The 144,179-nt window shown below is 41.5% G+C and overlaps 2 protein-coding genes across 8 annotated transcripts; one reads left to right on the top strand and one right to left on the bottom strand.

Annotated features, from left to right (window-relative positions):
• Positions 1-793: 793 nt before the first annotated feature.
• trappc6b (trafficking protein particle complex subunit 6B) lies at positions 794-41,017 on the top strand. 3 transcript variants are annotated; one of them, XM_067991515.1, is made up of 6 exons: positions 794-912; positions 18,153-18,220; positions 21,026-21,143; positions 23,397-23,480; positions 38,639-38,732; positions 39,295-41,017. In XM_067991515.1, exons 2-6 carry the CDS (start codon positions 18,186-18,188, stop codon positions 39,324-39,326), a joined length of 363 nt encoding a protein of 120 aa, XP_067847616.1. In that variant the 5' UTR covers positions 794-912; positions 18,153-18,185; the 3' UTR covers positions 39,327-41,017. The 3 variants fall into 3 exon arrangements, with proteins under 3 accessions (XP_067847616.1, XP_067847614.1, XP_067847615.1); XM_067991513.1 differs by having other exon boundaries at positions 827-1,059; XM_067991514.1 differs by lacking the exon at positions 794-912 and adding an exon at positions 10,110-10,199.
• On the bottom strand, positions 30,641-72,834 carry gemin2 (gem (nuclear organelle) associated protein 2). 5 transcript variants are annotated; one of them, XM_067991510.1, is made up of 11 exons: positions 72,597-72,834; positions 70,483-70,611; positions 69,527-69,611; positions 67,244-67,333; positions 61,575-61,634; positions 60,411-60,530; positions 57,341-57,385; positions 51,988-52,056; positions 49,490-49,600; positions 47,634-47,692; positions 30,641-30,923 (listed from the first exon to the last, which is right to left on the bottom strand). In XM_067991510.1, the coding sequence occupies exons 2-11, from the start codon at positions 70,599-70,601 to the stop codon at positions 30,857-30,859; spliced, it is 825 nt and encodes a 274-aa protein (XP_067847611.1). In that variant the 5' UTR covers positions 70,602-70,611; positions 72,597-72,834; the 3' UTR covers positions 30,641-30,856. The 5 variants fall into 5 exon arrangements, with proteins under 5 accessions (XP_067847611.1, XP_067847610.1, XP_067847608.1 ...); XM_067991509.1 differs by having other exon boundaries at positions 72,584-72,834; XM_067991507.1 differs by having other exon boundaries at positions 72,630-72,833.
• Positions 72,835-144,179: the final 71,345 nt, after the last annotated feature.

Here is a 144,179-nt window from a genome sequence, read left to right on the forward strand (position 1 = left end):
AAGATCACTAAAACAGATTAGCTGGACTCTTATTTCATTGCTGTTTGAGGGATCTTGGCTGCTGCATTTGCCTACAACAGTAACTACATTTCAAAAGTACTTTTTTTACGCAGCGAGTTGTTATGATCTGGAATGCACCGCCTTAAAGGGTGGTGGAAGCAGGTTGAAGGAAAAACATTTACAGGGCTATGGGGCAAAGGCAGGGGGACTAAATGGATAGCTCTACCAAAGAACCCACACAGGCATGATGGGCAGAATGACCTCCTTCTGTGCTGAATGATACTATGATTCGCGGTGAAGTGCTTTGGGATGTCCTGACGTTGTGAGAAGTGCAATACAAATGCAAGTTCTTTTTTTTCCCCCACTGTAATTCCATTATAATTTACTAAGAGTATAAGATGAATTGTCATTTTAGTAGTTGTAGAATTTTTTTTTTCTTTTTTTTCTTGATTGGGACATTTTTTTTACATTTTTTCTTTTTTTTTTCCAAATTAGGCCCCCCTTTTATAAGAAGGGGGGGGGTGTAGGGTGTGCTTAAAAACTAAAAACCCAAAGAACCAAAACCAAGTTTTCAAATTAAAATTTTATTCTCCTCGCTCAGGATGCACTCCAGCCCCTGCGGTGCCCACCGGTCGCGGAAAGCTTCACAGTTGTAGAAATTTAAGTGTATGGAAAATACTTTTTTTTTCTGAAAGTGAATAAATTGCTCAGAACCATCCAGATGAACAGTAAACCTACGAATGCAAGCAGCTCCTCGTCTCTTGGAAGAACTGTTTCTGCAAGGGCGACAGGACAGGACAGGACGTGACGTTAGCCGGCCGGGAGCTCGCGCGGCTGTGTTGGGATGGTAACGTGTCACGGGCTGTGAACTGTCAGTTGGAGCCGGTGCGGTGTAAGGTCGGCTCGTTGCTGGTGAGTTCACTGCTGACCGGTAGCCCTCGGCCTGGTCTTACCGTTTGAAGGATGAACAAGCAGGAGATGGCAGACGAGGCTCTCTTCCAGCTGCTTCACACGGAGATCGTTTCTTACGTTTATAAATCGTCTGAGCAGGGCGAGATGGTGAGGAAGCGGCGGGAGGGGAGGGGAGGGGAACAGGGTGGGAGAAAGGACCGGACTGGAGCTTAAAAGCAGCGGAGGGAATCTTGCTTTCGGTTGGGTGTCACAGTAACAGAATTATGGGCATTTGCGCTTGTTTCTATATTTATATATCAAGTTAATTTTTAAAAAGTCCTTTCAGATCCCCCATTATCCATTGCCTATTGGGCATAGTCCATATGTACCCACATTATAGGAAGGGTTTTGATAATGCAGGGTTGTCCAATACATTAGCTACTAGCCACAAGTGGCTAATTGGGAATCCAGATGTGGCTAATTGCTCTTTTGATTAGTAAATAATAAATGAGTAATGGACACCATCGTTGTGCACGTTGTGCATGTGATCTCAATACTCATATTTGCACAGCGTATGCATATGTACTTTAACCTTTTTGTGCGTTTGTTGGTAAAATGGTGAGATGGAAAGCTGTGTGTGCAAGTGTTTTTTGGTTGTTTGTGCTTTGGTTACTGTTTAAGGATTACTTGCTAAGGAAAATAGGAACAGGAGTAGGCCATTCAGTCCCTTGTGCTTGTTCTGCCATTCAATTATATCATAGCTGATCTGTATCTTAACTCCACCTACCCACCTTGGTTCTGTAACCCTAAAACAGTGTGTAACATGTGTGAAAATGCTGGACTTCAACACTGTGGAAACACTAGCAACAGTGTATGAAGAGGGGAGCTGTCATTGTGGTCAGCTCTACCAATCAAAATAATTGTTCTAGGTCAGCAGTAGAAAGCAAGTCCAGCCAATAATGAGCAGCTCCAACGGGGCACATCATAGCAAAGGGTGGGTTTAATGCATCAGATTGTGCGTGTTAATATTCTCAGCAATCACACTGAGGAAGTCAAAGTATTGCTCGCAACTGCTGGACAAAAACCTAGAGGCTGCACATGTGTTATGTCTGATAAATTCATGGCAGAATTCCACAAGACTACAAAGTTTTGCAGTGAATAGTGGTAGATTTTTGTTAAGTAAATATACATATGTGACATCAAGGCAACATTTGACCGAGTGTGACACTAAGGAGCCCTAGTAAATCTGAAGTCAATGGGAATCAGGGGGAAAACTCCAATGGCTGGAGTCATACCTGGCACAAAGAAAGATGATCGTGGTTGTTGGACGCTAATCAACACAGCAGGACATCGCTACATGAGTTCCTCAGGGCAGGATCCTAGGCCCAACTATCTTCATCTGCTTTTTCAATGACCTTCCATCCATCATAAGGTGAGAAGTGGAACTGTTCGCTGATGATTGCATAGTGTTCAGTTTCATTGGCATTTCCTCAGATAATGAAACAGTCCATGGCCGCATGCAGCAAGACCTAGACAACATCCAGGCTTGTGCTGATAAGTGGCAAATAACATTTGTGCCACACAGGTGCCAGGCAATGACCATCTTCAACAAGAGAGAGCCTAACCACCTCCCCATGACCTTCAATGGCATTACCATCATTGCATCCTCCACCATTAACATCCTGGTGGTTATCATTGACCAAAAACTGAACTGGACCAGCCAAATAAATGCTATGGCTACTCGAGCAGGTCAATGGCTGGGTATTCTGCATCGAGTGACTCACCTCCTGACTCCCCAAAGTCCCTCTACCCACCTACAAGACACAAGTCAAAGAAAGAAAGAAAGAACTTTAGCATTTATATAGTGCCTTTCACAATCTCAGGATGTCCCAAAGTGGCTTACAGCCAATGAAATACTCTTTGAAGTGTAGTCACTGTCAGAAATGCGATGGAATACTCTACACTTTCCTGGATGGGTGCAGCTCTATCAATGTTCAAGAAGTGGAGATGCCGGTGATGGACTGGGGTTGACAATTGTAAACAATTTTACAACACCAAGTTGTAGTCCAGCAATTTTATTTTAAATTCACAAGCTTTCGGAGACTTCCTCCTGAGGAAGGAGGAAGTCTCCGAAAGCTTGTGAATTTAAAATAAAATTGCTGGACTATAACTTGGTGTTGTAAAATTGTTTACAATGTTCAAGAAGTTCAACACTATCCAGGACAAAGCAGTCTGCTTGATTGGCATTCTGTCCACTCCCTGCACCATCGGCGTACCATGGCTGCAATGTGTACTATCATATCAAGTCCCGTTCGCCCATCACCCCTGTGCTTGCTGACCTACATTGGCTCCCAGTCTAGCAACGTCTCGATTTTAAAATTCTCATCCTTGTTTTCAGATCCTTCCATGTCCTCGCCTCTCCCATACTCTGTAACCTCCTCCAGCCCTACAATCCTCTGAGATCTCTGTGCTCCTCCAATTTTGGCTTCTTGCACATCCCCGATTTTCATTGCTCCACCATTGGCGGCCGTGCCTTTAGCTGCCGAGACCCTAAGCTCTGGAATTCCCTCCCTAACCCGCTCCGCCTCTCTACCACTCCTCTATTAAGACGCTTCTTGAAACTTACCTCTTTGACTAAGCTTTTCGTCACCAGTCCTAATATCTCCTTATGTGGCTCATTGTCAAATTTTGTTTGAAAACGCTCCTGTGAAGCGCCTTGGGATGTTTTACTATGTTAAAGGCACAATATAAACAAAAGTTGTTATCTACAAAATGCACTGCAGCAATTCGTCCAGGCTTCTTCGGCAGCACTTCCCAAACCCTTGACCACCTAGAAAGATGAGAGCAGCAGCTGCCTCGGAACACCATCACCTCCAAGTCATACACCATCCTTACTTGGACACATATCGCCGTTCCTTCATTGTCGCTGGGTCAAAATCCTGGAACTCCCTACCTAACAGTATTGTGGGAGCACCTTCACCACACTGACTGAGGTGCTTCAAACAGAAGGCCCACTACCATCTTCTCAAGGGCAACTAGGGATGGGCAATAAATGCCGGCCTTGCCAGCGACACCCACATCCCGAGAATGAATTTTTAAAAAAAGTTAACGTACTTGTATTATGGGAGTGTAGGTAAGGCATTTTCTACTAAAATTAGTGCATGTGGCTCTAACAGTGTCACCATAACCACACCTGTGCCTAGTCAGCGATTTCTATTGGCCAACACTGCGAGTGATTAGAGAAAGACTATTTATTTTTTCTGGATGGGATGTTAGTGGGGGGGTCATCAATTTAAAATGGTCAGAATTAGGAGAGATGTTAGAAAAAATTCTTTATATAGAAGGTTGTTGGACCATGGAATGCTATGCCACGGGAAGTGGTTGAAGCAGAGACGATTGCATCTTTTAAGGAAAAATTGGATAAATTTTGAAGCGGGGCATTTAACAATGTCATGGAGAGAGAACAGAGCAGTGGGATTACTTTTGGTTTGCCTTAGCAAAGAGCCATCTAAGCTGTTAACCTCTATGCACTTGCTGACTCTGGTGACAAACATTTTGAGAAGGTCTGAAGGCGTTGAGATTTCGATCCCTTTACTGCTGTGCTGTCAAACTGCTTGTCCAATACCAGTCTTGGATGAGCTAAAATTTCTTCCAGTTTAAAGATTGGGAAGACCGAAGTTGATTTTGGCCCCCACCATAAACTTCGTACCCATGCAACCGAGTCCATCCTTTTCCCAGGCTCCTGTCCCAGGTTAAGTAAGACTGTTAACAACGTTGGTGTCCTATTTGACCCCAAGCTGAGCTTCCAATCCCATCATGGAGACGGCCTATTTACACCTCCTGTGGCATTGCCCATCTCCATCCGTATCAGCCCATCTGATGCTGAATCCCTCATCCACGTTTATGTCACCTTCAGGCTTGACTATTGTGATGCTCTTCTAGCTGGCCTCCCATCCTCCACCCTACATAAACTGCAATTCTCCTATCTGTACCTTATCCCGCAACAAATCCCACTCACCTATTACCTTTGTCCTTACTGACCTATATTGGCTCCCAGTCCCCCAGTGCAAATTTAAAATTCTCATCGATATGTTTAAATGCCTCCAAGGTCTTGCCCATCCCTATCTTTGTAACCTCCTCCAGCCCTACAAGCTTCCCCCCACCAAGTTCTCTGTTCCTCTAACTCTGGCCTCATGGTTCCTTCTCTTTGCTGCACCGTCGGTGGCTGTGTCATCAACCGCCTAGGCTTCCTGCTCTGGATTTTTCTCTGCTTCACTATCTCCCTCTCCTTCTTTAAGATCCACCTTAAAATCCACCCCTTCGACCAAGCTTTTGGTTACCCATTAAAATATCTCCTCCTTCAGCTCGATATCCAATTTTTGGTCACATCTCTGTGTAGTGATTTGGGATGTTTTTCTACATTTAAAGGTACTATATAAATGCAAGTTATTGCTGTTGATCCTGTCAGATACTGAGCCGCACAGTATTTTGGAAATGGTCATTAAATCAGTGGTAAAATCCCTTTCCCCAAGAATAACCACATACAGTGTATGTTGTAGGCATTCGATTAAAATTCTGATTGCTTTTTCTGTGTTCTTGGAGCCATTTGCATTTTAAAGAATATAGTTTGTTCACATACAAAGCAGTAAACTTGTAGTCTTTTGGTAGTAATATACTGGCAGTTTGCACTGTGGTGAAATGATGGTTTGTACATGCAGCTCTTGTCATTTGTTTTTGGTTAACTAACCCAGACCCTGAAACAGACTTGTGATTCAGTAACCTTGTATTGTGTGATGTGGTGCATTTATACTCCATCAATGAAAGTGGAGTGAATTGCTCCTGGATTCTGAGTTTATAGGCAACACTCACAATGGCACCTTCAAAAAACAATTTCACCTCTTGGGGATTCCTTGGGTTATGATGCACGGGTAGGAAACATTTCATTTTTTTTTGTTTAAAATGATTTGTTACACACTCTCCTAGAAGGACAAACAATTCGGGATTCTTTTGTTGCATTACATTTTTTTACTTCTTGCCCTGCTTAAAATTTGTCCTTTGGGATCTGACTTGCAGCAGACCACATTTACACTGCAATTTGAGATCTGCAGTTGGATTTGAAATCAGCTGGCACTGAATCGATTTCCCAGCCACCCTGTTTATACACCACTGTTAGTATTGCTGCAAAGCAGGAATCACTTCACATTGGGACTAAGGATGATGTGTGAATGCTTTCTTTGTAATTCATTCAAGCCTGTTTGCGCCATGCACTCACTACTGCATAAACAGGAATACTTTTTCTTTAAAAAACTGAATACATGTATTCATGTGGAAAACTGTTCAAGTTGATCATTATAATTGTAACTTTTTTTTAAAAGAGAGAAGTAATGGTGCCACTTCCTTTGTTAAGAGGCTACAATCATTGCCATCAGGGAAGTATCTTTTTGATCTGGTATATATCTGACATGAGGGTGCACTTTGACACAAGTTATATCACTAAATTGAGTGTTCACAAATGCAAAAAGATTCAACAAAAAATTCTGTATGACAGGAGTTACCCTGTAAATGCTGTATTGCAGGATATAACAGTTGGAAGTGGTGTGGGTATCCAGCTGATCTATTGATATTTCCCAATAGAGAAGGAATAGTGAGATCAAGTCACTGCTGTGCAACTAACATATGTGTCCAAATAGCTGATTGCAGAGCAGCTTAGGCAGGAAGGAAGTTCCCTACCCTTATTTCAGGCTGGAAGTTGTATGTAATACAGGAAGAGCGAAAGAAAGCAAACAAAAAAACAGAAGGATAAAAATAGTCTTAAATAGATTTGTTAAGATGGTAGAAGAATTGAAGTTGCCAACAGGTTATTGTGATGAAAGAAGAATTGTAGGAAATTTGATGTTCTTGGCTTGAAACTATAGTCTACCAATTAAGTAATGTGTTGCAAGACACGGAACCAAAAGAACTAAAGGTAAATTTATGAAAGTATGAAAAGAAGACGCCTGTATTGGCTATGTTCAGCTTTTGGTATTCACTGTGTGTGGAAAAAGTCCAGGTCAAAATGGGGGGCATTTTAATAGATGCCACACAATATTTTGTGTTGAACATCCTTGGTACGGACTTCTTTTTAGTACTATGAATTCTTCTTCATGGTAAATCAACACTAGAGGTTTAAAATCATGAATGTAGTGATTCTCTTGTATGATTTCTCCTGTGTCACTGAGCCACCAACTGCAGCTTATTCTTGTGGAGAGGTGCCAGAGATCAGCTCCAACACAGGAGGAAAATACAGTGTAAGAATCATTGTGTAACTCCTTGTGGCCAGTTCAGAGTGGCACTGGGAGTAGGTGGCAAGTCCTACCTTTTGACTTCAGTTGGTATGTCACCTGAGGAAAAAATGTAGAGATTTTTACATGGTCAAAAACAAAATGGACAGACTGTACAGTAGATCCACACTGAGTCAACTTGAATACAGTGAAAACTGTAATGCAAAGAAGTTATTACCTCTAGAAATGCAAATCTGAACACTAATCCTTCCTTATTTTAGCTTATGAGCAATGAAATGCAATTTACAGGTCACTAAAAATCAGTGACTCCAGTTGGAAAATGCTTGATCTGTGTACATTGACTGATTTTCTTGACTACATAGTTTTAAAAGGCATTAAAAAGGTTCTGAGACTAAAAATGTTGTAGTTTAATGATCAGTTTTTCTTTAGGAATAAGGCTAAAATCAGTCAAGATCTCATTCTGAAGAAGTACAGAATGTAGCATGGAATCAAGTAAAGTTACAGCACAGAAGGAGGCCATACGGTCCATCGTGTCCACGCCGGCTGAAAAAGAGCTAGCCTGCACTTGGTCCGTAGCCCTGTAGGTTACAGCACTTCAAGTGCATAGCCAAGTACTTTTTTAAATGAGTTGAGGGTTTCTGCCTCCACCACCTTCAGGCAGTGAGTTGCAGACCCCTACCACTGTCTGGGTGAAAAAAATTCTTCTCAGCTCCCCTCTCATCCTTTTACCAGTTACTTTAAATCTATGCCCTTGGTCACTGACCCCTCTGCTAAGGGAAATAGATCCTCTCTATCCACTCTTATCTAGTCCTGTCATAATTTTATACACCTCAATTAAATCTCCCCTCAACCTCCTTTGTTCCAAAGAAAACAACCCCAGCCCATCCAATCTTTTCTCATAGCTAAAATTCTCCAGCCCTGGCAACATCCATCTCCTCCGTACCCTCCCTAGTGCAATCACATCTTTCCTGAAATATGGTGGCCAGAACTGTACGCAGCATTCTAGCTGTGGCCTAACCAATGTTTTATACAGTTCTAGAATAACCTCCCTTCTCTTGTATTCTATACCTCGGCTAATAAAGGAAAGTATGCCTTTTTAACCACCTTATCTACCTGTCCTGCTACCTTCAGGGATCCGAGAACATGCACTGCAAGGTCCCTTTGTTCCTGTACATCTCTCAGTATCCTCCCATTTATTGTGTACTCCCTTGCTTTATTTGCCCTCCCCAAATACATTACCTCACACTTCTCTGGATTGAATTCCATTTGCCACTTTTCTGCCCACCTGACCAGTCCATTGGTATCTTCCTGCAGTCTACAGCTTTCCTCCTCACTATCAACCACATGGCCAATTTTTGTATCATCTGCAAACTTGTTGATCAAGTACCCCATATTCAAGTCCAAATCATCAATATATACCCCAAAAAGCAAGGGACTTAGTACTGAACCTTGCGGAACCCCACTGGAAACAGCCTTCCTGTCGCAAAAACACCCATTAACCATTAGCCTTTGCTTCCTGCCACTGAACCAATTTTGGATCCAACTTGCCACTTTGCCATGAATCCCATGGGCTTTTACTTTTTTGACCAGTTTGCCATGTGGGATCTTGTCAAAAGCTTTGCTAAAATCCATGTACACTACATCAAACGCGTTACCCTCATCGACCCTCCTTGTTACGGCCTCGTAAAATTCAATCAAGTTAGTCAGACACGACCTCTTAACAAATCCATGCTGACTGTCCTTGATTAACCTGTGCCTTTCTAAATGACTATGCTGTCCCTCAGAATTGATTCCAATAATTTGCCCACCACTGAGGTTAGACTGACTGGCCTATAATTACTCGGTCTATCTCTGCCTTTTTGTACAACGTGAGCAGTCCTCCAATCCTCTGGCATCACACCTGCAGCCAGTGAGGATTGGAAAATGATGGTCAGAGCCTCCGCTGTTTCCTCCCTTGCTTCTCTTAACAGCCTGGGATACATTTCATCCAGGCCTGGTGATTTATCTACTTTCAAACCCTTTAATACTTCCTCTCTCACTATGTTTATCTCATCCAGTATTTCACACTTCTCCTTAACTACAATCTCTGCATCGTCCCCCTCTTTTGTGAAGACAGATGCAAAGTATTCATTAAGAATCACACCCACATCTACCGCCTCCACATATAGGTTACCTTTTTGGTCTCTAATAGGCCCTACTCTTTCCTTAGTAGCATGTTCTTCACAGTAGCAGAGGAGGTTACCAGCAGCAACGTCTCCTGCAACTGGATACAGTGCAGGAAGCGCTTCAATGACCTAGCTAGGTCAGCCAAAGTGAGTACACTTACTCATTCTCCTACACTCCGTCTTCCACATCACCGCCCCCACCCCACAACTCATTCTGCACTGCCAACACTACTCTATCACATCACTCCTCACACCCACTCAAACCTCATCCTCAACTTGCCTGCACTTACTCACCACTTCCTCACCTCCCCAGTACTCATCCCACCACTACCATTCAACCCAATCCTCATACAATGTTATGGCTCTGTCTCATACTCACCCTCTGATGCATCTTTCACGGTCAGCCGCACCCAATCCAATGCATTCAGCGGTTGGCTACGTCACCATCACTCACTCACGCCTACTTTCTCCCCTTATGGGAGAAGAGAGCCCAGAATGCACGGGAGAGGGCGAGGACCGGAGGGGGGCTGCAACATCTGGTCGTCCTCACAGAGGTGGAGCAGGAGGCGCTGGAACTGAGCCGCACCCTCGAGTGCCTGTCCATTTAACATTCAGCATACACAATAGCAATTGATGTTAACATGCCTTGCCATCTTCAGTACCTCAACATCTGTCATCATGCTTAATATCGCCTTCTGTTCTCTTACAGGACTTTCAGCGACCACTGTGACGGCGGAGGGCGATTCCTCAGAAGACCTGCCGGCTTCTGAGGGGGCACCGTCACATCTGAGCGAGCCATCTATCAGCACAGATACACACACCTCGGTGGGTCCCCATCCTCAGTTAGTTGGGGTTGCACATGGTGAGTCACCACACACGTGAGCACGAGCAGACACTGGTGGCAGGGGCAGCTGTGGAGAGTTGCGTCAGTGGGAGCAGTCTTCTCCAGGCTCTGCTCAGCTGGACACAGATCCTGAACCCTGGGGGCCATCCATGAAAAGGAGAATGATCGAGCGGCAGCAGCACATTTGCGAGGTGCTGGAACAGGTGCCACGCGCACTCTCCACAATCATGCAGTGGATGGAAGAGTCCAACTCCTGCATGAGTGGAATGGTGGCACAGATAAGGGAGGGCATCTCTGAGATACTGTCATAGGGACGTGAGGGCATCTCTGAGATAGTGTCGCGGGTAAGTGCAGGAATGTCTGCGATGGAGGGACGGCTAGCCTCCATGGAGTGTCAAGCACGGCTCACCAATGAGTCCACTGAGGCTCTGACAACGGCTCTTCGGAGTCAGGATGAACAACATTCGCAACGCCTCAGATAATGAAGCAGTCCAAGCCCGCATGCAGCACGACCTGGACAACATCCAGGCTTGGGCTGATAAGTGGCAAGTAACATTCGCGCCAGACAAGTGCCAGGCAATAACCATCTCCAACAAGAGAGAGTCTAACCACCTCCCCTTGACATTCAATGGCATTACCATCGCCGAATCCCCCACCATCAACATCCTGGGGGTTACCATTGACCAGAAACTTAACTGGACCAGCCATATAAATACTGTGGCTACAAGAGCAGGTCAGAGGCTGGGTATTCTGCGGCGAGTGACTCACCTCCTGACTCCCCAAAGCTTTTCCACCATCTTCAAGGCACAAGTCAGGAGTGTGATGGAATACGCTCCACTTGCCTGGATGAGTGCAGCTCCAACAACACTCAAGAAGCTCGACACCATCCAGGACAAAGCAGCCAGCTTGATTGGCACCCCATCCACCACCCTAAACATTCACTCCCTTCACCACCGGCGCACAGTGGCTGCAGTGTGTACCATCCACAGGATGCACTGCAGCAACTCGCCAAGGCTTCTTCGACAGCACCTCTCAAACCCGCGACCTCTACCACCTAGAAGGACAAGAGCAGCAGGCACATGGGAACAACACCACCTGCATGTTCCCCTCCAAGTCACACACCATCCCGACTTAGAAATATATCGCCGCTCCTTCATCGTCACTGGGTCAAAATCCTGGAACTCCCTTCCTAACAGCACTGTGGGAGAACCTTCACCACACGGACTGCAGCGGTTCAAGAATGCGGCTCACCACCACCTTCTCAAGGGCAATTAGGGATGGGCAATAAATGCTGGCTTCACCAGCGACGCACGCGTCCCAGGAACAAATATTAAAAAAAAAAATTCTGCCGCCTTAAACAGGCAGGCAGATACTGTGGCACTGGCCTTACAAGGCTTCACACACATCCTCCAAACTGTCATTCAGCAGAGTGGTAGGAGTGGTGTGGGCCTGGCCCAGAGGAGGGAAGATGGCGAAAGGGGACGTGGAAGCGGGGACACCACTCAAAGCGCCCCTACGTCTCACCCGTTGCCCCCCCCCCCCCCCTCTCAACCAATACCCGCACAGGTGCAGGTGAAGCAGTCTTTGGAGGGGCCCTCATGTGCACCGAAACCCAGAAGGCATAGACCCAAAGCATCTAATCGGTCAGGGCATGAACAAGAGCAACCTGCTACTACCTCTGCTGCAGCCACAAGGAATGCACCACGTAGGAGTTGTCGTAAGCGAAAGGCGAAGGTTTTGTGAGCACAAAGGGGATGCACAAGGGTGTTTGACGGTTTGTCATGTTTTTTATTTATATTTGCTTTTTGTTAATCGCACATTAAATATTATTATTGTCACCACTACTGCCACGTCTTGGCCATTCTTGACTGGCTTGTGTAATAAGGCCCTTTCATGCGGTTCACCATGAACGCCCACACTTGATGCCACCCATTGGGTCACTCTACAGTGGGTGTATGTGTAGTTGCAGGACTGTTTTGTTGGGTGGGGGGAGAGAGAGGGGGCTGGTGTGGCTGCTGCTCTGTCCAGTTGGTGGGGACTGGAGTCTTCACACTGTCTGATGTTAGAAGAACCGTTCACATATCAGTGACTCCCAGCAACCAGGTGAGCCGCTGTTCTGTCCATGGGTTGCTCCGCCCCCTCTGCCTCCTCCGCCTCGTACTCATCCTCCGCCTCCTCCTCGTCCTCCTCCACAATGTGGGTGGCAGATGTGGATGGAACCTCCTCCAGCGGCACCCCTCTCTGTTGTGATACGTCGTGCGGGGCACAACAGGCAACTATAGTGCGTCCCACTCTGGTGTGTATTGAAGCGCTACCCCAGAATGATCAAGGCACCTGAAGCGCATCTTGAGCAGCCCTATAGCACGCTCAATTGTGGACCTAGTAACGATGTAGCTGTTGTTATATCGACGCTGTTGCTCAGTGGTGGGGTTCCTCAGAAGTGTCGTGAGCCACGTGTGCAGGGGGTATCCCTTGTCCCCGAGGAGCCAGCCCTTGCAGGTGTTTGGTGTGTGGAAGAGGGGCAGGATGTTGGATTCCCGGAGGATGAAGGAATCGTGGCAGCTGCCAGGATATCTGGCGCACACGTGAAGGAATCTCTTGCGGTGGTCACAAATGAGCTGAGTGTTGATGAGAGTGATAGCCCTTCTTGTTGATGAACAGTTTTGGCTCGTGTGGAGGTGCTCGTATTGCTATATGGGTGCAATCGATTACACCTTGCACCAGTGGGAAGCCAGCCACAGCGTGGAATCCCACTGCGCTTTCCGTCTGGCTGAGGTCGTCCATGGGGAAGTTGACGTAGTGCGAGGCCCTGCGAAACAAGCCGTCAGAGACCTGCTTTATGCACTTGTGTGCAGACAACTGAGAGACCCCGGCGATGTCCCCGGTGGCACCCTGGAATGATCCGGAGGCAAAGAAGTTGAGGGCAGTGGTGACTTTGACAGCGACAGGTAAGGAGATGCTGCTCGGGCGAGCCAGGAGCAGCTCGGCATGGAGGCCTGGCATGGAGGAGGCTGCAGATGTCCGCGACTACCTGGCGACTGACTCTGAGCCTCTGTATGCACTGCTCCTCAGAGAGGTCCAGGAAGCTGAGCCTCGGTCTGTAAACCCTGTTGCGAGGGTATTGCCTCCTGTGACATCACTCTCTCTGTTGTTGCCCTCCTTGCTGTTGTGCAGGTGCCTGTGGCGGAGGTCAGCGGTGCGCCTGGCGAGGCTGGTGATGTTGCTCATCCTCGGATGAAGTGATGAATGCAGCCATGGCGCCCCCCATCCTGACGGTGTGAGTTTGAGGGGGTCCACAAAGTAGGTAAATGTGTTTGCACTGCAGAGTTTAGGGTATAAATTAAGAATTTTGAGTGAAAAGACAAAGGTCTTGCAGCCAAAACTTTGTCTGAAGTGACTTATTGCAGCAGGGCACTCTGAGGTTTTCCCCCCACTTGTCAAATAATCCTTTGCATCTCCCACTGGCTGCTGGCTGAAACACGTCTGCTACAACAGGGAATGTTTCCCACAGCACGGAAAACACGCTGAGGATCCTTCAAAATTGCACCCCTGCCAAAATGTCCACTCATTGAGGTCTCTCAAGTACCTCAACTATCTGCCTAACTATGTAAATGATAAAGCCGGCGGGAGTCCCGCATTCGGGTGGTGCACGCGCACCCAAACGAGTCACTGGGGATCCCGGAAGTCAGCGGGTTGGAGCCGGGCTCCGAACCCGCTCCGAGTTTCCGCCATTTTACGAGCCCCCAATGCACCCGCTCCGCTATCCGAAAATCGGCCCCAATATGTCTTGAAAGTATTTGTGCTTTCCTGTTGGTCTCAAATTCTTGATTTTATGTAAGTCTCTAAATCAGGTGCTTGAACTTATTAAAAAAAATGTTGCATAACTAAGGATAGATGGCTCATTAATCTAATTCTATTAGCTTAAATGAAAACCTTTAATTTGTAATGAAGAGTTTATGAACTTGATCGTATTGTATGCTTCTCCGAGATCTTTGAAGTACTTGCATTGGGTTAGTCTGCTGCCAAGTTATACGAGGTGTATTACAATTTGGGAGAGAACAGAAAAGTATTTCAGAAACAACCTAATTTAAATCATTAGCTGCAGTCCTGTGCGGAAAGGGCAGGGAGAAATAGTAATGCTAGCAAATGAAACTGCCTTCTCTGTCTGATTACAGAGCAGCATTAACAGTTTTTACCTAGAAGTATGAATGTGTTGATCTTTTGCTTGGACGATAGGTATGCTGTTGAGTCATCTACAAGATGGAATGGGTGAAAATGGAAAGAACCTATTGCTATAATCCAGATGGGTTGTTCTTAATTGATGACCTCTTGTAATGTCCGGGATTTTTTTCCTCCAGGCCACATATGTCTTGTGCCATATTACTCATGGGAAACCTGCAGGGATAGTTTGATAATGGTTCTGCTAATTTTTTTTTTGCTTTTCTGCTTTGTTCCATGAGAAGGTACATGACTTTCACTTGGTGTGTCCCCACAGCAGTAAATTTGAGTGTATTTATACTGCCACATTAGCTTCAGAGGGAAGTGGTGAGAGATTATAACCCCACTCTGGTGTGATATCAAAGCTTATTAAAAAGTGCTCAGAGGCACTCAGGCCTTATGAACACTTTTTAAACTTTCTCTGAATTGATTTAAATGTGGTGGCTGCAAATGTTGCCACTCTCTCACTCAAAGCATTTAAATTTTAAAAGTCGGGCGGGAGCTTTGAATGTGTCCATTAGTAAGTGTGCATGCTCACAGCTCTCTGCTAGGCAGGAGAATTCTAGTTGGAGCCAGCCAGTCAAATGAAGTACTGCTTTACTGGAACTGATACTGCAGGTACAGATCTCCAACTGATAGCTGCAGTATAAATGGACCTTTTGAGATGAAGAACATGGAGACATGGGGATTGAATTTGAAGTTGCTAATTGAAGCAAGTTGGTATTTCACCACTGGTGTAGCACTGCATGTTGGTACTTCAAAGATTGTGTCACTTATTACACTACAGTGAAAATGAAAGTAGTTTTCATATGGAAATTTATTTTTCGTACAACCTTTTGTGGAAAAAACATTCAATCAGCAAGTTACTTTCATTGTATAAAATTTATTACAAAATATTTTAAGATTGCATTGGTAATGAATTGTAAACAATTTTACAACACCAAGTTATAGTCCAGCAATTTTATTTTAAATTCACAAGCTTTCGGAGGCTACCTCCTTCCTCAGGTGAACGATGTGGAAATGAAGTCCTCGAAATGAAGTCGCATTTATAATTCACAGAACAATGCTGGTGATAACAGACAGTTTTTTCAACTGCCCGTTGCCAAGGCAATCAGTGTGCAGACAGACAGGTGTTACCTGCCAGGTCTCAGAATATACAAATCACCAAAAAAAACAACAAACAAAAAAAAACAGAGATAGAGAGGTAGAAACATAGAAAAGACAGCAACTGACCCGTTATATTAAAAACAGATAACATTTGTTCGCTGGTGGGGTAACGTGTAGCGTGACATGAACCCAAGATCCCGGTTGAGGCCGTCCTCATGGGTGCGGAACTTGGCTATCAATTTCTGCTCTACGATTTTGCGTTGTCGTGTGTCTCGAAGGCCGCCTTGGAGTACGCTTACCCGAAGGTCGGTGGCTGAATGTCCTTGACTGCTGAAGTGTTCCCCGACTGGGAGGGAACCCTCCTGTTTGGCGATTGTTGCGCGGTGTCCGTTCATCCGTTGTCGCAGTGTCTGCATGGTCTCGCCAATGTACCATGCTCCGGGGCATCCTTTCCTGCAACGTATGAGGTAGACAACGTTGGCCGAGTCACAGGAGTATGAACCATGCACCTGGTGGGTGGTGTCCTCTCGTGTGATGGTGGTATCTGTGTCGATGATCTGGCATGTCTTGCAGAGGTTACCGCGGCAGGGTTGTGTGGTGTCGTGGACGCTGTTCTCTTGAAAGCTGGGTAATTTGCTGCGAACGATGGTCTGTTTGAGGTTGGGTGGCTGTTTAAAGGCGAGTAGTGGAGGTGTGGGGATGGCCATAGCGAGGTGTTCGTCGTCATTGATGACATGTTGAAGGCTGCGGAGAACATGGCGTAGTTTCTCCGCTCCGGGGAAGTACTGGACGACAAAGGGTACTCTGTTGGTTGCGTCCCGTGTTAGTCTCCTGAGGAGGTCTATGCGATTTTTTGCTGTGGCCCGTCGGAACTGTCGATCGATGAGTCGAGCGTCATATCCCGTTCTTACTAGGGCGTCTTTCAGCGTCTGTAGGTGTCCATCGCGTTCCTCCTCGTCTGAGCAGACCCTGTGTATTCGCAGGGCCCGTCCATAGGGGATGGCCTCTTTGACGTGGTTAGGGTGGAAGCTGGAAAAGTGGAGCATCGTGAGGTTGTCCGTGGGCTTGCGGTAGAGTGAGGTGCTGAGGTGCCCGTCTTTGATGGAGATTCGTGTGTCCAAGAAAGAAACTGATTCTGAGGAGTAGTCCATGGTGAGCTTGATGGTGGGATGGAACTTGTTGATGTTATCGTGTAGTCTCTTCAGTGATTCCTCGCCGTGGGTCCATAGAAAGAAAATGTCGTCGATGTATCTGGTGTATAGTGTTGGTTGGAGGTCTTGTGCAGTGAAGAAGTCCTGCTCGAACTTGTGCATGAAAATGTTGGCGTATTGGGGTGCGAATTTGGTCCCCATGGCTGTTCCGTGTGTTTGGGTAAAGAACTGGTTATCGAAGGTGAAGACATTGTGATCCAGGATGAAGCGGATGAGTTGTAGGATGGCGTCTGGAGATTGGCTGTTGTTGGTGTTGAGTATTGATGCTGTCGCAGCGATGCCGTCATCGTGGGGGATACTGGTGTAGAGTGCCGAGACGTCCATCGTGGTGAGAAGTGTTCCTGGTTCAACTGGTCCGTGGGTACTGAGTTTTTGTAGGAAGTCTGTAGTGTCGCGACAGAAGCTGGGGGTTCCCTGTACGATGGGTTTCAGGATGCCCTCGATGTATCCAGAGAGGTTCTCACACAGGGTTCCGTTGCCTGATACGATAGGACGTCCAGGTGTGTTGGCTTTGTGTATCTTTGGGAGGCAGTAGAAGTCTCCCACGCGGGGATTACGTGGGATGAGAGTGCGTAGGATGCTTTGAAGGTCTGGATCGAAGGTCTTGATCAGTTTGTTGAGCTGGTGGGTGTGTTCTTTGGTCGGGTCTGCGGGTAACCGTCTGTAGTGTTCCTGGTTGTCCAGTTGTCGGTATGCTTCTTTGCAATAGTCCGTTCTGTTCTGTATGACTATGGCTCCTCCTTTGTCCGCTGGTTTGATGACGATGTTGCGGTTGGTCTTGAGAGCGTTGATGGCGTTGCGTTGTGCTCGGGTGACATTCTGGACTGTCTTCTGAGTGCGGCTGATGAATCTGGCATTGACGCATTTCCTGACAGCTTGAGCATACACGCTTGGGTTCATGTCACGCTACACGTTACCCCACCAGCGAACAAATGTTATCTGTTTTTAATATAACGGGTCAGTTGCTGTCTTTTCTATGTTTCTACCTCTCTATCTCTGTTTTTTTTTGTTTGTTGTTTTTTTTGGTGATTTGTATATTCTGAGACCTGGCAGGTAACACCTGTCTGTCTGCACACTGATTGCCTTGGCAACGGGCAGTTGAAAAAACTGTCTGTTATCACCAGCATTGTTCTGTGAATTATAAATGCGACTTCATTTCGAGGACTTCATTTCCACATCGTTCACCTGAGGAAGGAGGTAGCCTCCGAAAGCTTGTGAATTTAAAATAAAATTGCTGGACTATAACTTGGTGTTGTAAAATTGTTTACAATTGTCAACCCCAGTCCATCACCGGCATCTCCACATCATTGGTAATGAATGATCACAAGGTCTCCAGTGAGAAAGCTAATCTACTACCAGTAAGTAATTTCCTCCATGTGCTTTGGCAGTGTACGACAGCTACTTAACTATTAAGTATTTTCTCTCCTTTTCTTAGGAAAGTGGAAGATGTGTCACCAAGCTGGAAAACATGGGATTCAGAGTCGGACAAGGATTAATAGAAAGGTAGTAAGCAATGGCAGTTTTTGAAGAGAAATAAAGAAAAACAGTAAATTATGATAAAGCACAGTGATCTGTATCCTACTTGCTTCACTCAATGACAGAGCATGTTAGTACATCCATATGCTATGGAAAAACTTGAATTGAAAATAAGCACTGGTTTTACATTTGTAGTGCAGATTTAAGGGCTTGAACAACTTGTTCTGTGTAGTATTTGAATGTGTGTTGTGCTGTCCAAAAAAAAGCTTTGTAGCCAATGAAAAGGCATTGTCACCTGCTTAGATTTACATTTTTAAATATATACAAGAAACTTGAGGGCTAATTCCCAGCGGGGAAGCTGTGCTCAAAGGGAGTACAGGTTGGAGAGAGGGCTGCAACACTGTAGCTCCAAACTGTGCTCGCTGTGGTCTTGGCTTTCTACTGAGATCATGGAATTACAGTTGAATTTCAATACAATGAACCACCATCCCCGGGACTGGCAGAAAATAATCATTGTATCAGAGTGTTCACTATATTAGGGGTTGGTGATTTCTTGCATCAGAAAAATAAAGATACGACCAATTTGAAATGAACATCATTTTATTCTGTTTTTAAAAAAAAACTATACAACATAGATTGCTCCATATTATTTGTGCTTTTCCCATTGTGTGCTTTTCTCAATGCACGCTGTTTCTATCTTGTTAACCAGTCCAAAAAATCCTCAGTTCCAGGTAATGATTGTGAAGTTTCACACAATTGCGATTGTCTTTCTGAACTCATCTAGTGAAGGGATAATTGGTTTTGTACCTTCCACATCCTCGCCACCAGAAGTATCCTCATCCTCTTCTCTGCTCAATGTCACTAATTCAAAAATGTCCTCATCGCTAATTGTTGCTCGTGTAGGGGCAAGGTTTCCTTCAAATGCGTTCTCTTGTAATTTTGTTTCTGAAATTCCCAGTGTATCGCTTTCCTCTAACAGACAGCATCTCCTTCTTTTGACCACCATTTCCTGCAGACCACCCAGCATTTTTAAAGAAGTTCACAAGACCCATTTCTGACACCTGCTCCCATGCTTTGTGTTTGAAGTGCAAGGCTTTTACCATTGTCCATGCACTCCATCATCTCCCTTTTTGTACCAGGATTTGAAGCACTGAATAACACTCTGGTCCCCGGGCTGTAGAACACTTGTTGCATTATGGGGGTGAAAGTACACAGTAACTGCTTTCAGGTTGTTGACTTTCAGATGTGCAGGGACATTGTCGATGAAAAGCAGCACTTTACAGCGTTGAGATTGAGTCCAATGATCTGATCAATTCATTTCAGATGTTTCCGGTCACCCAGGCTTTTTTGTTGTTCCTGTACATTACCGGCAGCATCTTTAAACACCTGGGATTTGCTGCTTTACCAATGGAAAAAATAGGGCAGACGATGGGTTCCATCCATGCTTCCTCCTGGTAGAAAAGTAACTTGCTGTTGGCTTTGTTTAGTAGCCAGCACAGGCAATGTCAGCATTGGCTAGAGTTTTATTGGGAAAGAGCTGATTTAAAAAATGTCCAGTTTTGTCGACATTATAAACATCTCTTGGATGTAGTTCTAAATAAGAAATAGAAAAATATCCATCAGCCATGTGCAAGTCACCTCCGTGTCAATTCTACCCTTTTTGCTGATGACTGTCTTAAAGTTTAAATCGTGTCGCTGCTTAATCATAGAAATATAGAATGGTTACAGTACAGAAGGAGGCCATTTGGCCCATCGAGCCCGAGTCAGCTTTTTGTAAGAGCAATCCAGTTAGTCCCATTCCCCTGCTCTTTCCCCATAGCCCTGCAAATTTTTTCCCTTCAAGTATTTATCCAATTCCTTTTTAAAAGCTACGCATTCCAGATCATAACTACTCGCTGCGTAAAATGATCCAGCAATCCATTTGGAGTTTTTGATGCCTGAAGAACAGGCACATTTTTTGGCCTTTGTGCGTAAAACATCGCCCGACACTAGAATGTTACACTCTCTGGCAGTTTTAAACCAGCGATGGTCTACTTCATCAGGATCTTGTGTTCTCTGGATCGATGTTTCATCTTCAATGATAGCAGACTTGATTTTTTTCCAAGTTGGCCCACACGGTTGCAACAGTGCTCTTTGCTAAGCTGAGTTCTTTGCAAACTGTGACTTGCGATTTTCCTTAATGGTCCAGATCATCGATTTATTTCAAGTTTTGTTTTCAGAGACAAAGACAATCGATTACTCGCCATCTTTACATATGTTGCCTGGCTGCAGTTTCCTCATGCCAGTTTCCTCGTTGCAGTTGCCTCCTCACTCCCCCGTTGGCTCGATTGGTTTATGTGTAGATGGCAGGCTGTCTTATCAGGCAACGAATGCATATGTCAAGCGGGATTTGCAGTACAATAGATTATCTTTCAATTAGCCTCCGCTGGAATTCCATTGTTGTATTCAGACCGTTATGGGTAGATCCTGCTTTAGTGTTTGTTGTAGTAGGGCTGATTGCCATTGAAAAAATTGGGTCTTGCCATTGGGATCGTTAAAACCAAGGGATTCATTATAAGCAGGGTTCATTATAGTAAAGTTATACTGTATGTTGCTAGTAACCTGAAACTTTATTTTTAAGCTTCCAATATTTTTGATGACAAACCTATAGATGTAACTGTTCATTCAGTGAAATTACTGTTTGCAGTATGCTATTCCTACATCATAGCAACTTGTAATTACATTTGTTTGTTTACATACTTATCTAATACCACTGAAGTTTTAAAGCCAGCACATTGATTATGTTTAACTAAAGTGGTTGGATGTTCATATTTTGTCTGGTTTTGATCACAGATTTACTAAAGATACTGCACGATTCAAGGATGAATTGGATGTCATGAAGTTCATCTGTAAAGACTTCTGGACCAGTGTATTTAAAAAACAGATCGACAACCTTCGGACTAACCATCAGGTAAATAGTTCAAGCGTATTTAAAGTGCTTACTAATTAAGTAGTTGTCTTTTAAAAATCTGAGTTTCACGGACATAAAAACTGGCAAAATAAATAATTTGAGAAATAGAACATATTGTAACAAGTGTAAATCCACATGCTGTTGCCATAGTGTTGATATACAGGGCTCTGCTTAGTCGTTGCTCTGATAGCATGACCAAGATTAGGAGCTCTCCATGTGGAGAATTGCAGGCATGAACCTATGTTCTACTATTCTTGATGGTGAAGTGGTGTACTAACATGCTGGATAACCTTACCGCAGATAGTTCCTTGGTTACTAAAACTTTAATCCAGTTTTGGGACCTTAATTTTGTGCTGCATAAACAAATGCAGCTATCACTTTAACTGATAAATTTGTAATTGTTGACCCTAGTCCCTTCATTTATTTCACATTTCATAGACCTGATTCTTAGCATGGGAAGAGGAAAAATGAGAGTTGAGAACAATCTATAAAGTGGCTATTGGTATGGCCTTTGCCAGTATTGTGGAAATGTTTCCTTTTAACTCAAGTTCTGACTTACTGTCTTGTACAGAATTTATGAATAGACCTATGTACATTAAACCTATGTACATAGTATAACTTGATTGCAATTGAGAAATTATTGAGAAAGTTGAAGAATTACTATTTATAAAGAATTTTTCTTTTGTCTTGTTTGAATATGGTTTAAATGCAAAGACTATTGTTACATTGACATGGAAATCTTAAAAACATATTCTTTGTAATAACGTGCTAAAAATGTGGAAATGATCGATGACAGCACCGGGAGTCTGGAGGTGACAAAGGCATGGATGAGGGTTTCAGCAGCAGATAAGCTGATGTTGGGGTGGAGGCAGTTGATGTTATGTGGTGGAAGTAGGCAGTCTTTGTGCTGGTTCAGCCGAGACAGTGGCCGGGGAGGGGAATGGAATCTGTGGCATGTGTCTGACAACCTGGAGGCTGTGGAGGGTTGGAGAGAGGTGGTGGAGAGGTAGAGCTCAGTGTCGTCAGCTGATCCCATATCTGTAGATTTTGCCGCCAAGGGGCAGATGAAAATGAGGAGGGGGCCAAGAATAGATCCTTGGGGGACTCTGGAGGTAACAGTATAAGGACAGGAAAAGAAGCTATTGTTGGAGATGCTCTGGCTACAATCAGATAAGTTAAATTGGAATTTGTCCATATTTATTCAAGAAATTGGCTGTGTAAATTTGTCATGCTATATTTACATCCTTTTGTTAGTGGTAGCTGTGCTATACTTCCACTGGATGGTGTAATTACAACATAAATTTACATTGGCAGTTTCTGTTATAAATGTGGATATATGAATTTAAAATGGGAAAAAGATGACAGGAAGTGCAAGAGCTTTAATATATTCAATTTTTGTCTCCCCCTGATATGCCATATATTAATAATGCAGGTATTCTTGTACTTCTAGCTTTTTAATTGCAGTTTTTTTTAAAAAAAGGAACTCCTCACACTAATTTGAGTCACAATGAATCTAAATGTTGAATCCTTGGTATAAACTGATAAGGACCAAATTGAGATGTGTTGCTATCAAAGCCACTTTGCACCAGGAAATTAAAGTGTGAAATGTGTTGCATTTTTTTTACAATGGAACATGTGCTAAAGATGCAACCGGTAACCATTCAACTGGAGTTTCTAATGTATTTTCATGGATAGTTGTTCTGTGTTTTAATCTAAATTGTGTGGCCTTTTTGTAAATTAGTTTGAGTTTAAAAAGAAAGACTTGCATTTATATGGCACCTTACCACTTCTCTCAAATGTCTCTGCTTTAATGAATTACTTTGACATGCTGTAACTATTATGTAGGCAAAATCGGCAGCTAGATCATACAAACAATATACACCTGCACTGAGCACAGTGAGGTCACATAAAGAATGAGGTGACCAATAATTTGTTTTTGGTGGTCGAAGGAAGAACGTTGGCTAGGATACAGAGAGAACTCACGGCTTTTCTTTGAATAGTGCCATGAGAAACGTAGTATCCAACTGAATTAGAGGAATAGGAAGGTGGGGTCTCGGTTAAATGTCTCATTCAAAGGATGGCACTACTGGCAATGCAGCACTCTTCAGTAATGTACTGGAGAGTCAGACTAGTTTAATGTTAAGTCCTGGAGTTTATAATAAGAAAGTAACATTAGATTGAAATTTGCATATCTAATGGCATACCATTATCCTTTTAACATGTTGAACAACTGCCTTTGCATTAACTTTGTAGGGTATTTATGTGCTCCAAGACAACAAGTTCCGCCTCTTGACTCAGATGTCTGCAGGGAAACAATACTTGGAACATGCACCCAAGGTATATCTTTTGGTTATCCTGAGTAAGTAAATGGATCTATAGAGACACATTCTTGTGTGGAAAGAGTAATGTTATATAATGTACCTAAAGGAGCAGCACAAATGTTTGAATCTGGGGTCATCAGTTGGAAATTTAAGAGGTTTTTAAAATTATGAAGTATTTTAGTAGTGTGAATAAGGAAAAACTATTTTCTTGAGTTCAGGAGTCGGTGATGAGGGGTTGTCAATTTAAAACTGTCATTTAAGAGAGAGACGAGAGCATTTAGGAGGAGTTTCTTTATGCAGAGTTGATGGAGCATGGAATGATTTGCCATATGGAGTAGATGAGGCAGAGATTATTGTGTCTTTTAAGGAAAAATAGCTGAATATTTGAAGCAGAGGGACATAGAGCTATGGGAAGAGATCAGGGCAATAGGACTAGTTTTGGATTGATATAGAATAAAGCCAGCACAGACATGACTGGTTGAATGCTGTAAACCTCTATGATTCCATGGACGATTTTGAAAACACTAGAAACGTAAAACCACCTAAAATCCCCTTTGGTAGGGAAAAATTTAGGCAGAGCAAGTTGATATTCGTAAGAATTTTCATAGTACAAAACCTTACACAAGATATTGAAATTACATAATAGGCTTCATTTTAACTCCAGGCAAAGCGAGAGGCTGGTCCGTCCGGCAGCAGTAGACTGGCTCGGCCAATTTTAATGGCTGTGCCTCATTAGCATGCCGTTTGCTGACTTCCAGACTGGGAAGTCGTCGGAATTAGCTGCCCAGCCGTTAAAATCAGGCAGCAGGAGGCTGTCGCTTGGGACTCTGGTATGGTCCCTGGCACAATATGAGTGCTCTGGGAGGGGAATCCAGTCGGGGGAGGAAACCTGGGGCAGGGGAGGCCCAAGATTTCCTGTAGGGCCCAGAGGAGCACCCCTGCTACTCTTGGCCCAGAAGGCTTGGCCCAGAAGGAAACTAAAAAAATTTTTTTTAAAAAATGACCTTGCCCTGGCCCTGGCTACTGTTCCCGGCAGGTTTTGCCAAGCAGTGAAGCCACCACTACTCCCCACTCAGGCCTCAGATTAAAATGGCAAATCAGGCTCTGATTATGTCATTGGAGCCCAATCTGCATATTTAAAGAGAACCCTGCTGGCTCCAAGCATTTATCATTCTTTGAGTAAAGAAATTCCTGATATCTGTTTTAAAATTACTTTTTAATAATTTAAATTTATGTTCTCTGGTTCTACTCTCCTGGCTCACTTTTGAAGTAACATTCTGGGCTTATCAGTAGTCCTCTGCTGAATACAAACAAATATTTTTATATACCTTTTTGTATTTATAAAGGTCTACTTAAGCTGAATAAAGTACATTTTGAAAAAGTTTCTCTTTTCTGATTCTAGATGCTGTCTGTCACACTTCAGACATGCAAATTTCTATACCACGCTTTTTTAAAAAAAAAATTGAAAAAAGAGAAAGACGACCAGTAATTTTGTGCTGGTTTCTTCTGACCTCTACTTCACGTCAGGAATGCACAACAATTGGACCGTGTAATGTTAAAGAAAAACACCAGATTATACAGAAGGCACCTCGGAAGGAGAATAATACATGGCGTTACAAAATATAGTGCTCCTGTTCTTATAAAATAGTGTCTTCTCTGACTTTATATTCATCTGCCTATGGGCATTGGCTAATTCTGATAATTTTGCTCACAGGATGAAGAGATCCATTTGATCCTAAATGCTCTTTTTAAAATGTCTCCCTTTTATTTGTTAGATTTTATGTGTACTATAAAAAAAACACGCAATTCTGCATTCTCTTCCTAAAATTGTGCTTCAGGTTAAAGCCAAGGCTGGAACGAAATTAGTACTCAGTGTTAAAGTGGTACTATTGAAAGCTAGTCCAGTGCTGTGATATGATGGGAGCAACATGCTGATTATCTAATTAAATACAATGCTTGGACTTAAAGCTGTGTACCCCCACATATTGTAATCTGTATCCCAATCAGATTGCCTTGAGAGGATATGTGTTTTTTAAATATTTGGAGTCTTTTTTTAAACATATAAATCAACTGTGGCACTAGGGATACCCATGAGTTTTTACAGTTGCAGGGGGATAATTTTAACCCCCAAGAACGGGTGAGCAGTAAAAATAGTTAGTTTTTGGAGCGGGATCACATGCTGGCTCCAATGCGCCTACTTCTGGGTTTGACCTAGGCACGTTTGGACGTGCGCGCGCAACGAACACCGAGAAGACCTATCGCCACTTAAAGCCATCGGACTGATATTTAACAGGCCAATTCACTTGAGCTACTTACTTTTTTGTGGATTCTGCAACAGAAACAAATTTAACTTCTCCTGAACGTGGCTTCTGAAACACACCGAAGAAACGGAGGCGAGTTGCAGCCATTGCTCATTTGGCCCTTTAAACCAGTGATTGACACATTTCAATAAAAGGTGAGGTATTGCAGCTGGGCACTTAGTTCTCTCAGACAAACAAACATTTAGCTGGGAGTTCTTTGTGTTTAGACTGAGGTTTCTTTGTTGAGAGTGAGAATTCTAATGTTCATACAAATTTACCTACATTTTGGAGCCCCTCAAACTGACATCAGGATGGGGGACGCAATGGATATATTCCACAGTATATCTGAGGAGGAGGTACATCACTATCCACAGCATGCATGTCGTGCTGTTCTGGGATCTGCAGGGTGCACAAGACAGAGGTGCGCAACAGGAGAAGAACAGAGAAGGGGACCAACGGAGGGGCCGAGGACAGCTCGTAATTTCTCTTTCTCTTGGCTCAGTGGTAGCACTCCTCTGAGCCAGAAGGTCATGGCTTCAAGCTTCGCTCCAGAGACTTGTGCACATAATCTAGACTGAAGCTTCAGTGTGGTACTGTGGGAGGTCCCGTCTTTCGGATGAGCCATTAAACTGAGGCCCCATCTGCCCTCTCAGGTGGACGTAAAAGATCCCATGGCACAATTCGAAAAAGAGCAGAGGTATTCTTCCGGTGTACTGGCCAATAATTATCCCTCAACCAAGATCACTATAAAAAACCGAATATCTGGTCATTTATCTTACCGCTGTTTGTAGGATTTTGCTGTGCGCAAATTAGCAGCTGTGTTTCCCTAGGTTACAACAGTAACTACACCTCATAAGTACTTAATTGGCTGTGCTATGGGACACCCTGAGGTCGTGAAAGATGCTATATAAATGCAAGTTCGTTCTTTATTTTTGTTTTTTTTTTAAACCCATTCTGGATGTAGCTGTAAAATCAGTTGTGAGGAAGTGCATAAGATTCATCTGTGGATGACTCCTTATAATCTTTTCCTCTCTCTGGAGTTGACTGATCTCTGCTGGGCACCGCTCCATAACCCAACTAAGTTTGGCAATACTTATGGGGATCATGGGGCACAAGCCAATGGTGTGAAAAAACTTGAGTGACTTTTTACCAACAGATACTGATTGTTCCAAGCTTGCCCCTTTTGCGTACCCAGATTACAAACATTATTTGAATATAACTTGACATACAATTACCACTGCTATAACTCTGATATTTTACAGAGTTATTGTTAGTTATAGTTATAACTCAACTCAATGTCCTTTTAATTTACTTCTATACTTTTCCAAAGTAATAAAATGGAGCTATATGTATCTGGGGTTCCTTTAGTCATTTGCCTTTTATTTAAAAATGGCTCATTTGACTAATTTAAAGATCGCTTGCTTGAATCCCAGTCTTGACTGACATTCTTCAGTTGGGGCATTTTCTGTAGCTATCAGCTCGGCTGCTATAGATGGACAGCTTCATGGTGATGAAGCATCTTAATCTGAATGGGAAGGGGAAAGAAAATGGGAGTGAGAAATTAACCTGGCTATATTCCACCCTAGATGTGTGGACCAGCCATGGTACAGAATTGACTTCTACCCAGACCATCTGCTGTACTGATGGGTAAGGAATGGTGAGTGTGCATTTTGTAGTTGGCAGCTGTGTGGATTTAAGGGAATAAAAGTGAGTTTTAAAAATGAACTGTTTGCTGAGGTCTATGATCCAGTATTAAGCCATATACTGTTTGATCTTTGATCTGTGCTGATTTAGCTGACCTCAGCTGTTGGGGTAGTACAGTTAGCTTTGGTGCCCCTGGGCTAGACGAGAAATTCTGGGATACCCACTGCTGATCGGCAGCCAGTGACCCCTATTGGAAAGCATGCCTTTGCGTCTGCCAGGTGACGACAACATGGCTAAGATGGGTATAGAGGGATATGGGCCAAGTGCAGGCAATTGGGACTAGCTTAGTGGTATAAACTGGGCGACATGGACATGTTGGGCCGAAGGGCCTGTTTCCATGTTGTAAACTTCTATGATTCTAACATTGGGCTTGTTTTGTTGCCCTCCAGAGTCCAATAGCTTATTAGTACTAATTGTTTAGGCTCATAAATGAAAAGTGGAAATTGAGAGGTATTGTGGGGCTGCCAGCACCCACGGAACTGTACCCAACTAAAGTCAGCATTTTGAGAGGGATTGGGGGAGAATAGCAAACCGGATTAAAAATTCGTTAGAAGGGAGGAAACAGAAAGGGGAGTTTCTTTTTAGTGGTTGTGGTATCCCACGGGGTTCAGTTCTGGGGCAACTTCTGTTCACTGTGCATATCAATGATTTGGATATAGGTCTAGAGGGAGTGATGTCTGCAGATGATACCAAAATATGAGGTATAGATAATTCTTTAGATGAGAGAAAGCTGCAAAGGAATATTGCTAAGATGGGTTAAAAAGTAGCAGATGGGATTCAGTGTAGGTAAGTGTGTATTGATACATTTTGGTTAAAAAGAAATTACATCAGTAATTATATTCTGAATGGAAGTATGCTTGGTGCTGTGGAAGAGCAGAAGGATTTGGGGATACAGGTTGATAGGGCCATAAAAAAGCTAATGAAATTCTAGGTTTTATTACAAGAAGTGTAGTATATAAAAGCCAAGAGGTAATAATGAGCCTATATAAAAGCTTAATAATATCTCACTTAGAGTACTCTGCAGTATTGGGTTCTACACTATAGGAAGGGTATTGAGGCATTAGAGAGGGTACAATGCAGCTTCACTCAGATGCTGCCTGGCATGAGGAAACCCAAATACAAAGAAAAATTTGCTTTTTTGATAGAACAATGCAGACTACATGCCAATATGATAAAAGTGTTTAAAATTATGAAAGACAGTTTTGAAGTTTGTGGATGATACAAACTTGGCAATGTAGTGAATAGTGAGGAGGTTAGTAGCAGACTTCAGGAGGACAGAGACAGACTGGTGAAATGGGCAGACACATGGCAGGTGCAATTTAATGTGGATAAGTATGAAGTGATGTACTTTGGGAGAAACAACATGGAGAGGCAGTATAATCTAAATGGTACTATTTTGAGGGGGGTGGAAGAGCAGAGGGACCTGGGGGTGCATATTCACAAATCTTTGAAAGTGGCAGGGCAAGTTGATGATAAGGTGGTTAAGAAGTGTATGGGATACTTGGCTTTGTAAATAGAGGCATTGGATACAAAACAAGGAAGTTATGCTAAACCTTTACAAATCACTGGTTAGGCCTCAGCTGAAGTATTGTGTACAATTTTGGGCACCACACTTTAGGAAGGATATCAAGGTCTTGGAGAAGGTACAGGGTTTAGGGAATTCAGTTATGTAGAGAGATTGGAGAAGCTGGGACTGTTCTCCATTAGAGCAGAGAAAATTAAGGGGAGATCTAATAGAGGTATTCAAAATTATGAGGGGTTTTGATAGAGCAAGTAGGGAGAAACTGTTTCCTGTAGCAAGCGGGTCGATAACCAGAGGTCATAGATTCAAAATAATTGACAAAACAACTAGAGGGGAAATGGGGAGAAATTTTTTCACGCAGATGGTAGTTAAGATCTGGAACGCACTAACTAAAAGGGTGGTGGAAGCAGATTCCATAGGAACTTTTAAAAGGCAATTGGACATGTACTTGAAGAGGACTAATTTGCAGGGTTATGGGGGAAAAAAACTGAGGAGCGGGATTAAATTGGACAGCTCTTTCAAAGAGCTGGCATAGGCACGACTGGCCGTATGGCCTCCTTCTGTGCTGTAAGATTCTGATTCTATGAATAGGAAAGGGTTGATAGAAGCAGATTGTTTCCAGTAGTTTAGGGGTCTATAATGAATGGCCATTGATCCAAGATTAAATGTAAGAGATTTAGAACAGAGAGTAAGAGAATCTTCTTTACACAGAGAGTTATGAAGATGTGGAATTCACTTCTAAGATTCAAGATTAGATTGGATAGGTGGATGAAGGAAAAAGGAATAATGGGATGTGGGAACACGACTGGTATATGTAATTTGGACTATTTGCTCACAGAGGGTAAATGCTGACACATATGAGGTTATGATGAACCTTTATAAAACACTGGTTTGGCCACAACTGAAGTATTCTGGGCACTGCACTTTAGGAAGGATGTGAAGGCCTTAGAGAGGGTGCAGAAAAGATTTACTAGACTGGTTCCAGGGATGAGGGACTTCAGTTACTTGGATAGACTGGAGAAACTGGGGTCATTCTCCTTAGAGAATAGAAGGTTGAGAGGAGATTTGATAGAGGTATTCAAAATCACAAGGGGTCCAGACAGAGTAGATAGAGAGAAGCTGTTCCCATTGGCGGAAGGGTTGAGACCCAGAAGACACAGATTTAAGGTGATTGGCAAAAGAATTAAAGATGACATGAGGAAAAACTCTTTTACGCAGCGAGTAGTTATGATCTGGAATGCACTGCCTGAAAGGGTGGTGGAGGCAGATTCAACTGTGGCTTTCAAAAGAGAATTGGATAAGTACTTGAAGGGCAAAAGTTTCCAGGGCTACGGGGAAAGGGTGGGGGAGTGAGACTAACTGGATTGCCCTTGTAGAGAGCCGGCACAGGCTCGACGGGCTGAATGTCCTCCTTTTGTGCTGTAATCATTCTATGATTCTATATTGGTTGGACTGGGTCGAATGTCCTGTTTCTGTGTTGTAATTTCTATGTATGAGAGAAAGGGAGAAAATTGTAAACAATGAAAAAACCCTAATAATGTATTTAAAAACCTCAGCCTTCCCCCCGCCCCATTACCACCTCAGTCAAAAAGTTGTTTTTTCCAGTAATATTAACATGTTTTTAATTTATAATTTACTTCCAAAATCCACTTTTGTGAGGGTAAGAAAACAATTTGTGTTTAATTTGTTCTAATTTTTCTATACGCCAAGTGCAATGTATCTTTTTTTATTTGTTCATGGGATGTGGGCGTCGCTGGCGAGGTCGGCATTTTTATTGCCCATCCCTAATTGCCCTTGAGAAGGTGGTGGTGAGCCGCCTTCTTGAACCGCTGCAGTCCGTGTGGTGACGGTTCTCCCACAGTGCTGTTAGGAAGGGAGTTCCAGGATTTTGACCCAGCGACGATGAAGGAACGGCGATATATTTCCAAGTCTCCTTATAATACAACCACAAAGTGCACATAACAATCAAATATTCGCATGATACTAGAAGTTTTAAAATTCAAACATCCAGATGTTCAATGATTATGGTAAATTCAACCAAGCCCTAGATCATTACAGTAATATTGCACTGCAGTATTAGATGTTTGAACAAACTTGCAATGACCCTCAGCACTACCGATGAACGTATGCAGATTTACACCAAACTAGTTAAATTTAATGACTAATTAAATAGTAATTGCTATTTTAATATGGACTGCATCATTTCTGACTCGGCATAAACATTTTTAATTCAATACTGAATGAAGAAACAAATGTTCTAGGAATGGAACTGTATATGAGAAAATATAATGGGTTCATCTACATCTAATTACAACCCTTCAGTAACATCATTTGCAAGCACGGGGTCAGCTTTCATGTGCTGACAATACTATCTTTATCTCACCACCGCCACCGTGGACTCCTAAGGCTGCTACCATAATATCCAACTGCCTATCAAATATCAGATTTTGGATGAGACAAAATTTCCCATCGTTTAATATTAATAAAACTGCTGCCATCCTCTTTTGTTCCCATTGGCATCGACACATGCCTCTGGCTTCAGGTCAGTAAACCTCGCTTGCTCAGCCTGAAAACCAGATAGTGAACAATCATGGCATTTTGTGAGACCCTGAGCTAACTTTTCTATGCCACATCTAGTTAGTTGGCAGGACTGCATTTTTCCACCTCCGCACATCATGACTTCTGCAGCCCCTCACTCTGTTGCTGAAATCCTAATCCAGGTGGTCTTCATCTTTTAGAATTGATTTCTCGGACATTCCCCTCACTGAGCTCCCCTTATCCACCCTTCACAAACTCCAGATCTCCAAGCCTCATTCATCACCTCTGTCCTTGCCACACTTATTGTTCCCCATATATGTTACTTTGCTGCCGTTGCTCTGCCTATAGTGGAAAAAATTCTTCGATACATTATAAAGAAAACTCAAAGCATCTAGCGAGAGTGAAAGCAACTAGTCCAAACTAATGTGGGCTCATGAAAGACAGGTCACACAAATACCATTCTTTAAGGATGTAAGTAAGCTAATGGATAAAGGTTAGGTGATGGATTTTAAATATCTTCAATTTCAGAAAGCACTTAACAAAGTGCCTTGCAGTGCTTAATGTAGAAGCACCTGATTTCTGATATGAAGTTAATCAATTAAGAATTGAAAATACATTTATTTAAGTTTATGGATGACACAAAGATGTGGGAAAGCAGGGAACTCTGGGAAAGGGACCTAGTTCAGGAAGATCTAACTGCAGACAAAAAAGTGACAAATTTGAAATTGTTACTCGAAATATTAGACAAGGTACAGTGGGATTAGGATCTTAGTGGGTTAGCTGAGTAAGCTTTGAAAGAATCTCATTGCCCTGACAATTGTTCAGACACAAATGTTGGGATACGTTGATAGATTGTCTACAAGTGGAAAGAAGCAATACTGACCCAGAGCATTAACAAAACCACTGTAGTGTTTTGGATTTCACCTGTATTGCCTGTACTGGATTCTTTATAATGTTGTAATAATTAGATTAATTTTATAAGTCATTAACTCCCAAGGTCGTGCCACATTTTGTCTTAACATTAAAGCCAACAGAGTCGGAGTCCATGTTGGTTGCCATAGTGATTTGGAATGTTTATTAGTAAACAAAGTGGATCATTGAGTTATAATCTCAAGCATTTTGCACCTTGGGATGAAATGGTTTCTTTAAGATACCTAAGCAGTCAGGCTTTGGTTCATTCAATGTGCCCACCAGAGGGCTTAACTGAACAGACATTTGGGTATCTTGAGCTTCCACATCATAGGGGAGGCAATTAAATCACAGTGCTAACTGATTCATGGCTCAGTGAGCCAACCACCTGCCTTTCGGACTGCTCACTCTGAAGGGGCTGGTTCCTCTCCCATTCTCTCAAAGATATTAGAATGAGCTTGTGCAACTTGTAACCAATAGGATAGAACCAGTTAGCTTGAGATAAGCTAGATTGAAAGCAAGATTTCACCTATAGTGTCATTAGAGTTGCATGTTTGTTTTTTCATGGAACGTGGAGCATAGGGAAATGATGGATCTAGCTGTATTCTCTTCATTCATTTATTTTGTGTAAACTGGTTTGTTAATTTGCAGTCATGTTTCATCTCACTAGTGTGCTTTTCAGTCTGTCTTCCATAATGAAAGAACAACAGTGTTGGCACATATGTGATTACAGTAGCTGGGATATGCAACAAGGGTTCTATCTTATAACCCACAGGTCACACCTTCGTTTAACAAGATATTGGGCAGTAAAAGTGAGCTCTGGATTGTAAGGAACATGAGATCCACTTATGGGAGTGATTAGCGATACTAAACTTAAAAATACAGCAAAACCTGAAAATTTATAACCACATTTTAAGTCTTCTAGTTTGTTGTTTATGAAAAGGCCTAACACAATCAAAAAGAGTAATCTTTGAAAAAGAGGAATATTTAAGGGGATGGGGAGCGAGCAGGAGAGTGGGATTAGACTAGGTGGCTCATGTGGAGAAAAAACAGACTCGATGGGCCAAATTTCCTATTTCTGTGCTCTAAAATTCAGTGATTCAATGAAAAGTTTGATAGGGCATCAATGAACTAACAAAGTTCGTGGAGCTTTTTTTTGCATTTGGTGGGAAAATAGACTGAGGGGAAAGGAATACAATCCAGGCTTTTAAAATGATGTAGCAAATTGGTTGATGGGTTGATAACTTCAGAGTAGTTAACTTCTGAAATAGTCTGGCATTTGATGCACTGACTGCTTTAGCAGGTCTGCAGTTCCTAATTTCAAAATTTGCAGATGACATAAAACTTTGAAGTGTAGTATACAGTGAGGAGGATAGTAATAGACTTCAAGAGGACATAGACAGGCTGGTGGAATGGGCGGACAAATGGCGGATGAAATTTAATGCAGAAAAGTGCAAAGTGATACATTTTGGCAGGAAGAACGAGGAGAGGCAACATAAACTAAATGGTACAATTCTAAAGAGGGTGCAGGAACAGAGAGACCTGGGCACAAATCTTTGAAGGTGGTCGGACAGGTTGAGAAAGTGGTTAAAAAAGCATACGGGATCCTGGGCTTTATGAATAAAAGCATAGAGTACAAAAACAAGGAAGTTATGTTGGACCTTTATAAAACACTGGTTCGGCCACAACTGGAGTATTGTGTCCAATTCTGGGCATCATACTTTAGGAAGGATGTGAAGGATTTGGAAAGGGTGCAGAAAAGATTTACTAGAATGGTTCCAGGGATGAGGGACTTCAGTTACGTGGATAGACTGGAGAAGCTGGGGTTGCTCTCCTTAGAGCAGAGAAAGTTGAGAGGAGATTTGATAGGAGTGTTCAAAATCATGAAAGGTTTAAATAAAGAGAAACTGTTCCCATTGGCGGAAGGGTCGAGAACCAGAGGACACAGATTTAAGGTGATTGGCAAAAGAACCAAAGGCGATGTGAGGAAAAACCTCTTTACGCAGCGAGTAGTTATGATCTGGAATGTGCTGCCTGAAAGGTTGGTGGATGCAGATTCAATCATGACTTTCAAAAAGGAATTGGATAAATATTTGAAGAGAAAAAATTTGCAGGGCTACGGGGAAAGAGCGGGCGAATGGGACTAATGGGATTGCTCTTGCAGAGAGCCGGCACGGGCTCGATGGGCCGAATGGCCGCTGCCTTCGATGCTGTAACAATTCTATGATTCTAAAGGGAGTTAAGGGAAGCAGATTATGCTAAGATGGGAAGTAACTGAAAATGAACTATGCAAACCTTGGAGTGGCTTAGGTGTTTTGAATTTCTTTCTCAGTCTTTATGATTTTCTACAATGCCTAGAACACTTCATATCAATGCAAATCAATGATATTTGCAATATATCCATCTTGGATGCTGGCTTATCTTTGTCAAAGTTCTTGCTACAGAGCCAACCCAATGAAAACACTTAAACTGTTAAGTAGGTAATAAAGATTGAGTTCTTTTCCTAAATATGCCAAAATCTGTAACATTTTGGTGGCAACTGCTTTGGGGAATAAAATAATTCATTGCAGTAGCATAGCTAATTTCCTCTGCAAAACTGTACACCTAGTTTGATTCCTGAGTTACAGCAGCATGCACTTTAGAGCTGCTTCATTATATTGTTTTCCCCAACTGCAACAATAAATTGAGTAGCACTGGTACAGAAGCATAGCACCAATTGAATCCTGAAGAATTTATAATTATAGAGTAGTTATTTGTAAGTTAATGACCCACATGTTGCTCACAATCCAGGATTAATGATGCTAAAAAAAACTATTGAGAAAAACAGGATCCTTGTAATTGCCGTGGTAAGTTACTGTGTTGATCTATCATTGGAATGTATTAGATCTGTGTTGAGGAATTGAGCTTTTTGCTGATGCATTGAAAAACTTAAGAAAATACATTTATTGCATTTTGGCATGTTCCCAAAAGACTCCACATACAATGAATTATTTTGTAGTGCAGTTACTGTTATGGCAAATGGACTTGACAACCATTTTGCACACTGCAAGTTTTCCCAAACAATGAGATGAATGACCAATTACTCTGGTGTTGGTGAGGGAGTGTTGTCGGTCAGGAGACTGGGACCTTTTAAGGTCTTGCAACAGGCAAGTGTGATGTTGGTTTCATGTCTTATTTGAAGGACAGCACCTTCAACAATGCAGTGGCCCCTCACTATTATACTGCTAGTCAAGATTATGAGCTCAAGTTCTGAAGTGGGACCTTCACCCGCAACCTTCTGACTGGGGCGAGAGTGCTACCAGCCAAGCCAAGCTGACTTGAAACAGGTTGAGTTAAATCAAAACTACAGCACCGAAACAGGCCATTCAGCCCATCTGGTCTATGTTGGCGTTTATGCTCCACACTAGTCTCCTCCCTACTTCAGCTAACCCTATCAGGATACCCTTCTATTTCCTTTCTTCCCCCATGTGCTTATCTAGCGTCCCCTTAAATGCATCTTTGCTATTTGCCTCAACTACTCCTTGTGGTAGTGTGTTCCACATTCTTACCACTCTTGAGGTAAAGAAGTTTCTCCTGAATTCCCTATTTTTTATATTTATGACCTCTAGTTTTGGACTCCCCACAAGTGGAGACATTTTCTCTATGGTTACCCTACGATACCCTATCATTATCTTAGAGACCTCTATCAGGTCACCCTCGGCCTTCTCTATTCTAGAGGCCTGTTCAGCCTTCCATGACAAGGATATACTCTCAGTTCTGGTATCATCCTTGTGAATCTTTTTTGCACCATCTCCATTGCCTCTACATCTCTTTCTATAATATGGAGACCAGAACTGTGCACAGTACTCCGTGTGTTCTAACCAAGGTTCTATGCAAGTTTAACATAACTTCTTTGCTTTTCAATTCAATCCCTCTAGAAATGAACCCCAGTTCTTGATTTTCCTTTTTTTTATGGCCTTATTTACCTGTGTCGCTACTCTTAGTGATTTATGTATCTGTACCCCTAGGTCCTTTTACTCCTCTATCCTGTTTAGACTCTTATTATCCAAGCAGTATGTGGCCTCATTCTTCCTACTAAAATGCACCACCTCACACAATATTGAAATTCATTTGCCAATTTTGTGCCCATTCTGCAACTTTATTAATGTCTTCTTGCATTTTGACACTTTCTTCCTTTGTATTAACTACACCCCAATTTCATGTCGTCCACAAATTTTGAAATTGTACTTCTGAATCCACACCGTTAATGTGAATTGTGAATAATGGTCCCAGCACCGATCCCTTGGGTACACTACTTCCCACCTTTTGCCAATCTGAGTAGCTACCCTTAACCCCTACTCTCTCTTTTGTAGCCAGCTTGTTATCCATTCTGCTACCTGTGCTTTGATTCCACATGCTCTGACTTTAGCCATGGGGTCTACAATGAGGTACCTTATCGAAGACCTTTTGAAAATCTAAATATATTACATCTACTACGTTACCCTTGCCTATTCTTTCTGTTACTTCAAAGAATAAGATTGGTCAATTATGACTTTCCCTTCTGAAATCTGTGCTGACTATTCTTTATTCTATTTTCGTTCTCTAGATGCCTATTACATCTTTGAGTAAAGATTCCATTATCTTGCCTACCACTGACGTTAAACTAAGTGGCCTATAGTTCCCTGGACTTGTTCTATCTCCCTTTTTAAATATAGGAATAATATTAGCTGTCTCCCAGTGCTCTGGCTCTTTCCCTTTTCTAGTGAATTATTACATATATAAGTAATAGTGCCTCTGCTATCTCCTCCCTAACTTCTATTAATATTGTGGATGCAATTCATCCGGACCAGGGGTCTTATGCTCCTTTATTTTGATTAGTTTATCAATCTCCTCCCTTTCTATCTTAAATGTTTTAATATCTTTTTCTGCCTCTCCTAATGCCATGCCCACCTTGTAAGTCTCCCTGGTAAATATGGAGGCAAAGTAACTTGAATATTTCTGCCATTTCGCTGTCATTACCTGTGAGTTTATCTTGTGCATCCCTTAGTGGCCCTATCCCTATTCTGATTTTTCTTGTTATTTATATGGCTGTAGAATACTTTAAATTAATCAAGGAATATAAATATATTAATCTCATAGTTTCTCTTTGCTTTCCTAATTGTTTTAATTTCTTTCCTAACCTCTGTGTCCCTTTTGTCATCCTCTCTCTTATTGTTTGTGTACTTAGAGTATGCCTTTTTCTTTAGTTTCAATTTTACCCTTATCTCTTTAGCCAATAATGAAACACATTGATGAATAGTTTGTTCTTGCCTTTTGGAGTAACTTATTTCTCCTGAACTCTATTGATCACCATTTTGAATATTGTCCATTGCTGTTCTATCTCTTTATCTGTCAATTTTTTTTTCCAGTTTACCTGCCCTAGTTCTACACTCATCCCCTCAAAATTAGTGTTTTTCCAATCTATTTATTTGGTCTTTCTCTTATTTGTGTTTTTCTCAATCATTATTTTAAACTGTATTATGTTATGATCGCTATTTCCTAGATGTTCCCCTATGGTTACTGCTCTTGGCTATTCTGTTCATTTCCCATTACTATATCTAACTGTGATTCCTCTCTTTGGTTTGTCACATACTGGGTAAGAAAGAAGTCCTGTACACACTGTAAAAACTCCATTCCCTTTTCTGTACCTCTTGCCAGTTTATTTGGGGGTTGTTGAAATCTCCTATGATTATTTGATTTTTTTTTTACTCATTTCATATTTGTCTACATATTAGGTGGTCTGTAGAATTTACCTATTAATGTGATCGATCCCTTCTTATCCTTTGTCTCAATCCAAATGGATTCTGTTTCTATCTTAATGTTACTTATGTCCCTTTTTTTCTATTGCCGTTATGTTGTCTCTAATTAGTACAGCTACTCCACACCCCTTCCTTCCCTATCTTTTCTAAATAGAGTAGAAATGCAAATAGAACCAAGTAAAGAATCAATAACAGTTGCCAGATGTTTGAAAACGCCATTAAATGCAACAGGGTAGCTGGCTTCATTTCTCATGTACATCTTGTTGCCTTCTCAATCATCCTTGATTTGAGCGCTCTTGCAGAACTTGGATGTGGATTTAGAGTGTGAAATGGATGCTTATTTAGCAAACCATATTTATTATGGGTTTAAGTTACAATGTACTTTAAATGTGGCAGGTTAACTAATCCTTTTCTTTTATTTCAGTATTTGGCATTTACTTGTGGACTAGTTAGAGGTGCCTTATCGAACTTGGGAATTAAAAGTATTGTGACAGTTGAAGTTACTGCAATGCCTGCATGTAAGTTTTGTGGTGTTTTTAATGTGTTTCGGTAGCATTAAATGCTGGATTTAAGCATTTTTATGGTTCCGATGATACTATTTTTCTTTAGCAAGCTGTTTGGAGCCAAGGGGTTTCTCCACATCAGATGTCAATATTCTTTGATTAGCTGACCATTTTCTAAGCAGTTAACTGCTCTTATCAGATTTTTTCCCTGCCATCTTTCCCCACCTCCCAGTTAAAGTACTGCGTTGTAACTTTATTCCTTCCAAGTTGTCCAGCAGAATTCTGGCAAAATTTATACAATGAGAGCTGGGTCTCTACTTGCAATACTGAGGGGTGAAAGTCCAATGTTGCTTCTGCAGCAACCAAGCTGCCTTGTACTTACTCCTTTTGAAAGCTAATAACTAACATGTTTAAGAAAACTGCAGTTTGACCCAACACAATGTTGAAATTCAGTACAATTGATTGATGGTTAAACTCAAGTGCAGCGATAAAACAATTATTTTTATGCAAATAATTGCAGGTGCTTTTCTGATGCAAAGAAAGGAGTAGTTATCTTACTGTTCTGTTATTTTTGCAGGCAAATTCCAAGTAATGATACAAAAGATGTAGAAGATATCTTCACAAGCACAACTCAGTGTTATCCTTTGAAAAATCTAGATTATTTAAAACTATGAAAGTGTTATTTCATTACATTCTGTAAAGCAGTATTATAATGTATTTTGTTTACATAAGTAATTTGTCTTTTTAGCTATGTGTATGTTTTGGAATTATTTTTAAAATGTGACTTTCATGATACTTATACCACTGCAATGATTATAATGCCATCAGGCAGAATGAAAATTCACTTTAGCTAGGTTAATAAATAGAATTTTGAACTGCTGGTTGTGCATTGTAAGTGTTTTTATGGATATAGTTGAGCTCATTTCTGTTCAACTGGTTTATATAACTATCCTTTGTTCCAAATTCCTTTTTCTTTAACTCCAGTTATGATTTCAAACAACTTTATCCATTTTAGCTAAAATGAAAATATCTACAAGTGCTGAAATTCAGAACTGGAATAAAATGCTGGAAATATACAACAGGTCTGCCAGTATCCCAAGAGGGACAGGTTGCATCAGATGTAGACCCTTAGTCAGTTTAATGGAACTGCTACATCTATTCACAGTATTTTCTATTTTTGTGACTAACAGACTATCCCTCCATGTCTTCAATGTAACAGCACCCATGTACATTAGTTTATCCAAAGTCTAACAGTAAAGACAAAGTAAGAAAGCCTGTGTACTTTAACAAAGAAGTAGAATGTGAGCTTGTTTTTTTTGTTCACCTAATTTTAAGAGCTGTGTAAGGAAAGGGGGTGTAGGTATGAGAAGGAATCACCCAGTATGACTTCTGATTATGCATAAAGAAAGCTAAGTTTTGGACTTGATAAAATGGTTATTTTTTCCATTCACAGCTTCTCAATGTAAAATAAATCCAGATTTTATCTCTTCTAATATAGAATTTTTTGAATGTTCTTTTTCCTGAAGTGGGAAGAGAAATTGCATTTTCATACAAACCACTTTAAATGTCTGACATTTTACTGTGTGTATCCTGTACTTAATGTGTTGGAACAACAAAGCTGAGGTTCCATGTGGGCACAAACTGCAGATGTAACCATTTGAAACTAGTCTTGGCGTGGTGTGTGTGTGTTGGGGGGTGGGGTTAATAGACACTTTATTATATAAAATCTGTTAATCAACATAATTTAAAATCATGTTTGAAAACTAAATTGGAGGCTAGAGTTGTATGCTTTTTATTATTCTTAGTCAGGCTTATTTGTCCAACCAAACTGTGGATTTTTTTTTCACTAAAGTAACCACTGGTGTGAGCAAGTGCCATTGTGATTCCAGTTTAATGGTGTTTTTTTCTCGACTAAATTGGGCATGTTATGTTGGTAACTGTCATTGCATCTTTCATTTAGAGAGCATATCAAGCACTTGCATCTAACAGGAATAGGATAATGATTGTATGATTGAAGTGTGTATGTATATTTGTTAGAGAAAAGATTGAAATTGACCAGACAAGTGATTCCATGAAAAATTGAGAGATCTATTGAGAACTGGGGTCTTTAGAAAAAATGAATTTGGACCAGAATTGTGCAAATAGATGTGATTAAAATGTAAGCTGTTTCTAATTTTTCTTCTGTCAGTAACGAGCATGTTCAGTTTATATAACTTATGTACCATACAAACTTCTGCTGAATATGGTTGATTCTAAAACTTGTCAAGATTTATTGTAATGTTTTGACTGTCTAATAAAGCCAAACAAATATCAAAAAGGATGAATATAGTTTTTTCAACATACAAATATTACCAGGTTTTAGTCCAGCACACCCAAGATATTAAGCTCTACATCCCAAACTCTTCAACTTGTACTTATGAGCTCTTCTAATAGGAAAAAAAAGTGCTGTGAGAAAGGAGGAACTGCATTCCATTCAAGATAAACTTAAATAATTCTATTCAGAATGAGTGGTGGTACCTGTACCAACGACATGTACATAGGCCTGTTATGTACATGGTAGGCATGTAGTCAAGAAGTTTGATTGAAGTGACATTTGTTTTGAGGCTAGCCTCTAACTCCACAATATCCAAAACAAATACTGGAAATGCATGTCAGGTAGAGAAGTTTATGATTCAAGAACATCTTGCATCTATATAGTGCATTTAATGTAGGAAAATGTCCCAAGGTGTTTCATATGAATGTAATCAGACAAAAATTGATACCTAGCCAAAGAAAGAGATATTACGATGGGTGACTAAAAAGCTTGTCCACAGCGCAAACGGGCCATTCATCCCAACTGGTCTATGGCAGCATTTATGCTCCACACAAGCCTCCTCCCGCCCTTCTTCATCTAACCCTATCAGCATACTGTTCTATTCTCCCTCATGGGCTTATCTAGCTTCCCCTTAAATGCATCTATGCTATTTGTCTCAACTATCCCTTATGGTAACACATTCCATATTCTTACCACTCTTTGGGTAAAGAAGTTTCTCCTGAATTCCCTATTGGATTATTTAGTGACTCTTATTTATGACCTCTAGTTTTGGACTCCCCCACAAGTGGAAACATTTTCTCTACATCTACCCTATCATTATCTTAAGCACATCCGGTCACCCCTCAGCCTTCTCCTTTCTAGAGAAAAGAGCCCCAGCCTGTTCAGCCTTTCCTGATAAGTACATCCTCTCAGTTCTGGTATCATCCTTGTGAATCTTTTTTGCACCTTCTCCAATGCCTCTATATCCGTTTTATAATATGGAGACCAGACCTGTGTACAGTACTCAGTGTGGTCTAACCAAGGTTCTATTCAAGTTTATCATAACTTCTCTGATTTTCAATTCTATCCGAATAGAAATGAACCCCATGATGCGTTCTTCCTTTGTATTAACTACACCCCCCAATTTTGTGTCGTCCGCAAATTTTGAATTGTACTTCCGATTCCTGAGTTCAAATCCATATGTAAATTGTGAACAACACTAGTCCCAGCACCAATCCCTGTGGAATACCACTTCCCATCTTTTGCCAGTCTGAGTAGCTACTCTTAATCCCTACTGTTTTGTAGCCAACTTACTATCCATTCTGCTACCTGTCCCCAGACTCCACATGTTCTGACCTTAGTCATGAGTGTACATTGCGATACCTTATCGAAGGCCGTTTGAATATCCAAATATATTACATCTATTGCATTACCCTTGTCTACTCTTACTTCTTCAAAGAATTCAATAAGGTTGGTCAAGCATGACCTTTCCTTCTGAAATCCACGCTGACTATTATATTTGTTTTCTAGATGTTTTTCTATTAGATCTTTGAGTAAAGATTCCATTATCTTTCCTACCACTGTGTTAAGCTAATTGGTCTATAATTCCCTGGACATATATACATAATATAAAAAAGTGCCTCTGCTATCTCTTCCCTAACTTTTTATAGGGGTGGATGAAATCCATCCGGACCAGAAGTTTTACCCTCTAAGTTTGATTAGTTTATCAATTATCTTTCCCCACCCCCACTTTTCTAAAAAGTCTTTATTTTTTTTGATCTATCCTAGAGAGGTTTTAAGGAAGGTCTTAAAAGAAGAGGTTTTGGAAGGGAATCCGAGCTTAAGGCCTAAACAACTGAAAACACGGCTACCAATGGTGGGATGAATGGCGTGAGAATACACAAGAGGCCAGAGTTAGAGGAACACAGTTCTTGGAGGGTTGTAGGAGGTCAGAGATAGGGAAGGGAGGGACTTGAACACGAGGATGAGAATTTTAAAATCAAGGCATTGGTGAACCGGGGGGAACCAATGTAGGTCAGCGAGCTCAGGGGTGATGGGTGAGCAGCAGGACTTGGTGTGGGTTAGGATACGAGCAGCAGAGTTTTGCATGAGCTTAATCTTATGGGAGGCTGGCCAAGAGAGCATTGGAATAGTCGAGTCTTTATGGATCTTTTGCAGAATGGCAAGATATTACAGATGAACAGCATTTAAAAAAGGAACAGAAAAAGGGAAAGGAGAAAAAAATACACAACCACACAGGAAAAGAAACAATGACCTGTAAAGTGCTTCAGTGGAAAACAGGAGACGGTTAAATGGCAGAAGTGATAGGAGGCCACTAACAGCAATGTTAACATCTTTACTAAATATATATTTGAGTTCATCTTTGAAAAATTATACACTATTAGTCAATCTCCCATGGCATTGCACAAAGGGAGCCACGACCAAGTGCATTTTTCAAGTGAAACAGGGTTAGAGGCTTGGGACATAACTGGACCAGAGTTGTAGATATAATTTAGTTCCCATTTTAAAGTCATATTCTCTTATTTGTTTTAAATCTCCATTATAAATTCACGAGTCCACATTTATAATGTAAACTTGTCACACTGTAATTACACCCTCCTGCTTGTGGTAGCAGTGCAGCACCTCCACTGGCAGGAGGGCATAGTTACAGTGTGACAAATTTACGTAGTTTCCATCGCATATGTGGACACTGGGAATTTATATTGGGAAAAAAAGTTGACAGGAGCTGTATGTAGACGCAAGATTTTAAATATTAGACAAATTGATCCCTAAGGCAAGACTTAAAAATCAAATCATAAATAGCCCTCCAATTTTTGGTAGTATTATTGTTGAAGAAAATCTAATTAAGAACAGTATAGAATAAAACAAATGGTCCATCATGCCTATGCCTTTCACCCTCCAGACAGAATATTCTGTAGGATTTCTGATAGTTGAATAAAACTCCACAACATCTGTCTACACCTGCACCTCTATTATTCAAACTGGGCCAGTTGCTTTCTACAGGTGACATTTCCAAAAGGGTTCAATCTCCTTCATAGCCAGTTATTTTTCACAATGGGGTTAACTGACTCGGTATTAGTCTCTTATCTACCTTTTCGTATGGTGTTCCTCATTCTTTGTGAAACTTAGCTTCACACATACAAGCATTAGATTTCAAGATTGGTATTATTTTAATATTGTCAGTATCCCATTCAAAATGAATGAATTAATGCCGGTTTTAAAATAATGCCAATTAGAAAATCCAGGTTGTGTGTTATGTCTTAACTAACTTTAGTATATTCAGGAAACAAATCAATACCAAAATTCGAATACAACAGGAATTCTTTTCGCAGGAAACAAAGCCTACTTCTGAAGGCAGGCATTACAGTATCAATCTATTGCACAAAAAATCTACTTCCATTACCATCAATTTTTAAAATCACCATTTCATTATAAATAAATACCCTTGCAGCCTGTGCATACTGACTAGGATGAAGTTGTCTTTTGAATTAAAAAGTTTCTGATTGGTAATGCCATGTTTGACTATGAACTATTAATAGGGAGTGAAGTTGTAATCATTCTCATCTCCCCTCAGGTTCTTTTGCTAATTATCTTCAATTAAAGATAACAGTGTTTATTTTATAATGGAACAAAAATGCTCCTATAGTTTTTGAAGTGTTTCAGTCAGATACTATGCTGTACAGGTGATCACAAAATGCACAGGTGCAATAAAAATGTTGCGTCCAATACGTTTCTCAGTTGGATTAATGGATTAAAATGTTATTTGCTGAACTAAGCATACAATATTTTTGTTCCAAGTAGAAGTCAAACAATCCTAATTGCACGTGAGGTGTCTAAAGTAAATGTTATTAGGAACCAAAGGGACAGTTATTTATCATTAAAAAGAGGCAACTTAGACAGACAACAGTAAAAGAAATCAGATATTGGATAACACCACCTGCTAATTATTGATTAAACTATACATGGCTGTTGCTTTATGCAGTAGATCCACAATTTAGGTAACCTAAGATTTTGCCAAACTTAAGATTTGATTTTAAAAAAATCAGTAAACTGTTAGTTTTTAACACTATGCTGGTGTTACACCAATAGGCTAGTGCTTCGGCAGAATTCAGTATTGGTATATTTGTAGCCTATGTTCCTGCCTCTTACTGCAACCAAGGAAAAGGCAGACTCCCAAGAATGGAGCATAAATGGGGCATTTCTCATCTTATTGTGGAGGTCCTGAGTTCCTTAAATGAGCATTTCACATTAGTCATGTAAATAGGGTATCTGATAGGCCTATCACGCTAATTAGTGTCATGAATGGATACAGTACATTTAGTTTGAGCACTGCATATCATTTTGTACTGTTAAATCCCATATACATCTACAGGACTATATTTTCAACTGCATTGTAAATAGGCTAAGTGCTCTTGAACACTATTGTAAATAAAGTATCAGTCAAGGTAAGTGTTGTATGATTAAATTATGAAAATTAATGTCCAATTACAGACTAAAGACTTTTTTACAAAATCGCTTATAATCAAATGCATGTAGTTTTCTCTGGTTCAGCACACATCTGTGAGAATAGTTTTTTTTTAAATCAAAGACAGTTTTATCTTCGTCCATGTATAGTTTTAAGATGACTAATAGTAACTGGGTACACAATGATGTAAATTAAGAAAACAATTGAAGCCATTCTTCAAATAGTCCAGGATTTTTTTTACTGCACTTATCATGAGTATTCTTAAAGCCTTAATCAATCCCTTGGTCTCAACAACTAATTACTGAATTTACTTTAAAAAACTAAGCTGAATTTAAACTAACCTATAAGATTCCTCAGCCGGTAACAGACAATTCCAAAACTTGTCAAATTATTTATTTAAAACAAAGTTATTTGACACAACTACTTTTTAACCTTTGATTCATTTTACCCTGTAGACTTAAATATGCACCTGCAAGGTAGCTTAATATCCTCAAAAAGAAATTTAAGACATTTTTTAAGTTGTGTCAGCAAAATAGAAAGGCTATATTTAAAAAAAAATACAATATGCTAACATAATAAGCAAGGTTGAAAATTCTAGATAGAATTCTTATTCCAGACTCCAATCACGTCAATCATTATCTGCAAGGTCACTCTGTTCAAAATACCTGAAAAGGAAAAACAATTTAAAAAGTACAAACACCAAATCAAGTAAGATATAACATTTACATTGTGAGACATGAGCATAAAAAGTTTCCTTTTGAAAGGGTAAACTCCCTCTTTCCCCTCTCTTCATATCACAAGTTGGTTACAAAGTAGGATGGCCATTTGTCCCATCTAAATTCACCCATCCAGAAAGATCCTAAACTAATTTCTAACTACTGCTGCATTGTATTCTTCTGAGCCTCACTGCTTTGCAGCTTTCTGTTCGAAAAAAATCTGACTACCCTTTGCTATCTTTTCAAAACCTTCCTACATGTGCCTGTGTCTTGTATCCGTCATTGTTTATGGGCACTAAAACACACACACATACAATTTCCAAGTAGAGGATCAAAACATCACATGCTATTTTGCTTCTAGCAATCCAAGAAATAAACTAACTTCACCACTAAATCACATCACAGTTCTACTTTTGATTACAAAGATTTTCTCATCAATAGTAGGGTAATGCTCATGTCAGGCCACTGTTTTGGATTTTATTGGCTGTATTAAAATTCAAATTAGATAGGAATTATCATTTATACGTATACTGTATTCCTGATAAGTTTAAACTAATCCACTGCATGAGACAGATCTTTGATCAGTGTTCTCTTCACATTGTCCATTTTAGCATAACCTTGCAGTAAGCCACAGCCCACACCCCTGGGACTACCTTTATGATCTCTGGAACAAATCGATAAGAGTATAGTAAGAGATAAATGTCCAAAAAGGGACTCTATTAATGGCGTAGCAGGTCTCATTCATCTGACCTTATATGAATTGTCAAACTTCCCCTAAATAATTGTGTGGTACATAGCTCAGACAGCCCGAGGTGGGTTTCTGCCTGTGCCTATGCCACATGCTGCCTTGGAAAACAGATTAAGCTGTCGATGATCCGGAAAGTTTAGCCATAATAGCAGGCTGCTTATATTAAAAACAGCTGTTGCAGTAAGGTAGCAGAGTATTCCTCTGTTTTGAGTTACATTATTTAATTATATTGGCTGTTCTAATGCCAACTCTATATTAATACTGAGAGGTGTACAAGCACAGAATTTATTATACAGCTGCCTTACTCTTTATGAATACAGTAGGGTGGAGGTTGAGGAAAAGAAAAGTTTTGTTTTTAAAGATAACTGAACAGCATCCAGTGCCCAAGGGATTGCTCTAATGTGATCTAAAGTGGTTTGTGATGTCTTGTCTGTATGATTAACTACATATGTACTTTCTTTTTTACCCGTAAAAACATGAATGGAATTATTGCAATATTACAAAAATGTATAATAGAAAATACAAATGCTGACAAATCAGGAAAAATTACAAACTGTCGCTAGTCCACCTTTATGTGGATAGGAGATACCCCTCAGCCAAGGTAAGACTCCCCAACTCGAAAGACTTATAAGCAAGCAAGCAGAGGTGAAGACTGGAGAAAGTTGTCAAATACCTGGCAACTAAACAAATGAGTAAATTCAATGCTGACAATTCTGCATCTTCTGGATCTTCCTAGAAGAAAAAAAAAGTAGTGAAAATCATGATAATTTTGGCAGATATTTGGGAGTGGTGAGGTGGACTTCATTTGGTAAGACTAGACACACTGGGATATTTACAATATACAAAATTAAATGTGTGGCCTGGTCATTTGCCTGTCCCACCAAAAAAAAACTGCAAACGGTAGCAAGCACTGAGCAGCAAATTGGGTACACTTGGGTACTGACAGCTAGCTGCAGCGAGTGACAGTGATGGCTTGAGCACCCATCCTTCTTGGCTGTACAAATGGAAGCCCAGATGGGCAAGAGAGAGGGGCTTTCCTCCCCCCACAAAAGTCAAACTGTACAGCACCAATTATACTGCTTATATTTTCTCAAGTGCCATCTGTTATATAATTTTGGTAGTTGTCAAGAATCTTCCAGCCACCATTCTACACACACAACTCCATCTTTCTTCTCTTAGCCAGAGCCAATAGCCTTTTTGTCACATTTGTGATCAATGTGACAAGCCACCAGGAGTTTATCATCAAATACCCAATATCTCACCACTATAAAGCAAAGATGGTAAAGCAAACCTTTGGAGTTTTTTTTTTAAATTGTAATGTTTCTGGACAAATGGTGCCTGTTTATTTACAATATACAAAATTGACTGAATCCAGTTTACCATCACTGTCCACCGACACTGATGACTATGCAGATTCCAGAGGTTCACCAATATTCCTTGTTTTCAATACGTCAACACAGCTTTATTTATTCAATTGAATTATCGTACCTTTTTCAGAACCATTCCCAGGTTTTTCTCATCAATTTTTCCCCAGAGTACCTGCTCTACTTTCAAGAAGAAACAAATATCACTGCAGTAGCATTTATCTTTCTAAAGTAGGTAATGAAAAGAATCTTATGAGGAATGAACTAAGTAGTGCAATTCTGAATTCCTTGAATGGTTCAGCTGGTTACAGCTGCAGCAGCTGATCCATACAGACCAGGAAAGTACGAGATACAATCCTTCATCTGCACTCTATCATCTGATCTCAGTCAGGATGGCAATAAGGGCACTACAAATGGGTCTCAGTGCCCATGGTATGGAGCAGAAAATAATCCAAAATTTATGCTCCCGATTGTCAGTTGGAAGTATGACTGTGGACACTGAGCGAGGACAAGCTCAGCTGTAATGGCCCAGCAGTCGAATAAACTACTGATGCACACTGTCTGGGGTCACACATGAAAAAACAGCCACTTGGGAGAGTGACTATTGAAACCATACTGCAGCAAGGAATCAACAACTTCGGAAGAAAAAAAAAGGGCAGCAGTCTTTAGATAAAAAAGTTCTGAAGTTCTGATTTCCTATTGATCATTATTGATTGCCAGTACCTCTGAAATTACTATATTTTAGTTCTTTTACTTTTTTCTGAATCTGTTGCATCAACCTCATCTATGCACCACCACCAGATGGCACTATATGTGCTCCAATAAGTTTGGTGCTTAATCTCCTGATGGCGATGTCTAGTTTTTTTCTGATCTTTACTGCATCAGACTGCACACTGACATAGTGCACTGAAGTAATAGAATGCAGGCTTACACCTGCAGTAGTACACTCAGTAATTAACTGCAGTAAATGCACTTTTAGCCTTTCAAGGGGGGGGGGAACAATATTTGCTTTTGCACAAATAGGAAACTATGTCACTTGTCTACATTAAATCTATTTATTTCAGCAATATAAAACGGAGTAAGGAGGATGAAGTTACATTATCAAACAAAGCCATTTAAAATTTCATGCATTTTACTATATTGTCTAACAGACATAGATACTTACTAGCTTAGCACGAACTTCAGAACATCTTCTAGCTAGCTGTCGAATAAGCGAATGGGCCTCAGGGAGTAGTGGCTTTTCTATGCAGGCTAACAATGCATATAACCATCTACCCTAGGAGAAAATTGAAACAAAGCATTTAGTCTTTGCAGCAACTTACATACATTTTTGTAGTGCTCAAGTGCAGTGCAGTATCAAATATATGAAATCAAATGTTGGGTTGTATTGCTAGAAGAATGAAGTATAAATTTATAGAGGTCATTCTGAGGCTTCATAATGCACTGGTCAGACCACCCTTAGTACAATTTTGGCTTTAAAAGGGACATAGATCCATTGGAGAGGGTTCAGAAAAGAGCAACAAGCACAAAGGGAATGAACTATCGAGAAGGATTACAGGATCTTAAGCTCTAGAATCTAGCCAGGTGGCAGTTACGAAGGGATCCATTCATGTTCTTCACTATCTATATTAATGATCTAGATGATGGTGTCGAGAGTACTGCCCATGAAGATTTTTTGCTAGTGTTAGGACCCTACAGGAGAAGACTACAATCTGATCTAGATGCTATGAGGGACTGGTCCTGCAACTGGCAGATATCTTTTAATGTAGTTAAATGCAGTATTATGCATGTATATACCATGCTTGGTAGAGAATCAAAGTCTGTTGAGCATGAAAGGAACTTAGGCATTATAGTACATGAGTCTCTGAAGATGTATGAACAGGCTATTGCAAAGGCTAATAGAGTACTAGGGTGTATAGCATGGACAATTCAGTATAAAACTAAAAGAACTATAATGTCCTTGTACAAGACTTTAGTTAGGCCTCACCTGGAATACTGTGTTCAGTTTTGACCCCCTCACATGTTGGGTGACAGAGGCCCAAGAAAAAGTTCCAAGGAAGGCCACTAGAATGTCCATAGTTTAAAAGCCCTTAGTTATCACAATAGGTTTAGAGAACTGGATCTTTTTATTCTCAGAAAGAGTATGCTTCCGGGAAATGTAATTTAAGTGTTTAAAATGGTGAAGGGACTAGACTGTGTGTGAACAGACTATTTGAACCAGATTAGGGAAAATGAGGGGCCATGCGTATTAGCCATGCAAGCATAGGGCTAGGTTAGATGTCAAAAGGTTTTTCTTTATGCAGAGGGTTGCTGACACTTAAAAACAAGTTTGCATGGTGAGTGCAGATTCGCTGCAACAGTTCAAAAAGGGGGTGGACGAGTTCCTTGATGCATGTACCTCATGGTGAGTGTGATTTCCTGGAACTTGTTTTGATTGCTTTCAGGGGTCAAAGAGAAATTTTCCAGATTTTTTCCCCCTGAACTGGCCTAGGGTTTAAAGAAAAATCTGGGTTTTTGCCTCTCCCAGGAAATTACATGATTATAAGTGGGAGCGTACACAGGGAGTCATGATGCTTAGTTGCATACGGTACATAAAATATTAAATGTTATTGACAACACAGAAATTTTGGCACAAGATTCAGCTGTTCTGCTTTTATATATTTTTGCTTCCTCCCCAAACTCATTCAATTTTTGTGTTTTCTCCCCATACCCATCCATATTAAACTTCTTTAACTAATTATCCAGTTCCTTTTTGAATGCTGTGCTCAATTTAGCATCAATCACCACTTGTGGCAAAGCATACCACATTCCAATAACTCTGCAAGAAAGGGTTTCTTCTAATCTCCCTTTTTATGTATCAAGTGCTTATCTTGAGATCATGTCCACCTGCCCTCAATATATCAACCACGAAATAACCTTGTCGATTCCTTTTATCATTTTGAACACCTCTAGCAAATCCCCCTTAATCTTAGTTTGAGACCACACAGTCCTCGCTGCTTTAGATTTTCCTTGGAACGTATGTCTATCATCCCTGTTATCATCCTGGTAAGGTTAATCCAGAACATTAGTTCAAGGTAAACTAGGTCAGAGCAGACATTTAAAATTAGTGCAAAGTAAATAAAAATGAGAAAAAATGTCTTTACTCAAAAGGTGATAAATGTTTGGAATGATCCACCAGGTAAGCCAGTAGAGTCAAAGACATTAGGGAAGTTCAGGTACAGTTGGATACAAGGCTGTGTGAATTATAGCACTAGAGGGATGGCTTCAGGTGTACCATATGGTCTTTTCTCATCTGTAACTTTTTCTAATGTTCTTAAAATTATATTTTAAAATGATTCAAGTTTTTCAGTATTGTTAGGCACATCTGTGTTAATAGAAGCCTGGTAGCAGGTTGCCTTTGCAGATGCTGCATGGCATAGGTAGGTCAAGCAGTAGAGGATATATATATATATATATATATATACACATGCACAGAGTCAATATTTCTGTAAAGACAGAGCCTCACTCGCAAGGAGGATAAAATGTTTCGATGCTGAAGCAAATTAAAAAATATACACATGCATGTTTTTATGCTCATTTATAGCAACAAGTAGTATACCAAACAATACATTTCCAATCTGTGAAAAAAAAAGCTACTTCTACTAGAGGTAAGAAATCACTTACTAATTCAGGATACAATTTTTTATCTCCAAACCAGTTAATTAGATCCTCCAATACATTAAATACTGTAGGCTGCAAAAAGAGCAAAAACAACAAATTAATAAAAGTTTTAGCAAACCGAAACAAGTGACTGAAGTAGAGCTGAATCTGATTGCAAGGAGCACTTGTGCACTCTGTACGGATATCTTGCAAGAAATTTAACAAAACTGTGAAATATTTCAATTACTGATTAAAATGTTGTTAAAACTGGCAATTGATTAAGCATCATTATCCTGTTAAGAAATTACATGATGCTGGTTATCACTCTTCTGAGCAGTGGAAATACCACTGACTGAAAATAAAAACCAGTATCTAACTACATTTAGTTAGTATATAAACAGGCTTCACCGTGAACGCACTTAAATAAGACACTAACACTATGAATTGAACATTGAGTGATAAAGTATTAGAGATTCTTCCATTCATGTGAAAGACACTCAATCCCTTGCAATATTTACACACTTTAAATAACTTGTCTTGAAATATCACTGGTGAATTGTATACATATAAACACTTTTAGAATTATGTTAATGGTTCATCCATTTAAGCTTTCCCCCAAAATGCCTGCAGTAACATTATGATTGATGAACATTATTCAGTTGCTTCGTTGTTGCATCTCAACAGTCGGATATACCGTTTACCCCTATGAGTCAGTGGCCAAATCTGGTGCAGTACTAAGCCAGATTTATTAGTTGAGGCAGCATGTGGGAGCTTCAATTAGCTCAGTGACCCCAGGTTAGCAAATGGAAAGAGACAGCCAGGGTTCCTCTTTTTGGTTATTCAGAAACCCAGTTTGAAGGGTGTGTGCATGGACAGAGTTGCAGCTCAGCTGTTGAGATTCAATTTGATCAAACAGCTCAATCACATAAAAAGTAGCCATTTCTGCAACAATATGGGTAGGGAAACCAATGCACCCACCTATGGAACTATACCTCAGCTACTAATCGCTTTCAGGAAAGAGGGGTCATGGAAGAAAATTGGATTGGGGGGTGGGGGGGTGGTGGTGGAAAGAGAAGTATCTCTTTGGAAATTAATATAATTTATAAAATGAAAAACTTCCTATGGTTCGACTCATGTTGAACCTGAAGATACACTGTTTTCATAGAATCATACAAAACAGGAGGCCGCCATTTGGCCCATGGTGCCTGTGCCGGCTCTTTGTAAGAGATAGCCAATTAGTCCCAAACCTCTGCCCTTTCCCCATAGCTCTTCAAATTTTTCCCCTTCAAGTATTTATACACTTCTCTTTTGAAAGTTATTATTGAATCTGCTTCCACCACCCTTTCAGGTAGTGCATTCCAGATCATAACAACTTGCTGCGTAAAAAAATGTCTCCTCATCTCGCCTTTGGTTCCTTCTTATGTGGCTCGGTGTCATATGGGGCTACACAAATGCAAGTTGTTGCTGTTGTTGTAGTATGACACAAATATTAGGTGCCTCCCACCTAATCAGTTCGTTCCTAAATTGATAATGTGTCTCTGCTCTCATCTCTTCGCCAGTGGATTGGACCGGTGGGTTGAAAAAGCCTGTAAATTTGTGTGTGACGAATGTGAGTGACTTTAGAATCTATCCCGGTATGTGGAGTGGCATCAATTTACTATCACAAGTCCCAGCTAAAGCTTCCGACCACTATGGGCAGCTGTAAAGAGTCTGCTGGGCAGTTTGCTCACATTTAAATCCACATCATACCCACACCGTCAGATATTCACCCCCCTCCACTTTATAAATCCCTAACTATAGTAAATCTACAAGACCTGCACGGTGTGTGCACAGTCCAGTTTGCCTTGTGTGATTACAGGAGATGGCAGCTCTTTCAATGTGTCTGCACGATCATTCAGCATTTCCTGATCGCCCCTTTTACTATTTTGATTCCGTGCCCTTTTATTGTATGTAATTCAGGGTCAATAATTCACAGCAATTAAGTAAAATTGCATTTTTATTAGAGTATTACAGAAATGAGAGGGGTATTTTCAGGCTTGAATTCCATGATTGTGTGCATTTACACATTACGTGTTTGATAAGGAGAGGATTGTATGGTGCAATGGAGAGTGTTGGAAATAAAATGCATGTTTGTTAAAAATAAAGAAATGAATATAAAATAGAATAAATGATGGAGAAATTATCGAATAAAATTAAACTTTATATTGGAAGGAGTAGGGGATAGGCTGAAAGGAGAAGGTGTGAGGGGGAGGAGGTCAAGAAGAGAGGTAACACTGTATGTCCCTCTACTTCAAATATTTATCCACTTCTCCCTTAAAAGATTCAATGGTGTCTGCCTCAACTACATCCTGTGACAAAACATTCCACCTTCGAACATCTCTCTGCATAAGGAAATTCTCCTAATCTCTCGTCACTCAGAGATTATTTTAAATTGATAATTCTTTGTTGCTTCTCCTGAACCAGAGCAAATAGTTGTGCACTATCCACCCAATCAAAATCCTTCAGAATTTTAAAAACCTCAATAAAATATCATCTTAGCCTTCTCTGCTCCAGTTGAAATACTTTCAGTATCTTAAGTCTCTCCTTGTTACAACTATAGTTTCCCTTCCCTGGTATCATCCTGATAAACCTGCACTGTAAGCTCTCTATGGCTTTAATGTCCTTTCTATAATAGGATGCCCAAAACTGCACAGTAACTGTGGTCTAATCACTGCCTTGTACACATTTATCATTGCCTCTTTACACTTGTACGCTATACTCCTATTTTTTTTTATAAAACCCAAAACCCTATTGGCCTCTTTTATAGCTTTATCTACCTACACTTGTATTTTCAGGGGTTTATGTATTTGAACCTCTAGGTCTCTGTTCATTCATAGCCTTTAGTGTCTTTCCATTGAATGTATACATCTGTTCCTTGTTTTTTTTTCCTCCCAAAGTGTTTTACTTTGCACTTCTCCATATTAAATTGCATCTTCCACCTGTCTGCCCATTCTGCTAATCAGTCTGTATCCTTCTGGGTCTTTTACAGTCCTCTTTGCTGTTTGCCAGAATCTCTATTTTTATGTTATTAGCACATTTGGATATTTTACTCTCCATCTGAAGGACAAAATTAGTCTCCACTTGGAGAAGCAAGGATTAATCAGGGATAGTCAACATGGCTTTGTCAAGGGAAGATCATGTCTGACTAATTTGATTGAATTTTTTGAGGGGGTGACTAGGCGTGTGGATGAGGGTAACGCAGTGGATGTGGTATACATGGATTTCAGTAAGGCCTTCGATAAAGTCCCCCACAGGAGACTGGTCAAGAAGGTACGAGCCCATGGAATCCAGGGTGCCTTGGCACTTTGGATACAAAACTGGCTTAGTGGCAGAAGGCAGAGGGTGATGGTCGAAGGTTGTTTTTGTGACTGGAAGCCTGTGGCCAGTGGGGTACCACAGGGATCGGTGCTGGGTCCCTTGCTGTTTGTGGTCTACATTAATGACTTGGATATGAATGTAAAATGTATGATCAGTAAGTTCGCTGATGATACAAAAATTGGTAGGGTGGTAAATAGCGAGGAGGATAGCCTCAGTCTGCAGGACGATATAGATGGGTTGGTCAGATGGGCAGAACAGTGGCAAATGGAATTTAACCCGGAAAAGTGCGAGGTGATGCACTTTGGAGGGACTAACAAGGCAAGGGAATACACAATGAATGGGAGGACCCTAGGCAAGACAGAGGGTCAGAGGGATCTTGGTGTGCAAGTTCACAGATCCATGAAGGCGGCGGAACAGGTAGATAAGGTGGTAAAGAAGGCATATGGGATACTTGCCTTTATTAGCCGAGGCATAGAATATAAGAGCAAGGAGGTTATGATGGAGCTGTATAAAACACTGGTTAGGCCACAGCTGGAGTACTGTGTGCAGTTCTGGTCGCCACACTACAGGAAGGATGTGATCGCTTTGGAGAGGGTGCAGAGGAGATTCACCAGGATGTTACCAGGGCTGGAGCGCTTCAGCTATGAAGAGAGACTGGGAAGATTGGGTTTGTTTTCCTTGGAGCAGAGGAGGCTGAGGGGGGACATGATTGAGGTGTACAAAATTATGAGGGGCACAGATAGGATGGATACTAAGGAGCTTTTTCCCTTCGTTGAGGGTTCTATAACAAGGGGACATAGATTCAAGGTAAAAGGAGGGAGGTTTAGAGGGGATTTGAGAAAGAACTTTTTCACCCAGAGGGTGGTTGGAGTCTGGAACTCACTGCCTGAAAGGGTTGTGGAGGCAGGAACCCTCACAACATTCAAGAAGCATTTGGATGAGCACTTGAGCATACAAGGCTACGGACCAAATGCTGGAATATGGGATTAGAGTAGACAGGGCTGATGGCCGGCGCGGACACGATGGGCCGAAGGGCCTCTATCCGTGCTGCATGACTCTATGACTCTATGCCCAAGTCCAAGTCCAAATCAGCTATATATAGCTTTGCTAAGAGCAAAAGTAGACTTAGCACTGACCCCCTAGGATACATAACTTCCAATCTAACAGCAGGAAAGAATGCAGGTGCAGACAGCTTGGTAGTGGGTGAGTGGTAATGGGGAGTTTGGGTTCAGTGAGAGGGAGTGGCAGGAGTGCTCCTCATTCAGGTAGGTATTTTTTTTTAAAAAAGCTTTTGGCGGCGACCTCCAGCAGTTCCTTTAAGAGAGGCCAGTTAGGCTGCATGCAGAATTGGGTGTCCTGAACACAGTGGGCCCATGCCAGGTGATTTATAGGATAACACTCCTGTGTTTATCAAACGATGCAATGCACCTTGTATTGTTTTGGTAAGGTGTAGTTGTATCCCTTTCAGGCTAGAATGGCTCAGATCAAGTTAGAGTTTAGTTGTCTTTTGACAGATTAGAACGTGCCGTAAGTTTCAGGTTGCAGCTCAGAAGCATTCTGCATTTTAAAATTGTTTTGCACTATAATAACGTGGGACATCTGTTGTGCAACGTCTGTGTGCACTGATGCACCTTTTTAAACATACGATTTTAAACAGTGGCTCTCCTATGGTATTGCTCACATGATGTACTGTTTTACAAAGAATGAAGTTTTATACCATGTAAAGGAGAATGCATTATTCTGCTAAGCTGGAACAGTGTTCCTTCAAGGCCATCGGGTCTAATTATTTTTAAGTAAGCACAAGTTCAAAAGTCATAGTTTATTTATTGTTTGGTTTGGGAACTTTGAGATTAGAATGTGCTTGCAGCTCAGAAAGACTTAACATTTAAAATTGTTTGATCTTGAGGCTGTTGGTCAGAATTCATGATGTCTTTGTGCATAAAGTTCTTATATTATAATTCAACTTAATCAGCGTTTGTTTCCTGCTAAAAAGCAAAGAAGAAATGAAATATGCACATACCTGACTCATTCTGCTGACAATACTCAACAAGGGAGGAAATCCCACCTGGAAAATAGACCAACCACCTCCATTAACTAAAACTCACCACATTAATTTGACTTTGGTCTAATTCTCAAAGGGATAGCAAAAATCTGCTAATTACTTTTGGAATTTTCCATAAGTATTAATGTATGCAAAGAAAGAAGCACAGAGATACGAACATCAGTTGAACTGATGCTTAAGAAAACACGGGGAAAGGGGGTAGTGAATCACAGCCTGTGTTTCTTGGACAATTTTTTCTCTATGTACTCAAAGTTACAATTTACTTCCAGGTTTTACAATCTTTTGCCAAAAGCATAAGCTATTTTGCAGCTTACACTGCTGTCATTTGCTATGGCATACGCAGCTTTCTGTTATTTCCTTTGACAGTCACATTATCATGGCTCCTTTTGGTACTCACGCATAGCATCTGTCATAACAAATGTTCCAGACCCATACCCTGGATGTGCAAGTGTCTACGCTTGTACTGATGAGTAAGTACTGAGGCTTGTGGTTGCCAAATCTGGACGAAGGTCGTTTCGCAACAGACTTGCTACTACATTGACAGGATATGCTTGCCATACAACGCGTATGAAGAGAATCCAAGTGTCACTCCTCTACTTTTGATATGCACCCTTCTCTTGCAGCCATAAAACAAATTCATCAGCAGCTGGCACTAGTAATTTGTATTTGCTGAAAGGCTCAAGTGTTACTGATGTCAGATGTTCATTAATTCACCAAAACAGTCAGCAGCATGTCTTCCAATAGTCCAGTCTACTTTGCTATCCTGAGACCCATGTGTGTCCAATTGGACTAGCTAATTATTATTTCATACTCAATACCATGGCAACATACAGTAAAGGTAAGACTTGCAATTATATAGAACCTTCTCTCAAGAATGTCTCAAAGCACTTCACATTAAATGAATTATTTCTAAGGGTAGTGACTGTTGTTATGTAGCTTTGTGTTTTGTTGATCTTCAGATCAGTACTTTGACCCTAATGGCAGAATACATCCGAATCTGCAGAGAAATGTATTCCTATGCTTGACAAACTGTGCAAGATCAATGTCAAGATCAGTGTCAAGATTACTGCCAGGATAGAGGATACTGGTTCAGTTATTTCTCTCTATCAAAGAGGTACTTTACCTGGGCATCTTCAAATCTTCCAATGAGTGTGGATGATAATTTTACCCTATCAACCTAGTTTGGTGATGATTAAATATTTGAACCATCACCAAGTCAGGTGAAGATTGAAACTATAGAAATGTTTCGGATAAGTGGTTTGGAAGTCTTAAATATCCTTGAATTCTATTATTAAAATGGACAAACTTTGTTATTTATTTATATTCACAAGAACGTGGGAACAATGTCCAGCAGATTTCACTAAATTATTGAGATTTCTATTGTTCTGTCATGTGCAATATAGCGCAAGATTGAAATAAGAGTCTTGGACTTTATCCGCCTTCCCTGCAACAGTTTTAGATATGGCCACACAACATTTGTGTCTGCCATTCTGAGTAAAGGAAGGAAAACACAAGAACACAAGATATAGGTGCAGGAGTAGGCCATACAGCCCCTCGAGCCTGCTCTGCCATTCAATAACATCACGGCTGATCTTGAACTTCAACTCCACTTTCCCGCCCGATCTCCATATCCCTTGATTCCCCTAGAGTCCAAAAATCTATTTATCTCAGCCTTGAATATATTCAATGACTCAGCATCCACAGCTCTCTGAGGTAGAGAATTCCAAAGATTCACAACCCTCTGAATGAAGAAATTCCTCCTCATCTCAGTCTTAAATGGCCGACCTCTTATCCTAAGACAATGTCCTCTAGTTCTAGACTATCTAGCCAGAGGAAACCTCTCAGCATCTACCCTGTCAAGCCCCCTCAGAATTTTATATGTTTCAATGAGATCACCTCTCATTCTTCTAAACTCCAGAGACTATAGGCCCATTTTACTCAATTTCTCCTCATAGGACAACCCTCTCATCCCAGGGATCAATCTAGTGAACCTTCGTTGCACCACCTCTAAAGCAGTATATCCTTCCTTAGATTTGGAGACCAAAACTGTGCACAGTACTCCAGGTGTGGTCTCACCAAAGCCCTGTACAATTGTAGCAAGTCTTCCTTATTCTTGTACTCCAACCCACTTGCATTAAAGGCCAAAATGCTATTTGCCTCCCTAATTGCTTGTTGTACCTGCATGCTAACTTTGTGTTTCTTGTACGAGGACACCCAAATCTCTCTGAACACCAACATTTAAATAGTTTCTCACCATTTAAAAAATATTCTGTTTTTTTTATTCTTCCTACCAAAGTGAATAACCTCACATTATACTCCATCTGCCACCTTCTTGTCCACTCACTTAACCTGTCTATATCCCTTTGCAGACTCTTTTGTGTCCTCCTCACCTAGCTTTGTATCGTCAGCAAACTTGGATACATTACACTTGGTCCCTTCATCTAAGTCATTAATATAGCTTGTAAATAGCTGAGGCCCAAGCACTGATCCTTGCACCACCCCACTAGTTACAGCCTGCCAACCTAAAAATGACCCGTTTATCCCCACTCTCTGTTTTCTGTCCGTTAACCAATCCTCTATCCATGTTAATATATTACCCCCAACCCCATGAACCCTTATCTTGCGAAACAACCTTTTATGAGACATCTTATCGAATGCCCTTTGGAAATCCAAATATACTACATCCACTCGTTCCCCTTTATCTCCCCTGTTGATTACACCCTCAACGAACTCTAATAAATTTGTTCAACACGGTTTGCCTTTCATAAATTCATGCTGACTCTGCCTAATCGTATTATGATTTTCTAAGTTTAGAAAGATGCTGGATCCTAATGAAATTGAAAGCAGCGCAAAAAAATTGCTAAACGTCAACATTTTCATCATTTCATATATAAAAGAAACCTAATTTATTTAATATGATCAAACAAGGGGGAAAAAAATAGCTCAACACCAATCACCACTGCATGTAGGAAGCCGACTTCTGCATTATAAAACTTTTGTTTGTGCTATCTATAAATAAAAAAATTACCTGCACATAGTCAATGCCTGGGTTATCAGTCTCACTAGTGATTGGTGATACAGATGAATCTAAATACAGTCTTTCTCCAAGACAGAATTTTTTCCATCCTTCTTCATCCTCGGGTGTTGGCTGCGAAGTGAAAAGGAATTTCAATTCATTCAAAAAAATATTTCATCATCTTGAAGGGAACTTTTTGTAAAAAGGTACAATGGTTCCTTCAATCTCAAACATCACACTGAGCATGCCAAACATATGAGGCCATTCATCTGTCACTAGATGGCAGCAATATATTGCTGAATGTTTTTCTTAGTAACTAATAGGTGCTATTTCCAGTGTGTTAACTTTAACTAACCAGTACTTTACATAATAACCACTGATGAGCACAACACTAAGTAGCACTTCAAGATTATACTGTATATAGAAAAAGATCTGCACCACCTATTGAGTACATAAAATATTTCAAGCACACACTCTCAGTTAAAGCAGTTGTGAAGTTAACAAAAACATTCCCACCTCCTCTGCATTTCTGCCCTGTCTTCCTGAAGATGGTAACTCCTTGCTGGGTAAAGCTGCATGGGTGCTAGCCACCCTCCAGTACCTCACCCAAATGGCTATTCTTTACGTGCATACCTAGACAAAGAGTGTAGGGAGGCTATTCAACTGTGGAGGGCATCACAGGTGAACCCAATACTGTCCTCACCCAATGCTCTCCCATACGGGGGTCCCTTGGATAGCAATCAGGAGCAGTGACCCAGGCTGATTTTCCTGCTCCCGTCCCAGCGTAAATCAGCTAACTCAGTACAGACTCGCAATTGAACCTGGGACCTTCAAATAGCTCAGGTATGCTTTGCATTAACCAGTTGACTTCTAAAACTATTCATTTTAACAGCCTGTTTAAAGGAGGGTTTTAAAATTACATCTATGTTAATTTTAAAATAATTTATTTCTCAAAATCTCATTCAAATATTAATTGCGTTCTTGATCTGATTTTTTTTTTAAAAAGTGGATCCCTTTGTTGAAAATTGCAATGTCAATATATTTTTCTAGCATCTATATCATCCATTACTAGAAGGGTAACAGTCCAGCCTGAAGACATGACAATGAACATTGCCAATGCTATTCTTTAGCTCACCCATCAATAGGAAGTGGGTTTGAACAGTGGAAGTCACATACCAGCATTACATTACTGTCCAGAGGCTGTGACTTCCAATGATCTCTGTGTCGGTCGATACTCTGGAAGAAAAAGGGGAAAAAATTTTAATGCCATTATCCTAAGATACAAGCATCATTGTAGTGATGGTGAAATGAAAAATATAAAAACGAAAGCTGCTAGAAGACCAGTATATTGTAATAAAATTATATTTTCAGGTCAGCGTTTCGCTAGCACTGAAATTTGGGGCTACATTCCACATTTCCAGCTCATCCTGCAGCATTTCAGATTACTGTAGCACTCCATAAATTTGCACAGAAACATCACAATAGCTACAATCATCCCAACGTGCACAATTTTAATTTCTGAATTACAATTTCAAATGTCTAAAGCAAACACTATTTTTGTGGGCCTTCTTGGGTGTGTTTTTAAATCCATTTAACCTAGTCTTTTGATCTGATCTCACCTGCAACCTTGCAGAGAGTTCTTTTTGTGTCTTCTTTGGAAGCAGAGTTCAGAATTTAAAGCTGTTAAAGAGATGCACACACCACTTTTGGTCAAAGATCAGCTCAGCTCATACCAGGATAACTAGTACAGCACCATGTTTTGCTGAACCCTTCCATATCGAGGGAAAGAACAAGTCACAAGATGGGGTAAAGAAAGAGCTTGCAATCATATGGTGCCTTATCATGCCCTTAGAATGTCTCAAAGCACTTGACATCCAATGAATTAATTGTTGAAGTGTAACCACTGTTGTTATGTAGGCAAATACAGCAGCCAAAGTGTGCACAGGAAAATCCCATAAATAACACTGAGATAAATGACCAGTTAATCTGTTTTTCTGTGTTGTTGGTTGAGGGAGGAATGTTGTCTGGGACACAGAGAGAAATCCCTGCTCTTCTCTAAATAGTTTCAAGGTTATCTTTTACATTCACCTCAAAAGGCAGGCAGGGCCCCAGTCTAACATCTCATATGAAAGATGGCATCTCTGACAATGCAACACACTCTCAGTACTGTACTGAAGTGTCAGCTAGGTTATGTGCTCAAGTCCTGCTTGACCCCAAGACCTGATTCAAACAGGTGAGTGCTATCAACTGTGCCAAGCTGATACTATAGGGGAGGGGAGGGAGAAGGCCACGGCAAAGATGTTAACCCCCTTTATGATTGAAGTGATAAAAGTAGTTAACACAAGAGCAGTGAAAAGCAGCAACCAATACAAATAAAACTGAGCAGAATTCAATTATGTTTGATAGTGATTAGGCCTCCACCATGCATGCTGGGAGTGCCAGTCTATCCATAGGTCTCCATTATACTTTCCATCATAGAATCTTACAGTACAGAAGGAGGTCATTTGGCCCATCCTGCCTGTGCCGACTCTTTGAAAGAGCTATCAAATTAATCCCACTCCCCTGCTGTTTCCCCATAGCTCTGCAAATATTCAATTCCCTTTTGAAAGTTATTATTGAATCTGCTTCCACCACCCTTTCAGGCAGTGCATTCCAGATCATAACAACCTGCTTTGTAAATTTTTTTCCCCTCATGTCGCCTCTGGCCAATTACCTTAAATCTGTATCCTCTGGTTACCGATCCTTCTGCCACTAGAAACAGTTTCTCCTTATTTACTCTATCAAAACCCCTAATGATTTTGAACACCTCTAGCAAATCGCCCCTTAACCTGCAAACTTCATTGGTAAATTACTGATTAGTTGTACGCTGAAATACAATAAATTAGGCGACTGAAAAAGAGATGTTTCTCTACAACTCAAAAAAGTAATTAGTCTTCAAAACTTCAAGAGATTAAGACCAAATTAACTTCAAGGAATATATTAATGCAAGCTTAGTCATTAAATAAAATGTAAATTAATATTGCCATTTACACATCAAAAACAGAATCATCCAGTTTCAAAGACTGTTAAAACGGCCACTCCATCTTTAGGTTTAGTGCACCACTTTTAAAAGGGTTTACTAATAATCTAGTCTAGGGTGCCTCTGTCACAAAACTTGTTACCAGACGGTAATTTGAATGTTTTCAATCAGGATAGGCTGTGCAGAATTACTTATTAGCTCCCCTGTTCTCAAAGATAGCCTGATATTGAATAATTTGATTGCATCAAATTTAAAATTGCTGCAATATGATCATTTCATTATTTATAATTGCTTCACTTAAAGTTGACAGGATAGTCCTGCTTCACCACACTGTTGAACAAATTAATGTGCTTCATTAAAGACATTGTAACTGCAGGAAATCTGACTGCTTGATATAGAATCATAGAAAGGTTACAGCATGGAAGGAGGCCATTCGGCCCATCAAGTCCGCGCCGGCTCTATGCAAGAGCAATCCAGTTAGTCCCATTCCCCCGTCCTTTCCCCGGAGCCCTGCAAATTTTTTCCTTTCAAGTAATTATCCAGTTCCCTTTTGAAGGCCATGATTGAATCTGTCTCCATCGCCCCCTCGGACAGTGCATTCCAGATCCTAACCACTCGCTGTGTAAAAAAGTTTTTCCTCATGTCACCTTTGGTTCTTTTGCCAATCAGCTTAAATCTATGTACTCTGGTCCTTGACCCTTCCGCCAACGGGAACAGTTTCTCTCTATCTACTCTGTCTAGACCCTTCATGATTTTGAATACCTCTATCAAATCTCCTCGCAGCCATCTCTGTTCCAAGGAGAACCACCCCAGCTTCTCCAGTCTATGCACATAACTAAAGTCCCTCACCCCTGGAATCATTCTAGTAAATCTCTTCTGCACCCTCTCTAAGGCCTTCACATCTTTCCTGAAGTGCGGTGCCCAGAACTGGACACAATACTCCAGTTGTGGCTGAACCAGTGTTTTATAAAGGTTCATCATGACTTCCATAATTTTGTACTCTATGCCTCTGTTTATAAAGTCCAGGACCCCGTATGCTTTTTCAAACCACTTTCTCAACCTGCCCTGCCACCTTCAACGATTTGTGCACATATGCCTCTAGATCGCTCTCTGTTCCTGTACCCCTTTTAGAGTTGTGTCAACCCCTTTTAGAGTTATGCCCTCTAGTTTATATTGCCTCTCCTGGTTCTTCCTACCGAAATTTATCACTTCGCATTTTTCTGCGTTAAATTTTATTTGCCACATGTCCGACCATGCCACCAGCCTGTCTATATCCTCTTGAAGTCGATCACTATCCTCCTCATTGTTTACTACCCTTCCAAGTTTTGTGTCATCTGCAAATTTTGAAATTGTGCTCTATATACCCAAGTCATTAATATATAATCAAGAAAAGCAGCGGTCCCAGCACTGACCCCTGAGGAACACCGCTGTACACCTCCCTCCAGTCCGAAAAACAACCGTTCACCACTACTCTCTGTTTCCTGTCCCCTCGCCAACTCTGTATCCATGTTGCTACTGCCCCCTTTATTCCATGGGCCGCAATCTTGATGATAAGCCTACCATGTGGCACTTTATCAAACGCCTTTTGAAAGTCCACATACACCACATCAACTGCATTGCGCTCATCTACCCTCTCTGTTGCCTCATCGAAAAACTCTATCAGGTTAGTTAAACACGATTTGCCTCTAACAAATCCGTGCTGGCTTTCTCTAATCAATCCACCCTCGTCCAAGTGACTGTTAATTCTGTCCCGGATTATTGTTTCTAAAAGTTTCCCCACCACTGAGGTTAAACTGACTGGCCTATAGTTGCTGGGTGTATCCTTACAGCCTTTTTTGAACAAGGGTGCAACATTTGTAATTCTCCAGTCCTCTGGCACCACCCCCTGGTATCTACGGATGTTTGGAAGATTATGGCCAGTACCTTCACAATTTCCACCCTTACTTGCCTCAGCAATCTAGGATGCATCCCATCCGGACAGGGCCACTTATCTACTTTAAGTACATCTAGCCTTTCAAGTGCCTCTTCTTTATCAATTTTTAGCCCAGCCAGTATCTGAACTATATCTTCCTTTACCGAGACTCTGGCAGCATCTTCTTCCTTAGTAAAGACAGATGCAAAGTACTCATTTTGTACCTCAGCCATCCCCTCTGCCTCCATGAGTAGATCTCCTTTACGATCCCTAATCGGCCCCACCCCTCCTCTTACTACCCGTTTACATGCCTGTAGAAGACTATTGGATTCCCCTTTATGTTGGCCACCTGTCTATTCTCATACTCTCTCTTTGCCCCTCTTATTTCCTCTTTCACTTCCCCTCTGAACTTTCTATATTCTGCCTGGTCCTCACTTGTGTTATCAACCTGACATCTGTCATATGCCCCGTTTTTCCATTTCATCTTACTCACTATCTCTTTTGTCATCCAGGAAGCTCTGGCTTTAGTTGCCCTACCTTTCTGCCCCATGGGAATATGCCTAGACTGGACCTGAACCATCTCCTCCTTAAAGGCTGCCCACTGTTCAATTACAGTTTTGCCTGCCAATCTTTGATTCCAATTTACCTGGGCCAGATCTGTTCTCATCCCTTTGAAATTGGCCCTCCTCCAATTGAGTATTTTTACTTTAGAGTGGTCCGTGTCCTTTTTCATAGCTATTCTGAACCTTATGATACTACGATCGCTGCTCCCTAAATGCTCCCCCACTGACACTTGCTCCACTTGGCCCACCTCATTCCCTAGAACCAAGTCCAGCAATGCCTCCTTCCTCATTGGGTCAATACAATAGGGACATTTAGCAACAGTCTATGCAGGCAGCTTTTAGATTGATACATAAACTTTGTTCAATTCTTTTAATAGACTACCTTAGTTTTTTTCTAAGTTTTTTGAAAGGTAGTAAGTACCATTGGCAGAGAAGATAGCCTAATAACTTATATTTTGTTTTATAATTGAATGTTCTGTATCTTGAACGCTAACATGCAAGAGTCTACGTATAGTAGAAACCCTCAATCTTCAACCTCCCCTTATATGACAAATGGATAAAGATTTGGGACAGGCTACTACTTTGCAAATACCGCTGATCTGTTTATTACAAAAAGTAAAACAAAATTTCTGGGACACAACAACTTCAATTATAAACAAGTTTCATCCTCCCTAAGCAACAACTAGTTCAAAATCAGTCATAATTACAGACCAAGATTCTGTACATATAGAGCAAAAATGGGAAAAACTAGTGACGTATACCGAACAGATCTCGGGAACCAGCTGTTCAACTAACAGCACATTATTATGGAGCTTTAACTAGCTTCTATGTGCAGAAAAAAACAATGGTTACGACAATCCACAGAAAAAAAGTACTGAGCTTCGAAGCAGATTGACATCTACACTAAGTAACTCTGATTAGGTCATTCAATTTTAATAGTGTTGCAAATACAACACAATTAAAAAAAGATATATTCTTCAAAGCAGAAGTAATAAACCAGAAAAGCAGTTTTCAAAGGATGTAAAGACATGTTCAGAGTGACTTATGTTCCATTGAAACAGCATATATTACACTCAGTTGGGCCATACTTTATACTAAACACTTCATAATTAGAACTTCATATACAATGCCCTACGATTACAGTATCAGTCATTTTAGTATTAGAATATATTAATTAGAAGTCACGGCAAATCATAGTCAAAAAATACTTCTTGTTATGATATGAACATCTTTAATACAACATTGTCTGCTGGCTGGTAAATTACTGTTGCTTTCCCCTGTAATGTAATTCTGAATGCATTTTCACCACTGAGTTCCTGAATAATTAGTACAAACAAATCAAATATGTTACCTGTCGAAGGGTTGAAAAATTGGCTACTTGCTGCTGCTGCCATCGGATACTGGGAGAAAATCCTGCAGGGGCAGGTTGACAACCTGACAGCTAAAATATATAAGTTGAATTATGATAAATATCTAGAATGTGCAGCAACATGACAGTTTGAAAACATCTGTACTTTAACACTGATGGATGTAACTGAATTTCTGCAGCAACAAAAAAATATGGATAGGATGGGGAGACTGATTTTTCTACATATGAAAAGATAACTATTAATTGCATTTCTATTTTATAATATACTGGAACTATTTTGTGTTGACTTTTCATAAAATATTCAATTACAGAAAAAGACAATGAGAGTGAAGTTGCACTGCGGATCAATTTTTTCAAAAGGGTATATGTCAGACGATGCAAGAAATTAACAAGACTTCTACACAGGACATTTTGAGGAAGTGCTTAGTTTTTCGAATTGCAATCCCCGGTGTATTCTTTAAAAGGTTGAGTTTTGAATTTTTGGGTGGAGTAGGAGGGTATAGAAAAATGTTATGGAAATTTTGATACAATATTACGCCATTTTGGATAAGGTAACTGTGGCTAATCACACAAAATTAATAGATACTATCATGTTGGGCCAGATCTTGTTGGAAAAATAACGGTGTGCTAACGATGTACGCTGTTATTAATGTGAAAATTGGCCAACAAGTTCAGGGGATTACGAGATACGCCCTGAGTTGCGAATTGCCAGAACTTGCTGGCCAATTTACGCCACTCGCTTCGCATAAACAGCATCTCGCCCTTAGCTGCCCTGTAATTTTTAAGAACTTGCTGGATTTGTGCATTAATTGCCCATTAAACTCACCACAAGTACATTTTTAACAACATGATAATTGTTAATGCAATGCCAATAGGAACAGGAGTAGGCCATTCAGCCCCTCGTGCCTGCTCCGCCATTTGATAAGATCATGGATGATCTGTGATCTAACTCCATATACCTGCCTTTGGCCCAGATCCCTCAATATCTTTGATTGCCAAAAAGCTATCTATCTCAGATTTAAATTTAGCAATTGAGGAAGTATCAATCCTCTCTGGCCCAGAAAGCGAACAATTTAAACTGTTCAATTCCATTCCTGCATGTAGTCAATAGTTGTTAGAGATTTTTAAAATGTCAAATTTAAATTACTTTTCCTTTCTGTCCCTTATTCCAATCTTTCTTTCCCTCTCTATCTCTCTTTCTGTACTTGATTTGATTAATTCACCCACCTAGTTCACTATCCTTCTCTGTCTTTCCTCCGTTTCTTTCTTAAGCCTTAAATCTCATTAGTTAAGGAGATAGACTGTTAGTCTTGCCATTCACTAAGGATCCAGATGCCCCGTTGCCCTTGCCACGCCATTATCAGCTCACACTTACAGCGCAAAATTTCTTTGAGCTGAAGGGTGCAGAAAAAAGTCTAACGGCCAGCAAGATCCAGCCCAATATGACACTGCACTCTAAACTTTGCAAAACAAATTTAAGACAAAACATGCATTTTATTCAGCGCAATCCCACAAGTCCATGCGCAAATTGCAAAATAAATTAACTTTAGATTTTAAATATGAACAATGCACAAGCTCAGTTTATTTTTAAAATGTACACTAAGTGGGTAAAATTCTTAACAACATATGCATAACACTGTAAAGAGTACAAAGCGCAACTGAGAATCAAGAAAACATCACACTCGGTTAAACAGTAACACTTTTTGTTGAAGTTCTCAGTAAAACAAACACGCAATATATCATGTCGTTAGAATGTTCCAAATCACTTTACAACTTTTGAAGTGCAATCACTATCATTAAGCAGGCAATTTGCACACAGCAAGGTCCAACAACAAACAGCAAATGAACGAATGACCAGTTCATTTATTTTGATGGTGTTGGTTGAGAGGAATGTCAGCGAGGACATTGAGAAAATTCACTGTTCTTTGAATAGTGCCATTTGAACAGGCCTTGGACTAACATCTCATCCAAAAGATAGCACTTCCACACCTTCAATATTACACTGGAGTGTGTCTAAAAAAAGACATTTCCTAGACAAAATTAAACTAATTTTGTGTTATTTTCTCTTCAAAATATGGGCCTATAATTGCAAAGATGTACAATTTTTCACTGTCAGTTTCATCCTACCACTAATTTCACTGGTATAGGCTGATATTACAGAACCAAAAGCATACAAGAAACAAAATGATTTTAAAAAAAAATAAAAATGATCCTAAAAAAAATGCCTAACAGTTTTCAAGTGATATATCCAATTATTGTACTTACAGAAATGTTCACTGTTTGATTCCTTTTCAACTTTCTTGGGTCAATTTTTGCCACCACTACTTCAGGACATCTTGATGCTTCAATCCTGAGTGCAACAATTAAGATATAACTTCTAAATTACAACCTGTAACCATAAACTTCAAAGAAAGCACATAAAGCGTAACCATAATGTTAATTTTCCTTATTTAGCATTATTCATTTCTGCGTTACAGTTGAATGTCCATTATCTACATTCCAATTGTCCACCAAAATTTTCACAGGACAAAACCTTATATGAAAAATTGAAGAATAATGTTTCTTTTGCTATTTGTATTACACTCATCTTCATTCCTGTATCCAGATTATTGCTGTACCATGCATACAAGGCCAAATGTTGAGGTCTGGCAATTTCTGGAATCCACCTTTGAGGATGGGAAGCTCGGGATTCCCCATCACTATGCTGGATAATAAAAGATTCTACTGTATTCCCAATTTTGATAGGAGTGGTTAATTGGTCAAGGTGCACTATACTGTGCATTATTTAGGCTCACAGGTACTATAAAATTTATGCCAAAACTAAAAACGTTTAACATGAAGCACGGGGCTGTTAAGGGTTGAAAAAGGTTGAAGTTCTATTTAAAACATGACAGGGTAGATTGATTTTTTTTTATGACATTTAACCTTCTAACCTCCCCCCCTTCCAATCTCTATAGCCATGTATCACCTACAACAAAGAAATGTGACCTCCTCCCAGGCTCCACCAATACCACATTAGGTTGATGAATGGTACAAGGCAAGAGCAGTAATCTAAAGAGAGAAAGCAGATACAAGTCTAAACTCTAATGCAGCAGTTACAACTCAAATGCTCCTGCAAGTAATGCGAAACCATCTTTGCTGGTCTTACATTTTGCTTGCTTTGCACCTTGTTATGTCAAATATTTGATTTCAATTCAGTCAATTTATCCACTTTTACTTACTGGACTCTTTTTAAGTATTCTTGGGGTGTTCTGGGTGGCACACTCGGGTCAAAGTCTTCAATGTTATCCCAGTCATCTACAGGCAATAGCCTGGGCATCAGATCTTCATCGAAATTCATTTTTGTCACACTATCACAAAAAGAAAATTAAACTTCAGGATTGTATCAGATTCACCAAATAGTCATAAAATGAAACAGAAAATTCATGCCCTGTGAAAAACATTAAGTGTGGGACCAGAAATTTAGCACTATTGCCTGCACTGAGGAACTTCAGAACAGGCAGTCCACGAAACACCTCATTAGCACTTGCAAAAATAAATTTACAACAATAAAATTCATTTTTTAAATCATGGTGCATTTTTGGATCAGTTGACATTTAAAAAAGTGCCATTGCAAAAATGTATATTATGCATGGTATGATCAAAGTGGTTATGATAGTTAAAGAATCATTACTGCCTGTTCTACAGTACTAAACATTTTTGTGCATATGACTGGATGAATAACCATTAAAAGCATTATGCTTGTTAGGCAATTGATTTGTGATCAAACTCTACTGAAGGTGCTAGTACTATTTCACATAAGTTAGAGGAGGAAACAGGGGCCCGTAAAAGCTGGTAAAAAAAACATATTTTCTGCTTTAAACTCTTGCTTGCTGTGAGTCAGTAAAATTCTTAATGCTTTGTTTACATCAATGATTTTTAGGGACAACTGTGATCATAGCTACAAACAGAAATTAATGCTAGGGATTTCAAACTGGTTAGAAACACCAGTTTGAAAAGTAGCTTTAAAACATTTTTTATGATAAACCAGAGACTCATTTACCTGGTCCCAATATTTGAGGTGAATGTTTAAAGATCCTATGGCACTACCCTCACGTTGTCCATTCACCTACCTTTCCAACATTTATTTATTGTGGACTGGGAAGAGGATGAAGGAGGGCGGGGGGGGGGGGGGGGGGGTGTGGGGAAGAAAGAATAGTTGTAAGTGACTGTGTGTTTGCTGTTATTAACCACAGTCATTGCCCAGGAGAAGAAGGGTGAAGACAGGGCTGGGAGGTGTGTTGGACTGAGATAAAGTAAATTGTTTCTCTGGTCAATCATCTCATTGCTCTTTGTGGACTCTTGCTGTGCACAACATGGCTGCTACATTATCCTATATAAGTCACTGCACCAGAAAAGTAATTTATGTGAAGTGCATCAAGACATTTCTGAGATGTGGTAAGTTACTATGTAAATGCAAATCTTTTTCTCTTTAGGAAATAGGCAAAGGCCCACATGCTGGACATCACTAAGGTTGAAAAGAGAACTAAAAATGGTTAAAAATATTAATCAAACAATGGGAAAACAAATTACACAATAGCAGAGGGTACTTCCATTAAAAAACATGGAATATCACATTTGTGACAATTACCTTGTGGAGATATTTAAACGGGGTGGGGGGGGTAGTCATAGAATCATAGAAATTTACAGCACAGGAGACCATTCAACCCATCGTGTCTGTGCCGGCCAAAGAAGAGCTATCCAGCCTAATCCCACTTTCCAGCTCTTGGTCCATAGCCTTGTGGGTTACGGCACTTCAGGTGCACATCCAAGTACTTTTTAAATGCGATGAGGGTTTCTGCCTCTACCACCCTTTCAGGCAGTGAGTTCCAGACCCCCACCACCCACTGGGTGAAAACATTTCCACTTAACTCCCCTCTAATCCTTCTACCAATTACTTTAAATCTATGCCCCCTGGTTATTACCTCTCTACTAAGGGAAATCGTTCCTTCCTATCCACTCTATCTTGGCCCCTCGTAATTATTTGAACTATCTAGAGGCTCTGTAACATGCTATTTCAGAACACAGGGGCAGTATATTTGTCAGTTGGGAACAGAAAATTGGAAGAAATAGAGTGTGTGGAGGGGGATCAGCGTCTGTAGATTTTCCTCAAATAGAACAGCACTTGAACACTGAACACACTTTGTCCCGTTCCTTCTCGTTATGCCGGTAGATTTCAGTTGCACTCCCCATCAAGTCACATGTGAGTGAAGTACTGGGTCAGGACAGACCACAGTCAATGGAATTCACAATAATATCAGTTTTTCATGATACTCAACCCACGTTTTAATCTAACCTCGGATCCCACACACACGCCGCAGGTACTCACTGAGGCCGAGACTGAGCGCCTCACACCGGAAAGGAGAAACTACGGGCGCAGGGTCACGACCCCAGCGGCTCTGGCGTCACATGACCACCTGCAGCCAGCCGTCGCCGTCGCCACGCAGCGATTTAACGGTTTCCAATGGTAAACCGTCACATAAACGCAGTCCATGGATACACGCAGTGATCCATCTAACCGCTTCCTGAGCGTTCTCGCGATGGCAAAGCCGCCGCCTGCACCGATAATCTCGATGCACAGGTTTAACTACAAAACCCAGGAGGCATTGCGTGTAGTACGCATGCGCAATGGGTGAAGCTGGTAAGAGTTGGCTGCGTGTGGCGATACCGTTATATCCCGGTCAGAATGGAGATAATTTTCTTGTCAATCATATCTGGAGACCGCACCGCTGTAAGTGGCTGAGGTTGATTTTACGCACATAATTTGTATGTAACTAACCTCCACTTACTGAATTTTGTTGGAGAAATCACTGCTTTTATTGGCAGACGTTGCTGTAGTTTCAGTCACGAGTTCTGTTTGCTGTAGTTGGTCGAGCCTATTTTTAAATAGACTCTGTAGACTGCTGTTTAAATAGACTCTGCTGTTTATTGTCAGAGGGCCTGCACGACTCAGTGCTGAGAGCAACCTGAGCTTGGTTATACAGTACTACTGTCTGTTAATATGCATATGCAAAAGACCACCATGAAAAAAATGACAAACTTGGGGTTGAAGGTTGGGACATTTCTTAAATTTTTTTCATATATATATATATAAAAGGGCACTAATATAAAATGTTATATGTTTGGAGACATCACATGTGTTCTCAGTTCTAATTACATTGAGAATTAAGTTACATTGAGTGCAAAGCACAGAAATGAGCCATTCTGCCCAACTGATCTATGCCGGCGTTTATGCTCCACACAAGCCTCCTCCCACCTCTCCATCTACTTCTATCAGCATACCTTTTTATTCCTTTCCCCTTCATGTGCTTATTTAGCTTCCTCTTAAATACATCTAGGAACATAGGAACAGGAGTAGGCCATTCAGCCCCTCGTGCCTGCTCCACCATTTGATAAGATCATGGCTGATCTGTGATCTAACTCCATATACCTGCCTTTGGCCCATAGCCCTTAATACCTTTGATTGCCAAAAAGCTATCTGTCTCAGATTTAAATTTAGCAATTGAAGTATCAATCCTCTCTGGCCCAGAAAGCGAACAATTTAAACTGTTCAATTCCATTCCTGCATGTAGTCAATAGTTGTTAGAGATTTTAAAAATGTCAAGGCCATTATGTCCTTCCGAAGGTGCGATGCCCAGAACTGCTCGCAGTACTTCAGGTGCAGTCTAACCAGGGTTTTGTATAGCTGCAGCATAACTTCTGCTCCCTTGTACTCTAGTCCTCTAGATATAAAGGCCAGCATTCCATTAGCCTTATTGATTATTTTCTGCACCTGTTCATGACACTTCAATGATCTATGTACCTGAACCCCTAAGTCCCTTTGGACAGCCACTGTTTTTAACTTTTTACTGTTTAGAAAGTACCTTGTTCTATCCTTTTTTGATCCAAAGTGGATGACCTCACATTTGTCTACATTGAATTCCATTTGCCACAGTTTTGCCCATTCACCCAATCTATCAATATCACTTTGTAATTTTATGTTTCCATCTACACTGCTTACAATGCCACCAATTTTTGTGTCATCGGCAAACTTAGATATGAGACTTTCTATGCCTTCATCTAAGTTGTTAATAAATATTGTGAATAATTGAGCCCCCAAGACAGATCCCTGAGGGACTCCACTAGTCACATCCTGCCAATGTGAGTACTTACCCATTATCCCTACTCTTTGTCGCCTTTCGCTCAGCCAACTTCCTAACCAAGTCTGTACTTTTCCCTCAATTCCATGGGCTTCTATCTTAGCTAACAGTCTCTTATGTGGGACCTTATCAAATGCCTTCTGGCAGTCCATATAAATAAAATCCATTGACATTCCCCTGTCCACTACTTTAGTCACCTCTTCAAAAAATTCAATCAGGTTTGTCAGGCACGACCTACCTTTCACAAATCCATGCTGGCTCTCTCTGATTAACTGAAAATTCTCGGTGTTCAGTCACCCTATCCTTAATTATAGACTCCAGCATTTTCCCCACAACAGATGTTAGGCTAACTGGTCTATAATTCCCTGGTTTCCCTCTCTCGTCTTTCTTAAAAAGCGGAGTGACATGTGCAATTTTCCAATCTAGAGGGACAGTTCCTGAATCTAGAGAACTTTGAAAGATTATAGTTAGGGCATCTGCAATGTGCTCACCTACTTATAGCAAATAGCATCTATGCTATTTGCCTCAACTACTCCTTGGGTAAAGTTTCTCCTGAATTCTCTACTGGATTTATTAGTGGCAATCTTATATTTATGACCTCTAGTTTTGGACTCCCCTACAGGTGGAAACATTTTCTCTACATTTACCTTATCGAACCCTTTCATTATCTTAAAGACCTCTATCAGGTCATCCCTCAGCCTTCTCTTTTCCAAAGAAAAGAGCCCCAGCCTGTTTAGTCTTTCCTGCTAAGTATGTCCTCTCAGTTCTGGTAACATCCTTGTGAATCTTTTTTGCACCTTCTCTAGCGCCTCTATATCTTTTTTTATAATATGGAGACCAGAACTGTGCACAGTACTCCAAGTGTGGTCTAACCAAGGTTCTATACAAGTTTAACATAACGTCTCTGCTTTTCAATTTCATCCATCTGGAAATGAACCGCAGTGCTTGGTTTGCCTTCTTTATGGCCTTATTAACCTGCGTTGCTACTTTTGGTGATTTGTGCATCTGTGTTCCGAGATCCCTTTGCTCATGCACCTCAATTAGACTCTTATTATCCAAGCAATATGTGGCCTCCTTATTCTTCCTACCAAAATGCATCAACTCACACTTATCTGTATTGAAATTTATTTGCCAATTAGACGCCGATTCTGCAAGTTTATTAATATCTTCTTGCATTTTAACACATTCTTCCTTTGTTGTAACTGCACCCCCCCCCCCCAATTTCGTGTCGTCCACAAATTTTGAAATTGTACTTCCGATTCCTGAGTCCAAATTGTTGATGTAAATTGTGAACAACAGTGGTCCCAGCACCGATCCTTGTGGAACACCACTTCCCAACTTTTGCCAGTCTGAGTAACTACCCTTAACCCTTACTCTCTGTTTTCTGTTTTCTGTTTTGTGGCCAGCTTGCTATCCATTCTGCTACTTGTCCCCTGACTCCACATGACCTTAGTCATGAGTCTACAATGCGGTACCTTATCGAAGGCCTTTTGAAAATCCAAATATATTACATCTACTACATTACCCTTGTCTACTCTTTCTGTTACTTCTTCAAAGAATTCAGTAAAGTTGGTGAAGCATGACTTTTCCTTCTGAAATCCGTGCTGACTACTTTTTATTATATTTTCGTTTTCTAGGTGTCTTTCTATGACATCTTTGAGTAAAGATTCCATTATCTTCCTACCACTGATAAGCTAACAGAACAAGTCCAGGGAACTATAGATCAATCTCCCTTTTTAAATATAGGAATAACATTAACTGTCTGTCAGTCTTCAGGCACTATTCCTCTTTCTAATATTTTTATATATACATAATAGTGCATCTGCTATCTCCTTCCTAACTTCTCTTAATAGGCACTGATGCAATCCATCTGGACCAGGAGTTTGATTAGTTTATCAATCATCTCCCTCCTTTCTACCTTCAATGTCTTTATGCCTTTTTTCATCTCCTTTTCTAATGTCATTAGTCTCCCTGGTCAATTTTGAGGCAAAGTAATTATTCAGTATTTCTGCCATCTCGCTGTGGATTTATCTTGTGCATCTCTTATTGGCCCTATCCTGATTTTTCTCTTGTTATTTATGTGTTTATGGAATACTTGACTTTTTTTATATTCCTTGATAATTTAGTTTCGTAGTTCCTCTTTGCTTTCCTAATTATTTTTTCCATGTGTGATTTTAAAATATTACAATAAATTAATTAGTTGCTGGAGGAAAGTGGGCTTTGCACTGTCTCAACATACGAACATATGAAAAATGATGGCGAGAAAAGACCATTTTCTGTCCTTCGGTTGTCCCATACAGTTGTGATGCCTAGTGCATACATTCCCCACCCCACCCATGTGATCTCCTGGGAGACAACAACTTGCATTTATATAGTGTCTTTAATGTAGTAAAACGTCCAGAGCGCTTCATAGGAGCATTATCAAACAAAATTTGATACCGAGCCACAAAAGGAGCTACTAGGACAGGTAACCAAAAATTTGGCCAAAGAAGTAGGTTGTAAAGAGCATCTTAAGGGAGGAGAGAGAGGTACAGAGGTGGAGAGGTTTAGGTGGGGGAATACCAGAGCTTAGGGCCTAGGCAGTTGAAGGGACGGTCGACAATGGTGGAGCGATGAACATCACGGATGGGCAAGAGGCCAGAATTGAAGGAGCGCAGAGATCTTGGAGGGTTGTAGGGCTAGAGGTGCTTACAGAGATAGGGAGGGCAAGGCCATGGAGGGATTTGAAAACAGGAATGAGAATTTTAAAACTGAGGCATTGCCGAACCAGGAGTGTAGGTCAGCGAGCACAGGAGTGATGGATGAACAGGACTTGGTGTGACTTAGGATATCGGCTGCAGAGTTTTGAATGAGCTCAAGTTTACGGAGTGTGCAAGGTCGGAGGTCAGCCAGGAGAGCATTGGAATAGTTGAATCTAGAGGTAATGAAGGCATGGATGAGAGTTTCAGCAGCAGATGTGCAGGGGCAGACACAGGCGATTGTTATGGAGGTGAAAGTAGGCGGTCTGGGTGATGGAGCGGATATGGGGTCGGAAGCTCATCTTAGGCTCAGACAAAAAAACAATTAAAAACCCAGGCTAATTTAGGGGGGAAAAGTCTGGAAAATTACTCTCCGACTCCCTTAGGCGATCAAAACTAGTCCAAGAGACTACCCTGGCCCTGATCAATGTTATGAGGTGATCTCTGCCCCAGCCAGAAACAAGTTTAGCTGTCACTTGAAGGAATTCAGCGAATCAGCATTCATCACACGAGCCGGCAACCTGTTCTTTTCCCAGAGAATAGTGGACCTAAAGAAGTACCTCCTAGCATCTAACCTAGTTCTGCCCTTACATAACTTATAAGATTTACCCCAGGTCCTCCCTAACCTGTTCAGTTGAAACGATTGATCTAGACAAAACACAATCTCGTCCCGCCATCATCTAATAAAACTCAATCAAATCACCCCTAAGTCTACGTTTCTCTAAAGTACAGGGACCCAGCTCGTTGAGCCTATCGAAGTAACTAAGATGCTTTAGACTGGGAATTAATCTTGTGGTCCTCCTCTGCACCCTTTCCAAAGCTTCAAATATCACCCACCATGTGAGACCACCAAAACTGATCACAATATTCTAACTGAGCCCTAACCAAGGTCTTGTACAAGGACAAAATAGTATGTTTAGTTTTATAGTGAATTGTCCTGTAAATACACCCTAGAACCCTATTAAGTTTAGCTATAGCTTCATGGCATTGGTCATGAACCTTGAGAAATTGATGCACTTTTAACACTCCGATCTCTTTCTTTCTCCACTGGCTGTAGATCCTTCCCCTGAAGGAATCTATGTATGTTCAGCACTTGACCTGCCCACAAGCATAACGCTGCACGTTTCTACGTTAAATGTTATTTACCAGTCACGTGCCCAATCCCCCAGCACATCTAGATCTGCTTGTAGTAGTCGAGCATCCTCTACAGTCTAAATGTCAAGAGAATCCATTCCTTGTGTGAATTACACTAACTATGATGGATACACATGAATACATCTTAAAATATAACTTATTTTTAATAAAAGCACATTCACTACTTTTAAAAATTAGAGACAGTTTCAGCAGAAATTTAGTCATTTGCATAAAATATAATTCGTTTGTGCACATGGGACATTATTGCCCGCTGCACAAACACCGCCATTTGTTATCTTCAGACCATGAACAGTCGGTAGAGAGTAAGAACGGAAGAAAATGCCATCAATGTAAAATGCTTCATTTGTATCAATTCTCAAAGCACTTGTTGGTGATTTTACTGTGGCAATCCTATACATTTCCCTTTAATTCAGAGGAGTGTGTTAAAGCAAAAATGCTTTAATTGCTCTTCAGAATTTAATGGATCAATCAGAATTGTCAAATAGCTCAAAGAGCATTCCCTTCTCACAAAATTGCATCCTCAACTGTTGCCATGTTTCTCATTCATAGGTGTTGTTACTTTGACATAGGCCTTTCTTTCCTGTTGTGAAAAATCTTGTTGCTCCCAGACAATTATTCACCCTATTTCCACCCACATGCTTCCTCGTACACTACTTTGTAGTGATTGTAAATGATTTAAACATTTGAGCTCTAATATTGTTCTCTATCTTGTCACAAAATTCAAAATTTTAAATATTTCAACATATTTCGGTCAAAGAGGTTGACTGACGGCTTTATTGCACAAACCACGTGCTAACTTATGTGCTTACAATTATGTTGTAGCTTTCAAACTCACTTTTTTACAGCGAACAAAAAATTTTGAGAACATACAAACATGTGAAAATGACATATAGGAAAAGACCATCGGGTCCATCAAGCTTGCCCCACACAGTTGTGATGCCTAAAGTATCATAATTAGATTCTCCCTATTCACCTAATCTCCTGGGAGAGGCAATAAAAACAGATATAAACCCAAGCCAATTGGGGGAAATAAATCTGGAAAATTTCTCTCCAACCTAAGGCAAAAAAACTAGTCCAGAAGGCCACATTGACCATGCTTATATTACCTGGTATTTCACCTACCATTTTTATAAGATGTGATCTCCGCCCCAGCCAGGAACTGGTCCAGCTCTCTTTTGAAGATATGCAGAGAGGCAGCATTCACCGCACAAGCCAGCAACTTGTTCCATAGGTCTGTGATCCTCTGGGAAAAGAAGAACCGCCTAAGAGCGAACCTAGCCCAACCCTTGTGTAACTTATACACGTGACCCCTGGTCCCCCCCCCCCCGCCCAATCTATCAGTAGAAACACAATCTAGTCCTTCAACTATTTTATATACCTTCGTCAAATCACCCAAAAGTCTACACGTCTCTAAAGTGAATAGAAACAGCGTTTTTAAGTCTATCTGAGTGAGTAAGGTTGTTTAAGCTAGGAATCATTTTTGTGGTCCTCCTCTGAGCCTTTTCCAAAACCACCCACCATATGAGGGGACCAAAACTGGATGCAATATTCTAAATGTGGTCTAACCAAGGTCATGTTTAAGGATAAGATGTGTGCTTTGTTTTATATTGAATAGTCCTCTTAATATAACCTACTACCCTATTTGCTTTGGCTACGACTTCTCGGCATTGGTCATGAATCTTTAGATAATTTTGAACGCTAACGCCAAGATCCTTTTTTTCTCTCAATCGATTTCAGTTCTGTTCCATGTAAGGTGTAAAGATACCTGGTGTTGGTTCTGCCCACATGAGTAACACTGCACCTATCTAGGTTAAATACCATTCACCAGAGTTTGGCCCATTCTCCCAGCGCATCTAAATATACGTGGAGATATTTGTTCTCCTCCACAGTCCTAAAACCTGCACAAATTTTCGAATCATCCGTGATCTTGTGGACCATTCCCCCAACAACTTTATCCAGGTCATTTATGAAGATCGTAAAAAGCAATGTCCCTAACACCGATCCCTGTGGGACACCACTGGTAACTGGTCTCCAAAGAGATCCACAGCCCTTAATAGCAAGTTTCTGTCTATGGGAATGCAGCCAATTCTTGATCCATTGTAGCAACTAATTCCACAAGATTCTGTCCAGTGAAGTAATTTGGCAAAAACAAACATTTTTAAAACCTAGGTTGACTGATTTATTTTATAGTTTTGAGTTGCTACTGCAAAAGGTCAATACAAAGATACATTTTATGAGTACATTTTTTTTGTGTTTGCTCGTTAGTGGAGAGAAAATCGTTTTGCTGTTTAAGTTTTGGGGCTGATGCAAACAAATCTGTGCTCATATACTGTATCAGGGATGTCGTGATTTAGGGCAGGGAGGATCACAACAAGTTGCAAAATAAATCTTACTTATCTATAGTTAGAGTAATATTTTGCAATTACAATATTTTTTTTATTCGTTCATGGGATGTGTGCGTCGCTGGCGAGGCCGGCATTTATTGCCCATCCCTAATTGCCCTTGAGAAGGTGGTGGTGAGCCGCCTTCTTGAACCGCTGCAGTCCGCGTGGTGAAGGTTCTCCCACAGTGCTGTTAGGAAGGGAGTTCCAGGATTTTGACCCAGCGACGATGAAGGAACGGCGATATATTTCCAAGTCAGGATGGTGTGTGACTTGGAGGGGAACGTGCAGGTGGTGTTGTTCCCATGTGCTTGCTGCTCTTGTCCTTCTAGGTGGTAGAGGTCGCGGGTTTGGGAGGTGCTGTTGAAGAAGCCTTGGCGAGTTGCTGCAGTGCATCCTGTGGATGGTACACACTGCAGCCACAGTGCGCCAGTGGTGAAGGGAGTGAATGTTTAGGGTGGTGGATGGGGTGCCAATCAAGCGGGCTGCTTTGTCCTGGATGGTGTCGAGCTTCTTGAGTGTTGTTGGAGCTGCACTCATCCAGGCAAGTGGAGAGTATTCCATCACACTCCTGACTTGTGCCTTGTAGATGGTGGAAAGGCTTTGGGGAGTCAGGAGGTGAGTCACTCGCCACAGAATACCCAACCTCTGACCTGCTCTTGTAGCCAGAGTATTTATATGGCTGGTCCAGTTAAGTTTCTGGTCAATGGTGACCCCCAGGATGTTGATGGTGGGGGATTCGGCGATGGTACTGCCGTTGAATGTCAAGGGGAGGTGGTTAGACCCTCTCTTGTTGGAGATGGTCATTGCCTGGCACTTGTCTGGCGCGAATGTTGCTTGCCACTTATGAGCCCAAGCCTGGATGTTGTCCAGGTCTTGCTGCATGCGGGCACGGACTGCTTCGTTATCTGAGGGGTTGCGAATGGAACTGAACACTGTGCAATCATCAGCGAACATCCCCATTTCTGACCTTATGATAGAGGGAAGGTCATTGATGAAGCAGCTGAAGATGGTTGGGCCAAGGACACTGCCCTGAGGAACTCCTGCAGCAATGCCCTGGGGCTGAGATGATTGGCCTCCAACAACCACTACCATCTTTCTTTGTGCTAGGTATGACTCCAGCCACTGGAGAGTTTTCTCCCTGATTCCCATTGACTTCAATTTTACTAGGTCTCCTTGGTGCCACACTCGGTCAAACGCTGCCTTGATGTCAAGGGCAGTCACTCTCTCCTCACCTCTGGAATTCAGCTCTTTTGTCCATGTTTGGACCAAGGCTGTAATGAGGTCTGGTGCCGAGTGGTCCTGGCAGAACCCAAACTGAGCATCGGTGAGCAGGTTATTGGTGAGTAAGTGCCGCTTGATAGCACTGTCGACGACACCTTCCATCACTTTGCTGATGATTGAGACTGATGGTGCGGTAATTGGCTGGATTGGATTTGTCCTGCTTTTTGTGGACAGGACATACCTGGGCAATTTTCCACATTGTCGGGTAGATGCCAGTGTTGTAGCTGTACTGGAACAGCTTGGCTAGAGGCACAGCTAGTTCTGGAACACAAGTCTTCAGCACTGCAGCCGGGATGTTGTCGGGGCCCATAGCCTTTGTTGTATCCAGTGCACTCAGCTGTTTCTTGATATCACGTGGAGTGAATCGAATTGGCTGAAGACTGGCTTCTGTGATGGTGGGAATATCGGGAGGAGGCCGAGATGGATCATCTACTCGGCATTTCTGGCTGAAGATGGTTACAAACGCTTCAGCCTTGTCTTTTGCACTCGCGTGCTGGGCTCCGCCGTCATTGAGGATGGGGATGTTTGCAGAGCCTCCGCCTCCCGTTAGTTGTTTAATTGTCCACCACCATTCACAACTGGATGTGGCAGGACTGCAGAGCTTTGATCTGATCCGTTGGTTGTGGGATTGCTTAGCTCTGGCTATAGCATGTTGCTTCCGCTGTTTAGCATGCATGTAGTCCTGAGTTGCAGCTTCACCGGGTTGGCATCTCATTTTTAGGTACACCTGGTGCTGCTCCTGGCTTGCTCTTCTACACTCCTCATTGAACCAGGGTTGATCCCCTGGCTTGTTGGTAATGGCAGAGTGAGGAATATAGAAGTTTACAACATGGAAACAGGCCCTTCGGCCCAACATGTCCATGTCGCCCAGTTTATACCACTACGCTAGTCCCAATTGCCTGCACTTGGCCCATATCCCTCTATACCCATCTTACCCATGTAACTGTCCAAATGCTTTTTAAAAGACAAAATTGTACCCGCCTCTACTACTGCCTCTGGCAGCTTGTTCCAGACACTCACCACCCTTTGAGTGAAAAAATTGCCCCTCTGGACCCTTTTGTATCTCTCCCCTCTCACCTTAAATCTATGCCCCCTCGTTAAAGACTCCCCTACCTTTGGGAAAAGATTTTGACTATCTACCTTATCTATGCCCCTCATTATTTTATAGACTTCTATAAGATCACCCCGAAACCTCCTGCTCTCCAGGGAAAAAAGTCTCAGTCTATCCAACCTCTCCCTATAAGTCAAACCATCAAGTCCCGGTAGCATCCTAGTAAATCTTTTCTGCACTCTTACTAGTTTAATAATATCCTTTCTATAATAGGGTGACCAGAACTGTACACAATGCCGGGCCATGAGGTTACAGATTGTGCTGGAATACAATTCTGCTGCTGCTGATGGCCCACAGCGCCTCATGGATGCCCAGTTTTGAGCTGCTAGATCTGTTCTGAATCTGTCCCATTTAGCACGGTGGTAGTGCCACACAACACGTTGGATGGTGTCCTCAGTGTGAAGACGGGACTTCGTCTCCACGAGGACTGTGCGGTGGTCACTCCTACTAATACTGTCATGGACAGATGCATTTGCGACAGGTAGGTTGGTGAGGACGAAGTCAAGTAAGTTTTTCCCTCGTGTTGGTTCGCTCGCCACCTGCCGCAGGCCCAGTCCTTCAGGACTCGGCCAGCTCGGTCAGTAATGGTGCTACCAAGCCACTCTTGGTGATGGACATTGAAGTCCCCCACCCAGAGTACATTCTGTGCCCTTGCTACCCTCAGTGCTTCCTCCAAGTGGTGTTCAACATGGAGGAGGACTGATTCATTAGCTGAGGGAGGGCGGTAGGTGGTAATCAGCAGGAGGTTTCCTTGCCCATGTTTGACCTGATGCCATGAGATTTCATGGGGTCCAGAGTTAATGTTGAGGACTCCCACGGCTACTCCCTCCTGACTGTATATCACTGTACCGCCACCTTTGGTCGGTCTGTCCTGCCGGTGGGACAGGACATACCCAGGGATGGTGATGGAAGAGTCTGGGATGAATGTTGTAATATTTTTACAACATAAGATCATCAGAAATATCTTATACATTCTGGGAGGGAAATTTGTCTGGGCCCGCCTGGATTCGGCACTGCGTAAGTAGCGCGCATCCTAACCTGGGGGCCCAAAATTAGGCCTCATTAACATTTTTTGTGCAATCTGCCTGTCGCGCCTCCACAGACAGCGCGCGCATTGACTAAGGGGGAAGGTTGGATCAGGAAATTGGGGGTGGGGCGGGGCAACTGCAATGACTGTGGAGTTGGGGGATATTGTCGCTGCCCAATATCTGTGAGAGGGCCTAAAACAGGCCCCTTATTTACATATTTAAGGGACCTAATGCCTGCTTTAAATGGCCGTCAGGCACGCCTGAGAAGTGGCCTGCCCCAATTTCGATGGTCCTTGAAATTGGGCCTTGTGCCTGCTTTACATCCGTAAAATGGGTGAAATTAGCTCCAAATTCTAACCCTCTGACGTACAAAATGAAAAATACAACCAATGAATTATAGACATGTCAGAATTCAAATTAAATTAATAAATTGTGCTTTGGTCTTACAGGATAGGACATCATCAAAGGCTGTGTGAAAGTCATAGTTCAGGTGGTGCACGGCATACAGGAAAACCTCAACGGAAGAGTGACAGTGGGCAGACAACTGCAGCAGAACATGATTGTAAGGTCTGGTTAAGACAACAGACTACATGATAATGGAATTACTATTTCCTGATTCAAGCCCCATGGATTATTATGCTCTGCATTTTTATTTTATTTTTGTTTAAAATGGTTTTGTATCCTTTCAAATTAAATTAGCATGTTGAAAGAATACATTTCCAGATGTTATATACAAGTTGGACCAATCTATTTTGATGTGCTGAGAAACACAATTTCATTGCACTTCAGCTGAATTAGGTAGTTATTCTTGAGCTAAAGTTTACAAATTAGCACTCCCAGTAGAGAGCTTTATGCATTAATTTTAATGGATGGAAAATAATGCAGAGCATGCTGACCAGTGCAGCTGAATTTCAAATATGTGCTGCCATCCTGCAAAGCTCTGTTGCTGGAGTACTAATTCATAAAATCTCCCCCATATATTATGGAAATTTTTCTAAATTGCCAATTTTACAAATTGAGTAGCCTGAATTCCAAACTAAGCAGCTATATTTTTCATTTTATTTATTTCTAATGTGAAAAGTAACTGCTTAATTAGCAAGATGGGCAGTTTACTGAACTGTGCATGACATAGCTTTACATTGGAAGCTTCACAAGAAGGATAAAATTATTTTACAAATGATTTCTCACAACTTCATAGAATCTATTCATAATAAATAATAAAGCTATTAGAGTATTTTTCAGTACTATGAAGAAATGGAATCTCAAAAGTAGTGTTTATTTATATTTTGTTACATGTTAGCATTTGATTGTTTTTGAAAAAGCTCCTAAAATACAATTCAAATGTTTTATCTTTAACAATAATTTTAAATATGTACAATGAATTTTCATAAAGGTTATTAATCTTTCTTTGTGAATGTATCAGTAGGGTTATAAATTTTTCTGAATCCTGATTAAGATATAACAAACTTGCCAGGGAACATTATATCTGAATCAGGATTTCTATAGTGCAGCTAAAAATAGTCAATTGGAAAATCTTTGCACTGCAACCTCTTCAATCATTCATTCAGTGATCCAATCTTAAAAGAAAATATAACAACAGCCTACATTTTACAGAAGTAATTAGATTTCTAAAATGTGCTGTCTATAGCTGAAATTCAGTAGCTGATTGAACATATTTCATGTGCTGAGGATTAAAAATCAAATAATTGGACAACCTGTTTAAATCAGGATTTCCATAACCTGTACGAATAACTAATTGGCAAAACTTTGTAGCATAGCCCATGGAACTTCAACTTAATCAAAAGTGACACTTAACTAAACGATCTATTGTATGCAAGTGAGGTTGGACTTCTAAAATGAGTTGCTGTGCTTACATGGAATTTGGCTGTGGACTGACTGCATTTGACCGAGTGTGGCATCAAGGAGCCCTAGTAAAATTGAAGTCAGTGGGAATCGGGGGAAACTCTCCAGTGGCACAAAGGAAGATGGTAGTGGTTGTTGGAGGCCAATCATCTCAGCTCCAGGACATCGCTGCAGGTGTTTCTTAGGGCAGTGTCCTAGGCCCAACCATCTTCAGCTGCTTCATCAATGACCTTCCCTCCATCATAAGGTCAGAAATGGGGATGTTTGCTGATGATTGCACAGTGTTCAGTTCCATTCGCAACCTCTGATAATGAAGCAGTCTGTGCCCGCAAGCAGCAAGACCCGGACAACATCCAGGTTTGGGCTGATAAGTGGCAAGTAACATTTGCACCAGACAAGTGCCAGGCAATGGCCATCTCCAACAAGAGAGAGTCTAACCATCTTCCCTTGACATTCAACGGCATTACCATCGCCGAATCCCCCACCATCAACATCCCGGGGATCACCATTGACCAGAAACTTAACTGGACTAGCCACATAAATACTGTGGCTACAAGAGCATAGAAACATAAGAAATAGGAGCAGGAGCAGGCCATTCGGCCCTTCGATCCTGCTCCGCCATTCAATATGATCATGGCTGATCCTCTATCTCAATACCATATTCCTGCTCTCTCCCCATACCCCTTGATGCCTTTTGTGTCTAGAAATCTATCTAGCTCCTTCTTAAATATATTCAGTGACTTGGCCTCCACAGCCTTCTGTGGTAGAGAATTCCACAGGTTCACCACCCTCTGAGTGAAGAAATTTCTCCTCATCTCAGTTCTAAATGTCCTACCTCGTATCCTGAGACTGTGACCCCCTTGTTCTGGACCCCCCAGCCAGGGGAAACATCCTCCCTGCATCCAGTCTATCTAGTGCTGTCATAATTTTGTATGTTTCAATGAGATCCCCTTTCATTCTTCTAAACTCGAGTGAATACAGGCCGAGTTGACGCAATCTCTCCTCATATGACAGTCCTGCCATCCCAGGGATCAGTCTGGTGAACCTTTGCTGCACTCCCTCTATGGCATGTATGTCCTTTCTTAGGTGAGGAATATCCTTTCTTAGGTAAGCATCTCAGAGGCTGGGTGTTCTGCGGCAAGTGACTCACCTCCTAACTCTCCAAAGCCTTTCCACCATCTACGAGGCACAAGTCAGGAGTGTGATGGAATACTCTCCACTTGCCTGGATGAGTGCAGCTCAACAACACTCCGGAAGCTCAACACCATCTAGGACAAAGCAGCCCGCTTGATTGGCACCCCATCCACCACCTTAAACATTCACTTCCTCCACCAATGACGCACCTTGGCTGCAGTGTGTACCATCTACAAGATGCACTGCAGCAACTCGCCAAGGCTTCTTCGACAGCACCTCCCAAACCTGCGACCTCTACCACCTCGAAGGACAAGGGCAGCAGACGTATGGGAATACCACCATCCGCACGTTCCCCTCCATCTTGACTTGGAAATATATCACCATTCCTTCATCGTCGCTGGGTCAAAATCCTGGAACTCCCTACCTAACAGCATTGTGGGAGTAACTTCACCACATGGACTGCAGCGGTTCAAGAAGGCGGCTCACCGTCACCTTCTCAAGGGCAATTAGAAATGTACAATAAATGCTGGCCTTGCCAGTGATACCCACATCACCCATGATTATTGCATTACCTTTTTTACATTCGATAAGGTGCCACATAAAAGATTGCTGCACAAGATAAGAGCTCATGGTGTTGGGGATAATATACTGGCATGGATAGAGGATTGGCTAACTAACAGAAAACAAAGAGTCGGGATGAAAGGGTCATTTTCAAAATGGCAATCTGAAACTAGTGGGGTGCTGCAGGGATCAGTGCTGGGGACTCAACTATTTACAATATATATCAATGTCTTGGATGAAGGAACAGTGTCTTGTGGCCAAATTTGCTGATGATACAAAAATAGGTGGAAAAGCAAGTTGCAATGAGGACACAAAGTGTCTGCAAAGGGATATTGACAGGTTAAGCGAATGGGCAAAAATTTGGTGGATGAAATATATAATGTGGGAAAATGTGAAGTCATCCATTTTGGGAGGAAAAATAAAAAAGCAAAATATTACTTGAATGGAGAAATACTACAAAATGCTGCGGTACAGAGGGATCTGGGTGCCCTCGTACATGAAACACAAAAAGTCAACATACAGGTACAGCAGGTAATTTTGTTTTACTCGTTCATGGGATGTGGGCGTCGCTGGCGAGGCCAGCATTTATTGCCCATCCCTAATTGCCCTTGAGAAGGTGGTGGTGGTGAGCCGCCTTCTTGAACCGCTGCAGTCCGTGTGGTGAAGGTTCTCCCACAGTGCTGTTAGGAAGGGAGTTCCAGGATTTTGACCCAGTGACGATGAAGGAACGGCGATGTATTTCCAAGTCGGGATGGTGTGTGACTTGGAGGGGAACGTGCAGGTGGTGCTGTTCCCATGTACCTGCTGATCTTGTCCTTCTAGGTGGTAGACGTCGTGGGTTTGGGAGGTGCTGTGGAAGAAGCCTTGGCGAGTTGCTGCATTGCATCCTGTAGATGGTACACAATGCAGCCACTGTGCGCCGGTGGTGAAGGGAGTGAATGTTTAGGGTGGTGGATGGGGTGCCAATCAAGCGGGCTGCTTTGTCCTGGATGGTGTCGAGCTTCTTGAGTGTTGTTGGAGCTGCACTCATCCAGGCAAGTGGAGAGTATTCCATCATACTCCTGACTTGTGCCTTGTAGATGGTGGAAAGGCTTTGGGGAGTCAGGAGGTGAGTCACTCGCCGCAGAATACCCAGCCTCTGACCTGTTCTTGTAGCCAGAGTATTTATATGGCTGGTCCAGTTAAGTTTCTGGTCAATGGTGACCCCCAGGATGTTGATGGTGGGGGATTTGGCGATGGTAATCCGGAAGACAAACGGAATATTGGCCTTTGTTTCTTGGGGGATGGAGTATAAAAGCAGGGAAGTCATGCTACAACTGTACAGGGTGCTGGTGAGACCACACCTGGAGTACTGCATACAGTTCTGGTGCCCTTATTTAAGGAAGGACATACTTGCATTGGAGGCAGTTTAGAGAAGGTTCACTAGGTTGATTCCGGGTATGGAAGGGTTGTCTTATGAGGAAAGATTGAACAGGTTGGGTCTATACTCTTACAAATCTTTTCTTACTGCAGTTGTACAGGGCCTTGGTGAGACCACATCTGGAGTATTGTGTGCAGTTTTGGTCTCCTTATCTGAGGAAGGATGTCCTTGTCATGGAGGGAGTGCAACGAAGGTTTACCAGACTGATTCCTGGAATGGCAGGACTGACTTATGAGGAGAGATTGGGTCGACTAGGTCTATATTCACTAGAGTTCAGAAGAATGAGAGGTGATCTCATCAAAACATAAATTCTAACAGGACTAGACAGACTAGATGCAGGGAGAATGTTCCCGATGGCTGGGGAGTCTAGAACCAGGGGTCACAGTCTCAGGAAACGGGGTATGCCACTTAGAACCGAGATGAGGAGAAATTTCTTCACTGAGGGTGGTGAGCCTGTGGAATTCTCTACCACAGAAGGCAGTGGAGGCCAAGTCATTAGATGTATTCAAGAAGGAGATAGATATATTTCTTAATGCTAAAGGGATCAAGGGATATAGAGATATGGGGAAAAAGCAGGAACAGGGTACTGAGTTGGACGATCAGCCATGATCATTTTGAATGGCGGAGCAGGCCTGAAGGGCCGAGTGGCCTACTCTTGCTCCTATTTTCTATGTTTTTATGTTTCTATACTCATTGGAGTTTAGAAGAATGAGAGGAGATCTTATTGAAACATGCAAGATTCTGAGGGGACATGATAGGACAGATGCTGAGAGGATGTTACCCTTCATGGGGGAATCTAAAACTAGGGGGCATAGTCTCAGAATAAGGGGTCGCTCGTTTAAGACGGAAATGAGGAGGAATTTCTTCTCCCAGAGGGTCGTGAATCTTTGGAATTCTTTACCCCAAAAAGCTGTGGAGGCTGAGTCATTGAATACATTCAAGGCTGAGTTAGACAAATTTTTGATCAGCAAGGGAGTCAAAGGATATGGGGAAAGGGTGGGTAAGTGGAGTTGAGGTAAAAATCAGATCAGGCATGATCTCATTAAATGGCGGACCAGGCTCGAGGGGCCGAATGGCCTACTCTTGCTCCCATCTCTTATGGTCTTATCCAGGTTACATTAGTGACCCAGGATATCTGGACATCAACAGTACTGTGGTTTTGTCTGACTCCGGTATCGGATTACCAAGTGTACCACATGGTCAAGTTGGCTCCAAACTTCCACTCGCAATATGAGGCATTCTAACAAGACTGGATTCCACCAACCTTTCATAATAAATGGATTAGAAACTTAAATGCCTGAAAGCAGCTTCAGTCCACAATCTGCTTGCCTCTCATATCTTGACTGTTTCTCACTTAGACAATCTATTTAAACTCAGTTGAAACAGCATAGTCGATACAATCAGCCAATTCAAACACAGATACTACTTGAAAACAGCCAAGCAATCAAAATCACACTCAGCCACTAGTACTTTCACACCTAATTAATAGCTAGCTTGTCAGTCAACACAGTCCAGTCAGAGGTTGCAAAAACAACCACCAGTTCTTTAACGGCTAACTAATCAATAAATCCAATTTAATACTCACCCGTGCACTCCAGGTTAGGCCAAACTCTGCTCAATCAGCTGCTTTCTGACTTTGCTGAACTCTCATACGCTGTAAACATATATGGTTGGGGCTATTTTTGTTTTTTCCAGAAATGCATGGCTAAAATGGAGATTTTGTAGTTTGTTTTATTATCTTCTAAGCCATATTATCTTCTGATTAATGCAAATGTCTACTACCCTTTTATAAAATTGTATTGTGTATATTATTTCAAGCTGATCTTCCATCTGTGCCTTTTTAAGGGGAATTTATTTTATTCTCTGTCTGCCTGCCTGCGTGTGTATCTATAAATATCTTGTTACCTCAATAATTAATTTGACTAGATTTCAAAGACAGTTGTTTCATGAAAAAAATTGACATAGGAGTATTGAAAATATAACATGATTTAGATTTAATTTGAAAATAAAAAAATTCTCTTCCCAAACACTTTTCATGAAGACAGTTCCTTTTAATTTCTATACTTCATAAACCTTAAAATGCATTCCATATGTTTTAAACTTCATTTTTTTCTCTGAGCCATCACTTAGTAACTGTTCTCAGTAATGTGCCATGTCAGTTAAACTGTTAGATCTTTAGCAGATTTGATAAATGCCTTCCTTCCATCGACCAATGAGTTCCTTTTGAAATTAGGCTGCCTAGAAAGAATCAGTACATTAGCTATGCACTGTTAATACTTTAAGTGTTATTTTCAAAAATCTCAGTACAAATACCATGTGACCAACTGTAAAGTGATTTTTTTGTATGTGTATATTCTTTGGCCCCTCCGAAAGTAAATGTGGGTCCTTTAGAGGCCGAGACAGGAAAAATTATAATGGGGAGTAAGGAATGGCTGAGATGTCAAACAAATATTTTGTATCTATCTTCACAGTAGCAAATACACAAAACATACCAGAAATAATGGGGAACCAAAGGTTTAATAAAAGTGAGGAACTTGAACGTAAAGTAATTAAGATTAGTAAAGAAAAAGTACTGGAGAAATTAATGGGACTAAAAACTGACAAATCCCTTCGACCCGATGGCCTACACCCTAGAATTTTAAAAGAGATGGCTGCAGAGATAGTGGATGCATTTCCAGAAAGATGATCTTCCAGAATTCTCTAGATTCTAGAATGGTCCCCATGGATTGGAAGGTAGCAAATGTCACCCCCCCCCCCCCCCCCCCTATCCAAGAAAGCAGGGAGAGAGAAAACATGGAATTATAGGGCAGTTAGCCTGACATCAATCGTAGGGAAAATGCTAGAAACAATTAAGAACATAGTAACACGGCACTTAGAAAATCATATGATTAGGCAGAGTCAACATGGTTTTATGAAAGGGAAATTGTGTTTGACAAATCTATTAGTCTTTTGAGGGTGTAACTAGCAGGGTAGATAAGGGGAACCAGTGGATTTAGTATATTTGGATTTTCAAAAGGCACTCAATGAGGTGCCACGCAAGAGGTTGTTACACAAGATTAGGGCTCAAGGGATTGGGGGTAATATATTAGCATGGATTGAGGATTGGTTAACGGACAGAGAAGAGAGAGTAGGAATAAGAGTCATTTTTTGACTGGCAGTTTGTAACTAATGGGGTGCCGCAAGGATCAATGCTTGGGCCTCAGCTGTTTACAATATATATCGATGACTTGGATGAAGGGACCGAGTGTAATGTATCCAAGTTTGCTCACGATACAAAGCTAGGTGGGAAAGTAAGCTATGAAGAGGATGAAAAGGGGCTACAAAGGTATATAGACAAGTTAAGTGAGTGGGCGAGAAGGTGGCAGATGAAATATAATGTGGGGAAATGTGAAATTATCTACTTTAATAGGAAGAATAGAAAAGCAGAATATTTTTTAAAAGGTGAGAGACTAAGAAATGTTGGTAGTCAGTGGGATTTGGGTGTCCTGGTACACGAATCACAGAAAGTTAATATGCATGTACAACAAGCAATTAGGAAGGCAAATAGTATGTTAGCCTTTATTGCAAGGGGGTTGGAGTACAAGATAAGGAAGTCTTGCTGCAATTATATAGGGCTGTGGTGAAACCACACCTGGAGTACTGTATACAGTTTTGGTCTTCTTATCTAAGTAAGGAAATACTTGTCTTAGAGGGGGTGCAACTAGAGTTCACTAGATTGATTCCTGGGATGAGAGGGTTGTCCTATGAGGAGAGATTGAGTAGAATGGGCCTATATTCTCTGGAGTTTAGAAGAATGAGAGGTGATCTCGTTAAAACGTATAAAATGCTGAGAGGGCTTGACAGGGTAGATGCTGAGAGGCTGTTTCCTCTGACTGAAGAGTCTAGAACTAGGGATCATAGTCTCAAGTTAAGGGGTTGGCCATTTAGGACCAAGATGAGGTGGAATTTCTTCACTGAGGGTTGTGAATCTTTGGAATTCTCTACTCCACAGGGCTGTGGATATTCAGTCGTTGAGTATATTAAAGACTGAGATCGATAGATCTTTGGACACCAAGGGATATGGGGATAGGGCAGGAAAGTGGAGTTGAGGTAGATAATCAACCATGATCTTATTGAATGACGGAGCAGGCCCGAGGGGCCTTTTGGCCTACACCTCCTATTTCTTGTGTTCTTATGTACCCTCACCATTGATTCCATTTACCTTCCTTGGTTGAACCAGACTATTTGCACGCTCCGCGTCCTGTTTGACCCTGAGCTGAGCTTCCAATCCCATATTGGCTCCATCACAAAGACTGCCTACTTCCATTTCCATAATACCGTCTACCTCTGCCCCTTCCTCAGTCCATCTGGAACCCTCATCCATGCCTTTGTAATAGTCTAGTCTGGAAGTGACAATGCTCTCTTGACTGGCCTCTCATCCTCTGCTCTCCATAAACTTTGGCTCATCCAAAGCTTTGCTGCCCATATCCTATCCTGCACCAAGTGCTATTCACCTGTTAGTACTGTGCTTGTTGACCTACATTGGCTTCTGGTCCCCCAGTGCCTCGAATTCAAAATTCTCATCCTCGTATTTAAATCCCTTCATAGCCTCACCCCTCCCTATCTCCAATAACCATCTCCAGCTCTACAATCTTCTGAGAACTCTTTGTTCTTCCAACTCTGGCCTCTTATGCATCCTCCACTCCCTTTGCTCCACCATTGGCAGCCGTGTCTTCAGCCATCAAGGCCTATGCCCTGCAATTCCCTCCCTAAACCTCTTCACCTCCGCATCTCCCTCTCCTTTAAGGAGAGGGAGATTAAGAAGCAGATGGTTTAGGAAGGGAATTCCAGAGCATGGGCCTAGTATACTGAAGCCATAGCTGACAGTGGTGGGGCATGCACAAGAGGCTGGAGTCAGAGGAGTTTGGGGGGAGGGGGTTGTAGGGCTGGAGGAGGTTACAGAGGTAACCATGAAAGGTCTTATAATTAGGGGTTATGGGGAGCGGGCAGGAAATTGGACATGAAGCTGAGTTCGGATCGGTCAATGCCCTGTGGGTGGCGGAGAGGGCCCAGGGGCTATGTGGCCGGGTCCTGCTCCGACTTCTTGTGTTCTTTAGATTTGTGGTTGGGATCAGATCAGCCATGATCTTATTGAATGGCGGAGCAGGCTCGAGGGGCCGATTGGCCTACTCCTGCTCCAATTTCTTATGTTCTTATGTTCTTTAAGCCCTCCTTAAAACTCACTTCTGAGCAAACTTTTAGTTACCCGCCCTAATACAATCATCTTTGGCTTGATGTCCATTTTTGTCTGTTTATGCTTCAATGAAGTGCCTTAGGATGTTTTTCCACTGTAAATGCACTATATAAATGCAAGTTGTTGCTGTTGTACAGCAAATGAGAGGCTGGCTGCTTGGGGACAAGGACTATCCACCTGGCTTGTGATTCCTCTCAGAAACCAACAGTTGGCTGTGGAACTGCACTACAGTCAGATCTGTAGATCAACTAGATCCCTCATTGAACAGACCGCGGCAGTTCTTAAACAACATTTCTGATGCCCAGACTCATCTGGTCCCTTTCTGCAGTACAGCTCAGAAAGAGCACCCCATGTGATTGTGGTTTTCTGTATGCTGCGTAACTTTGATCTGGATTGGGGACAAGACGTGGAGGCTACCATTGGACAAAGACTTTCCGTATAATGAGGAAAAGGATATTGAGGGAATACAGAATAGCAAGGAAGCAGAAGAGGTCCAACAATTGCCTGCAGCCAGAGCTTTTCAGCAGCAACTTATTGAAGAGCATGTCAGCTGAACAATCCCTGCTCCATTGCATTAACAGTCATGTCCTACATATCTCCCAGCCCTTCAAGCTGCAGATAAACCAAGGGTGAATTTCCACGGGGATTCTCTCAATCATCTGCCGTTACTTTGGTGGAAGAGCTGCAGAAACCACAGGAAAACCGCTGTTTTTCCGGAGTTTCTACTGCTTTTCTAACCTGGGATAGAAGACTAGCCAGCAAGTCAACGGGCCCAGAGATGGCTTCGTTAAAGGGACATAAAGAAGTCCTGCGTTATCTGGACATGTGTGAGATCCTTTGTGAGCAAAGACTTGAGAAGCTAAGGAGTAAACGAGAGACCGGTCTTAACTAGGTGCTGGTGCTTCATTGACTTGGAGATCATCAGGTTACCAACATGGCTGCATGAGGTGATTGATACCAAAAGGACTGAACTCTTTTAACACGTGTCAGTCACTACAATTGGCCAACAGAATTGTGGTTTCTTTGTAAGTTAAGGATATATTAGATTTTTTTTTAACCCTAAAGTCCTCAGTCCCCTATCTTCAGTCCTTAATTAGTTTAATTCTAGTTCTTTTAGTAGTATATAGGAACAGGAGTAGGCCATTTAGCCCCTCAAGCCTGTTCCACCATTCAATGAGATCATGGTTGATCTGTGATCTAACTCCATATACCTGCCTTAGCTCGATATCCCTTAATACCTTTGGTTAACAAAAATCTATCAATCTCAGATTTAAAATTAACAATTGAACTAGCATCAATTGCCATTTGCAGAAGAGAGTTCCAAACATCTATCACTCTTTGTGTGTGGAAGTGTTTCCTAACTTCACTCCTGAAAGTCCTGGCTCTAATTTTTAGGCTATGTCCCCTAGTCCTAGACTCCTAGTTCATATAGTAGTCTTTGTAGCAGAAGGTGTAGGAGATCTTTGGGGTCTAGTATATGTAGAAGGGCTTCTCTAAAATCAGAGAGTGCGTCTGATGAAAGCGAAAGATTACAGAAGTTAACATTGTTGGACTATACTAGCCAGATACAGACTGATATAATTTGTTTCGCGTAGACGTACAAGTTTCCCAAAGATCAAGGGAGCTGAGATTTAAACCAGCTAATCCAGATGCAGCTACCAGTGTGGAAGATGAATTTATCTGGTAAATGGTTAGTTGTTTTAGACTGCTAGTGGGCTTTTATGCCTATTTCTGGCACTGTTGGCTGCTGTAATTGACCAGAAAAAGTGTAGCAAGATATTTTTTGGAGCTGCAGGACAAACTTCTTTTGGCAACAGGAGTGTGCTGCTCAGTCTGCCATTGGGATTGGAGGAAGAGCAGCATGTCAGAGTAGAGCCCTGCAGCTGTCGGGAGAAGAAGGCAAAGGAGGGGGAGTGTGCAGGAGGCCTTACACCACTTGGGTGTACAGGACCAGAACACCTTACGTCCAGTTAACTGAGCAGCAATGTGTTCGGTGGCCCTGCTTAACCAGGAAGGCTGTTAGAGCTACATCATCTGTTGCAGCACCAACTGCAGTCCAATACCAGGTCACACACTTCATTGCCTGTTGCTCTGAAGGTGACTGTGGCCCTGAATTTCTACACCTCAGGGTCATTTCCAGTCTGCAACTGGTGATATAAGCAACATTAGTCAATTTGTAGTGATGAATGCGCCTTCAAGAGGACAGTCCTCCTTTTCCTCCGTTTCGACTGGGCCTGTGATTTCAGATGGGCCTGGAAAGAGAAGTGAGTGACAAGGGTTAACAGTTAGTGGCAAGGGTTAGCAGAAATGTAAGTTGAATTTCAATTATGCAATTTGAGAATGTACAGTATACCTACTTACCTAAAGTGCCAAAGTACCATTCAGTCAGCTGTATTGATGAAATATTTTTCTAGGGCTTCCAGCAGCTATTGTTCATTTGTTTTTCTCAATTAGTTGAAGAAAAGCTAGAGGACAAATTTCAACAACTTTATTTAGGTAAAATGTATGTTACATTTTTTTTTAAAAGAGGCTTTTTAAAAACCGAGTGGATGTGTGTGTGTTACTGTTTGTCATGTTTGAGTCAAAAAAGTAAGTACCAGCAAATTATTGAACCATGGGGGAACATCACAGCAAACCTGATCTTGAAATCTTGAAGGTGTCCACATGAACACTTTCCAGCAGGTGTTACTCAATTGTCATTTCTAGTTAAGAGACACCAAGGCCAATTATAGTACTCAATCATTAAAATCTTGCAGCATGGAAGGAGGCCTTTCCCCCATTGTGCCCATGTCAGCTCTTTGATAGAGCTATCCAATTAGTCCCACTCCCCAGCTCTTTCCCCATAGCCCTGCAATTTTTTTTTCCTTTTCAAGTATATATCCAATTTCCTTTTCAAAGTTACTATTGAATCTGCTCCCACCAGTCTTTCCGGCTGTGCATTCCAGATTGTAATAACTCGCTGCGTAAAAAAAAATTCTCATCTCCTCTCTGGTTCGTTTGTCAATTATCTTAAATCTGTGTTCTCTGGTTACTGACCCACTCACCAGTTGCAACAGTTTCTCCTTATTTACTCTATAAAATCTCTTTTAAATCTCCCCTTAACTGAGAACAATCCCAACTTCTCTAGACTCTCCACATAACTGAAGTCCCTCATCCCTAGTTTAATTCTGGTAAATCTCATCTGCACCCTCTCCAAGGCCACTACTGCAACATTTGCTAAGATCAGCTAATTAAACACAGACTATGGATTGATCATTGGACTTTTCTGGCCTGTATTACTTGGTACAACATCATGCTATACATTTATGGACTGAACCATCAAGGAAAGGGTAGTTTTGCTGTTCCAGCAGCACCAAGCTGTCAGATAGTCATTATTGGCTAATTCTGGTTTCTCATTCCACGGTTCTTGTGTGTATATACTATTTGAATAGTGGAGTGTGTTCTACGTGTTTCAAAAAATATTGCTTTATATCAAACTTGAGATTCTATTTTTTTTTCAAGTAATTGAGGTGGAGTAAGCAATGTAAAGGTTAAGACAGCAAGTAAACAATTTAGAAGGCTTTAAAATTTAAGCCCATTGTATTTTTAAATTGTTTTTAGCTAGATCCTCAATTTATCAACTAAATTTGCTTCCTTTATGATGCATAAATTATCTGTCCTTTAATTCAAAGTCAACATCTATCATACCTATTTTAGAAGTTATGTAATATGTTCTTAATGATGTTCAATTACATTTACCATTATTGCAGGAACAGAATCGGTCAGTCAGCAAATCTGTCTCTTATCCTTGCTTAAAAGCATTTTAATTTGTCCTCAAAAGATTTAAAAAATCTGCCCACTTCTTTGCTCATTTACCTGCCAGTTAACCCTGTGACATCTTTTCAGTCATAAACTCCAGTGAATAAAATAGTGAGACAATAAACATGCATCATGGTGAGATCTGGGGTAGTTTTGAAGTGTATTTTGCTGTTATTCACATTATGAACTATCTGGATGAAATAGGGAAGGAAATTGCAGATCCATTAGTCATAATTTTCGGAAGCTCTCTAGATTCAGGAATTGTGCCAATGGATGAGAAAATTGCAAATATCATTCCATTATTTAGGAAGGGAGGGAGGTAGAAACCAGGTAACTACAGACCTGATAGATTAACATCAATTGTGGTGAAGATACTGGGATCTATCATCAGGGACAGAGTGACTGAGCACTTGGACAACTATGAGCTGGTCAAAGAGACTCAGCATGGATATGTGAACGGTAGGTCATGTCTGACTAATCTAGTTGAATTTTTTGAGGAGCTCACTGGCATGGTGGATAGCGGAGTGTCTGTCTATATGGACTTCCAGAAGGCATTTCATAAGAGATTGTTATTAAAAATGAAAGTGCTGGAATTGGAGTAACCTTGGTAATTGGTTGGGAGATAGGAAACAGAGAAGTAAGGATAAAGGGAACATTCTCTGTGTTGTGACGTGGTGTTCCTCAGGGATCTATACTGGGGCCTCAGTTTTCCACTATATTTCTTAATGACTTGGATGAAGAAATAGAGAGTTGTATATCCAAGTTTACAGATGGCACTAAGTTAGGAGGCATAATTAGTTATGTAGATTGGACCAGGAAAGAGACCTAGACAGACTAAGTGAGTGGGCAAAACTATGGCAGATGGAGTTCAATGTGGGAAAGTGTTAGATAATACACTTCGGATTCAAGAAAGACAAATCAGAATATTTTTTGTATGGGTAGAGACTATGAGCTGTGGAGGAGCAAGGGGATTTGGGTGTCCACGTACACAAATCATCTAAAAGCTAGTGGACAGGTACAAAACGCAAGCAAAAAGACTAATGGAATGTTGGCCTTTATCTCAAAGGGGTTGGAATATTAAAGTGAAGATGTTATACTTCAGTTGTCAGAGTCTTAGTCAGACCCCATCTGGAGTACTGCGTTCAGTTTTGGGCACCACACCTCAGGAAGGATGTATTAGCCTTGGAGGGAGTGCACTGCAGATTCACGAGAATGAAATCAGGGCTTAAAGGGTTAAATTATGAGGCCAGGTTGCATAAACCTGAATTGGATTCCCTTGAGTTCAGAAGGTTGAGGATGACCTAATTAAAGGTGTTTAAAATGATAAAGGGATTCGACAGGGTCCATACAGATAAACTATTTCTTTTGATGGGCATAATCTTAAAATTAGAGCTAAGTCACTTAGGAATGAAATCAGAAAGCACATTTTCAGTTGGGTAGTGGAAATCTGGAAATCTCTTCCCCCGAAAGGCTAAGATCTTGAATCAGTTGAAATTATTAAGACTGACATCGATAGGCATTTGTAAGGGTATCAAGGGGTACAGATCAAAGGTGGGTAAATGGTGTTGAGACACAGATCAGCCATAATCAATTTGAATGGTGGAACAGGCTTGAGGGGCTGAATGTCATACTCATGTTCCTATGCAACACGTTTCCTGCCAATATATTTAGAGGTGGCAAATAGTTTAACCACCTCCACTTTGCCCTCCTCCTTGAAGTCAACTAGATGTCAATATATAGCCTTTTAAAAAAAAAAATCAGAGTTGCTGGGTAGTGAACTGTGAGTACGTTGCCATCTTTTGTATGTTTTGTAAGCTGCAACTTGTAGGAGGATGATATTTGTCTCATTTATTATTAATTTAAAGATTACTGGAGTTTGGGTTCAATTCTGGGCACCACACTTTAGGAAGGATGTCAAGGTCTTAGAGAGGGTGCAGAGGAGATTTACTAGAATAGTGCTAGGGATGAGGGACTTCAGTTATGTGGAGAGACTGGAGAAGCTGGGGTTGCTATCCTTAGAACAAAGAAGGTTAAGGGGAGATTTGATAGAGGTGTTCAAAATCATGAACGGTTTGACGAGTAAATAAGGAGAAACTGTTTCCAGAAGCAGAAGGGTTGGTAACCAGAGGACACAGATTTAAGATGATCAGCAAAAGAGCCAGAGGTGACATGAGAAAACATTTTTCTACGCAGCGAGTTGTAATGATCTGGAATGCACTGCCTGAAAGGGTAGTGGATGCAGATTCAATAACAACTTTCAAAAGGGAATTGGATAAATACTTGAGGGGAAAAATTTACAGGGCTATGGGGAAAGAGCAGGGGAATGGGACTAATTGGATAGCTCTTTCAAAGAGCCAGCACAGGCACCATGGATCAAATGGCCGCTTCCTGTTCTGTACCTACAATGATACTATAGAAGTGTTTGCAGCAAACTTTCTAGTTTTTTGCAGAGTTTATACGGTGGGGAATGGCAGGGTTTGTTGATTGTATGCGTAGTAATAGCAGAACATAAACAGCTACGGGATAGAAAGCACTTTATTTTTGCTTTTAGCTGTGGTTTTGAATTCACACAACATTTAGTTTTGTAGTTTAGAGTCATACAGATTCTGTTTTTCCTTTTAAATTGTTGATTCTCAATTATCATGTTTGTTGCTCTTGTATTTGAACAGTTTTGTGCTAGTTTATATCAATATTGTGTACCAAAATATTCTGTGTTCTTGTTAGTTGATTCTGCTCTAATACAAGAGGGAATTTCAGCTGCAGGCCTAGCATTTTGTATTAGTGAGGAAACAGCTGAGTTAATGCGTCAACAATTCACTAGCTTACATTGTAAAAGGTCAAAGTCATCGACAATCCTCGATGCGCAAGCTCCAACTAGTATTCCTGGATCGTGAACAGCCTCGCCAGTGGTCCTGAAAGGGTCGCTCAAAAAAAAGGCCCCAAAACTTCGCAAAATTTTGTTTATTGTGGAGTCGAAAGGAGCAGGAGTGCTTTTTCTGGCTCCGCAAAACAACTGCGGGCCATTGCCGTTCTACCCTTACCCCCTGTCCCTCCTCCCGATCGCCTCCCGCCTCAGCGCCGGCCGAAATTGGTCAGATCCCAACGGCGAGCGGAGTTGGGGCGCGCACAGCTCACCTGATTTATGAGGATTCTGGCATACCGTCACTGTGCACAGCCAGAATCGCACCTGATTTGGGGCGCTAACGAATATAGGCCCCTTCGTCTTAATTCCCTGCTATACACATGAACTTATATTTAGTCGCTCTTACCTGCCCAAAATAGGTTCAAGTTTCCAGCCTCTTGTTAAATATTTCAGAAGTCAATTCTGGATTCCTATATTGAATTGTCAACTTAAAAGTCTGCTTACTGCAACTGCTTTGGCTGCCTGTCTCATAAGAATGTCTTCAATTGCGTCAGTGTACCTTTGTTGCATTTTGATGTAAGGCACTCAGAACTGCTTGGGATGTTAGGTTCGACATAGGCATAATATTATTATATTATTGGAATTATTTTCCAAGAAATCTGACCTAGCATTTGTTTTTGCATCTTTGCTGATCTAAAGAGTAAAATATACAGCAACAGATGCAAGTATTGCAGGAAAATCTAGCTAAAAAATGTATATTGATGCATTTTGCCCTCCAAGCTTTTTGCTGTTGAAAACTTATTTTGCTTTTATTTTACATAGTAATTAAATTGATTAGAGATTATTGCATATGCAGTTACTCAAAGGGCCATTGCTCATTACTGAGACTTTCCTTTGGTCTCCTAGTATAATAATTGAAAGCAATGAAGATCTCTTGAGCTTTAAGTTATGCAAGGCCTCTGAGGTTTCAAATGAATTAGAACTTGTCAAATTGCAATTGTATGATTTATAGCAGATTGCTAATTTCCTGCAGTTTTCTTCTTCTAAATGAACCAACTAGCTAACATTTAAAAATGTATGCCTGTCAATTATGCTTTTAGGAAATATGCTGGCATTGATTATTATTCTTATTCCACATAAAATGCTCTTTTGAGTGAAGTGTCATATTAATAGAAGGATTGGGATAGTTGTGTGATCTAAAGGTGTTGCTAAGCTTTGTAAATGAGGACCATATTTTAAATTTCTGTCTAATGGGTGCTAATATGTTTCTCCAGGAATGAAAAGCTGGTCAATATATTGCTTGTTTTCAGGCACTTACAAGTTATCAATATTTTAAATCTAGACAATAGCTATCAATTCACCCTTAACTAAAAACATATAATGTATATGGAATTATAGAGGTCCACCATACTTTTAAAGAATATTAGTATAGAAACTTTCCAATATCAGCTAATGGTCAAAGGCCTTGAAATTATATTATGTGAATGTTAGCACATGAATGCGTACTGCGGTCATATCCAATTCCTTTGTCCACTATTTAAAATAAACGGGTTAGCATCTACATTAAAGTAGTGACTAAGCAATTTAATATGAATGTGCTAATTTAATATGAATGTGTTTGTAAGATAATCTTTGCACAGCATCATTTCAAGGTCAAATTTGACTCTTCAGTCCATTTCTCTATAATCAGACTACTGGTTTAGAGACAACCTGACAACTACACATTCTCTGTCTCCACACCATCTTCTATCATTTCAATTGGTACTTTAAAAATGTTCTGTAAATTTTTCTGGAGTTGTTGCTTGTATCTCAGACCTTCCTACAACAATACTTGTCCAACTTAATTTTATCTTTCTCACCTTCACTACACATCATTCTCAGACTGAGACAGTGGACAGGTGTCTATTTCCTGCGCTTTGTTTACGTTGTTATTGAACTGGACACTAAGAGATGTACAAGAGTAGCCTGAGGTAATCTATTCCATTAATTTGCTCCTCTGTCCTGTGGCGAAATATCTGTGTCCTTTCTGTACCTTCCCCTTTGGTACTGCTTCAGACATCTTCAGAAGATTAATGCCTAGATTTCTTAATGACAGTTTTGTCTAAACTTTGCTGTTTTGTCTTTGTGTTATTTTATCTGTATTCAGTACACAGAACATATTCATTTTACTCCTTGACTCTTACCAATTGAAAAACGTGTTTCCCTTAAATTTGAGTGCTCTTAATCTGAGTTTAATGGCCTAGAAATTCGATCGCACTTGAAAAAGGGCATGCAGGGGGTGGGGCGTGTGCTGCACACGTCTGTTCACGTGATCGCAGGGACCCCGGGAAATTCATGTGCGCACCTCACTATATGGAGACAGGTTGCAGCCAGCACTACGCATGCTGATTATTGGCTGCGTGCCTGTTTGGGGAGTGGGAAATCAATGGAGTGGGACTGACACCAATCAAAGGTAGCCTGCACCTCTTAAAGGAGAGGTGCACTGTGGCTGCAGACAGCAGGTCAGGCTTGAAAGTGAGTGACATGGCTGGAAGACCTGCAGATAGGTTCCCCCCCCCCCCGCCCTCCGATTCTCAAACACAGCATTGGATGCCTTTGTTCAGGTGTTTGGGAGGAGGAGGAAGAACCTGTTCCCCTTAGGGGGCAGAAAGCCCTCCAGGCAACACATGCATTGACACTGGAAATAGGTGGCTCAACAAATCAATATCAGGAGCTTAGCTCTCTGGACCTGATCGCAACGCTAAAAGTTTAATGACACACAACTACTTGTGTATATTATTTTAATCATGTGTTTATTGTGCAAACAATAGAATATATCAGTTGTGCACAAGCGCATAATAGCACATGTAACGACAATGTAGTATTAAATGGATGTGTGCTCATTCATTCATAACCTCCAATTTGCACTCTTCATAGAGCAGCAGGATCCATTTTTTACAATAGTAGTTGAGGAAAGTACAGAAGACAATCTAAGGCAATCTACAGAGAAAAGGGGAAAACATTAATCCAAAGTTGTTTCTCACTGTTGTGTTGCACAGCTAGAAAGTGGAAATTAAGAAAGGGAGCTGCTAGGCATATCTGGAGCAGAGAAAGTTTTGGGTGTATATTCGAAGCAAACTTGAATTACTGAAGGACTGGTGATATGATATGAAATATATAATATGAGGCTGCGAAAGGATGAAAAGGATACAGCACGAGGAAGGCCAGGGTATAGCAGACTTTTACTAAGGCGAGCAGTAGGAACATTATAAAACCTCCAACCTTTGAGAGTTGCTGTAGCATGCAATAATCCTCATGAAATATGTAATTTGACTGCAGGCATCACAGTACAATCTCTTCTTTCTGTGCTGACTCCAACCAGCTGGGTCAAATTTGTGAGACATTCTGCCTTTGCCACAGTTCTCTCTGGCTGCACTCTGTTGTTAAACCACAACTTTTATTGAAAAAATGTAATCAGTCAAATTCAGCAAGTGGAATTGAAATAGCAAGAGAAATTATTATTAGGAAATTTAAAATGTTAAAATTAGATAAAGGGCCTGGTGATCAGCATCCAAAGATAGTAAAAGAAGTGGGGGATTGTGGACCGGAATCTTTTTTAAAAAAAAACCTTTGAAATTCTCATGGAGTGAAAAATAATTAGGAAAATATTCCTTTTTAAGAGAAGGTAGAAGTATGAGCATGGGTATCAAAGACTGCTTAGCCAAACTTCATTGATAGGGGAGATCACAGATCACAAGTAGAGACTATAATAATACTTTAACTTGAAGGGAATTTGTCTCAATAGAACATGATAAATGAGAGTCCAAATGGATTTGAGAAAGTTAAATCATGCCTGACAAACCTGTTGGATTTTTTTTACATGGCATAACAACTGCAAACAAAGGAGATATATACTATGCATATTTGATTTTCTAGAGGTATTATAAGATCCTCAACACAAGACTTCTTGAGAAGTTAAAGATCAATGAAATCAACAGCTAGTTAACAATGTAGAAGAATGCTAGAAAGCTGATGTAGAGGGTTATATAGGGGAAATTTAAATTTTAGAAAAGGTGATGATTAGTTGAGTAATCAAAGAAATAGCTTTGTGCTCTTTTAACTCATGCAACCTCTTTTCTACCTCCTACCAGGTTCTCCAAGCAGTTAACACTGCATGCACCCTTTCACTGACCCATAGCCACACTTTGCACCTCTTTTGTAAAATGGAGGTCATCCTGTCCCATTTAAAAAAAATTTGCTTGAGTTTCTCCATAACATAGGGTACCAGAACATGCAGGGCCTGGCCAGTAAATCAGGCTTTTTCAATTGCCTTTGAGCCATCATCCACAAAAATGATACACTACACAGCAGTTTTAATGACTTTTTGGACATTTATGGTCAGTTGTCTTTGAATCACTAAGATAACTAGTCGAGAGTTTTTCATTTTCTATGGAGCCATTCGTGGCTGTGTAGTTCAATCTGTGTGCATATATATGTAAACCCTGTTTTGGTCGTTAGGGTTCATTTACATTGCAAGTTTAGCATTGGTGTAAGTTACTCTACTTATCAGCACCATTTCCAACATTTTAATATCCAATTTATACCACCCCTCTAGTTTCCAGCCATTCTTCTATCTATTTTGTTATCTAGTTGCTGATTTAATTTCAGCTTTAAACAAACACTAAACTAAGAGTGTAAATCCTGAGTCAGGGCCCAACCTGACTCGAAAGCAAAGCAGAATGAAATTCCCTGGAGGTGGTAGTCTTCCATCATTTTGGTTTGACACCACATGGAGGTTAAATCCAATGTGGTGTTAAACCTGATTTACTTTTGTAAACAATTTTACAACACCAAGTTATAGTCCAACGATTTTATTTTTAATCCCACAAGCTTTCGGGGGCTTTCCCCTTCCTCAGGCAGTGTGGAAAAGACGATTTCGAATCCTTTGCATTTTAAGATCACAGAACAAAGCCTGGTGATTACTGCCCGTTGCCAAGGCAATCACAGTGAGCAGACAGAAAGGTGTCATCTAAAAGGCCACTGAATATACAACCCCCCAAAAAAAAAGAGAGAGAGAGAGAGAGATAAGGAAGACAGTCAATGACCCGTTATATTAAAAACAGATAACATTTGTTCGCTGGTGGGGTTACGTGTTGTGTGACATGAACCCAAGATCCCGGTTGAGGCCGTCCTCATGGGTGCGGAACTTGGCTATTAATTTCTGCTCGACAATTTTAATTTCAGCTAATTTCTGCAAGCAGAAATTAATAGCCAAGTTCCGCACCCATGAGGACGGCCTCAACCGGGATCTTGGGTTCATGTCACACTACACGTAACCCCACCAGCGAACAAATGTTATCTGTTTTTAATATAACGGGTCATTGACCGTCTTCCTTATCTCTCTTTTTTTGGGGGGTTGTATATTCAGTGGCCTTTTAGATGACACCTTTCTGTCTGCTCACTGTGATTGCCTTGGCAACGGGCAGTAATCACCAGGCTTTGTTCTGTGATCTTAAAATGCAAAGGATTCGAAATTGTCTTTTCCACACTGCCTGAGGAAGGGGAAAGCCCCCGAAAGCTTGTGGGATTAAAAATAAAATCGTTGGACTATAACTTGGTGTTGTAAAATTGTTTACAATTGTTAACCCCAGTCCATCACCGGCATCTCCACATCCTGATTTACTTTGTAAGGCCACTAATCTCCATTTAAATGTTTAGAGAATGGGAATTCTCTCCTCCCCACTTTCTAAACATTTGTATTTTTAATTCCTGTGGGAATTCCTGTACCCACTGATCTCTCCTGGGATAAACTGAAACGTTTCTCCATTGTTTGTGTCAATGGCGCACTGCTTCAAGTTGTATCTCCGTGCATCCTTAAAACGCTTTCTGTGCCAAACCCATGAAAGCTCATCATGTACTTCATTGGCTGTAAAGCATTTTGGGATGACCTGAGGCTATAAAAGGCACTACATAAATGCAGGTTTTTTTTTAAGCCTGCTGCAAGTCTGTCATTATTAATCTAAACAACATGTTCTGTCCAGTGGGGCTGTGCTCTCGGTACCATTTTCTCAATGTTGTTTGATTTTCTATGTTTCGTGACCTCATAATTGGTAACGTCGTCCTGCAATGTGATATGCATGATGGATCTGCGGTAGGCAGGTAAAACTTGTCAAACTCTTCGATGTCCAGGTCAAGTGATTGTAAATTTAAAATGGAACTTTGCTGCTGCACTTTGAAAGGAAATCTTTTGTTTGGGGACATAGGGTAGAGCGAATATACAAACATTGTCAAACATTAGCTACTAGCATCCAGAGTGGTGGGTATTGGACCACTGGTCTTCTGGAGAGAAGTTATTACAGTTTAATAATCTCAGGATTTCCCTCCTGGCTTCGAAATGCTGGTTGTATGTGGAGCTAACAGGTGCGTAACAGTTCTTGAGGCCAAGCTATTTGACATGAAGTCAGTTATTAGAAGATGGCAAGATCCATCCAAATTTTGGAAGTTATCAGTTCATGTTCTATCTTTGTGACATCGAAAATTAATTAAGAACATGTTTACATGTCTAAAGTGAATTTAAAAACTCCTTTGATCTGGCTTAATTGATTTTTTTTTTATCCAGAGGTCAGTTGTTGGTCAAAATTTACCACAAGCTATTTGCCATATCTCAGTTCAGGTTTGGTTGTAGAGGCAACGATTGGGTTCTGTTACAAAATGCAAGGGCATCACCTCACTCGCATGCAAACATTGTACCAGAAAGTCTTAAAGTTTATGAAACTGTATAAGCATACACAGGGAAGAAGATATTTTTTACATGTTTGTGGACAAAAGAATTTTTGTTGTTTTTTTAATAAGTATTTTACCACTAATTTTGTACTATTTTCTTTTGCTTCTGTGTAATCTTAATTCTTGGAAATGTTTTTCGTGAATCATTCACTCTGACAGAATGGTGTTTTTCACCTTTTTGAAAAGGACAGAAGCATGTGGTGCAAGCCCATGTAAACCTCCGGTATAAAATAATTTGATTAAAAGCTAATTATTAATCCTGTGGTATGCTGCTCCCATTCCTTACACTTTCTTCACATTTTGTTATCATATAGTAACTCATGTAAATTTCTATATAATACTTTCACTCTGTTCATTGACATTTCATACTCACTAAAAACCAACAAATCACAACCGAAGAGGCAGAAAATGTACCAATCAACAAGCGGCAGGCAGGAAGGAAAGCCACCTCTCATGAAATTCAAAACCTACAAATCAGGGGTGTGTGTGTGTGATATATGCATGATGGGAGTTGAAGTTTTCAATGTGCTTCTGTAGAACTACAATAATCAGAATTTACTGTGACTCAGGCAGGAAATTTACAAATAACAACTGTGACTCATGAATGGCTTATTATCCAGTTTACATTATTTGAAATGTGTTTTTTTGTTGCTGAGGGGGACTAATGTTTGTGCAATTTTAATGCATTTTATGTTTACTAAAGCACCCATGTGTTTATTTAATATTCTAGAGAGAGAGGAGAGCCACAGATAGAGGGAGAGAAAGACATAGATAAAGAAGACAGAGAGAGAGAGAAACTGATGAGGCAGAAACAGATAAACACCAAGTCACACAGAGTAGAATTGCATTTAACCCACTTCCACACTCTAGGACAACCTTACTGAAATAATGTAACTTTTGATTCACACAAGCAATACCACAGGAGATCTGCTAGTACAGGTATAAATGTTTTGGGTCCATTATCATTTCAAGTTGGTTTCTTCTGAACTGGAGTGAGGAATTTACAAGCACCTACTAATCTGCAAACTTCCCTCACCAATGACAATTACTCAATTTTACAAAGTCCTTAATTAACAGCAATTAAAATGTGTCATCTTGAGTCAATGGTAGCACTCTTGTCTGAGTTAGAAGGTCATGGGTTCAAGCCTCACTGTGAACTTGTAGCACATAATCTAAGGTGACAGATCAATGCAGTGCTGAGGGAGATTAAGTGAATGGGCAAAACTGTGGCAAATGGATTTCACTGTAGGCAAATGTGATTTTGGACCTAAAAAGGATAGATCAGAGTACTTTCTAAATTGTGAAAAGCTCGAAACAGTGGAGGTCCAAAGAAACTTAGGGATCCATGTACATAGATAATTAAAACGTTGTGGACAGTTACAGAAAATAATCAAACAGGCTAATGGAATGCTGGCATTTATATATGGAATACAAGGGGGTAGAAGTTATGCTACAGCAATACAAAGCCCTGGTTAGCCCACACCTGAAGTACTATGTTCAGTTCTGGGCACCGCATCTTAGGAAGGATGTATTGGCTTTGGAGGGAGTGCAGTGTAGATTTATTAGAATGATACCTGGACTCCAAGGGTTAAATTACAAGGAGAGATTACTCAGACTGGGGTAGTAGTCCCTGGAATTCAGAAGACTAAGGGGTGATTTGATCAAAGTTTTCAAGATATTAAGGGGAAATGATAGGGTAGATAGAGAGAAACTATTTCCACTGGTTGGGGAGTCTAGGACTAGGGGACATAGTCTAAAAATTAGAGCCAGGACTTTCAGGAATGAAGTTAGCAAACGCTTCTACACTCAAAGGGTGGTAGAAGTTTGGAACTCTCTTCCGCAAACGGCAGTTGATGCTAGCTTGCTTAATAATTTTAAATCTGAGATTGATAGATTTTTGTAAACCAAAGGTATTAAGAGATATGGGACTACGGCAGATATATGGAGTTAGGTCACAGATCAGCCATGATCTCATTGAATGGCGGAACAGGCTTGAGGGGCGAAATGGCCTACTCCTGTTCCTATGTTCCATTGTCAGAGATGCTGCCTTTCAGATGAGATGTTAACCTGAGCAAGCAGACATGGCCTTAGTTTAACATAAAAGATCCCATGACACTTTTTGGAAGTAAAGCAAGGGAGTTGTCCTCGCTAATCCCTAAACCAACACCACCAAAATGAATTAACCAGACATTTCACTCATTGCTGTATGCAAACTGGTTTGCCTACAAAGACAGTGGCTACACTTCAAAAGTAATTAATTAGCTGTGAAGTGCTTTGAGATGTTCCAATAATGTGAAAGGCGCTATATAATTAAAGTAGTTTTTTTGCTTTGTGGCCTTAAAGGGACAGGCCATATTAAATCCAGAAACTGCTTAGCAGCAGAACACTACATCATACATTACATGACACAATGCTCCTGTTGCTATGAAACAGCCTATCATCCAACTTGCCATGAATAATGCCATGGGAAATCTGCTAGTTTTTTAAAAAAGTGTCTGTATGAATACACTTTGAATAGCCTGCCCAAAGCTATTAAAACAGGGGACTGATATTTTCCTCTACAGCCATGGGTGTACATTCAGTAACACAAACCTGAACATAAACTCTTGAATGTGGAGGTAGCCTATTTTCATTCTGTGCATATTATGCACCATTAATGAGAACATTTTACCTGTTAAAATATTGCTGTGCTTTATTTGGGCACAGTGGTGAACATTAATGAAACCTGTGCATACTGGAGGACAATTCCAAAAGGTAAGGTTCTATGATATCATTGATAATTCTCTTAGTAAAAAAAATTCCATGAGGTGAAGTCAGCGGATGATTTCCTGCTTTGTTACTGACAAATCTCAAAGGATCCCAATTTGAAAAAAAGGTATCAGGTGCATTATATAAAATATGCACTGTTTAGAGCGGATTTGTCCCGTTAATACCCCACTACCATTGGGAAGTTTGGCATAAGGAATAAACCATGTCTCTGACCATATTTTTGTGATTTAATACTTATATATTTCGACAGGCGCACTGCTAATATGAAAGTAGAGCGTAGATCTTGCCCGTTACACATGGGCAAGTCTGCAGCTTCATGCATAATGGGAAAGGCTGCTCTGGAAGGATACCAATGCTTTCTTACAAAATAATGAATTCTAGGTTGTATGATCTCATATGGGAAGCAACAATGGTATATATTAGCTGAGCTGGTGATAAAGTAATGTGCTGATTTAACTAACATCATTCCTATCTTAAGTACTGACTAAGGACATCAATCTAAAGTGAAAATAATTGCTTTATATTAAAGGATAAAATAATGTGTAGATTGTATTTATTTATTGGTTCACAGGATTATACGAACATTTTTCTGTGCAAATACGTGAAAGCAACTGCCGAACAAAGCATCTCGCATCAAAACTGTTATGGATGCTATTTAAATCTAAAGTTTCACTGTAAACAGATAGTCCATTTATTTTTAATCACATTGGAGTCATTTGGGAACATCAATGTAGATTTCTGTGGAATAGAATCACCATTCTGTGCTGAAATGTAGCTTGGATGATTACTGTTAGAAATATCTTGAAAAAAATATTGTTGAGAAATTTTAAGAGATGGTTGACTTGGAGTTGGATGGTATACTTACTAGTGCTTTCTTTTACAAATTGACTAAACATTGTTACAATAAATTGTTCAGAGTTCTACAGAAATTAAGCTAGATAGTTGATTTGTGCAAAATGCCCAATTGTTAATGGTCATATCACAGTGAAATACTTATTTTAATTATTTTAAATTAGCAAAATTATTACTTCTCCTCTCAGGAGTTATGTATAGTGGAATATTTGTGCAGTCCATTGGGAAGCAACACTTTCGCAAAGGCTAATGTCATACAGATATGAGCTACAGTACATTGAAAATTAGTTGCAGTAAATATGCGTGGAAACATTGCAATCTTGAAGAGTGTTGCTTGTTTTAACTATCAAGTGGGTAAGGAAAGAAAGCTTTTAAATTATTGATCACTTTCAAGTTAGTGAATTGTACCCAGTGACACATCATTATGAATGTAATAAAAACTAAAAATACTGGAAATACTCAGCATGTCAGGCAGTATCTGTGGAGAAAGAAACAGAGTTAACGTTTCAGGTCGATGACCTTTCATCAGAACTGGAAGAAGTTAAAGGTTTAACAGTTTTTAAGCAAGTACAGAGCCAGGCAAAAGGGGGGAGGGGAGGGCAGGAAAGAACAAAGGGGAAGGTCTGTGATAGGTTGGAGGGCAGGAGTGATTTAGTGACAAAAGGGATGATGGTGCAAGGCAAGGAGGATGGTAATGGGATAAGTAAAGAAACAAAAGATGGGTCTAGAGGAGCTGTAAATGGCAACAGTACTCAGTACAACTCCAGTGCAGTTCTGAGGGATTGTTGGAGGTACCGTCTTTTGAATGAGAGATTAAACCGAGGCTCCGTCTGCCTTCTCAGGTGGACATAAAAGATTCCACGGCACTATTTTGAAAAAGAGCAGGGGAGTTATCCCCGGTGTCCTGGTCAATGTTTATCCCTCAACCAACGTCACTAAGAACAGATTATCTGGTCATTATCACATTTCTGTTTGTGGGAACTTGCTGTGCACAAATTGTCTGCTGCGTTTCCCACATTACATCAGTGACTACACTTCAAAAATACTTAATTGGCTGTAAAGCAATTTTGGACATCCTGAGGTCGTGAAAAGTGCTATATAAATGCAGGTTTTTCTTTTCTTTTATTACCAGCACCTACAGTCTGAAAAAATGGGAGCAGTGGTTATGATCTGAAGTTATTGAAATCAGTGTTAAGTCCAGAAGGTTGTAAAGTGCCGAATTGAAAGATGAGGTGCTGTTCCCCGAGGTGAGGTGCTTCTCAGAGTTGTCCTGTTCCGCAGTTCCATTTCATCCTTCGCCTCATCCAGCACTTTAACAAATAACTTTTTTTCTTCCTTTCAACTGTCAAGGACCGCAAGCTTCAACAGCTCTTAGATACCAACGCCCCTCCTGATCCTTCTTCCCCTTCATTTTCCTCTGACCCCTTTCCTCCTTCCAATCTCATCCTTGATCGTGTTTTCACTATTCCCTCTGACCTTCCTCTCTCTGACCCCGAACGATCAGTCCTTCGAAAAGGTCTCAGCTTCATCCCCTTACACCCTCACCTCAATGAATTTCGAGCTCGACATGATGCTGAGCTCTTCTTCCGTCGCCTTAGCCTCTATGTCCACTTCTTCGGCCAGGTAACTTCTTTTCCTCCCCCCCCCCCCCCCCCCCCGCACTCAATGGACCCTTTCTTCCGTCTTCAGAATTCTCATTCTGTCTGGACCACTCCCCCGGCCTCTCTTGATCTTTTCATTGGGAACTGCTGGCGTGACGTTGGCAGTCTCAATTTCTCTACTCCCCTCACTCATGCTAACCTACCTCCCTCTGAACTTGCAGCACTCCGTTCTCTCAGGTCCAACCCTGAAATTGTCATTAAATCTGCTACTCTCCACCCTATCACAGACCTTCCCTTTTGTTCTTTCCTCCCCTTCTCCCCCCACCCCACCCCTTTGCCTGACTCTGTACTTGCTTAAAAACAGTTAAACCATTAACTTCTTCCAGTTCTGACGAAAGGTCATCGACCTGAAACGTTAACTCTTTCTTTTTCCACAGATGCTGCCTGACATGCTGAGTTTTTCCAGCATTTTCTGTTTTTATTTTGGATTTCTAGCATCCGCAGTATTTTGCTTTTGATTATGAATGTAATATTCTTTTTACTTTGCTTCTTCCATGATTCCAAAGTTGCTTCAACAGTTCACTGTTTCCATTTTGCTTCATGTCTAAATGTTTAGTGCTCTTATTTTTACTGTTACCTGAAGGTACTTGCCTGTGTGCTGGAAGTGCCTTCCTGAAACACCTTGCAATGCTGTACAACTGAAAGTGATACCCAAAGAAATTCTAACATGCAGGAAGGAGACTTGAAATGTAGGAGCTTCTCTGTACCTTTTTTTTTTATTCGTTCATGGGATGTGGGCATCGCTGGCGAGGCTGGCATTTATTGCCCATCCCTAATTGCCCTTGAGAAGGTGGTGGTGAGCCGCCGCCTTGAACCGCTGCAGTCCGTGTGGTGAAGGTTCTCCCAAAGTGCTTTTAGGAAGGGAGTTCCAGGATTTTGACCCAGCGACGACGAAGAAACGCCAATATATTTCCAAGTCGGGATGGTGTGTGACTTGGAGGGGAACGTGCAGGTGGTGGTGTTCCCATGTGCCTGCTGCCCTTGTCCTTCTAGGTGGTAGAGGTCGCAGGTTTGGGAGGTGCTGTGGAAGAAGCCTTGGTGAGTTGCTGCAGTGCATCCTGTAGATGGTACACACTGCAGCTACGGTGCACTGGTGGTGAAAGGAGTGAATGTTTAGGGCAGTGAATGCGGTGCCAATCAAGCGGGTTGCTTTGTCCTGGATGGTGTCGACCTTCTTGAGTGTTGTTGGAGCTGCACTCATCCAGGCAAGTGGAGGGTGTTCCATCACACTCCTGACTTGTGCCTTGTAGATGGTGGAAAGGCTTTGGGGAGTCAGGAGGTGAGTTACTTACCGCAGAATACCCTGCCTCTGACCTACTCTTGTAGCCACAGTATTTATGTGGCTGGTCCAGTTAAGTTTCTGGTCAATGGTGACCCCCAGGATGTTGATGGTGGGTGATTCGGCGATGGAAATGCCGTTGAATGTCAAGGGGAGGTGGTTAGACTCTCTCTTGTTGGAAATGGTCATTGCCTGGCACTTGTCTGGCTCGAATGTTACTTGCCACTTATCGGCCCAAGCCTGGATGTTGTCCAGGTCTTGCTACATGCGGGCTCGGACTGCTTCATTATCTGAGGGGTTGTGAATGGAATTGAACACTGTGCAATCATCAGTGAACATCCCCATTTATTGTCTTTATAATAATGACAATAATGATTTTTACTAACTTAATGTTATATGAACATGTTTTTTGTGTGATAGGGACATTGGAAAACGGACATCATTTATATGAATCAGTTATCTAGTTTAATTTTTGTAGTAAACCCTGAACATTTTATAGTAACAATGTATAGTCATTTTGTAAAACAAAATGCTAGTAGGCAGAAACCTCCAAATGAACCATCTTTTGAATATATATTGTTGAGGAACTTAAGGATGTTTCTAACAGTAATTGTGCAAGCTACATTTCAGCCACTACATTGTGACTTTCAAGTCTGCGTTCTGTTGTTCAGAGTCTGTGTGTCAATTTTTTTCTTCCTTATTGATTAGGTCCCCTTTATAATTGTTTATTTTGGTTATTTTCTACCTTCATTATTTGCCAATCATATTTCTCCCCAAGCATATTTCAACAAAAATATTACATGCAAAAGCCTGCAGCTCTATTTATCGTGTGATGATATGGAGATAGCTGGCTCTTCATAAATGTTGGGCCCTCTATTTAAGGAGCCACATCCTGCTTCATAGCTACACTCATCTTTGCCAATGCTCTGCTCTCAGGCCTGTCTGTGTTTCATTACCAGACTTGATTATTTGTTTTTAATTGAGTTTTCTTTCTTTTGTAAATGAATCCACTGTCACAACACTCAGCTCCATTAGCTGCAAACCCTAAAACTCTACCCACACTCGAAACTTTGTTGATGGCCTCTGTCCTCCACTTAGACTCGCCTCTCCCACAACCTGCTCCTCAGTTTGAGAAATGCTGTTGGACATTCCCTAGTATTTTTTTAGAAATTGGTCAAAAAAAATGGAATTAGGTGCTTAAGAAGTTTTTGACAAATATTCTGAGGTGCTGAATCCAACATTGTCACTCAAGTTTGAATGTCGCAGTCTGCACATATACTGTGTACCTCTCAGCCTACGGAGAGATTCTTTCTAATTGTAAAGTAGTGCTGCTGATTAAACAGGAATGCAATAATTTACAATGAGGCAATGATGCAGTGTTTGTCAGCTCTAAAATGTGTTAAATAATGCTGCCATTTATTTGATAATTACGTATTAATTTTATCATCGTAACAGGTAGTTATCCAATTGATGAGGAATGAAAATTGCACTTTCAATGGACAACAAATAGTCCTTGGTAAATAAATCGACCTTCACAGTGTGCTGTACAAAATTTATTCACTTAGTCCAGATTTTATTCTCCAAAACAAAAGCAAAATACTGCAGATGTTTTAAATCGGAAATAAAAACAGAAAATGCTGGAAATATGTCAGGCAGCATCTGTGGAGAGAGAAACAGAGTTAACGTTTCAGGTCGCTGACTTTGCATCAGAACTGAAAGAAGTTAGAGATTTAAGTTAACAGTTTACATGCAAGTACAGAGCCAGAGAAACAGGTGGGGTGGGGGGTTGGTGCTGTGGAGGAAGAGAGGAAAGAACAAAGGGGAAGGGCTGTGATAGTGGGGGGCAGGTGTGTTTAAATGACAAGAGGGATGATGGTGCAAGGCAAAAGTGGGTGGTAATAGGACAAGTACAGAAACAAAAGATGAGTCTGGAGGAGCTGTAAATGGCAACAGTGGAACCGTTACCAGCACGTGCTATCCAATAAAATGGGAGCAGCGGTTATGATCTGAAGTTGTTAAACTCAATGTTGAGTCTGGAGGTTGTGCAGTGCCTAATCGAAAGATGAGGTGCAGTTCCTCAAGCTTCCATTGAGCTTCATTGGAACACTGTCGGAGGCCAACGACGGAGAATTCAAATGACAAGCAACTGGAAGGTCAGGGCCATGCTTGCAGACTAAATGGAAGTGTTCAGCAAAGCATTCACCCAATCTGCGTTTGGTGTCTCCAGTGGAGAGGAGATAGCATTGTAAGCGGCAAATACAGTATACTAAGTTGAAAGAAATACAAGTAAATCGCTGTTTCACCTGGGAGGAGTGCTTGGGACCCTGGACGGTGGGAAAGGTGGAGGTGAAAAGGCAGGTGTTCCATCTCCTGCGCTTGCATGGGAAGGTGCCATAGGAAGGGGAGCGGGTGTTGGGGGCGATGGAAGAGTAGATCAGGGTGTCGCGGAAGGAACGCTCCCTTTGGAATGCTGAAAGGGGAGGGGAGGGGAAGATGTGTTTGGTGGTGGCATTGCGCTGGAGGTGGCAGAAATGTTGGAGGTGATCCGTTGAATGTTGAGGCTAGTAGAGTGGAAGGTGAGGACATGGGTGACCCTATCGTGGTTCTGGGAGGGAGGGGATGGGGAAAGCGCTGAAGTATGGGAAATGGGCTGGACATGGTTGAGGACCCTGCCAACCACATTGGAGGGGAATAATCTGAGGAAAAAGGAAGACATATTGGAAGCACTGGTGTGGAAAGTGGCATCGTTCGAACAGAGACTGAGAAACTGGGAGAATGGAAGAGAGTTCCTACAGGAACGGGGTGGGAGGAAGTGTAATCAAGGTAGCTGTGGAAGTCAGTGGGCGTATAGTAGATATTTGTGGACAGCCTATCCCCAGAAATGGGGGGGGGGGGGGGGGGGGAGAGAGAGAGAGAAGTTGAAGAAGCGAAGGGAAGAGTCTGAAATGGACCATGCAACGATGTGCCTTTAACGTCGTTCACTGGATATAGTTTGCCTTTGCTGTTTAGCAATTGCTTTGGCAGTTCTTAAGTTGTGCTAATCGGTAACAAATGATTTGCTTTTGGATAGTGACAAAAACAGCAGTAATTTGTGTTTCAATCAATGAAACTAACTTTTAACATCAGTGACTGATGATATATATATAAAGGATCAATCTATATTGGATTCCTCCTAACAACTTGCATGAAAACAGCAATGGTAATTTCAGAGGAGAATATCAAGTTACAGGCTTTAATTTTCATCAGAGAACATCTTCTTGAAATGCTATTAAAGGCAGTGTAGAATTTCAATTATCTACCATGGTGGAGGGGACACTCCTTTGAATAATAGAAATTGGTGGAAAATCAAGGGTCCTTAAAATTTGATCTTAAATGTATGATACCCCAATACATTAGGCATCAGAATAAAGGCAAATAAAATACAGAAAGCAAATAAAAGAAACATTATGCAGTTTTGACAGCTTGTGCAAGGTTTTGTCCTCTGGGTATGGTAGTATAGTGGTTATTTCACTGGACTAGTAATCCACGGTCTGGACTAAGATTCTGGAGAATCGGAGTTGAACTCCCACCATGGCAATTTGCGAATTGGAATTCAGTTGAAAAAGAAATGGAAGTAAAAAGCTGGTAAAACTGACCATAAAGCTGTTGGATTGTGCATACTGTCCATACCTGGCCTGTATGACTCCAGTCCCACATCACTGTGATTGACTCTTAACTGCCTTCTGAAATGGCTACACAGAGCAGTTAAAGGGGGCATACCCCCACCTTCTCAGGGCAACTAGAGATGAGCAATAAATGCCGGCATTGCCAGGCATGCCCATATCCCAAGAATGAATAAATAAATGTTAAAAATTCTGGTGATAATTGAAATGCAGATTACAAAGAGTTCTATTGTAAATGCAGATTTGTAAATTGTATAAATGAAATGTCAGTGCTGTCCTGCACAGAGATTGCAAAATCGTTTTTCTTCCAATTTTACCCCCTCACTTCCTCATATAGCTTCCGCAGATGCCTGCGGGTCTCCAGTAACAAAGTCTCGTTGGTCAGAAAATCGTACTTGCTTTCACAAAGAATAAATTGACAATGCGAATAAAATAAATGCATAAACAATAAATCATTTACAGGCAGGGTGGCAAGCGTTTGAACACTAATGCTCAGTGCTGAGGAGTGAGAGGGCACAAGTTTCATTTCCCACTCCATTCAATTTCCAGCCTGAGTTGCACCAAGTGCAAATGGCCACAGCTCTCTCTGATGGGGGGGAATATCTTGGTTGAGCAATATCTCGTATCTCCTAGCAGTTGGACAAAGACAGCATACTAGTGACTTGGAAGCTGGCCAGTGGTGTGAAGGCCTGGTGGACTTCAAGCATGACAGCAGTGATTTACTAAGTTAACTAAAGATGTGAAAGATAGTATTAGATTAAAAGAAGAGGCTTATAATGTTGTGAAGAATAGTAGTAAGGAGAGTTTTAGAAACCAGCAAAGCATGACCAAAAAATTGATAAAAAGGGAGAAAATAGAATGAGTAAACTAGCAAGAAATATAAAAACAGATTGTAAGAACTTCTAAAAGTATGTAAAAAGGAAGAGTAGCAGCATAAAGGCTGAGACACGAGACATTATAATGGGGAACAAGGAAATGGCAGAGATGCTAAACAAAGATTTTGTATCTGTCTTCATACCAGAAATAGTGAGGAACCAAGGTGCAAATGAGAGTGAGGCACTAAAAGTAATTAATATCAGTAGAGAAGAAGTAGTTGAGAAACTAATGGGACTAAAAGCTGACAAATCCCCTGGACCTGATGGCCTACATCCTAGGATCTAAAAGAGGTGGCTGCAGAGATAGTGGTTGTGATCCTCCAAAACTCTCGAGATTCTAGAACGGTCCCAGTGGATTGGAAGGTAGCAAATGTAATATCGCTATTCAAGAAAGGAAGGAGAGAGGAAACGGGGAACTACAGGCCAGTTAGCCTCATCAGTTGTCGGGAAAATGCTGGAATCCATTATTAAGGAATTAGTAACAGGGCACTTAGAAAATCATGATATGATTAGGCAGAGTCAACATGGTTTTATGAAAGGGGAAATCGTGTTGAACAAATTTGTTAGAGTTCTTTGAGGACGTAACTAGCAGGGTTGGTAAAGGGGAACCAATGGATGTAGTATATTTGATTTTCCAAAAGGCATTCGATAAGGTGCCACATAAAATGTTGCTACGCAAGATAGGGGCTCATGGGGTTGGGGGTAACATAAGAACATAAGAAATAGGAGCAGGAGTAGGCCATCCGGCCCCTCGAGCCTGTCCCGCCATTCAACAAGATCATGGCTGATCTTCTACCTCAACGCCATTTTCTTGCACCATCCCCATATCTCTTGATGCCTTTAATATCTAGAAATCTATCGATCTCTGTTTTGAATGTACTCAATGACTCAGCCTCCACAGCCCTTTGGGGTAGAGAATTCCAAAGATTCACCACCCTCTGAATGAAGAAATTTCTCCTCATCTCAGTCCTAAATGGCCTAACCCTTATTCTGAGACTTTGACCTCTGGTTCTAGATTCCCCAGCCAGGGGAAAGATTCTCCTCGCATCTACCCTGTCGAGCCCATGTTTCAATGAGATCACCTCTCATTCTTCTAAACTCCAGAGAATACAAGCCTAGTCTACTCAATCTCTCCTCGTACGACAGTCCCGCCATCCCAATATATTAGCATGGATAGAGCATTGGTTAACGGACCGAAAACAGAGGGTAGGGATAAACGGGTTATTTTCAGGTTGGTAGGGTGCTGCAAGGATCAGTGCTGGGGCTTCAGCTATTTACTGTCTATATTAATGACTTAGATAAGGGGACCGAGTATAATGTAATACAAAGGCAGATGGGAAAGTAAGCTGTGAGGAGGACACAGAGTCTGCAAAGGGATATAGACAGGTTAAGTAAGTGGGCAAGACGGTGGCAGATGGAGTATAATGTGGGGAAATGTGAGGTTATTCACTTTGGTAGGAAGAATAGAAAAGCAGAATATTTTTTAAATGGTGAGAAACTATTAAATGTTGCTTTTCAGAGAGATCTTGGTGTCCTCGTACAAGAAACACAAAGTTAATACGCAGGTACAGCAAGCAATTAGGTAGACATTTATTGCAAGGGGGTTGGAGTACAAGAGTAAGGAAGTCTTGCTACAATTGTACAGGGCTTTGGTGAGACCACACCTGGAGTATTGTGTACAGTTTTGGTCTCCTTACCTAAGGAAGGATATACTTGACTTGGAGGCAGTGCAACAAAGGTTCACTAGATTGATTCCTGGGATGAGAGGGTTGTTCTATGAGGAGAGATTGAGTAGAATGGGCCTATACTGTCTGGAGTTTAGAAGAATGAGAAGTGATCTGATTAAAACATATAAGATTCTGAGGGGGCTTAATAGGATAAATGCCGAGAGTTTGTTTCCCCTAGCTGGCAAGTCTAGAACTAGTGGGCATAGTCCCAGGATAAGGGGTCGGCCATTTAAGACTGTGTTGAGGAGGAATTTCTTCACTCAGAGGGTTGTGAATCTTTGGAATTCTCTACCCCAGAGGGCTGTGGATGCTGAGTCATTGAATATATTCAAGGCTGAGATAGATAGATTTTTGGACTCGAGGCACATAGGGATCGGGCGGGAAAGTGGCGTTGAGGCCAAAGATCAGCCATGATCTTGTTGAATGGCAGAGCAGGCTTGAGAGGTTGTATGGCCTACTCCTGCTCCTATTTCTTATGTTTACAAATTTGGATCTGGATCCTAGAGGAGTTCCCAGACGGTTCCCAAGGTCATAACTATTGTAGATGTGTGGGAGCAGAGCTGAGTTCCAGTGAAAGATGGAGTGAGTGAAAGCTGTATTTCAAAAACATCATTCGAGACTTCACAGAGCAAGGAAGAGGTTCCAACAGGCAGGAGAGATGCACAATGAAGCTGACTATGAATTTCAATAAGCTTAAAGAGCTCCTCTGTAGTTCAGGTAGCAGTTGTCTCTGATAATACACTTCCATTGCTCATGCTTGGGTAATAGTTCTCAGATGAGGCAATACCCTCCCTTTGAGTTTTTCTCTGTCGGACACAATCCAGTGCCTTGAACTTCAGATAACAGATTGTACTGGAATTCATAAATAAAGAGGTCATGGATTTGCTGACTGAAATTTTTAAAGCTGTAAACAGAAATATTGCAATTTTACCAACAACATCATTATTATTATACAAGCACCAGTTCAGCTTTCTGCTTCATCATGGAGATAAAGCTGTTCATATCATAGTAGTTCCAGCACAGGAGGAGGCCATTCGACCCATCGTGCCTGTGCTGGCTCTTTGAAAGAGCTATCCAATTAGTCCTATTCCATTGCTCTTTCTCCATAGCCCTGTAAATTTTTTCCCTTCAAATATTTATCCAGTTCCCTTTTGAAAGTTATTATTGAATCTGCTTCTATCACACTTTCAGGCAGTGCATTCCAGAACATTACAACTTGCTGTGTTTTTAAAAAAAATGTTTCCTCGTGTTGCCTCTGGCTCTTTTACCGATCATCTTAAATCTGTATCCTCTGGTTACTGACCCTTCTGCTGCTGGAAATAGTTTCTCCTTATTTACTCTTGTCAAAACAGTTCATGGTTTTGAACACCTCTGTCGAATCTCTCCTTAACCTTCTCTGTTCTCAGGAGAACAACCCCAGCTTCTTCACTTTCTCCACATAACTGAAGTTCCTCATCTCTGGCACCATTCTAGTAACTCTCTTCTGCACCTTCTCTAAAGCCTTAACATCCTTCCTAAAGTGTAGTGCCCAGAATTGAACACAATAGTTTAGCTGAGGCTTAACCAGTGTTTTATAAAGGTTTAGCATAACTTCCTTGCTTTTGTACTCCAAGCTTCTATTAATAAAGCCCAGGATCACACATGCTTTTTAAACAGCCTTCTCAACATTTCCTGCCACATTCAAAGATTTGTGTATGTGCATCCTCAGGTTTTTCTTCCTACACCCCCTTTAAAATTGTACCATTTAATTTATATTGGGCTCTATTTTAGCACCTGCTGGTGGGAGTCTCCGAAAATCTGGGAATCCCGGAGTGGGTCGGGAGCCCGGCTCCAACCCGCCCACTTCCGGGTTCCCCACAGACCCGCCGACATGCGCGCGCAGCTCCCGCATGTGGGACTCCCGCAGGCAATTAAAGCCAGCGGGGTGCCACTTGACAGTATTTACTTAGGTATTTCAGGCCATGAACAGACCTGATTAAGGGAATATGTGAGGAGGGATGGGATTTTAGAGACAACTGGGACTGTTTCCCATAATGGGGGAAACACTCCCAGTTGAAATGGACGTGTTGCAGCTGTCAGCCTGTGGCAGCTGCAAAGGTCCATTTGACAGGTGGTGGGGGGGTCCCTCACTCATTGCAGGATGCCACTCTGTCACTTGGGACAAAGTTTGGCCTCCACCACCCTCCTCCTGACAAGAAAATTCACCAACTTGCACACTTACCCCGGGGTCCAGAGACATGTACCTACCTTGCGGACCCTCTCAGATGTACATCTTCCGGATGGGGGCGGCCGTAGCTGCAGTCGTGACCTCCTTAGAGGGCGAACAGCCTCGCCAGCCACGCCGTTCACCTCTGACACGTGGAGCTCCACAACAGAGTGCTGTGACACATTCACCTGCACAGCAGAAGGGAGGGCAACCGCAGAGAGAGATGCGTCGCAGAGAGCACTACCCTCGCCACAGGGTCCACAGACCGAGGCTCAGCTTCCTGGACCTCTCTGAGCAGCAGTGCACACGGAGGCTCAGAGTCACTCGACATGTAGTCGTGGACACCTGCAGCCTCCTTCATGCCGAGCTGCTCCTGGTTGGCCCGAGCACCATCTTCTTACCTGTCGCTGTCAAAGTCACCACTGCCCTCAACAACTTCTCCTCCGCATCCTTCCAGGGTACCACCGGGGACATCGCCGACGTCTCTCAGTCGTCTGCACAAAAAAGCCCTGCAAATACACTCACACCCACTCTGCAGTGACACAATGCGTGTCATCAGTTGTGGGTCTTCATTGTGATCCTTAGGAAAGGGCATTATTGCACAAACCAGACAAGATTCACAAAGACGTGGCAGTAGTGGTGCCAATATAATATGTGATGTGAGTTGGTCAGAAATTAAATAGAAGTAAAACCCATGACAAACCCTCACACACCCTTGTGCATCCCCTTCATGCTCGCGACACGTTTGCCTTACGCTTCCTACTGCACATATGTGATGCATGCCCTGTGGCTGCAGCACAGGTAGTGGCAGGTTGAGTGAGGCTGACTGTGAAAGAGATGCATTAGAGGGTGAGTATGAGATCGAGCCATGAGATTGTATGAGGATTGGGTTGAGTGGTAGTGGCGGGATGAGTACTGGCGAGGTGAGTAAGTGCAGGTAAGATGAGGATGAGCTATGAGGGGTGATGTGACAGAGTAGTGTTGGCAGTGCAGAAGGAGATGTGGGGTGGGGGCGGTGATGTGGCAGATGGAGTGTAGGGGAATGAGTAAGTGTACTCACTTTGGCTGACCTACTTAGGTCATTGCAGCGCCTCCTGCATTGTATGGAGGTGGGCGATATGTTGGTGGTGCAGGTGACCTCCTCTGCCACCTCGAGCCAGGCCTTCCTGGTGGCAGAGGCAGGCCGCTTCCTCCCGCCTGCCGGGGGGAAGATCTCTGTCCTCCCCCTCCTCCTCACCCCATCTAATAATACCTGGAGTGAGGCATCATTAAATGGGAGCAGCCTTCCCCCTGGGCTGCTCCATGCTGTAATTTTTCCTATTTGTTGCAGCATCTGTCAGTGGAGGACTGCCCCTTTAAATAGAGCTCCTCCAGCTGACAGACCTTACTGCGCATGCGCAGTCTGTCCGACGCGCAGATCAGCAGTGGGGAACCGGGAAGACCAGGTAAGTGGATCCAATTAGGCTGCGATCGCGCGGGGGGCAGACTGATTTTGCCGGGCGCGAATAGCCCCCCCACCGCGAACCCACAGCCCTGGTAACATCGAGCCCATTGCCTCTCCTCAACTCTATTTTCCTTTAACAAATCCATGCTGACTTTCATTTATTAGCCCATACTATTCGAAGTGTCAATTAATTTTGTCCCAGATTATTGTGTCTCAAAGTTTCCCCACCACCAACGTTAGGCTGACTGGCCTGTATTTGCTGGGTTTATCCCTCTCCCCTTGTTGGAACAGGGGTGTAACATTTGCAATCCTCCAATCCTCTGGCACTGTCCCCAGATCTAAGGAGGATTGGAAGATTGTGGCCAGAGCCTCTGCAATTTCCACCCTTACTTCCCTCAGCAACCTAGGATGCATCCCATTTGGATCCGGTGACTTTCCTGCATTGAGTACTGCCAATCTTTTAAGTACCTCTGCTTTATCTATTTTTGTCCTATCCAATATCGCTACTACCTCCTCCTTTACTGCTGCATTGGCAGCATCCTCCTCTCTAGTGAAGATGGATGCGAGCTATTCATTTAGTGCCTCAGCCATGCCCTCTGCCTCCAATAGACCATGTCCTTTTTTGTCCCTAATCGATCCCACCGTTCCTTTGACTACCCTTTTATTATTTATATATTTATATAAGACTTTTGGTTCCCTTTTATGTTAGCCTCTAATCTATTCTCATACTCTCTCTTTGCCCCTCTTAATCCCTTTTTTAGATCTCTAGAGTACTGCGAACAGTTCTGGTCACCACATTATAGGGAACATGTGATTGCACTAGAGAGAGTACAGAGGAGATTTATAAGGAAGTTGCCAGGATTGAAGAATTTTAGCTATGAGGAAAGATTGGATGGGCTAGGGTTGTTTTCTTTGGAACAGAGGAGGTTGAGGGGAGATTTAATTGAGGTATATAAAATTGAGGGGCCTAGGAAGGACCTATTTCCCTTAGCAGAGGGGTCAGAGACCAGGGGGCATAGATTTAAAGTGATTGGTAGAAGGATTAGAGGGGAGTTGAGGAGAAATGTTTTCACCCAGAGGGTGGTGGGGGTCTGGAACTCACTGCCTGAAAGGGTGGTAGAGGCAGAAACCCTTATCACATTTAAAGGGTACTTGGATGTGCACTTGAGGTGCCGTAACCTACAAGGTTACAATGGGCCGAATGGCCACCTTCTGTGCCGTAAATTTCTATGATTCTAGGGCATCTGCAATGTGCTCACCTACTTCCTTTAAAATCCTGGGATGGAAGCCATCTGGTCCTGGGGATTTGTACCTCTTTAGTGCTATTATTTTCTTCATTACTGTTGCTTTACTTATGTTAATTTTATTGAGTCCCTGTCCCCGATTCAGTAGTAGTTTTCTTGGGATTTCCGGCATGCTATCCTCTTTTTCTACTGTAAATACTGACGCAAAGTAATTATTCAACATGTCCGCCATTTTTCCATTGTCAATGACAATATCCCCACTTTCAGTTTTTAAGGGGCCAACACTGCCCCTGATCACCCTCTTTTTTCCTAATATAACTTTAAAAGTTCTTCGTATTGGTTTTGATATCCCTTGCAAGTTTCTTTTCATACTCTCTTTTTGTAGCTCTTACTGTCTGTTTTGTGACCCTTTGTTGATCTTTGTATCTTTCCCATTCGCCAGGATCTGTGCCATTTTTTGCCTTTTTGTATGCCCTTTCCTTATGTCTTATACTGCCCGTTACCTCTTCAGTTGTCCATGGCTGGTTTTTTTTGGCAAGTTGAGTTCTTGCCCCTCAGGGGTATAAACCGGTTCTGTATCACGTTAAATGTTTCTTTAAACGTTTCCCACTGATCATCAGTCGTTTTACCCATTAACAGATTTGCCCAGTTTACTGTGAACAGTCTCTCTCTCATCCCATTGAAGTTGGCCTTACCCAAGTCTGGAATCTTAGCAGCTGATTCACTTTTTTCCCTTTCAAACACTACTTTGAACTCGATCATGTTATGATCGCTATTGGATAGATGTTCACACACAGTTAAGCTGTTAACTAAATCTGGTTCATTACTCATTACTAAATCTAGTATGGCTTACCCCCTTGTTGCCTCTAGGACATACTGCTGTAGAAAACTATCTCTGACACACTCAAGAAATTCACTACCTTTCTGACAGTTGCTCGTCTGCTTTTCCCAATCTATGTGAAGGTTAAAGTCCCCCATTAAGACCACTATGCCTTTGTTACACATTTGTCTAATCTCTGCATTTATACAATCTAGTAATTCAGAGCTGCTGCCAGGGGTCCTATACACAACTCCCACTATAGTCTTAGATCCTTTCCTATTTCTCAATTCAACCCATAAGGTCTCTGTTGGCTGCTTACCTCTCGTTCAATCCTCCTTTATCATTGAAGTGATTTCATCTCTAATCACTAAGTCTACTCCTCCCCCTTTTCCATTTTCCCTGTCTCTCCTGTAGACCTTATAACCTGTACCCGAACCATCTCCTTCTTGAAGGTCTACCGTTGTTCAATTACTATTTTGCCTACCAATTTTTGATTCCAATCCACCTGGGCAAGATCCCTTTTTAACTCACTGAAATTTGCCGTCCTCCAGTTAAGTATTTTCACATTTGATTGTTCGTTGTCCTTTTCCATAACTATTCTAAACCCAATGATATTATGATCACTGTTAACCAAATGCTCCCCCACTGAAACAAGCTTCACTTGCTCCACTTCATTCCCCAGAACTAGATCCAGCACTGTTTCCTTCCTAGTTGGGCTGGAAACACACTTCCAGAATGTTCTCTTGAACTCATTTCAGGAATTCCTCCCCTCTTTGCCCTTTACCCTGTTACTGTCCCAGTCTATAGTAGGACAATTCCCCCATTATCACTACTCTACAGGTCTTGCAGCTTTCTGTAATTTGCCTGCAAATTTTCTCCCCTATCTCCTTCCCACTAATTGGTGGCCTGTAATATACACCCAGTAGCGTAATAGCTCCTCTATTGTTCCTCAATTCTAACCAAATAGATTCTGTCTTTGATCCCTCAACTACATCATCCCTTTTCAGTGATATAATAGTTTCTTGGATCAAAACTGCCACCTCCCCTCCTTTCTTTCTTTCCCTATCTTTCCTGAATAACTTGTAGTCAGGAATATTAAGTGCCCAATCCTCACCTTCTTTGAGCCAGCTCTCTGTTATTGCCACTATATCATAGTCTTATGTGGTGACTTGAGCCTACAGCTCATCAACCTTATTTACTGTGCTACATGTGTTCATACACATGCACTCTAAACTCATCTTAGATTGCTTTGCATTTGCCCCCTGTCTGATCCCTAATATTTCTGAACTATTCTTTACTCTGGTGCTACTTGTCCCTCCCAGTCCTCTCTCCACCTTGTTGCTCCTCTCTAATGTTTCATCCTGGTGCCCACCTCCAAAAAAAAATTAGTGTAAACCCTCCCCCACAGCACTAGTTAACCTCCCCGCGAGGACATTGGTCCCAACTCTAATGAGATGCAACCTGTCCATCTTGAACAGATCCTTCCTGCCCCAGAACTGGTTCCAATGCCCCAGGAATCTGAAGCTCTCCCTCCTGCACCATTGCTCCAGCCACGCATTAACCTATGTTATCCTACTATTCCTATGCTCATTAGTGTGTGGCATTGGGAGTAATCCAGAGATTACTACCTTTTTGAGGTCCTGCTTTTTAACTTCCTCCCCAGCCCCTGAAACTCTGACTGCAGGACCTCAACCCTTTTCCTTCCTTCCTATGTCATTTGTTCCCACATGGGCCATGACTTCTGGCTGTTTCCCTTTCCCCCTCAAAATGTTCTGCATCCTCTTGGTGATGTTCTTTACCCTGGCACCAGGGAGGCAACATACCATGTGGGACTCACAAAGGCGGTTGCAGAAACACCTGTCTATCCCCCTGAGTATTGAATCCCCTATAACAACTGCATTTCTTTTGCCCCCCACTGTGCAGCCGAGTCTCGCACGGTACAGTGGATTCGCTCCTAATTGCACTCCCCCCGAGGTGTCAACACCCTCACCTGTATTCAACACTGAATACCGGTTTGTGAGTGCCACACTCCCAGGGGACTGATGCACTGCCTGCTTAGTCTGTCTGGTGGTCACCCACTCCCTCTCCACCTCAACTCTCTGTAGCTGCGGTGTGACCATTTCCTGAAACATGCTATCCATGAAACTCTCAGCTTCCTGTAGTCACTGTAGTGACACCAGCCGCTCCTTAAGCTCAGAAACTCTGAGCTTGAGATCGAGCCATTGGCAGCCCTTCCTGCACATGTGGTTTTCCAGGACACGCAAAATGTTCTGGAGTTTCCACATGGCAACAAATGAACTGCCATGTTAGCTAGTTATTTAAACTGTTTGTTTAGCTTTAAGGCAATTTTCCATTTATCTAACACGGGGTAAATTTTATCTTCGAGCTGGGAAGAGCGAACGAGTTGCGGGGGAGGGAGGTGTGGATTTCCAGACGAGAAACCCAGAAATATGGGTTTCCAGGACGTCATAACGATTTTGATATAAGGATGTTTTTCAATTTTTTCATTAGATTTCCCGCCTGACAGCCAGCCGGATTGACAGGCTGGCTATCAATCGGACGGGAAAGCAGCCAGGGAGCGGAAGGCTTAGATCAGGGGGGCGGGGGGTGGGGGTGTTCAGTCATCGGAGTTGGTGGTCATCAGGGGCTCAGTCTTTGGGGGGGGGGGGCATTGGTTAATGGGTTCGGGCATCGGGTGGGGGGGGTCGGAACTCGTTATGGGGGGGTCGGTGATCGTGGAGGGGGTCAGACATGAATCATAGAAAATTTACGGCACTGAAGGAGGCCATTCAGCCCATCTTGTCCACACTGGCCGAAAATGAGCCACCCAGCCTAATCCCACTTTCCAGCACTTAGTCCGTAGCCTTGTAGGTCATGGCACTTCAGGTGCACGCACAGGTACTTTTTAAATGAGTTGAGGGTTTCTGCCTCTACCACCCTTTCAGGCAGTGAGTTCCTGACCCCAACCACCCTCTGGGTGAAAACAATTTTCCTCAGCTCCCCTCTAATCCTTCTACCAATCACTTTAAATCTATGCCCCCTGGTAATTGATCTCTCTGCTAAGGGAAATAGGTCCTTCCTATCCACTCTATCTAGGCCCCTGATAATTTTGTACATCTCAATTAAATCTCCCTTCAGCCTCCTCTGTTCCAAAGAAAACAATCCCAGCCTATCCAATCTTTCCTCATTGCTGAAATTCTCCAGTCCAGGCAAATCCTCGTAAATCTCCTCTGTACCCTCTCTAGTGCTGTAATGTGGTGACCAGAACTGTACACAGTACTCAAGCTGTGTCCTAACCAGTGTTTTATATAGTTCCAGCATAACCTCCCTGCTCTTATATTCTATGCCTCGGCTAATAAAGGAAAGGGGGGAGGTCGGAGATCGTGGGGGGATGGGGGTCGGACATGGGAAGAGGGTTGGCTGATCGCGAGTTTGGGATCCCTGCAGGTTAGCGTGTTGCGCCTAGAATAAACACTCCTGCTCCTCCTAGCCCACAAGCAGTGCAATAAAGACCTTTAGATCCGGGCCGCCTTGCCTCCTCTTACGTGGCGTGAAGCAGAAGGCCCAGGAGTCCCGGCCTCAGGAGTTAAAAATAAAAATGCTGTTAAAATGGAGGCCCACAGCCTCTTTAAAAGATTTCACTGACCGACCCACCTCCTGAGAACGGATTGGTGTCCACCCCTTGGACCGCCTCCGTTAAAACCAGAAGTGGATGGATTGGAGGCCAGTTGGGGTCGCGTTTTACTTTTTTTTTTACAATTTTTTACCTTCCCATCCGCTCCCAACTCCCCCATTCTTGGGAATAAAATTTACCCCTAAAACACTAACCACTAAAAAACACTAACCAACCACTAAGAACAATAACCACTAAAAACACGAACCGATTAACTAAATACTTACTGACTTACCCTCAGCGCTCCTCCTTGTCTCGTGCTTTTTCAATTTTTCTTGATTTTTGATTCATTGCGCGGCTCCCTTTATGCTCCGCACAGTCTTAGTTTTTAAAAAAAGTTTTAAGTTTTAAAAGTTGATGGATTAGTTTACGGTCCCTTGGTTTAAATCACTTAGCACCTCCTTCCCCCTCTGCACCTAATTCCCATGCTCACCAAATTCCCAGTTGAAAACCCTCATTCTGTTAGCACTTCACTGCATTAGAGGTTCACTCTCTGTCTTTGCCAACCTCTGTGCTCAAGCACAATAAATAACAGAAACATAAAATAGAGGTGTTGGTTTTATGAATATTAAACAATTAATAATTATAAAACAATACTGTCATTTTATTTAATGCTTGTGCACATAAATAACTTTCTAGAGAAAAAAAATCAATACTAGTGGGCAGCTGGTGCCGGGCTTCAAACCTGTGGGACGGTATCAATATGTTAAGAGGCCCCGTACACAAAAATATTTGAAAACCATTGAACCACAGGAATTATATAAATTAATTTAAAAAAATCACAAATAATACACACATCATTTACAAATTAATATTCTTCAATAGATTATTTGTAAACTCCTTGTGTTCAACAACTTATTTTGAATAATTAATGAAAACCCAATATGTTCACTTTTTAATGGTTATGGTATTATGCAGCAAACCAAGTTATTAATGAATTCAAAGCAAGAAATGTATCTGCAACACATTTTTTATACTATGAATAGGAAGGCCAGGCTGCAAGTGAAATATTAGCAAGATTCTGTTGGTGACACATTAAAATGCTTTATGGATAAATTCTGCATGCAAAAGAGGCAATTTATTTAATCATAGTTGAGCTGATCATTTAAAACTGCGACTGCACACCCAACAATCTTTCTAGTACAATTTGTATCTGACAGCTTGCTATAATTGTAATTCTAGCAACCTCTGAGAAGAGATTTGCTATTAATTGTTGCTAAAAATGAAAGATTAGTTTTCCAGAAATCAGCTAAACCACATGAATGATATTAGAAACCAGTGTGATAAATGGAGTTTGTTTCTCATGGGATAGTGACAAAATGGTAGCTGATGAATCACAATGCTTGGATTTCTTTTTGAGACTGAATATTTATAGGAATTGGCAGTATACTGCTTTAGCTCATGCTTTGTAGCTCCAGAGACCAAACTTTGAATCTGGTCCAAGGAGAAAGTACGCTGGCTTTCAGTGGCAGATTTTGAAGGTCACAAGAAAAGTGAGTTGTGGCAAATCCTCTTCTTATCCCCAGTGGATATATCATCTGAAGTGAAAAACACTTTACATTCTGTAGAGGTGAGTATAGCTGGCCGACTCTAGATTCAGATTCCAACCTTTTTTTCAAATCTCTAAATGCTTCAGGTTTTTGGAGTTGCAACAACTGTAGTCGAAATCTTAAAGATGTAGTTAACTCAGCTGGTGGTGGTCAACGAATGGGATGACCTCCAAACTGAGTCAGACTGGGCCAATTCATGTAATCTGAGTAGAGTCGAATTATGGATTATGAAATAAAGGGACCGAAAATCCATGGGCCATGACCCTGGCAGTTAATCAGGGATTGTACGCATTGTTGCCCTCCAGCATGACCCCAATGGAGTGGATGCCGCCAGTGGGAGGGCACCTCATTTTCATAGGGCCAGAGGGCATCTGTGCCACTACAAGCATATCATGGCTGCCCACCAGCCCCATGTGGCCAGAATCTCCAGCACCTGACTGCCATCTGAGGGAGCAGGCCCCCTCCCCAGAGAAACCACTTGCATCTTCCTTAAGTTGGGGCCGATATTGCCCTCCTAATGGCTGTCGAGGTGATAACAACGCTCAGTTTCTAAGATATTGTTAGCTTCCAGTCTGCAACTGATCATTACAGGGAAGAATGCTATTGAGCCCATACAGCCATAAAACAGGGGACTGATAAGCTATTGATCATGTGCAAAGTACATCAACATTGACACAGAGCAGTGTCTGGAATATCAAATGCACCAGGACCAACTTGGGCATTTCCTTAAAGTTCAGGAAATAATTTATTATGACGGCTATTTGGGTAGTGTTCAGCAATGCCATGGTGTACATAAATCTAAAGGACTTTAATTTTATTAATAGGAAGATGGCGTATGACCACTGATTTAGGATTATGCACATTAATGTCCTGCTGATGGAAGGCTTGATGGTTTTTGGCTGGGAGATATTGGGCATGGGTTGCAACTCTGGCTCATGCCACCTCTGTAGAAATTGCAAATCAGCTTCGAGCTGCAGTACAGCGAGGGCCATGCCTGGACTAAGGTGTTTATAGAACAGACATAGGCAGCACAATGTTTTTAATTCGTGAGGTCCACTGGAGCACAGGATAATGCACCTGGATAAGCTGCTGCAATCACTCCTGCTGGATGGTCTGTAGTCTTGCTCCTAATGGGGTAAATTTTCATCTTTATTTCTCACAGCATAGAGTTTCAGGCACCAGGAGTGCATGTTGGGGGTTTGGGCACATGCTGAGTTCCTGCTATGTGCTTCTGGCACATAAAGAAAATTTACCCCAGTGTGTTGATGCGGTCTTTATAGCTTCCTGAAATTTGTCAGCCAAGGCTCCCATATCTGCAGTGTGAGAACCCATATGTAATCCACATATTAGGAGAGATTTTCTGATTGGTTACGCCCAATTAACAGGCATAAATTTCAATCAGAAAAATTGGTGGCGATCCATTATATCGAATTTCTATTCATTTACTACCCCCTTTAATTTCTTCGTATTTTGTACTGACACAAGAAGTACCCACCAGTTGGAAGTTAATGATATTAAAATTAGCCCTGATGATGTAATTTCAATGTTCATGCAATTTCCTAGTGTTTATGGCAGTATAGCGCTCTGTATTCTACCCGCTGATATAAAATGGATGTACAGGTCTGGTAGGGTGTGCAACAATGTCCATTATAAGAACATAAGAAATAGGAGCAGGAGCAGGAGTAGGCCACATGGCCCCTCGAGCCTGCTCCACCATTCACTCAGATCATGGCTGATCTTCAACCTCAACTTCACTTTCCTGCCCGATCCCCATATCCCTTGATTCCCTTAGAGTCCAGAAATCTATCTATCTCAGCCTTGAATATATTCAACGACTCAGCATCCACAGCCCTCTGGGGTAGAAAGTTCCAAAGATTCACAACCCTCTGAGTGAAGAAATTCTTCCTCATCTCAGTCTTAAATGACCGACCCCTTATCCTGCGACTATGCCCCCTAGTTCTAGACTCTCCAGCCATGGGAAACAACCTCTCAGCACCTACCCTCTCAAGCTCCCTCATAATCTTATGTGTTTCAATGAGATTTCCCTTTATAAAACCATGTTGACTCTGCCTAATCATATTATGATTTTCTGAGTGCCCTGTTACCACTTCCTTAATAATGGATTCCAGCATTTTCCCGATAACTGACGTCAGGCTAACTGGCCTGTAGTTCCCTGTTTTCTCTCTCCCTCCTTTCTTGAATAGCAGGGTTAGATTTGCTACCTTCCAATCCACGGAGTCCGTTCTAGAATCTAGGGAATAAGCGTGGTAAATATTGGCAGGGTGGTACTTACCTTGTCCACGCTGCACTCACACCCATGCCATTTTAACAGGCAAGTTTGGGGCAGCATCGGAGGCCCTCGACCCAGGCAGGCAAGGGCCCCATTGAAATGCAAAAATTAGGGTCAGATGATGTCATTCCCACCCTGATAAGATTTTAAAACGCAGTTGCGTGTTTGGCATCTGGTGCCAACCTCACCAGGAAAACCATGCAGGAGCAGGCCCAGGCCCAGAACAGGGCCGAGGAGGTAAGTTAATTTAATTTTTTAAGATTTACTTGTGGTCCAGGAGGAGCAGGAGTGTCATTCCAGCTGGGTTCGGGTGTCATTCGACCTGGAGAATGGTAATAAGGACCGGAAGTAACGTCTATGCCCCAGTAGTAATAATTTGTGAATTTGTTGTTTGCCTTAGTTATACCCTATTCTTTGCAATACAACCAAGGAATCTATGTTGCCCACCGTTTGAATCAGATGAGAGGCTGCAAAATATTTAATTAGTGCAGTATGTTATCCTTGGTGTTTTTGGAGACCTATCTTAATTGGAACTTTACAGCCCTAATTTAGCAAAATTGTCACAGTGCTCACCAGTAGATGCACCTGCACTGTCAGCAGGGAAGGTTGGCCTTGCTTAATTTTGCATGTCTAGTACCTTTCCCTAATTTCCATATCCTTCAGGTGACTCGAAATATGTAGGGGAGGCAGGCTACTAATATCACTGGCCTCTAGTTGAGGTGGACGATTAGCCATGATCTTATTGAATGGCGGAGCAGGCTCGAGGTGCCTATTCCTGCTCCTATTTCTTATGTTCTCATGTTGGCCGGAGGTTGCAAATTCTGGCTAGGCAGTAAAGCACAGCTGTTTGGATGAAAGGGGAAGGGACTTTGAGTTACCATCACATGGCAGCAGAACGATAGGTATTCACGATAGGTAATGTGAGTATTAAAAGTGACCAATATTTTTGTCCATATGTGTGCAATGAGGGCAGTGGTGAAGACCCTCTCATTTTTAGAAAAAGCATTGGAGGTGCATCAAGGGAGGGTGATGGTCTGTTGAGCATTTCTGCTACAGCTCAGTTTAAGCTGCATGGATGAGTTAATACAGTCTCCCAGATTTCATGGACCTGAGAACAAATTCAAAAGAAGTTCACTGGTATCGGGAGAAGTGCCAAGTTAAGTGTATTCACCGTTGCATACGTTACCACTACTGGGACCACAAGCATAATAGTTGAGGGCAACGTTAACCTTGCCAACCGTTGGCATTCCTGTCCCTCTTTTGCAAATTAGCTGCAGGTATCTTTGCTGTGGATAGCAAAGCTCTACCAAGATGAGGCAGCTTTCATTGGCAAGTAAGTGTGCCAAGATCTGCAGGTACAGTCTGGTCCTGTTGATCTCCCTGGCACACCTCCTTTCACCTTGCACCACCTCATTTTAAAAAAAATAAAATGCCTTCAAATTCTTCAGAATTGTGCTAAGTGTTAGTTGAACCTTTTTTTGCATCAAATTTAAGGCCTTAATGAAGCTAAATGGGTTCAAGCATTCTGGTTCACAAAATGCAGAAAACTGCAGACTGTGGCCCAGTAAGAAATCAGCAGAAGCCCAACTCTCCCAATTCTGTGATCCTCCTGCACCTGTGGTACAACCGCTCTCCCAGTGCACAGTACTGCAGAATAAGCCCCTAAATAACACAAACAAATTTAGTGTGTATCGACCGAATGATTTCAGTGTTAATACCGTCAGAAGAAAATAGAAGTGCCATTGGAAATTACCTTGGGTTATCTTGATAGTACCACATTTCAATAGAAGGCAACTATAAAAATTCATGGCTTGCCTCATGATTTCCTTAGATGCAGCTCCCTGACTACTGGGCTTTTCACTGGAGGACCAAGGAGCTCTGCCTTTATCATAAGACCTACTTCAACTGTCTGTGCATAGTAGCCTTCCCTGACATAGTGATTTTCTCTTACATGCGAAGTGCCTTGAGACGTTTTACTACGTTAAAGGCGCTACGTAAATGCGAGCTGTTGTTGCTGTTGTTGACGTGGTGGCCTTCCCTGCTGTGGTGCACACAGAACTCCTCAGGAAGGGTGTGATATTTGCAATAATACTCACAGGTTTCAAAAAGAAGTAGGTTTTAGTTTGCCATAAGAATATCAAATCAATGAAATATGAAAAATCCAGTTTGGAAACGATAACCTAGAAATTACTTTGAGTGATGTTATTTTAAGGACGATAATTGTACGATAACATCGGTTCCAGTAATTTCCAGGCTATTATTTCCAAGCTGGATTTTTCCATATTTCATGGATTGGCTTACTCATATCAAATTCTTCTCTGCTATTTTAATGGAGGCATTAACCCATTTACATGTTGGCACCTCCTTTAAAAAGCACAGAGGAATTTGATGCAAACAAGATATGCCTTTGTACAATAACATCACTCACCGTAATTTCAACGCTAATATCACTTGTTATATATGTGCAGATATAAGGAACATTATCGCCATCATTATTAGTATACTAATATGGTTGTATGAAATCCTCAAAGCTGGGATTCCAATTAAATAAGCATTGCCATTTGGGAATCTAAAGTGCTTGTCTATACCTGAAGCTTGCAAATGCTAATATTTCACTTTCATTGACTCTCCGCGTTCTACTTTAATCAGCTGAATAGGTGGATGCAAATAACTAATACAATTAGTCATAGTTATTTTCCACATTACATACAGGATAGGCAGATGTCTTCCAGTAAAACTGAAACATAGTCCATGAGTGATCTGAATTCATAATCTGCAAATGGCATTGGTTATTTATGTGGTTTTATTGATCTTGCTAATCTGTTATTAATGTATTTTCATCAATTTTCCAAATCTGACAAGACCCCTTATTTCCAGTGACAGTGATTGTTTCGGTGAAAAATGCATCCTCTTTGTGCATGTCTCTCTGGCTGAGAAATGATACATATGATTTGTGAAAGAGGCTGAATGGGCTGCTTGAGAAGGTTTTGCAAGATGTCAGAGAGGTACTACTGCGCAGATGCAAGAGGATATAGTGGGAGATTACAAGAGATTACATTTTACATATGTAAAGTGTTTACTCTGTAATTTAATTTTTTTTTATATAAAGAGGCTGTGTGTGTATGTGTGTGTGTGCATGTGTATGTGACAGAGAATGGGGGAAAAATGACTTCTGATTATTCACCTGTTGTAGCTTTTCTTTTGTGTTCTATAAACTTCAGAAATTGCCTTTTTTTAAAAAAGGAGTTGAATTTTGAAGCCAACTAATTATCCACCTGTGTTTTGATGATAGCTGGAAAAGTTAATTGCTAATGCTTACACTTGTGAGACAGAGAGAGAGCAAAAGTCATAGAGGGAGAAGTAGAAAGTGTCTTTCCTCATTTTAATTTAACTTATTTAAAAAAATATACAAGTTGAATTTGGAAACAAATAAAGATTCTTTTGAGATAGAAAGGGAGAGAAAGAAGTGGAGGAAAGGAGGAGGGTAGCAAGTTGAGGGTAAGAGAGGTACTGGTTTTGCACCACTATTCTTGGGGGAGTGAGTAGTAGTGGGAGCACGAGGGGAGTGGATGAAGAGGTTAAGGTGAGGTGAGTTACAGTGGAGAATGGGGGCAGCAAGGATTCAAGGGTAGTTCAAGGCGGAAGAAGTTGGGATAGTGATGGGAGTGAGGTTGGAAGGGTACAAAATAGCGGAAAGGCGATGGGATATGGAAGTGAGGGGAAGAATGAATAACTGGGGGAGAGAATGGGAAGAGAACCACATTTTCCCTGTAACTGTACGCCATAGGCAGCCTGCAGCTATTAGTGGCTCCTTTCCCTGCCACACCAAGCCATACCATCCAAAAGGAAAGAAGAAAAGAAAAAGACAGAGATAAGCAGAAGAGGATAGAGAGAGGCAAAAATACATTAAGGAGAGCGAAAGAGAAAGTGAGACAGAAGCAAAACAGAGATAGAGAGAAACAGCAATATGAAGTCATCAGAGATGATAGTCTCTAACTTACAATGTGCAATGCAATGGGAGACCAATTAGTTATAATAAACTTCATACCAAGATCCTTGTTCGGCAAAATCCTGAACATAGGGCCACTAAACCTATCTTGTATCAAACCATGGGTTTGATGGACCATACCTCCACTCACTTGGCCTGTATTTGTAACAAATTGTCCAGTCATTGTGAATGTATGCTATCATTGTTTTTCCTTTTCTACCTGCTTCTGCTGCTTTGATTTCAAAACATAATGATAGGGTGACATTGGTGCATTTGAATTGCTAGCAAGACAGCACAAATGTGCTGACAAGAGTTAATTTTTTTCTCTGGTTGAAACCTGTGCTGGTGGTCCATTCCTCGAGCTAGCACTGTTGCTTTTCATCTTTGAGTTTGCACCATTCTTTCTCCTCAAGTTTGTGTAATTCTGTTTATTTTTTGAACCTCTGTTGAGTCTCCTTCTGAGCCTGATTATGTTGCTGTTGTTCCTTCACAGCTTCCGGTCTAAGAATTTCCAATTGGTTCTTTGTCCTTTTCCTCTGCTTCTAACCGGGCTAACTTTAACTCATGACCTGTCCCTCTCATAGTCACGGTAAGTACTGCTGTATGTTACTGCTCAATTTACTTCAAATTTATAAATCTCATTAGTCTGTTTTTAGTCTGCAGATGATAGTCTAATCCCATTGTTATGTTCTTAGATTTTACCCAGATATTTTTCTTGTGCTGTGCACCAAAGACCACTCCTATAAGTGACCCCCTTGATCCCTGTGGATCAGAAAGTGACTTTACATGTACAATGGGAGTCATTTTTATCTTCACCAACTGGGCAGTAATCTGGGGGAGCGGATTGGCTGCCTGTTATAGAATCAATTTTACAACACCAAGTTATAGTCCAGCAATTTTATTTTAAATTCACAAGCTTTCGGAGGCTACCTCCTTCCTCAGGTGAACGATGTGGAAAATGGAAGGAGGTAGCCTCCTGAGGAAGGAGGTAGCCACCTGAGGAAGGAGGTAGCCTCCGAAAGCTTGTGAATTTAAAATAAAATTGCTGGACTATAACTTGGTGTTGTAAAATTGTTTACAATTGTCAACCCCAGTCCATCACCGGCATCTCCACATCATGTTATAGAATCGTCCGATTTTCATCCCATTGTCAGGCGGGATCTACGATGGGCAGGAGAACTACCCCGCCAGATTATCACCCAGACGGTGAAGGTGGAAATGAACCCAAATATCTGCAATAAATCATTGCTTAGGGGTCGAACAGAAACGCTTGTTACTTTGTTTAGCTTTGTGGATGTAACTAAAGCCCTCTCATGATCTCCAAAACATTGGAAAGCAAAAGAATAAGTACTATCAGACCATGGTTTAGACTATTCATTTATGCAACAGGTTTAATAAAAATAACATAACCAGTAGCAATAAAGTAACACAGTAGCTTGCGCTGTTTTTACAGAACTTTTAACTCAAGCTCCCTCCTTTGATACAAAGATAACATAAAGATACACTTTGCTTCCTTTCTGATAATTGAGCCCGTGCTAATTTCCACATCATTAGCATTGACTTTTATATTAAGATAAAGCTCTTGTATGATTCATGCAAGAGCACTTTAGGCCAGCCAGATGATCATACACAGCACAGAATGTGAGGATAACTGCATGAACGTGCTCCACTCAATTTCCCAAACGTGTGTTCCACCCCGTTTTCAATCACCATGGCAATTGAAAATCAATCACATGTTGTGACAGTTAAGCATAGACATTTAGTTTTAATGTAACTTTTCTTCATAAAAATAAAATTTCAGATTTTTTTAATTTTGCTTATTTTTTGACGCTGCATTATTTAAAGATCAGAGCTAACTATAATGGCCAAGGACTGAAGGCACAGTGGTTTAATTTGCTGTATGCTTCGTTGAACATTGGTACACTGAACGCCAGCTTTGCTGATTATCTTACATAGAGCCTCAATTCAAGATTGTTTGAGGTTTGTCACAGATGTTATGAATTAAGCAATGAAATATTTAGGCCTGGAGTTTCTGCATATTTTTGATACAGACCAACTATTCTACAACAAATTGTTTCATAGATTGTAAATGTTAGTAAAATTGCAAACATCAGTTCACCAAAGGCATGAATTGTACCGAGTGCCAGGGGGTATGATTTACTCACACGCACACGCACACACACACACACACACACACACACACAGTTTTACTGCACACTTTTTTTTAACCTAGAAATTGATCATCTAAAGAAACGAAAGTGACAGGTTGTCACTATCTTCAGTGCCTTCTGAATTATATTACAGGAGGCTGCACCATACACAATTGTTTTGTAGAATATCTGCTTTGGTCACTAAACCTGCTGTGTTTTGCCTCGCTTCAAAATTGAATAGATTCAGATGTGAATACAAGTACCACACATATGTATTAAATCTCTCTTAATTATACAAAATATGGCCTATACTTTTAAAAAGCAGATTCTGAAAGATGAAAGGGAGGATCACCCGTACCATACTGATGACTGTGTATGTTAAAATATGCATATCTCTTTGGTTGTGTGGTTGATGTAGTGAGATGCTCTCTTTTTCTCATATAACACAGCCATCTTTTGGAGCAAATTGTATTTTATTGGTAGTACGGTTTATGGATGAGCTGTTTTCTGTTGTTATTGTTTACTGTACTGCAAATCAATGTCTGGTACATGGAGCAGCTGGTCTCCAGTCACGTAGGCAATTTGTAAATCAGTCTGTCTGTGAGTTTGTTTCTGTCAGCAAAACATACAGGAGGATGATTATCCGTGAATGACTCATTTACAAATCAGGTTGAAAAATAATCCTTTTCCCCTTGACAACCACTTGTTTCAACAGCCCTAGAGGAAAATGGGTCTCAAAAGGCTGTGGTGCTAATAGACAATAGACTTTGTATGGCCTTGGGATGAACTTGCAGCTCCTACTCTATAGCGATTTTAATTGCAAGTCAGATTTGTATTGAATTCCTTGTTCATTTCACCTACAAAATAAACAAAAGAGGAAATCTTTGATTATAAAAATTTAATGAACATTAAATTTATACATTATTATTTCATAGCCTGAGATGAGTGCAATTAAAAGTACATTTTATGGGTATGATGTCTCTTAAATATATACATTTAAAAAATAAAACCTTTATAACAATAAACTATAATTTATAATTGAAATATTGTGGTGTCCAGCACAGTTAATTAACATTTATGAAAATCCTAGCAAAGCTCAAGATCAAAGGATGTATTCTATGCACAGTGGCAAATTTAATTTAAAGTAGTAACTAATCTGGTAAAATGCAATTTCTACTTTTTTGTGTAAGCCAATTGGGCTTTTGTTATTGGTGGAGGGGGGGGAAGAAAGATAATTAAATAATGGAACTAATACCTTTTAGCAGATTGTTTAGCTCCAATGTAATATTTTTAGCTAATTTTCATCGAGGTGCAAGACAACTGTAAATGATTGAGAATTGGTACAAATCCCACCAGAATGGGACAGTGCTAATAATGCTCATTTGCATAATTATTCACTGGTCCAAGTGCGGACTTGGACATGTGTAGAGAACACACTAGTGATGGGTGTGGAAAATTGCATGTAAGTGAAACTTAAAGGGATGGGGCCAATTAAATGGGAGTTTTACCATTGGGGTAAAAACTTTCTGAAAGCCTTTGGAGAATGTCAAAAGGTGTCTCAACCCATTAGCAGTCTAAGATTTTGGGCAGGAAACTAAGAAGTGAAAAGGAGGAGGAAGGAGATGGCTGAGTATGTGAAGAGGGTTCCTGGGCTCTGTCAGGAAGGGGCTCCAGACTCTTTTGATACTTCTAGAGTTCCAGAAAGAGTTTGTACATTTCTCATTCCCACCAGCATATGTCCTAAAGGTGTTTCACTCAGTCACATGTTGTACCTAATAATCAGAGTTCTGCTAACCTTTATGTTGTAGGTGGTATTTGCTGTTTGAATATGTGCTGTATGGTGCTGTATGCTCAGGATATGATCTCCAGCAAGCCCTTATGCATTTCACTGCATGTGGTGGCTGTGCTCATACCTCCTTTGTTGTTCCACCATGAGGGAATTTACTGTAAAAAAAAATTGTGAAAATATTTGATTAAAATATCCAAAATGAATTCTTTCTAGAATAACCCTTGTCTCCACAGACTGGATTGTTGAAGCAAAAAATAAACTCAACACTTCTGAGCACTGATTCCAAATGAGCCCGAGTGTTAATAACCTTCTCCCACAGAATAAAGCTTAGTAGCTCCAGTGCATGTTACTGAACTGCATCACATCACAACATGGAACTGGTATTCTACTCAACACCAGCCAATGTTAAATTTCTTTCACACCAAGCAGCTTTATTTTAAATACTCCAAATCCAACATAAAATCCACCAGCATTGGAAAACTAGGCTGATTTTCCCGTTTGCCATTATGGCACTGGGTCTTTGGCAGGGCGGGACTTCCCTCCAACTCTCGACTGCACCCGTGATCCTGGTTCATTTCCTGAAGTCAGGCTAATTTACATAATTAAGGCAGGTGCCAGGGCGATTTACAACACTGTTGGGGCACCTGTCTCAGGTGGGGTGGGGTGGGAGGACTGTTATTACAGTGGTATTTTGACAGAGTAGTGTGGCCAGTGATGTGGCTAAAGAATGGAAGCATTTGTAAAATTCCAAAATTTGCACTTTACCTAATCATTTGCACTAGGCAAACTGGCCATTTAAATTTTAAACACCCCCTGTGGCCCATTGAAACGCTAGTGTTCCTTGAGCCTAGCATTGCCAGGCTAAGGGTGATGGGAAGTATGTTATATGCGTTATTCTGTATTTGCATCCTATTATACTGGGCTCGATATTACCATGGCGGCGGGTTCGCGGCGGGAGGGTCCATTGGGCGCGTGGGTAACGCGCCCGGTGAAATTGGTCTGCCCCGCGCGCAATCGCAGGCTAATTGGAGCCACTTACCTGGTCTTCCGGTTCCCCTGCTGCTGAGCTGCGAGTCGGGCGGACTGCGCATGCGCAGTAAGGTCTGTCAGCTGGAGGAGCTCTATTTAAAGGGGCAGTCCTCCACTGACTGATGCTGCAAGAAATAGGAAAAATTACAGCATGGAGCAGCCCAGGTGGAAGGCTGCTCCCAGGTTTAATGATGCCTCACTCCAGGTATCATTGGATGGGGTGAGGACAGAGATCTTCCCCCCCCGGCGGGCGGGAGGAAGCGGCCTGCCTCTGCCACCAAGAAGGCCTGGCTCAAGGTGGCAGAGGAGGTCACCTGCACCACCAACATATCGCCCACCTGCATACAGTGCAGGAGGCGCTGCAATGACCTAAGTAGGTCAGCCAAAGTGAGTACACTTTCTCATTCCCCTACACTCCGTCTGCCACATCACCCCACACCTCCTTCTGCACTGCCAACACGACTCTGACACATCACCCCTCACACCCACTCAAACCTCATCCTCATCTTACCTGCACTTACTCACCTCGCCAGTACTCATCCGGCCACTACCACTCAACCCAATCCTCATACAATCTCATGGCTCTATCTCATACTCACCCTCCAATGCATCTCTTTCACAGTCAGCCTCACTCAACCTGCCACTACCTGTGCTGCAGCCACAGGGCATGCATCACATATGTGCAGTAGGCAGCGTAAGGCAAATGTGTCGTGAGCATGAAGGGGATGCACAAGGGTGTTTGAGGGTTTGTCATGGTTTTTACTTACATTTAATTTCTGAGCAACTCACATCACATATTATATTGGCATCACTACTGCCACGTCTTTGCGAATCTTGTCTGGTTTGTGCAATAATGCCCTTTCCTGAGGATCACAATGAAGACCCACAACTGATGCCATCCATTGTGTCACTGCAGAGTGGGTTTAGGTGTATTTGCAGGGCTTTTTTGTGCAGACGACTGAAAGACGTCGGAGATGTCCCCAGTGGCACCCTGGGAGGATGTGGAGGAGAAGTTGTTGAGGGCAGTGGTGACTTTGACAGCGACAGGTAAGAAGATGGTACTCGGGCCAGCCGGGAGCAGCTCGGCACGAAGGAGGCTGCAGATGTCCACGACTACATGTCGAGTGACTCTGAGCCTCCGTGTGCACTGCTGCTCAGAGAGGTCTAGGAAGCTGAGCCTCGGTCTGTGGACCCTGTGGCGAGAGTAGTGCCCTCTGCGACGCATCTCTCTCTGCGGTTGCCCTCCCTCCTGCTGTGCAGATGGATGTGTCACAGCACTGTGTTGTGGAGCTCCACGTGTCAGAGGTAGACGGCGTGGCCGGCGAGGCTGGTGATGCTGTTTGCCATCCGAGGAGATTATGACTGCAGCTACGGTGGGCCCCATCTGGAAGATGTACATCT

The sequence above is a fragment of the Heptranchias perlo genome, chromosome 10 (genome assembly GCF_035084215.1).
Source record: "Heptranchias perlo isolate sHepPer1 chromosome 10, sHepPer1.hap1, whole genome shotgun sequence".
In the NCBI taxonomy this organism is placed as follows: domain Eukaryota; kingdom Metazoa; phylum Chordata; class Chondrichthyes; order Hexanchiformes; family Hexanchidae; genus Heptranchias; species Heptranchias perlo.

Coding starts and splice junctions, on each gene's coding strand:
- trappc6b (XM_067991513.1), top strand. CDS start 964: ATGAACAAGCAGGAGATGGCAGACGAGGCTCTCTTCCAGCTGCTTCAC. Junction 18,221..21,025: donor GGACAAGGATTAATAGAAAG/GTAGTAAGCAAT, acceptor TTTTGATCACAG/ATTTACTAAAGATACTGCAC. Junction 38,733..39,294: donor AGTTACTGCAATGCCTGCAT/GTAAGTTTTGTG, acceptor TTATTTTTGCAG/GCAAATTCCAAGTAATGATA.
- gemin2 (XM_067991510.1), bottom strand. CDS start 70,601: ATGAATTTCGATGAAGATCTGATGCCCAGGCTATTGCCTGTAGATGAC. Junction 67,334..69,526: donor ATCAAACAGTGAACATTTCT/GTAAGTACAATA, acceptor TATATATTTTAG/CTGTCAGGTTGTCAACCTGC. Junction 61,635..67,243: donor ATTTTTCAACCCTTCGACAG/GTAACATATTTG, acceptor TTTTTCTTCCAG/AGTATCGACCGACACAGAGA.